This window comes from Tiliqua scincoides, chromosome 2 (genome assembly GCF_035046505.1).
Source record: "Tiliqua scincoides isolate rTilSci1 chromosome 2, rTilSci1.hap2, whole genome shotgun sequence".
In the NCBI taxonomy this organism is placed as follows: domain Eukaryota; kingdom Metazoa; phylum Chordata; class Lepidosauria; order Squamata; family Scincidae; genus Tiliqua; species Tiliqua scincoides.
Genome location: NC_089822.1, coordinates 84,568,156 through 84,712,334, shown reverse-complemented (window position 1 = coordinate 84,712,334; position 144,179 = coordinate 84,568,156). Strand labels below are relative to the sequence as shown.

Sequence of the window (144,179 nt, the reverse complement as noted above, 5' to 3'; positions counted from 1 at the left end):
GCTCCCTGTTAGTCTCCCTCCCCTTACACCCTGCAATTATAGGTGACCATCAACTTTCCAAGGCCATTTCTGAGCTCCAATGTATAATTTATGCTCACATGTAGAGTCGTAGTGCTAATTATGAGGGCAGCAGAAATGTTTCTTTCCCAGGGTGAGCTGTGTTTAAAGTCAGAGTGAAATGATGTGCTTAAGTAATTCCTTTCCCACATATTCAAAGCAGCAGTGAAAATTGGATTAAGTTTTGTTTGGCAACTCCATTTCAAGTATTGGAAAAGTGTTTCTTTTGTATTGCTTGGCATATTTATGAAGCTTTGCATCAGTCGGAATACCTGCCCCTTCCTCTTGCCACTCGTTAAAAAAAAGTGGGAAATGTGGAGCGGGCTGGGCAGAGGAAGGCTGCCATACCTGAAAGCCTGAAGATCCCACTGTCCAGTCAAAGGCGCAGTCTGGCAAGCTACCTGCAGTCCAGTACGCATGCCCCCCACCCACCCACCCTTTCTGTTCTTACAGCAACAGACATGCTAAGTGGAAAATTGCTAACCTGTTTGGCTTGTCCCTACATGCAGGGTATGCCAGTTTGTCAAACCATGACACTGATGGCTATTATTCTAGATCCCTGTCCATTACAGGCTGGAGAATTTGAGAAACATGTGAGCACATGTCAATATATGATACAATATCCATAGTATTTATTGCTTTTGCTACAGACTGTTATAAGAAATTGTGTTAATAAGACAGAATGTGTTGGAATGAATATATGTGCAACAGTCTGAAAGATTAAGAACCCTCATAGAGAAAAAGAAAATAAAATAAAAAATTAAAAATTAAAATTTAAAAATTAAAAATAAGAGAGGGGAGTGCATGGGGGAAAATTGTACCTGGGCCTAGGGTCAAAAGAGTACCTCGCTTGTTCTTGTATTTCACAAATAAAATTTTAAAAAATTGCCCTGTTGTTGTTGTTATCTATTTTTGCAGTCATGTTGTTTTCGACTGGATTTTGTATATATGTATTTTGTATATATCGAGTCCTTCCCAAGGACCTAGGATAGGTAGCTATTTTTTGTTTTTATGTTGTTGCATGATGAATATCTTCATAGTATATTTACTGTTCTTAGTAAGGCAGCCTTTTGTGATTGACTGATGGTGCATTCACTCATCCTGATGGTGTTCAAGTGCTTTTCCAGGTGTTTCATGATAGCACCCAAGGCCCCTATGACAATTGGTAGTATTCTTGCTTTCTTGTGTCACAGTCTTTCAGTTTCTATTTGCAGGTCTTTATACTTGGTGATTTTCTCAAGTTATTTATCTTGTATTCTACTGTCGCCAGTTATTGCAATGCCTACAATCCAGTCATTCTTATCTTTCTTGTCAATGATGGTTATGTCTGGTGTGTTGTGTGGCGGATGCTTGTCGGTTTATATTCTAAAATTCTAGAGTACTTTGACTTCTTCATTCTCTACTGATTTTTCAGTTTTGTGGTTCCACAAGTTGTTACTTGCAGGCAGTTTATACTTTTTACATGTGTTCCCATGAATTATTGTCACAACTTTGTCGTGCCTTTCTTTGTAGTCAGTTTGCATGATCTTCTTGCTGCAGCTGACAAGGTGGTCCACAGTTTCATCAGCATCATCAGGCAACATTTGCTGTCCGTAGATGTTTTTTCAGTTTGGGGTCTATAGATATTCGTTCTTAGGTTGCTGTTATTGTTTGTAGAGTCCATGGACTGGGCTTTGTACAAGTTGGGTTCCAGCACCAATCACTATGATATAGTAAACTCTCAATTTAACAGACCTTGATTACACAGACTTCAGAAGATTTTACAGACTTCAGAAATGGACATTTTCTGCTCCTTTGAAAATTAGTTATATGCAGTGCTTTTTTTGTAAGAAAAAAGGTGCAAGAACTCACAACTTGTTAATCTTTTATTTATTTATTTATTTATTTATTTATTTTTAAACCATTTTTATTGGAGAAATAAAATATTTTTTATGTGCTTCCCCCCTAAAGATGAACTTACTTCTGAGCAGACATGCATAGGATTCGGCTGTCAATCTCCACATCCCCTTCCCCCTAGCTACTTTTTCTACACATGGGGAAAAATACTGTACAGGTGCACTTGTAGCGTGTAGTATGTAGTGTGGCACTACTTCGAGGAGAGGAAGCAGTGAATGGATTCCGAAAAATGGTTTACATGAGTTCCATGTAGTAAAATTACTCTAAGCAACTGTGGGAGTAAGAACAAAAAAGGAATTCTTACACGAGAGGCGTCCTTAGGTGCACATAGAAACAGCTACTTTGCAAACAAGCGATTAAATATGGTTTAATTCAGGTATCAGAATACTCTGTGTCTTTGGGAAGACGCTTGGCATGCAATTGTATGTTCTCTGCTGCCCTGAGCAGCTGCTGTGCGTTGCTGGAGAGGAGCTGCAAACGCTGGCTGGCGGAGGGCATGCTTGGGGGGGAAGGATGAGGAGGATCTCTGGCAAGGCTGGACAGCATGTTGTACACACTTAGAATCCCTTTTCACCTGCCCTTAGCATGTGAAAACGGGTGCAAATATATATCTCTGCCAGGATTAAGAGCCCAATCCTAGGTATGTCTACTCTGAAGTAAGTCTTGTTCTAGTCAATAGAGCTTACTCCCAGGAAAGTGCCTTGGATTGCAGCCTAAGAGCCCAATCCTATGCATGTCTACTCAGAAGTCCACTTTAGTGAATGGGGCTTACTGTGGATAGGATGGCAGCCTCAGGGCCCAATCCTGTGCCTGTCTCCTCAGAAGTCAGTCCCATTAGAGTCAATGGGGATTCCTCCCAGGAAGGTGTGGAGAGGACTGCAGCCTCAGAGCCAAAGCCTATGGCTGTCTACTCAGAAGTCAGTCCCACTAGAGGCAGTGGGGCTTCCTCCCAGGAAAGTGTAGAGAGGACTGCAGCCTCAGAGCCCTTCTTCTGCCAGTGTCTACTCAGGTTTCAAGGCTATGACACTTTCCCGGGAGTAAGCCCCATTGAACACAATGGAACTTACTTCTGAGTAGACATGCATAGGCTTGGGCTCTCAGGCAGCAAGGCTATGCACCCTTTCCCAGGAGCAAACCCTTTGAGCACAATGAGACTTACTTCTGAGTAGACACGCCTAGGCTCATGCTGCAGATTGGCACGGGGGCTGCACCAGCCAGCTTCTTTTCCCTCCTCCTTCGCCAAGCCAGTACCTGGGTGTTCCGTGGGTGCCGCAGCCCGTCTCCCTGGCTGGCTGGCTGGCTGGCTGTCCTCGTCCCCCGCGCCCTCCACCGGCTTGGCAGCTGCGCAGGGATGCAGAGCTCGGGGGGAGGGGAGGCGGGCTGGGCTCAGGCGAGAGTTTGGGGATGCGGGCAGGAGGGGGTTGTTGTGCGGTCAGGCAGGGGCCACGCGCACGCCCACCCTGCACCCCCCAGCACCCACCCAGTGAATGCCTCTGTTTTGCTCTCCCCCAATGCCTCCGAAGGGGAGGGGCCCCTGCAAAAAGGTGCCAGAACTCCATCCCTCCGCGTTCCATTAGAAAAAAAGCCCTGGTTATATGCATTTTTCAGATGCGCATCTCCATTGACTTCAGTGCATTTGGATTTAATGGACTTTCAGCATCAACAGAACCTCTTCCTTTTATTCCATTAAATTGAGGGTTCACTATACTACCCAGTTTGTTTGCCAACCTTACTAGAAAAAGTCATTATTAACTTGTATTAATTAATTATTTATATTCCACCTTTCTCCCTGCAGGGACCCAAGGTGGCTTACAACAACATCCCCCTATATTTAGGAATCTATAACATCCTAATATTTCCTTCATAATTGCTTGTCTACAATTTTACTTGGTTTTTCACAATCCAAATAAGGTTAAGCTTTGTAGAAAGTCATTTGACCGTTTCCTAAACTGTTAGGCAAGTCCCACCCCACCCAGGCCAGTTTATAAACCAGTCCTATGCAGGAAGCGCAATGGAAGACATTGACCACAAAGCACTGCTAAAGTAGCCACTTGTATCCTGTGCACTGGCAGTGGACCAATCAAGCTGGGAGAGGGAAGTAAATAAAATTTTTACCTAGCTGCTAGCTGCCTGGTCCTCTATGGGACTCCTCAGATCAACATCAGCTCTTTTGCTGGGATAGATCTGAAGGGAAATAGGGAGTGTGTCTGGGATGGGCCGGGGGGGGGATAGGATTTGGCAACCACTGATCCCATCAAGATTCCCGCTAGTCCACCCTTGATCTATCTCTGCTGCCAGTTGATGTCTAGTCTGCAAGAGTACTGCTGCTGGCATGAGATTCAGAGAGTTTTGCGCCACTAGTACTCAAACTTCTCAGGAATGATGAGTGACTGGTGTTTTCTGCGACAAGAAGATCAGTGACCGTCTTAGATTGAAGATCTATTGGACGGTCATCTGGCCAGTTGCACTCTACACAGCAGGATGTTGGTTGGTGATGAAAGAAACTGAACGTCACCTTAGTATCATGGAGACAAAGATGCTGCACTGGATTCGTGGTATTACTCACTTTGACCACGTTCGAAACAGTGACATTCGGCAGTGATACAGCATCGCTCCAATCGCAGACAAGATGAGAGAAGTTCGGCTTCAATGGTAAGGCCACGTCCTGTGCGCCGATGACATCAGTGAGTTCTGCAAGCCCAAGTCAACTGCTGATCTCACTGCTGGGGACATTTTGCCAGGTTAGGGAACACCCCTGAGATGCCATGTTCCTAGTGTTCCCTGGTTGCTTCTTGATAGTCCTCTTTCTTCAATGACCCTTTGGGTAAGCAATGGTGGAGTGTCCAGAACCACACACTGTGCAGTTGTGGCAAAATGGCCAGCCCATCAGGGAAAATCTACCTGAATGACTGAAATTCCCAGTGCACATGGGGAAATTGAACTTACTATATGATCAGGACCAGACCCATAGGCAATCAGATGCGACCCTTGAAGAGGTGGAGATGGCATCATTATTGGTAGTGATAGCTCACTCTGCTCCTTTCACTAGTCAAATGAGTGGTCTAAAGCAGCCCTTAATTGAAGGTTCTTATAGTGGGGACATCCATGCATTACCAGCACAATCCATACAGGTGTGGTAGATGTCCAGATGCTCAGTTAGATGGGAGGGGGGCTCTAGCATAGCAGGACCCAGGAGAGCGTGGGTTAGACGGGTTAAATTGTACCCAGGTGCAGGGTCAAAGAGGGGTCCCAGCAGCCAAAGGAGGGGCCCGGTAATTTCCTGGGATTTTACATTTTCCCATCTCACCCAGACTCACTGCCCACTTGGGATCCCTGCAGTTCTCACTGTGTGGCCCTCACTGCAGCCGCTGCCACATCATCTCTGACCCAGCTTCCCGAATGTCATTTTTGGGGTGCTACTGTGGGCAGCACCTCAGAGACTATTGCTGCAAGTCATACATGCTGGGCTGAGGGATGCATGCATGACATTCCTTAACAGAGTGTCAAATCTGGGAGGAAACTGGCCTGCTACAGTAGCTCTTTGGCTTGTGGATCTGCTTACCGTGAATGAGTGTTTGGGAGCTCCGGGACAAAGCTGCAGGACTACAGCTGCTGCAGAAGTCGGTTTTGAGACCTGGAAATATCCTGGGATCTCAGCTGACCTTGTGGAGTACAAAAAGATGGAGGTCAGGCTGACTGAGAGGCCAGATCTACTGGGCAAGTAGGCCTGGGCTCCAGAGATATTTCTGGCTGTTGCCACCCTCCCCCTGTCCTGTTTGACCTCATCCCCCTTTGGGTAGGGACTGAAAAGAAACTTTGTAACCCCTGTTAAATGTCCTCTTTCAGGCCCTGCCAACTTGGCTCCTGTTGTTTGTAGGCCCATCCTTCAGTCTTGGAAGACTATGGTATCACACTCTGAATAGTGGTTCTGGAACAGTGTCCTCTCCAGTGCACGAAGCCTGGGTAAAGTAGATGATAGACTGTTACCCATGTAGCAAATCCCTCCTCTCTACGTCACTGAAATGGTCCAATGGAAAGGCAGAGGCCAATATAGTTGTTTCCAGTGGCGTCGCAGGAGTTGCCAGAACATGACTGTGTTGAGCCATGAACTGCCTCAGGGACTCCGGCTCCGGATTTTGCCTCGAGGTTGACTCCTGAAGCTTTTTCCATAACTGGATGTAGCCACAAGGCAGTGGAGGTTTAGGATTAGAGTTTTCCTTCTCTCAGATGAGCTGCCTTCCCAGGCTGACGAGTCCCACCTACCCGGTGGCTGTTTAGTCGCTTCTTACGACAAGTACAGCCAAACCGAGGGCCTATTCTTATCCCCCAGCCCCCAGGGGTAAGGCACAATTGTAGGCACAATTGAACCTGTAAAAGCACCAAAGAGCTAGGGTTGGGGCTAGCTGGATTCATATCCCCTTCACTGGTCAGAAAGAGACTTCTGAATTTGCATTGCTTCAAAAATGTTGCGCAAACTTCACATAATCTTGAGTTAACATTATGTTGAGGATTACAGAGATTAGAGACCTGTTGCACTTGTTGAAGCAGCATTCCAGGGTATCAGATATGGGTTTTCCCCAGCCATACTGGAGATTCCAGGGATTGAACCTCCTTCTTCACAGCTTTGCAATCTCCTTCCAAGACCTCTGCTTTGAGAACTCTTCTCTTACAGGGCTGTTTTCAGGAAAATAGCTAATAATATGTGTGGACAACTTTGCCTATTCAGAAAGCACTATTTAAAGTTTATCATTATCATTATTTATTATTAACCCATGGGTGTTCTCTGGTTGATTATCCAGAGCTAGCATGGACTTAGAAAACAGAAGTTTTCCCACCTCAATTTTGCATTTTTATTGCACATTTACAATATTGCACATTTATGTGTTCAAAGCACATAATGCACATTATTTTGGTAACCCGCCCTCTCCCCGCCTCCCTGTCACATCTCCTCCCCGCCATCCACCCGCCTCCCCCCTCCCCAGAACACCTCCTTCCCCCCCCCCCGCTTTCCTCTCCGCAGCTTGACAGTCTGTGCGACCGCTGAGCAGTGGAGGCCAGGCACCTGCCTGCCGCTAGCCCAGCGTTGGCCAGTGCATTGATGTGGTAAGCCAGTGCGTCGAGCCCAGGATTGGGCACCAAGGCAACCAAGGAGGCAGTGGCGGCAGTAGGGGTTGCATGCATACAAAATCAAAGGGGCAGCAATAGTGGCCTGGCCCTATTGCCAATCCACTTCAGATCACAGTTTTGCATCCTGCTTTGCAGTCACTACTTAACCCATTTCTGCCCAGCCCACAAGTGTGCACATTTGATCTCTGTTGCATATACACAACGTTAGGCAGAAGTAGCTTAACTATTGTTTAAATATTCAGACAAAACCCTTAAGCATGGCTGAGCATTGTATTCACTGGGCCAAAGAATGTGCCAAAGGGGAAAGAAGATCAGTATCTAGCAGCAATTAACAGCCCCATCCTAGCCACACTTTCCTGGGAGTAAGCCCCATTGACCCTAATGGGATTTACTTCTGAGTAGACAGGCATAGTAGACAGTAATTAGGAACCCAGGAATTGCCCTGTTTTGTTCTTCAGCATTCATACAAGAAACACACAAATACGTAACGTCCAAAACAACGTGAGAATCACACTGTATAAAGCCGCCTCTCTGTAATCCAGGCAAGAGATTAGCTATTTCAGTGGTTCTCATACTCTCTGGGAAAGTTTGAGAGCCACTAAGTACTTGCGTGGGTGGGGGGAAGGCAGCGGCACGATCCTGGGGATTGCGCCGCTGCCTCCTTCCTGCCTCCAGGCTGCCCCCACCCCTTAAGGGGGCAGAGGCCAGGGCTCACAGGCTGGGGCGTCATGATGCCTCAGATTGAAAAGCCCTGAGCTATTTGATTAGTCGGAGGTGGCTCCTTAACAAATCCAAAATGGAGCACTTGATATTAAAGAGTGCAGAGCCGAGCTTAAAGAATGTGATTGGCTGTACAACTTTTCATGTGCTAATCAATGGCATGTTGAACTTCATTCACGGCGTGAATTGCACGCACGGCTGCAAGCATTTAAAGCGAGTTTAAATTATTCTTGAAGAACAGTTTAATTTGGTGTGTTCTGAGTTATTTCTTTCCATTATATTGTTACAACCTCAATCTGCATAGTTTAAATGAATAATGCTTAGCTCTTTGTAGACATCTGTCTGTTGCAAAGCTATCAAGATAAACTGTACTATTTTGAAGGCAATTCACTTTTTTGGCATATAATATCAAACCTACATCTTTGAGGAAATTGCTTTGTGAATTTTGCTACATGAATCACAGAGAATGAGGCACGGGGATGCATTTTGCCCTGGCAAGAACAGTAAAGTTGTTTATTTGGACCAATGGGAAAGCACAGGAGGTGACATGTATGGTTTTAGTTCCATGGGATTTTCTCAATTATCACATTCCATTCATGAAGCTGTGGTGGATACTCTACACCTATGTGAGGCCCGGATACACAACCACAGGGAGGCCAAAAGATTCCTGACCCTCCCAGGCAAACTCTAGGTCAGAATGGAAAGACTTCAGGCTTGCAGAATCTCCATTCTTTTTCTTGCTGGATCCCCCAAGGTCCTCCAGCTGGAGCCAGGTGTAGATCTGCCAGATTAGAAAAGGTCAAACCAGGTGCACACTGGAGCCAATTATGTGGGTTTTTCTTCTGTCTTTAATTTGCTCACCACTTTTTGGTATTTTTGTTAAAACAGTCACAGGGCCCAGTCCTATCCAATTTCCAGCACTGATGCAGCTGCAATGCAGTTGTAAGGGATCAAACGTTCCTTCACTTTGAGGAGGCCTCTGTGACTGCCCCACCACCACAGGATGCAGCACATGCGCTGTTGGTATGGTTACATCAGCTCTGAAAAGTTGAAAAGAATTGGGCCCTAAGTTTTATAAACAAACATTTTACAGGAAATTGCCAGGCAGTCTTGCATTTATACACACTCTTTTCTCCTGCACTGTGGTCCCAATAAGAATACACCCTGATGCTTATACTCTTACCAGGGAACAATGTTGCCATTGGCAGCAGTTGCACCTTCACTCCTAGGGCAACTAGCAGGCTATGGGGATTTTCATCACGTTTCCTGTGTACCCAAGTTCCTGGTTCTATCATCGGGGGGAAAATAAATAACAATCCTTGCCAAGAAAATTAGTGCAATGTTGCATTTGATTAGAAGCAACCACTTTGCAAAACTCTGCAGCGGCACAAATGGTGCTGTTATTCTTCAAAAGCACTGCCGAGCACCTGCTGATGAAGCCTGTGGCATATATGTGACCTACATGAGGAAAAGCACAACCTAGGCACACAAAAAACCTTCTTCCGTGTCAAACATTTTGTAAACACAGCTGTTCAGTTATTCTAAATTTATACTAGAAAAATGTGCTGTGGGTTTTTTTCCCCCTCCCCTCAGAGTACTTTACAGGTATACTATCAAAATCAAAACAACTGTTGATCATTCATTTTAGTTACCAGTGATACATATTTTTTTCAACCAAGCAAAAGTGTGTGGAGTCCCCAAAGTGGGGACACAACATTTTGTATTGCCTGCATGGCTCAGGTCAAAATGGGCCTTGAGAAGAAAAATGAGTATATAAATTCTGGAAGTACCTTAACTTGTGTGTGGAAAATTTATTTATTTAATAGATTTATATCCCATCTTTCCCCAGTAGGCGATGGTTTTATATTAACTATCAGTTAGTTCTAGTGTCCTTGCAGCAAATTCAGGGCACAATCCTAACCCCTTGTGTCAGTACTTTCCAGCACTGGCATAGCAGTGCCAATGGGATGTACCACAGGCCCGGCGTCATACCTGGTCTCCTGCCTTTCAGAATCACCTGTTCCTGCCCCCGCTGCAACACCCCTTAGAGGTGTGTTATATACTGGGCGATATCCATTTGCCCAGGCTTTAACTGAATACACTTACCGTATTAGTTGTGTCGTGTGCTGGTCATTGGTCGCTTTATAGTTCGCTTTCATTAAACGTTTTTGGGCAGACACAACAATGTGTCAAGAATTTGGTGATTTTGGCAGGCTTTTCCAGTTTTGTTCTAACTTGCCTATGCCTTGCCTTCGAATTGGTTCAAACCACTGTGACTTTTGCTTGCCTCTGAAATTTTATTTTGCCTAGCCTTTGCATTGATTCTACACTGTATACAGAATGTATTAAATTGTGCGTGGTGGTATTCGAACTTGTTTGGTGGTATTTGATTTCATCTGATTTGCTTGATAGGTGTTTGAGTTTTTTTGATGACTGTTTGGTGGTATTTGATTATTGATACCAGTATGATGAATTCTTATTTTTACTTTTAGAACTGCATGTGTGGCTTTGGCATCTCCAGTCCTTGTATTGCACATCATCCAGAGGTCTTCAGTTCCTGTTGATCTTTAATACTTTGGGACAGTGACAGTTTTGGACCAGATTCAGCCAGTGTTTATACTAACTTAGCAGATTTGGCCTTCTTACATCCAGCCACCCCAGTATAACGAAGATGAGTGTTCCAAAGAAGAGCAAAACCTACCGCTTTCATGATGAATGGGAAATGGACTACTTCATCATGGTGAAAGACAAGTGTTGTTGTCTAATTTGTAATGCCCCGGTATCCTTGCCCAAAAAGGGTAATCTGGAACATCATTATAAGGCTCTGCATAGCAATAATTTTGATGCTGATTTTCCACCCAAAAGTGAAATTCGTAAACTGAAGCTCAAAGAACTTAAATCAAAATTGGCTACTCAGCAACAGTTGATGGCAAAGCCAAGGTCACATTCGGTCAATGCAACCATAGCATCCTTCAAGGTCAGCAACCTGATCACAAAGAAATGCAAACCTTTCACTGAAGGGGAATTTGTAAAAGATTGTTTTCTTGAAGCAGCTGACAATCTTTTTGAAGGATTTAAAAATAAGAAAGAGATCATAGCTGCTATTCAAGATGTACAATTGTCAAGAAACACTGTCCTGCGGTGAATAGAAAAGATGTGTGGAGACACAACTGAACAATTGTAGGAGGATGTTTCAAATTGTGTTGCTTTCTCACTCCAACTGGATGAATCTACAGGCATAAGAGACATAGCTCAGTTACTAGTCTTTATCCAGATGATTTTTGAAGACTTCAGTGTTAAAGAAGAACGACTTGGAATGATTTCTTTAAAAGGGAGAACTACCGGTCAGGAAATATTCAGTTCTTTCCATTCTTTTGTGACAAAGTGTAATCTTCCATTGCATAGACTTGTTGCCATCACTACTGATGGAGCAAGAGCAATGACAGGTGAGGTTAATGGTTTCATAGACATCTGTAGACAGTATGACAACTTCCCAGATTTCCTTTCTTACCACTGCATCATTCACCAGCAAGTTTTGGCAAGCAAGAGACTCAATACAAAGACTATCATGGACATCACTTTCAAAATTGTAAATTCAGTTCATGGAAGATCACTTCAAAGACGGCTTTCCAATCTTACTCTTGATGAAGGGGCAGCGGAAATCATTTTGCACACAGATGTAAGGTGGCTAAGTAGGGACAAATTTCTGCAAAGATTTCGTGATTTGCTGAATGAAATAAGAAGTTTTTTGAAGGAGAGGGGAGATGACCAAGCAGAGTTGGAAGATGAGGAGTGGTTATGTGATCTGGCATTTCTCGCTAACTTTACAGGCGAACTAAGTGATATGAACCTTGAACTACAAAGTAAAAACAAATGCATTGGTGAGATGATGAGTACAGTTTCATCCTACAAGAGCAAATTTGAGTTAATGATGACTGACCTTGCAAACAACACTTTTGATCATTTTCCTAATACGCAGGACCATCTGGGACAATATCCAAATTTCGTTTTTCAGAACAAGAAGTATGTGACAGAAATCTGTTCTGTTATCCAGGAATTCGAAAATAGATTCTGTGACTTCCAAAAAATTGGAACAGTTGTGGAGTACTTGTCATACCCATTCAAAGTAGATGTAGACATTAAAGAAACTGCAGCTGCTATCAGTAAAAATTACTCATTGAACAAGCCATCTCTTGAAAACAAAATAATAACCCTTAAAAATGATATTTTTCAAGACCCATGCTGACCAAGAATCGTTTTGGAAGCTAGTGCCTAGAGACAAATTTCCCAACTTGAGAAGATGCAGCGAAGCTGTACACTCCTGTTCTGGTTCAACTTATTTGTGTGAATCTGTGTTTTCCCATCTGAAAATGACAAAGAGTACACAACATTCCAACATGACAGATAAACATCTCCAGGATTCCCTGAGACTGGCCCTCACGCAATATTCACCCAACTTCAAAAAGCTGGTGGATGAAATGCAGATTCAGATATCTCACTAATGAGCAAGAGCGAAATATTAAAGATTGTGCAAGATCAGCCTGGATCAATACTTGACTTATTATATATTGGCAACCTTCAGTCTCGAAAGACTATGGTATCGCGCTCTGAAAGGTGGTTCTGGCACAGCGTCTAGAGTGGCTGAAAAGGCCAATCTGGGAGTGACAATCCCTTCCACACTGGGAGCAAGTGCAGTCTGTCCCTGGTCTGTCTCCCTGGCTATGGGCCTTCCTTCTTTGCCTCTTTGCCTCAGACTGCTGGCAAAGTGTCTCTTCAAACTGGGAAAGGCCATGCTGCACAGCCTGCCTCCAAGCAGACCGCTCAGAGGCCAGGGTTTCCCACTTGTTGAGGTCCATCCCTAAGGCCTTCAGATCCCTCTTGCAGATGTCCTTGTATCGCAGCTGTGGTCTACCTGTAGGGCGCTTTCCTTGCACGAGTTCTCCATAGAGGAGATCCTTTGGGATCCGGCCATCATCCATTCTCACGACATGACCGAGCCAACGCAGGCGTCTCTGTTTCAGCAGTGAATACATGCTAGGGATTCCAGCACATTCCAGGACTGTGTTGTTAGGAACTTTGTCCTGCCAGGTGATGCCGAGAATGCGCCAGAGGCAGCGCATGTGGAAAGCGTTCAGTTTCCTCTCCTGTTGTGAGCGGAGAGTCCATGACTCACTGCAGTACAGAAGTGTACTCAGGACGCAAGCTCTGTAGACCTGGATCTTGGTATGTTCTGTCAGCTTCTTGTTGGACCAGACTCTCTTTGAGAGTCTGGAAAACGTGGTAGCTGCTTTACCGATGCGTTTGTTTAGCTCAGTACCGAGAGAAAGAGTGTCGGAGATCGTTGAGCCAAGGTACACAAAGTCATGGACAACCTCCAGTTCATGCGCAGAGATTGTAATGCAGGGAGGTGAGTCCACATCCTGAACCATGACCTGTGACTTTTTTAGGCTGATCGTCAGTTCAAAATCTTGGCAGGCCTTGCTAAAACGATCCATGAGCTGCTGGAGATCTTTGGCAGAGTGGGTAGTGACAGCTGCATCGTCGGCAAAGAGGAAGTCACGAAGACATTTCAGCTGGACTTTGGACTTTGCTCTCAGTCTGGAGAGGTTGAAGAGCTTTCCATCTGATCTGGTCTGGAGATAGATGCCTTCTGTTGCAGTTCCAAAGGCCTGCTTCAGCAGGACAGTGAAGAAAATCCCAAACAAGGTTGGTGCAAGAACACAGCCCTGCTTCACGCCGCTTCGGATGTCAAGGGGGTCTGATGTGGAGCCATCGAAGACAACAGTGCCCTTCATGTCCTTGTGGAAGGATCTGATGATGTTGAGGAGCCTGGGTGGACATCCGATCTTGGGGAGAATCTTGAAGAGGCTGTCCCTGCTGACCAGGTCGAAAGCCTTCGTGAGATCTATGAAGGCTATAAAGAGTGGCTGTCGTTCCCTGCATTTCTCCTGCAGTTGTCTAAGGGAGAATACTATATCAGTGGTGGACCTGCTGGCTCGGAATCCGCACTGTGATTCTGGATAAACGCTCTTTGCAAGTACCTGGAGTCTCTTTAGTGCAACTCGGGCAAACAACTTTCCTACAACGCTAAGGAGAGAGATGCCATGGTAGTTGTTGCAGTCACCCCTGTCACCTTTGTTACAGCGTGATGATGTTTGCATCCCTCATGTCTTGAGGTACTTCACCTTCTCTCCAACAGAGACAGAGGATTTCATGCAGCTCAGTAGTGATGATCTCTTTGCAGCACTTTAGGACTTCAGCAGGGATGCTGTCTTTTCCAGGTCCCTTGCCAAAGGCAAGGGAGTCCAGGGCCACGTGAAGTTCTTCTAGGGTTGGTTCACTGTCAAGCTCCTCCAGCAAAGGCAGGCACTCAGTGTTGTTCAGCTCTTCTTCGGTGACTACATTTTCTCTGGAGTAGTGCTGCACCCAGCGTTCCATCTGCTGCGCCTGGAGGACCTTGCCTGTGGCAGACTTCAGAGGGGCAATTTTCTTCTGTGGGCAATTTTCAGAGGGGCAATTTTCTTCTGTGTTGGACCTAGGGCCTGCTTGATACCATCATACATCCCCTTGATGTTGCCTGTGTCAGCTGCTACCTGTATCTGGGAGCAGAGCTGAAGCCAGTAGTTGTTAGCACATCTCCTGGCAGTCTGCTGGACTTTGCTGCGAGCAGCTCGGAGGACTTGACTTAAATTTAACACAAATTACTCAATAAAAGTCAAAGAAAGTTATTAAGACAGTTAAATAAAGTTATTACTCAATAAAACTTTAAGAAAAATATGTACTTTCCATTTCCCCTTGCAGTTCTTACTGGATCTTCATCTCTCTGTTTTGTTTTTGCTTAATTTGCTTAACAGCTGATTACATCCAAGTCAATGACAGAAGATTCATTAAAAATGGGGGGGGGGGAATCCTCCAACTTTATTGGGTTAAAATTTAATTTGAAGCTAATTTGAAACTTAATTTTCATGGTGGTAGATCACCAGCACTTTTGGCTGGAAAAAGTAGATCACGACCTGTTGGACATACCTGCAGTAGGACATCTAGATGGTGAATTTCCATGGACTGGTTCAGACAATATGTCTAAACCAGTCCTGCCCATGCATGATTAGGGATGTCAGCGAGCATGTCCCCTTACTTAGGCTCTTGCCCTATTTTCATATACTGTGCCATAATTGCATGGGGGCAGTTTGTATGATCCACCCTCTCACACACCCTCTCACACACTCTTTCAGTTAGAAAGGCATGCTAAGAGGGATAGTGGGACACATAATGAGTATGTCCCTAGTCACATGGGGGTGGGCCAGCTTGGTTGCATTATCCAAGCCAGCCCCATAAGAAGCTGATTGGTAGAACTAGAACTCAGATCTGTAAGGCAATGGTCTCTATTCTAGTTGCCTTACAAGCCATGCAAGCATGCTTCCTGTGGCTCTAAGCTGATTCTGAACTAGTCTTTTGATTAGGTAGAATCCCCCACCAAGCAGTTGGCATCCTTCAGTCTCGGAAGACCATGGTATCGCACTCTGAATGGTGGTTCTGGAACAGAGTGTCCTCTCCAGTGCGCAAAGCCTGGGTAAAGTAGATATGGAGGATAGACTGTTTCCCATGCAGCAAATCCCCCCTCTCCACGTCGCTGAAATGGTCCAATGGAAAGGCAGAGGCCAATACGGTTGGTTCCAGCAGCGTAGCAGGAGTTGCCAGAACGTGACAGTGTTCAGCTATGAACTGCCTCAGGGACTCCGGCTCCCGATTTTGCCTCGAGGTTGACTCCTGAAGCCTTTTCCATAACTGGATGTAGCCACAAGGCAGTGGAGGTTTGGGATCAGAGTTTTCCTTCTCTCAGATGAGCTGCCTTCCCAGGCTGATGAGTCCCATCTACCCGGTGGCTGTTTAGTCGTCTCTTACGACAAGTACAGCCAAAGTGAGGGCCTATTCTTATCGCCAGCATCCAGGGGAAGCCCCCAATCCCCCACCATCACCATTATAAATATTTTGCCTCGGATAAGTCTTATGTAAGGGATAGACAGAGGGCAGATCAAGTATAAAGCCTAGTGGTTAGCAATTGGCACCCTGTTTCCCACTTCATCCTTTTAAGTAGGAGTGAACTGAGAAGAGGTAGTTCACTAGAAAGGATAGGAATCCCTTTGTTGGCCTTCTCACTGCTTAGTCCTGTACGATTCTGTTTTTCCTGCCAGTCAGCTCTTGTCTTTTCTCCTTGTATTGGTCTTTGGATACTGATCATTGCACAGTGTGCTTGATCATGGTCACGCCAGGCATGTACAACTTGTCTCCAGCCAAGACAACCATGTTCTTTGGTCTTCTCTTTGTAGTTTTCTTTTGTACTCTTAAGGCAAAGGGGAAAAAAAGAAGGTTTTAGCTTGGTGGGTCCTGAGTGGTATTTAGCTTGGCTGAAGTCCAATATAACTGATGATGTGAGGCTGATTCTACTTTACGTTCTAAGTATGGATACCTGAATATACAAATGCTCTCTTTGTCAAGTCTTAAGGGAAGATGTGTAATGGTTGGCACAGTGGTGTACCACCCCTGTAACAAAACATGGCGCTTGCACTTAGCGCCGACTGGAGGGGGGCACCAGAGCATGAGGTCCAATTGCTTCCCCATTCAAGAAACAATTGGAGCTCATGCGCCATCTCAGCAGGTGGTCCGGCGAAATCGCCTGGCCGACTGCCAAGAATGTTCTTGTGCTCCAACTACTTCCCAAGTGGGGAAGCAATTGGAGCCCATGTGCCCTAATGACTTCATGACGCTGTGTTGTGTCCTGATGTCACAGTGTTGCCCTGGGTGCCAAAAGCCCTGGGTAAGCACTTGTCCTTTTCAAATGTGTGCAAGTGATGACTGGGAAAGAAGTAGGTCTCTGCTTCTGAATAGTTTAAAGGAGTCTGCATGTGTAGTTTGTATTCAGGTATCTGTCTGTAAGTATAAAAAAATCTAAAGTAGGAGTTGGCCCATATGGCTTGCCTTCTGCTTGACTCTTGCTCAGTTCTTAAACTGGCACCTGATGTAGTCTTTCCTGACAGCCAGACTCTTGACGATGAGGATGAGATAAGTAGTTCTGAGATATGCATTTAATACCTCAGTGGGCTACAGTGTTCAGAGATGGCTTCCAGAATTTAAGAGAAGAGGAAAGTTTAAGCAGTGAGCTATGGGATTTATCACCACTTAAATCACTTGGTAATTCATCAGGCATTCAAGATAATGAACAGGAGCAGGCTGAGTGATTGCCTGTTAACTACAAGGCACTTACAATCTGTCCCGGGAATGGTCGCATGACAGAGATGAAGGTCTTCCTTTAGCATGGTTAGGCTGATTAATAATATTGTGAGGCTGTCTGGCTGTAGAGTATCTCGGATTGAGTGGTAATAGCACTCTTTTCCTATTTATGCCATTTACATTTTGATCAGTCACTTACCAGATGCTGTTTGATGGAGCGACATTGGCCGTAAGAGGAACAATTGTAACTGGTGGCCAAAATGGCTCCACGCCTATGCAAAGTTACTGTTACCCTGCACATGCCTGATCTCATCTGATCTTGGAAGCTAAGCAGGGTCAGGCCTGGTTAGTACTTGGATGGGAGACCGCTTGGGAATACCGGGTGCTGTAGGCTTATACCATAGTCTTTCAAGACTGAAGGTTGCCAACCATTATACTGACTAGATGCAAGATGAAAGTGCCGAAATGTCTGATAATGTAGCCCTCTTTCAGGGATTTGATTCTGTTGATGAATTTGGACTCAACAACAGGCTTAACCATGACTTAGGGCAGTGTTCTCAACCAGTGGTACTCGTACCACCGGTGGTATTTGAGGTGGTGTCCGGTGGTACTCAGGGCATCCCCAGACCCCTGTCGCCTGGCAGCAAGACTAGCAATGCAATGCAATGCGACAAGCAGCAATAGGAGGCTTGGCTCAGTGGGCAGAGCTTCAGCATGCCCTTTTTGCTGCTTGAAAAAGCTCTCCTCCCTGCCCTGACAGCCTCTTGCCAGTGTTTGTAGCATTGTGCCTGGCCTCCCAATCCAGAAGTAACTGGTGATGACATCATTGCCTGTTAATTCTGGTATATTTCCAATAGGTGGACCATATGAAGTGGTTTGGCAGGGGACAAATGTTGAGAAATGCTGATTTAGAGCAGGGGTGTCCAAAGTTTTTGGCAGGAGGGCCACATCATCTCTCTGACACTGCCAGGAAAAAAATAATAATAAATTTACATTTTAAATTTGAATAAATTTACATAAGTTTACATAAATAAATATATTAAAGATGAACTTATATGAATGAATGAAGGTCTTGCAATAGCTCAAGACCTATAAAAGACCTGGCACAAAGCAAGGCCAGCCTTTCCTTCGCTGCCTCTGCTGCATCACGGACATGAAACAGAGAGCAGTGGAGGGAGCCCTCATCCCACAGCTCCCGCAAGAGGTCAAACAGTCGCCCTCACGCTGAAAGCAGTTGCGTAAGGCCAGTGTGGGCTCCAACAAATCTCCAGAGGGCCAGAGGCTCATTGGAGACTGGGCGCTTCCTGAGGGCCGCATTGGGAGTCCTCAAGGGCCGCAAGTGGCCCCAGGGCCAGGGTTTGGGCACCCCTTGATTTAGAGTATTCTGTACAACTTACAACTCTGCAAACTGAACTCTGCCCACCAGGCATGTGTTGCCATCCACGCTTAGCTGAAACACTACACACACCCTCCTGGGAGTAAGACCCATTGAACACAATGGGATTTACTTTGGACATGCCTAGGCTTGCATTTCTTGTTGTCTTGCTGCCTTCTAGGGGCTGCAAACCTGGGTGGAAGGATTGTGAAGCATCTGGGAGCTTACCACATATGACTGAAAGGCTGCATTTGACTTTGTGGGTCTTGTTTCAGGCCTGGAGTAGGGTGGCCAAAGGAGGCTGGGGGTCATGTCACAGTTGTGTGGAAGAGGTCATTTTAGCAGGCTCAGCTTTGCTTTTGCCAAAAGGTCTGGTCAGGTCTAGAGGGAGGTCTAGAGGGTAGAGCCTCCATTTGCCTGAAGATTAACATCCACAAGGTTGCCAGTTCGAGGCCACCGGCACCGTGCGACCTTGAAGCAGCTGGCAAGCTGCAGCTGAGCTGTTCCATCTGCTCGGAGCGTGGGAGGATGGAGGCCAGAATGTTAAACCAGATCGGAGTGTAACACCTTGAATGTGGTGGTTCTTGAAAGAGAGAACCTTCTTTCAATTTGTAAAAATCCCTGCGTGGATTTAATAAGCCTGCCTGTGTAAACCGCCTTGAATAAAGTCTTGAATAAAGACCAAGAAAGGCGGTATATAAATACTGTATATTATTATTATTATTATTATTATTATTAAAACTGCTTCCTACACAGCTACTAGCAGCACAGGAATTCAGTCCTCATTAACTTCGGACATACATGACCAGCTGCTATCTCCCTTCCATTCATTCTTGGAAAAGTTTAGCACCAGACTATAGTATATAAAATGTATGTCTTCCTAAAAGTGTCTTTTGCAGAGCACTTAGGAGCAATGTTTAAGGCCTGGTTAACATGCTTTGATGTTTAATTTTTTAAAAATTACTATTTAGAGTATTTATATACTGGTTTTCAAAAATAACAAAAGTTCACATACAACAATGAATGAGAAGATGGTTCCCTATCCCAGAGCCATTCACAGGGTAAAAAGAAACACGAAGGAGACATTAAGACCAGTGGGTGAGATGCTATGCTGCAATAAACAGGGACTGTTGCTTTCCCTTGCTAAATATAAGGAAGATGTAACTTTAAAAAGGTGTCTCTTTGCCCAGTTAGGCATGTAATGAGTTTTTCCCCCATTATCTTTACCAGCTGGTATTCCTTTGAATTCTTGTGTCGTCATCCTAGGGATGTTGATTGTGTCGTCCTTGATTGTGTCCTGTTGATTGTGTCGTCATCCTAGGGACTACAATTGGGATAGAAAGAACTTGAAACAAAATTAATGACACCATTCCCTCCCCACTGCCAATTCTTTTTCTCTTAAAGCTCCTTGAGGGCCCATTTGATGTTATGTTTCCCATGTGGGAAGTTGCATCTGTCACAGGATAGCAGATGGGAGATGGCCGTTTCCCATATGTAAGCCATCAATCATTAGCTCTTACCACATTCACTTACCACTTATCAACAGGAGGCAAACTGGAATGTGATAGGCTTGTAACACATCTGCTGTCAGCTTAACCTAACTGTGTGAATATTGCCTAATAGATTTAGCTACACCCCCTCAATTTCTTTCTGTGTAAGCACAGGTTATTGAATTCTTTGAGTTGTTGGTATTTAAAGTTTACAGCCACCTGAATCTACTGGAGAGCAGGCTTCCTAATATTTCAGCTGTGTTCTCTTCAGTAGATTCTTATTTCTTTCTAATGATCTCCTTCAGCCATTATTTAGTGATGAAAACTACTCTGTAAGTTACTCTGTAACTACTCTTACATCTCTGTAAGCAGTCAAGGGGCAGAAGTCAGATGGGTGACCAAGCACTAAAACTACTGCAGACAAAAGCTCTCCATGTAGTTTGGTCAGTAAGAGAAAATTGCAACAGGTGCAATTCTGCGTAGGAGGCATGGTCTCTAATCTGAAATGTGTAATATTGGGCAATTAGCCCAATAAAAATGGAGTATCATCTCTGTCAGAAACTATGGCTCATTTCATGGCATGCTTCTTGCATGCAGTAGTGTTCCAAGATCATTAGGCACCTGGAACCTATAAAATTTATAGGTCATATAAAGAGAGGGTGGTTGTCTTCATGCCCTACTTTTGTTACCTGGAGGCATCTGGTCAGGGTGACCAGATACAATGGAAGACAGAATGCCTACACCTTTAACCACTATATAGAAGAGGGGGTTTTGGCAGATGCAGCTCTACATGGGAGGGTTTAAAAAGCTGCATCTGCCAAAATCCCCTCTTCTATACAGTGGTTAAAGGTGTAGGCACTCTCTCCTCCATTGTATCTGGTCACCCTGCATCTGGTTGGCCATGGTGGAAAACAGGATGATAGGTAGACCTTTGGTCTGATTCTTAGATCTGCTCTTATATCCTTCACTAGATATTTTCCAGCATCCATTGTATTTCATTAACAAGTTACCAAGTAAAATCCTTGTATGTAGACACCTAGCAGCTTATTATGCAGGTAGTCTTAGCTCCTTCGAATGATTAGCGAATGATTTCAGCAACACTAGTGGGCCAGGAAGCCTACTAATAAATGAGAGTGTTGCAAACTGCATTTATTTTAAAATGGGTGATATACTAAGGGTTATGTCACATCTCAAGGGCAACAGTTTGGTACAGGGAAATATCAATTAAAATTTATTGGCTGCTCAGATGATTGTTTTGAAAATGTAGACTTCTTGTGGGTGACAGTAATATCCTGTGTGAACATAATGTTCTTGAAGTGACACCACTGTGATATTTATTCTTCAGTGAAATTCCACAGTGGAGTAATAGTTATAGAGGAATACCGCATAGAGACAAAATGTGCATTTTCAATACATTATGCAAGCTACAGACCTTTAAAATATTGTAATTATTTCTGAAAATGGAGAGGAAGAATAGTCAGCTTAAGGCATAGGACAATGTCCTGGGAAATCTAGGTTCTGCCATGGAAATGCTATCTGGACTTCAAGCTACAAATACGCTGTATAAAACAGTGTGAAAACTGGTGAATTATTAGAATCATTGAGGTTTATGGCATTGGTGAAAATGCTAAGGATGCAGTCTGCAAGAAATGTTCCCTGGTTTAAGTAAACTGGATCAAATTAAGGGATATGCTACCATTCATGATCATGCATGAAATTTCAAACACTTTGGGCTCAATCCGAACCAACTTTCCAGCAGTGGCATAGCTGTGCCAGTGGGGCATGTGCTGCATCCTGCAGTTGGGGGGCAGTCACGGAGGCCTCTTCAAGGTAAGGCAATGTTTGTTCCCTTATCTTGGAGTTGCATTGCCCTTACCTTGGTGATGGAAAGTTGGTTAGGATTCTGCCCTTTGTTGATTTTATTTAGAAGTAACAGGGTATTGTCCTGGCACTGATATAGGACTGTGTGGATTCCATCTAACACTATTTCTAGCTAAAGTAGCACAATTTGTTCAGCAAACTTATTCATCAATACTCTATTCCTGTATCATGTCATGAGGGATCTCTATCAGTGCTCAGATCTGATAAAACCTAAGGATACAATATTACTAAACCGGCAGCCCAATCCTGAGCTGTCCAGAGTGCCCAGGCTCGGTGGCACTGAGAAGGGCTGCTGCCGAATCCTGCACCTCCCGCGCTACCATGGGAGGCGCCTCAGGAGAAGGGGATGCTTGTTCCCTTCCCCTGAGTAAGGTAAGCAACCCTGCAATGGGGCTACTCACTTTACCACCAGCAGTAAGGTTAAGGCGCTTGTGTAGGGTGCGTAGCCCTACACGAGCGCCCTGAATCCTGCGGAGTGGAGCTCTGCGGATCCTCCTCTCTCCCTCCCCCTTGCATGCCTTCTGCCCACCCCCTGGGACCCCTCCCTCAGCCCTCTCTCTGCCCCCCACCAGTCTCCCCCCTCCCTGCCCCCGTCCACACCCCACCTCCCATTCCACTGCTCTGCGGTCGGGGAGACTGCTGAGCCACAGAAGCTAGGCGACTGCCCCTCGCTAGCCCAGCAGTGGCCAGTGCTGGGCTGGCACCGGCAGGAGCCCAGTGGTGAGCCCCACAAACATACCTTACAGCATGTTTGCGACTGTGGTTGGCGGCAGGGCTCCATGCCACTGACCACAGGATTGGGCTCTCAGGCCCCAGTCTTATCCTTCCTACCCCCTACCCCCCCCCCCCCGCACTGATGCAGTTGTGCCACCAGAGCAGGTGCCGCATCCTGTGGGAGGGTGGTCCCGGAGATCTCCTCCCAGTATAGGAATATTTGTTCCCTTACCCAGGGAAAAGCCTCTGTCACCTTATCAGATCTTGGTCCTTTGCCAGTGATATCACTGGCGCAAGTCCAAGTGGACCTAGGAAGGCAGACTGAGGCCTGGAAGGGAGACAGGATATAAGTTGCGCTGGTGCCACTGTTATCATCCCCTTCCAGCCCTGGCTCCGCTCCCCGTTCAGTTCCCATTTCCTCCCTGTTCCACCTACCTTCCACCTGCCTCCTGCTCCCCATGCTGTCTTACCAGTGCCAGGGGATGTAATCTATACCCTGGTGGGCCACTGCTCACTGCTTGCAGCTGTTGCTCCCAATGGTTGCTCCCAATGGTGTGTCACATTTGTGACCCCTGAAAGCTTCTTATGCTGCTGGAACACTACTTCCAGCGATATAAGGGCAGCCATGGACTAGGCTCTCACTGAACAATCCTAGGCATGTCTACTCAGAAACAAGTTTCATTGAGTTAAATGGAACTTACTCCCAGGTAAGTGCGATCAGATTGCATCTTTTGCTTTTCCCTTGCTTATTATGTGATGACTTGCAGCCGAGGCATTTTATTACCTACAGGACCAAACCCAGCCAGGTTCAATGGTGTGGATTGCCTATCTGGTTCAATGAACTTTTGCCAGTTTTAAATGGCAGTAGTAATGCAACCAGAATGAACACCTGCCTGTGGTATACACCATAGCTCTGGAACCTCCGGAAATTTTCACAACATAATGTTCAGGAGCGTACCTAATTCCCTTGCTATTCTCTTACTTCTTGCACGATTCATTGAACTATGTGTGTAATACTGTAATTTAATCTAGTCTAGCACGCAGTAGAGTTTTAATTGTGGTTTTATAAAGCCCCATGGTTCCATGTTCAAAATTAACTTCAGTGCTTTACACTAGCTATGAGACTAATTGTAAATTTGCCTTGTGTCTGTTTTGAGCTGAAAGGAGCAATAATTGTAAAGGAAAATGGGCTAATGTTGTCATACTCAGCACATGGGGTGATAGGATTGCAAGAAAACAACCTTCAGTCTCTGAGAAAGAAACATGGCCATTGTAATGGTATCCTATAAATTTTTTCCCCCTACACTTAACAATTCTTTTATTACACTTTTTAGAGTTACAAACCCTTGCAGTTCCACGTGTTGTCAGATCCTGTGGCTGAAACGTAATGGAACATAATAGCCCTCTTAGCCAATTTTACATTAAGATAGACCGCTCTTTGGGAAGGAATTTTAAGTGCATCTACTTAAATTTCAATGAGAGATAAAATTTAAGTGCCTTCTTGATTAAAGATGCTGGCAGGGATTGTGTGCAGTTAATTACATGTTCACAGGATGAACTAGATGGCCTCTGTGTACATCTTTCAGCCCCCAGTTCTGCATTTGAATAGAATTTTGCATATATCACTATTCCAGGAGAAAAAGTGCCGTGGCTGGATATGAGAATGAATCCTAATGAAACAGTAATGTCAGATTAGAAATCAAAAACAGGAAAACCTACTCTGCCTTTCCTGCTCACCAGCTGATTTGCTTAGTCGTTAGGTTCTCCCTGCTTGCAACGCAGAGAAACCTAGTTGTGCTCCAGTTCACTGAAATCCATGTACACCTTCAGTATGCTCCGTGCCAGGGGTGGCCAACCTATGGCAACTACTGGCACACAGACACTACCTAAATGGCACACACACAGTCACCTGTAATGGCCATGCTGGCTGACATAGGGCTCCAAGGCAGTGAGCACACAGTGCTTCTCCTGGTGCAAACCCCAGAAAGGGAGCGATAAGGCCTGGGGCAGGTCAAAGGTTCTGCAGAGGTTCTGCAGATGACTTGGGCCAGCAAAACCACTAGTTCGGAGCAGGTCCAGAGAGGGTCAAAATAAGGCGCAGTGGCACATTCAAGGTTATATATACTGAAAGTGGCCATATTCTTTGCCATATTTTACATTCTACTTTTTTTTTTCTTTGTCTTGATAGGAAGTTCAGTGAGACTCAAGCATGATGAAACTTTGGGAATATGGACCAATATTGTGTCACATCTATAATGGTATAATATTTCATCTGTTTCTATAATGCATCCTTCCCTCTGTTGCCATCTTCTATCTATCCCATTCAAAGCTCTAATGATACACAACGTGTTTCCTAAACAGAGTTGCAAGCCTATAGTTAAAGCTGAAAAGGAAGATGTCCCCCGGCTGGTGAGCAATTTACATAATCCGTAGCATGCAGGCCTTCCAAAGAGCTGCACCTGCACATGTTACACCTGTTTGGACTGTAAGCAGATCTAGCACGTCTTTAACCAAAGCTTCATTAAGTTATTATGTTGTATACAAAATATTTTCTTCCTGGGGAATGCTGGGCAAGAGCCAGGGAAAGAAGTTGGGCAGAGAGGTATACGTGCATGCATGCATGCTCACGTGTACATAATTATATAGGCAGGGAAGAAAACCTTATTATCTGGTAATGCCACCATCTCACCTGAAGTTGTTAATTGCTCTGTTTGTGCCAGAATAGAAATCTGCTCATCAATGAGGGATTCTTTTTCAAGAGACCCGTGAAGACACAGTACTCTGTGATCTGTCAACTGTGACAGGCTTCAGAAACATTTGCCAGTTGTGTATCAGCAAGGCTTACAATAGCTTATAATTTGTTTGCTTTTCCCCCTCCACTAAAACAGTATGTCAGCCACATTTGTATGCTTGCACAAAGCTGTCAACATAAAGGACAAAAGACTGATGTATTCCTTCTGTCTTTCCACTTCTACTTTCCTTTGATCTCACCCCCAATCCTGAATTTGCCCAACATGTATCTTTTTAGTTCATGGTTCGCAAGAAGTGGAGGGAACCTGCTCAGTAGCAGAACACCTGCTTTGCCTGCAAAAGGTCACTGGTTCAATCTCCAGCCTCTCCAGGTAGGTCAGAAAACAATTCCTGTCCAAAACTCACAAGAGAGACTGCCAGTTAGCATTGACAGTATGAAGCTAGATGAACCTATGGACTGACTCAGCATAAAGCAGCTTTCAATGTTCCATAGAACTCGATTGTCTCCCAAATGAAGTAGATTCTGTGCTGCAGACAGGCCTGTGCACTCCACATTAAAAATAAATAAATCCAAATTCTATAACAAGGCTACGTAGGCTAGAAGAGAGTCACATTCTATTGTAATGTAATGATTTTATGTTTCTGTATTTCCCCACACTGTTGTAGCTGCCTTGGGTCCCTTCAGAGAGGAAGGCGGGGAGAAATACAATAAATAAATAAATAAATCCATGCATTTCCAGCACAATTCGTACATGTGTGGTGGATGTCCAGATGCTCAATTAGGTAAGGAGCCCTGGCATGGCGGGTCCCAGGAGAGAGGGGTACAAGGGGTAAATTGTACCAGGGCCCAGGGTCAAAGAGGGGGTCCAGGAGCCAAAGGAGGGAACCTAGAAATTTCCTGGGATCTTACATTTTAGTTAGGTAGTTAGTTGCAGCCCAGTCCTGAGTTGCCCGGTCCGCAGGGCTGCAGCAGCACTGAAAATGTCTGCCGCTGCCTCCTGAGCGCTATCCAGGCAGTGTTGGTGGCTCCTTGGGAGAAGGGGACTTTCATCCCCTTCCCCCAATTAAGGCAAATAGCCCCACAATGGGGCTACTCGATTCTATGGTGACCCAAGGGTCAGTGTAGAATCAAGAGCCTCTGTGTCGGGCTGGTGGCCTGAAACGGAGGCTCAGGATCCGGTGAGCTGCCTTCTCCCCGCCCTCCCTCTGCCTCCCCACACAGGATGCTGGGGTACTACCACAGGCGTGCAGTGGTGACTGCTGCTGCAAGCCATACGTGCTGGGCTAAGGAATGCATACATGATAGTCCTTAACACAGTGTCAAATCTGGAAGGAAACTGGCCTACAACAGTAGCTGGTTGGCTTGTGAATCTGCTTACCCTGAAGGAGTGTATAGGAGCTCAGGGACACATTTACGGGAGTACAGCTGCTGCAGGAGTATGTTTTGATACCCAGAAATTTCCTGGGATCTCAGCTGGCCTTGTGGAATTCAAAAGATGGAGGCCAGCTGGATGGAGAAATGCGAAAGATGGATGCAAAGCCCTCTGCAAGACTGGAGGGGCAGTGTACTGTCCTAACAACTAAGACCTTTTACCTGCTCGCTGTGATCCTTGGAGGAGGTATGGCCCTTAATATTAATTTCCTTCCTGCCCTTTATCCCTGCATCTCTCTTCCTTCCACCCAAAGAGGATGGCTCTAAAGGTTTCTGTTCCAAAGTAGTAGGACCATTCAGCAAATGTGTATACATCTATGAAATCGTGAGTAAAGTATTTCTTATGAAACTTTAACCAGCTTCAGCTCCTGTGTATATTTAATTGATAGCAACTAGCCAGGTGGTACATTGTACCATAGGAAGGCCATTTCACTGATTGCTCTGCTGCCCTCTTTTTCCAACACATACTTACATGGGAGTAAGTCCCACTGAACTTCTTGAGTCTTACTTCTGAGTAGTTGTGTATGGGATTGCATATTAGTGGCTCAGGGCCCAATCCTATCCAGTTTTCCAGTGCTGATAGAGCTGTGCCAACAGAGTGTGTGCTGTATCTGGTGGTGGAGCAGTCACCAAGGGTTCCTCAAGGTAAGGGGATGTTTGTTCTCTTACTTGAGGCTGCATTGTGCTTTATCAGCACTGGGAAGTTAGGTAGGATTAGGCCCCAAGTCTCTGCATCAAGGATTAAATTTTTTGGTATGAAGTGACTGTAGCAGCAACAGGTTTCTGATTTTGGTGGGATCTCTCAATCTTTCAAAAGCAGAGTTCCACAAATGCTTCCTTTACAAAATAATTATGGAGTCTCACTTCGCCCAAGGGTGTTTACGTAGTTCTTGCAGACTTTTTAAGCCACCTTAAACTGCAGGAAGTGAATCCTTTTCTATTAGATAACATCTTCCTTGGGTGTTCTGCAAGGGACCGAGAGACGGTATTCAAATCTGTCTCAGACTACTCAATTTTTAATCCAGCTAAGCGCTGTCTTCCTTCCCTGCAGAGAGTAGAGATGTGTGCTTTATAACAAAATGTTATAAAACACAATGTCCAAGACTTGGACACTGATCTAAATGCAGGTGAAGTGTTTGGTGCAAAGTCAACCACAAGGCATGATAGTCTCCTGGCCGTTTCAGAGATTCCTTCTGCCTTTCAGCTTGACACTGCAAAGCAAATATGCCTGCAGAGTGAGCTGGGGAGGATATTAGGCATCATTACACTGGTGTCTTTTTCCAGCTACGCTCAGTATAGGGATAGTTCCAGGAGAGCCACAGAGTGTCAGCCAAAAATGTTGACATCATGCAAAAGGCAAAAGTGCCCATGTTCAGACATAAGTTCCTTAGAGAACTTGGTGTTCAGTTGTTGCCAAGAAAACATCATCTAGCTGGGAGAAAAGGCAACCAGGTTAATGTGCTGGGTGTTCCAGAATCCTATCAAGGAACTAACAGCTCTTATCTGTTTCGGCAGCGTGTCTGCAAAGGCCTATGTCAATTGCCAGAGGCAAGATTTGTTGATTCATTTTCCAACAGGAAGCCAGCAAGGTCATTGTCAAGGGGGGCATGCATTTTTTTTCAAGCAATTTACATGGTAGAAATTAATTTGCCTTGGCAGGCTTGCTTATCATATGGACTGTCAGCCAGTCATAGTAGTTTCTCCACATCCAAATATTCATACAGGGAGCGTTAAGCTACTGCTAGCAAAACAAGCAAACAAAGACATCTCTTTTTCTGGCAAAGTCATGTGGTTTAGTTGTTCCTTCTCAGAAAGTGAGTGATCTGAGTCTATGGAAAGTGGGGTGAAGGGTCAAAGGTGAATCCAAGATCTGCAGACAGATGCTCATGTTTGCTGTGATGCAAGGTGTTAAGGGTCCATTGATTGTTTTTTGTGTGTCTCCTGCTATGGCCTATATCAGGGGTGCCCAAACCCCGGCCCTGGGGCCACATGTGGCCCTCGAGGCCTCTCAATGCAGCCCTCAGGGAACCCTTCATCTCCAAGGAGCCTCTGGCCCTCCAGAGATTTGTTGGAGCCCACACTGGCCCGATGCAACTGCTCTCAGCGTGAGGGCGACTGTTCGACCTCTCTCATGAGCTGCGGGATGAGGGCTCTCTCCACTGCTTGTTGTTTCACGTCTGTGATGCAGTAGCAGCAGCAAAGGAAAGGCCAGTCTTGCTTTGTGCAAGGCCTTTTATAGGCCCTGAGCTATTGCAAGACCTTCATTCATTCATATAAGTTCATCTTTAATATATAAATTTATGTAAACTTATATAAATTTATTCAAATTTTAAATGTAAATTAATTCTTTTCTTCCCCGGCCCCCGACACAGTGTCAGAGAGATGATGTGGCCCTCCTGCCAAAAATTTTGGACACCCCTGGCCTATATCATGGTTTTCTACCTGGTGCCAAAGTGGAACTCGGATAAGGAGCTTCTTTCTCACTTCTAATTAGCTGGATTCTCACAGCTGCAGGCTGGCCAAATAGAGTCAGACCTAAGCCCATGATTTTAGTCTGTCACAAGAGGGAGCACTGCATGGGCCAAATCGTTGTTTAGATATGTGACCCAGGACATCCACTGCAGCAGTCCATCCAGCAGCCTGTATCCTTTGCTGCATCTCTAGCACCTGCCAGTGTGGCTGTCAGTATGCTGCCTCCCTGTCCCCTTGCCACTGCCCACCATATGCCACCATGGCAAAAGAGATCAGGGGGTTCATGAATACTGAGGAGTGTGTCCCCTTTGCAGCCCAAAAAGTCATGCACCGAGAAAGCTGCAGGGGATCTACCTTGGGGTGGCTTATTTACTGATGCTTTACTTCCTCACTCTTGTGGATACACTTTGTGGATAAGATGGGTCATGTCTAACCAATAGTTCATATAATGTTGCTGTTTGCCCCAAAAGGTGTCACGGAATCTCCTGACACCTTCAAGGTCAGCTAATTGATGTGGAGCAATTTTTCTGGTGAAAAGTGATGTGAGAGCAAAGCATTAAAGCCCTTCTCATCTGTATACAGTATTGATCTGGGTTTGTGGGATTGTGTAGCTGGTGTATAAATGGAAAGCCACACACCCAGTGGTGATGTATTTAATATCTTTGGCTAGTTTGGCTTTGAGTTTTCCCCTAAAGAGCCTCCCTTGGTTGAACATCACAATGATGGCTAGAAGCAGCAAAAAAAAACCAAGTGCTAAGAACATAGACTGATGATGAATGCAAGAAAGGGATGGTACCACTACTCAGATCTCTGTTTGGTCTCTTCCAGTAACCTCATACAAATGGGAACAGGATAAAACCATAAGAGCAATCACTGATCACAATGTGCTATAAAAGTGATACATATTCAAATAATAACCCAATCTAGACTTTTCTGGATGACTGTACAGTTTCATCTGCTACTGTTCTTACTGAAGGCGTTTTTGCTGTATCATTCATGTTCAGTGCACCATGAAGTAAGTCACTGTAATAACTGTAAATTTATCCATGGGGATCCAAGGGTGAGAAGCATTGATTTGTTTGAGGACATTCAGTGAATGCAGTACGGCAGTTTGAACTCAGGCTTCACAGGTTCAAACGTAACTCCAGGCACTCAAGAAGAGAAGAAGGGAACCATCTTCTCATTCTCTGTGTCACCAAGCACACAAATGGCTTTATATAAAATAATGGTGATAATAATAACCAAAGTGTCAGTATGCTCTTAAGACCCCATGGGCTCCATAAGCACACCATCTTCCCTCTGGTTTGCTTCTCCCTCCTTGTCTGTCCCCCTTCCTCATTCCCCTCCTGTTCCAGCCCTTCACTGCTATTCAGCTTGGCGCTGCATCACTCTGGGCATGTGCCAATACTCTGGGCTCCCTGAGACTCTATGCAAGTGTTGGCGGGGCTACCTGAGTTATATTTAGGAGTATAAAGGACCCTGGTAACAGTCTAAGAACAGTGGCCTAACCTAACAGGATAGTTAAGAATCTAGTTCCAAGAAAATAGCTGACGCCATCATTTGCTTGCTTTTACTACATCTCATGAGGATAAAACTAATGGAGAAACCCTCAGGAAACCAACCCATCAAGATGGAAATATTCTTCAACTTGGACCCTATCTGGTCTGTTTGTTCAGAATCTGTTTTGCACATTCAGCAGGGCAAGGCTGGATTTGCTGCTGGACAGAGAGCTCCAGTCAATAATTGCTTTTAGATGAGAGTTTCTGTGTAAAACTGGGGTTGTCACCATCTTATTTTCATTTTAAATAAATACATAATTTAGGCATACATCTAAAAATGTGTTATGCAAAGTGCTCCACAGAAGGCTAAAAAAAAAAAATCATTAAATTTGCATGATGGACTTGGAATGACCAGCGTTTGAGGTAATGTCTTGAAATATAAGCATGGTAACTCTCTATAAAATTACAAGCAATTGCACAGAACCATAATCAAACTACTGTCATCTGGTGCTGTAATTTGAATTCCAAGATATAGTGGCTGTTCTACAGTATGGTCCATTCCTGTCAGAAATCAGTCTCCTTCAAGTAGTATTCAAGCCTATACCCACTGGTTTAATTTGATGAAGCTTTCTTACTAATGTGAATAACAAAGAGATCTCCTTTAAGCTTGAGCAATGCTTTGGGAAATGAGCCATCCAATGCATAGCTTTGTTAGTCCTTGATGAAAGCGGTTTTGGTGACTTCATTATTGGAATCTTGATAACATTTGTGGATAGGCACATGCATTTGGCTGGAGTTTGTTCTACACTCTGTGTACGAGCTGGAGCTTGCTAAACTTACACCACTGTATTGGGTTTTAAAGAGATGCAATTAAGAAGCCAATTAGGTTCAGTGAATGATCATGTGCGATCAACATCCAAATTAAGAAACTATGCTTTTCACATGGGTGTGTGCAGGTTGTAATTAGGTGAGGATCCGTGTGGCTTGCTCTGTCCCCTGGTGAGCCTTTTGAAGTGTAGCCATTTCAAGGAAACTGGTGTGTGCCATTTAAGAGTATGAACTATTACCAGGAAGTTGCTGCCTGGAACTAGTGCTAGGAAGTTAACAAACTCAGCTCACTGTGTTGTTAATAGCATCAAAGTAAAGTGTAGCCCAACATAGGCAAAATTCTGTGGCTCCCTACAATCACACAATAGGTACGTATCTGTGACATTGCTTGCAAAATCTAATTGTGGATGGTAATTGTGGGTGGATCTTTGGAAATGAAGTAGATGTACTGAAAGATGGGCTCCCTTTCAGACATATAGTAATACACCATAATGGCCCAACTGGAGAAATATAGTAAGACAAAGATGTTTATTACAAGAACATAAGCAGAACCATGTAGGAACAGATCAACTATTCTAGTCCAGCCCCTTTTTTCCACAGTGGCCAACCAGATGCCTATGGGCCCAATCCTATTCAATTTTCCAGTGCCGGTGCAGCCATGCCAATGGGGCATGCACTGTATCCTATGGTGGGGAGGCAGTCACAGAGGCCTCCTCAAGGTATGGGAACATTTGTTCCTTTACCTCAGAGCAGGATTGCAGCTGCACTGATGCTGGAAAGTTGGATAGAATTGGGCCCTCACAAACATAAGAACATAAGAACATCCCCACTGGATCAGGCCATGGCCCATCTAGTCCAGCTTCCTGTATCTCACAGTGGCCCACCAAATGCCCCAGGGAGCACACCAGATAACAAGAGACCTCATCGTGGTGCCCTCCCTTGCATCTGGCATTCTGACATAGCCCATTTCTAAAAACAATAGAAAGCTCACAAACAATAGATGATCAGAGTAGGCTCCTCCTCTTGTTGCTCCCCTGCAGCTAATAATTAAATACTGTGGTGTTCAGAATCTCCTCACACTGCTTGGTGGAGTCTCATGAAATGTGGCTGGCACCTCATATCTGGCCATGGTCTCATTGACTGAGAGCACAGCTGGGAGAGGGGAAATTTAAGGCTGAGCCAGGAAGGAAAGGGAAAGAGAAAGGAGGCAAGGAAAGCATAGTCAAAGGAGACAACAGGAGCGAGAAAAGGGCCAGGAGACAGGGAGAAAGGAGGGCAGGGAGTGGAGGCAGAAGTTCAGGCAGGGAGAAGGTACAGTGAGGGAAGAAGCAAGAATGAGAAAGAGGAAGGGAAGGCAGGCAGGCCTGGAAGGAGGCCATGGAAGAGGCGTGGTTGGAAGAGGATGAGATGGAGCAGTCTCGAGGGGGCAAAATAAGAAAGAGGAGAGAAGAAAGAAGAACTAGGATGGGGAAGAGCGAGGGCTGTAGTTGTGCATCTCAGAAGTCAATGACTTATCCCCTGGATCCAGCCCCACCTGGGTTCTGGCCAATTGGGGAGTATTAGATGAGCAATGCACTAGCTTCCCAAGTCAAGTCACCCTTACACACCTCAAGGACCTGCCTTCAAGCAGATAATCTTGCAGCTCCAGTGCATATTGGAATGTCAATGAGGAGTGAAAAGGCAGGAAAGATTTTGGAGGGAGCTGATGAAGAAACTGTAAATGAACCCGTTAATAAACAGTAAAGCACCAGAAGGCTAATGTCTGCCTATTTTATACCCCACCATGACTTTTCCCAACCCAAATGACATTGACCTGCCCCCTTGGAAGGCACAACGAATGGTGCAGATGTTACAGAGGCATTCGGCCTCTGGCTCACAAGTAGCATGTAGCTAACATGAAGAGGAGCAACCAATACACATTAGATGTTGCTAATGCGTAGATAACTCCATTAAATTATCTGACACATTTGTAAGTCTTCTGGGGGAGGTGGACCTAAGGGAAGATTTAATCTGGTTTTTGCTACAATGACCCTTTTTCTATTTGTAATTATGTTTACTTAAAAAAAAAATATGTTTTATAAAAAGTGCCAAGGCTTGCTGGCTTACTTTTTATCAGAGTGCTAAGGAGAAAAAAATCAAAACATAGTTGTCTGAATGAGATGATAAAAACATCTCAAAACTTAGGCGGATAGCAGGTAGCACGCATCAGGGTTTTATACACTGGTGTTCTGGGGGGAGGGGGGAGCAAAATGCTAAGTTGCTTCAGGTACGGGGACATCTGGGTAAAGCAGCCCACCCCCCCTTGGCTTTCAAGCCAGTGGTAGCTGCAAAAACAAAGTGGAGGAATGCCAGTGGTTTGTAGTTGAGCTTCACTTCTTTTTAAGAAAAAACAAAGCAGTGGGTTTTCATTCAGGTCTATGACAGACTGATGAAAGTTTGTTTATTCAAAACAGACATCTACTGAAGTCATTTCCATGAGTAAGCCACTCTCATGGACTCTGCTGGCATGCCTTGCTAGAGAACGTTTGAAATATTAACTTTGAACCATAAATTCCCTGCCATACACTATTCATATTCAGATGTTATATATGAGTGGGTGCTTTCTCAAATATGGGGAGATTTATGTTTTTAAGTTAATATTTCAAGAATACTCTGGCAGAGCATGTCAGCAGACCCTGTGAAAGTAGTTCATCCATTTGCCATGCTCACTTCCATACGATGAAATGCTTGTCTTTTAATGTAAAACTAGTGTACCATTTTTTTCCCCTATCAAATGTGGAAGCAGTAACTTAGGAAGACATCCAAAAATAACATGCAAACATTTTTCTCCTTGCTTCTTCCATATCTTCCTTCTCTTTTGCCACACATCCAGGTTTTTGCCATATACTATATGCTGTGGGAAACATTGATTGACTGTAGCCTTTCAACATGCCTATACCTTGTATACAAACAGGAAATAAATAAAGCCCCACAAATTTAACAATGTTTCATGATCGACTTGCAGATTACGCATCCTTTGGCATGCTCAAATACTTTCCATGAAAGGATTTTGTAACACGTGAAATAAGTCCCAGGGTCAACAAGGCATGCCCGAGGACAGGGGTGTCAAGTATAAGGCCTATAGGCCAAATATGACCCACGGAAGCTCTTTATCTGGCCTACATGATACTTGGGCTCACCTAGCATCACCGTTCAGCTGTTGAGCTGCAGAATGACACCTCAGCAGAAGGAAGGGAGGTACTGGGAGAGCCCAATTATCATGCTGACTGCCTTTTCAGCAGTGTCACTTCTACTGAGATATCACTGCTGAAAGGGCAGCCTGTGTCTAATTGAGTTCTCCCAATGCTATTCTTTCACCAGTGCTGCTTCTGCTAAGGCCCTGGGAGGGAGAGACAGAAAGTGTCCTTGGAAGACGAGTAATGATACAAGGAGAAGGAGCAAGCCCAGAGAGGTAAGAGTGGAAAAGGAGATGCTGTCGAGGTGCTCGGAGAGCCCAATCATATAAACCACCCTTTCAGCAGTGCCACTTCTGCCAAGGTGTTACTTTGCAGAGCACCTCTCAGTTGCTGAGCTGCGAAGTGATGCCTCAGCGGAAACAGCCCTGCTGAAAGGGTGGCCAGTGTGATAAATGGACTCTCCTGTATCCTGGAAATATGATCAAGATTTGCATATTTTCTCATCTGGCACTTGCAGTTAATGAGTTACTAGGTGAGAACCAAGTGCTTATTTCTGGTTTAGCGATGTCACTTCCATTCCTCAGCCGGCACCATGAATATTATTCTATGCTCTGTATGAAAAGAGTTTGATGCTCCACCCCTCCCCCCACCCTAGGAGAGTCATAACTGGAATCTCTCACTGCTTTCTTTGTTTTTCCCTTGACTTCAAAGCAGCTGCATGGAGCTATTGATTTGATTGAGGAATCTATCAGTGCTAGGGGAGAGGGGTTAACCTTTTCCTCCTGCACTATTTCTTTTATCTATGTTTTTCTCCCCAAGCTGCTATTTGTGTTGTGGAGAAATATGTACATGTACCTCAACTCAGACAAAGCATGGTGGAACTGTCAGTGTGACATGAAAGGGAAAGATCTTCAGTCATGCAAATAGTCAGGAATGGAGTTCTTTGCTTCCTTTCCACAAACCCAGCTGCTTAATCCACTCGATACCATAGTCTTTCGAGACTGAAGGTTGCCAACAGAACAGAACTGAAAATGATGAATGGCACATGGCCGGAGGCAGGAGTTCTTAAGGTTGCAAAACCTTTCAGCAGTAGTGAAATGGATGAACCAGCAAAAGCCGAGGAAAGGAAGGCCTGCTTGTCCGCAGATCTAAGTTAGTTGATAAGGCCAGACTGGGAGCAGTTGTATCTGAATCCAGATTCAAGTTGGGTATCTTCAAACTTGGGGTTTGGGCCATCCATTCTTAGAAGTAACAAATGATATTTGAGTTGGCGATTGGGGTCAGAAGCATAATGCACTGCCCAGCCATGGGGCAGTGGCATCACAACACCATGAGACATCATGATGCCACTTCCAGGTTCTGCATGGGGAAGGGAGTACTTGCTGCAGTGGCTTCATGCCCCCTTCCTTCTCCTGTGGAAGCTCCCCTTCAGGGGATACACCCCCTTTAGTGTAGTACCCAGGGCAGGTACCCCTCAGGCTCTGCCCTAGTTACACCTCTGATTTCATGGCATGCAGTATAAGCCATGTGTATTTGACAATGCTCTGTCAGTTACACAAGCGTGGAAGGCCAGTCTTCCAGTATTTATACAAGGAGTGACTAACCCAAGGTGTCATACTGTCTGCAGTAACAGGGGTGATGTTATGTACCCCGTTCCTTTCTGAACCGGAAGTGGGCTCTGAAGCCTGCGCAGATACAGTTCTGCGCAGATACCTTCACTACAATGCATCCAATCTCAACAGATGCCCTTGAAAATAGTATCCCTCTAGGCCAGGGGTGCCCAAACCCCGGCCCGGGGGCCACTTGTGGCCCTCGGGGACTCCCAGTCTGGCCTGCGGGCAGCCCCCAGTCTCCAATGAGACTCTGGCCCTCCAGAGACTTGCTGGAGCCCATGCTTGCCCAATGAGAGTGCTCTCGGCATGAGGGTGATTGATTAACCTCTCTTGTGAGGTGTGGGATGAGGTCTCCCTCCACTGCTTGCCATTTCACATTTGTGATGCAGCAGCGGCAGCAAAAGAAAGGCCAGCCTTACTTTGTGCCAGGTCTTTTATAGGCCTTGAGCTACTGCAAGACCTTCATTCATTCATATAAGTTCCATCTCTAATATATTCATTTATGTAAATTTACTCAAATTTGAAATGTAAATTAATTCTTTTTTTTTCCTGGCCCCCTGCACAGTGTCAGAGAGATGATGTGGCCCTCCTGCTAAAAAGTTTGGACACCCCTGCTCTAGGCCCTACCTGGCCTGTTTCCAGAAGGCATACCTAGGGGCAACAAGCATGAAGAATAAAGCAACCAATCACATAAGATTCCCCTGCTTCCAAAGACAGACTTTGCTGCAAGATTATGTGGACATACAAACATTCATTATCAGTTTTGATGAATCTCAGTAGTACTCACAGAAGGTCTTTTGCTTTCTTTCAGTGACATAAAGTGGATTCAGCTGAAGGCTTTTGACTGGATAATATTAACTACTGCTGAAGTGTCTGCTTTCTTGTGGGATTTACTAGTGCATTTGTCTTAATTATTAATGTAAACTCCTACTGAAGAACAATACATCTTTTATTAAGCATGAGAAATTTGGGGATTTCTTTGGCAGATCTCCATTCATTGCAAGTTCTCAAAATAATTTTAAATTAAAAACTACATTTTTTTCACCATTGATGGCAAATGTTGCTGTCAGATTCCTGCCCGCCCATATTTGAGAGAGAGAATATCAGATGGAAGTCTGTCAAGTAAACATAGATGCAAACTGGCTGTAGATCAACACAAGTCAAATAACTCCAAGGGCTGCTTTTTTTTTTAACTTCAAGAGGACCACACTGAGGTGAACTGTGGAAAAATAATGTTTTGACACATTTATGCTTGTTCTTTTCTAACCCTCTCTTTTTTTCTTTAGCAAGATAATATTTCTTTCACTCCCCACTCCAATCTCAGCAGCTCCATTTTGTCTTTTTACCTCATGAGTCTCTCTGCTCATCACCTGAGTTTATGAAAACAGCCTTGCTAGATCATTTAGGGCACAATCCTAACCAACTTTCCAGCACTGGCATAGCTATGCCAGTGGGGCATGTGCTGCACCCTGCAGTTGGGGGTCGCTCACAGAGGCTTCCTCAAAGTAAGGGAATGTTTGTTCCCTTACCTCAGAGCTGCATTGCCCTTATGTCAGTGCTGGAAAGTGGGTTAGGATTGCAGCCTTAGTGTGAATCCAAGCATCCTGTTTCAGAGACAAGATAGATGTTTCCAGGAAGCCCATAACAGAACCTGAAGGTCCCTCTCCATTGTTTGTCTCCAACATCATGACCTCAGGGGTACACTGTCCCTAAACATGGAGGCACCATACCATTTAGTTATCAGGGCTGATAATAGCCGCTTATAAATACCCAATGAATTTGTCTACAAATGTCTAAAAGCCATTTGAGGACCAAACTAGATGTGATGTGAGATCTGTTGTTAGATTTTCCACAGTTCCCCACTTCCCAAAGTGATAAAAACAGCATTTGGGGAGGGGGTGGAAAAAACAGATTCATGTCATGGTGCTAAAGAGGGGTTCAATCCTTTTTCCCCTGTGCTTTGTCCGAATTTCCGTCCAAAGCCATTTGCTTCATAAAGGAGAACGTACAAGTAACTTTGATCTCCTCATCTCGCATTTAGTTTAGCCCTAACACAGGACCATCACCACATCTCATGACAATGAGCTGCAGTCCTATACAAGCTTACTTGGGAATAAGTCCATTGAACTTCATTGAGCTTACTTCTTATTAGACATACATAGGATTGCACTGGGATTTCATAAATTAGTTCTGCACTGTATAAAGGTGTATGTGTTCTTTCTTTTATCTATTTTGAATCTGTTGTCAGTCAATTTAATCAAGTGGCTCCCAAATGCTAGTATGATAACAGATGAAATATTTATCTCTACTGCCTCTTTCCATACTTATTCACAATGCTATCAATTTCTAGCTTAATCTCTCTTTAGTTTTCTCATCTATACACTAAAAGACCCCAAATGCATTAACCTTTTGTTTGTAGGAGAGTTCCTCCATTGCCTTGCTAATTTTATTTGCCGTTTTCTGCACCTTTCCCAGCTCTTCAATATCTTTTTTGAGATGGAATGACCAAAGTATCTCAACCGCATAGTATTCAGACATAGATTTCTATAAAGCCATTATAGTATGGGACATATTATAGTAAATTATTTTGCTTATTACACCTAACATAGAATTTGCCTTTTTCAATACTGCTGGATTCTGTGCTGACATTTGAATTTCATTTCAGTTTTATTTCCAGATTTGCCACAGGCCACGAGAGCTGACATTTTCAATAAGATACCCAGAGTGACCCCAAGATCTCATTTCTGGATAATCGCAGTCGATCCACCCTCCACCATTGAACTGCTGAAATATGGGAGCATTGCCCCAGTGTGCACTAGTTCATATTTCCTGACATTAAACCTTGTTTGCCATTTGATTGCCCGCTCACTGAATTTAAGAGAGATCCTTTTGGTGTGCTTTGCAGTCTTCTTGGATGTTCACCATCCTGAGTAGTTAGGTTTTGCAAACCTGGCTATCAAACTGCTCCATACAATCTATGACAGTGGCAGACCTCCCCAGCCCTGCGCCCCAGGGCAAAGGCCCACAATGATTCCCCCCACAGGCTGTTGCCGCCCCCCCCTAAATCTGCCCCCCCTCACCTGAGGCTCATGGAGCCTCATGCGACCCATGGCTGTGTCAGGGAAGTCTCTCTGAGGTTCCCCGAAGCTGTAAACTGTGCTTCTGGGAAACCGGAAGCACAGTTTCTGATTCCATCAGGAGCCTCAGAAATGCTTCCATGAGGTCCTACAGGCACACACCTGGGGCATTTGCCCCATAGAACATAATGAGAAGTCGGCAACTGATTTATGAATAAGCTAAATTGCTAAAACTAAATTGTCTCTGTTCCCCATAGTGCTCATTTTGTTCACTCCAAACAATAGGTCTTTTTTTTACACCCCATACGTTATTGTTTATTTTTTTGTCACCCCTAGTGTTAAGTGGGATCGTCAGGGTCTAGTTGGCTCATGCAATGTGGCTAGTTGGTTGCAATGGGCAGAAAAGAGCCCCCATGTTGTTTAACGTTTACATGAAGCTGCTGGGGGAGGTAATCAGTGGATGTGAAGTTAGGTGTCACCCAGTTCGATCTCTTTCCCACCAGTTTCCAAGGGGGCTGTCAGAGTTCTTGGACACTGCCTGGAAGCATTTGGGGCTTGGATGGAGGTTAACAAACTAAAATTAAATCCAGACAAGACAGAGGTCGAATTCAGAAGGCTGCTACACAGGTACTAGATCTGCAAATTGCTCTTAATGGGGTAGAACTCCCTCTAGAAAAAGATAAATCTTTTAAATATAAGTCTTTTAAATGAAGAAATAAAATAAACTCTGCCATGCACCCCATAAAAGAAAGGAGGAATACAAGCAATAATGAAGACATTCTCCCATCCCCACTGATGCATCTTCAGGTGGGCTACAGATGTTTTGACAAAGAATGGGCTGCAAACAGTTGATATTGTTGTATGTTCCCCATCTAACTGAATGGTGAGAAGTTCCAGAAGTTCTAGTGACAACCAGATCTTGACTTCCTTTGGAGGAGAGATCACTGGAGGCATATGGTATCTGCACTGTGTATATGTACAAATATAAAAGTCAAGCATCAGTGGAGGTAAAGAGCATGCCAAGCAACAAGTGTGCTACATCCTATTAGTTCCCCTGAGAGACACCCCAAGGTGCCATCGGTCACTCTTACCTCACTCTCTCTGTTACTCAGTTCTAACCAACTTTCCAACACTGTTGGAGCTGCAATGCAATCCTGAGGTAAAGGAACAACCATTCCCTTAACTTGAAGTCTCCTCCATGACTGACCCACCACCATAGGATGCAGTGCAAGCCCTGTTGGCATGGCTGCATCAGCACTGGAAAGTTGGATAGGATTGGGTCCCATGTCTACCTCTGTCTCCCGCAGAAGCTCCAAAATGCAGTTTGTTTAATTTCTGCACAAGCCATTCTGTTCAACTGAATGTCATCTCTTCCAGACTCTGGTGGCTTTGACACAATCTGTAGCTATCTCTGTATATGTTCTAATCTTTAGCTCTCATTAGGGAACATCTACTGACCATTATGAAACATTAACACAGGCATTTTGGATTATTGCCAGCCACCTCCTAACAAAGAAATGACTGGTCAGCAGCCATGGCATTTTTTAAGGTCATACTAGACATTTGTCCAATTACTTGCTGAAGAGTCATGCTTCCAACTTAAAAAAAAAAAAAAGCCCCTTTCACCAAAAATAGCCACAAAGAGTTCTATCCTGATTTAGACGACAGGCAAGGCAAACTCATTCCCTTCTCATCCTTTTCCTGCCAAAAATTTTGCCTCCCCAAAACAGTTATTTGCCATCAGTGCAGCCATTTGGGGCAATTGAACTAAACTGTATGTAGCAAACTGCTGTGGGGGTGGATAGCAGGAACATGTGTGAGGGAAAGGAGGTCCTCAGACCCTATCAGACTTGCCTCATCACAGGTGAAAGAAGAAGTTGAAGTTCACCTCTTCAACACACAATTGGACAGACATTTAGTATGACCCTTAGAACTTCCTCAAGGAAGGGGGAATACAACTGGAACCTCAATTAGTTTACAGGCCTTCTGTTATGTAGGCCTGCTGTAGATTATCCCTTGTTATAGACAATGGAATAAAGTAGAGCATTAGCCTAAAGTGCAGCAATCACTTTCTAGAAAAGTTCAATAGCTACAAGGACACCATTGTTTAAGCAGTCCCATAGGAGTCAGTTGCACCTTTAATAATCCATTCAGTAGCAGGGAAGGACTGACCCTTATGCATTAGAACAGTATGAAGACTGTACAGATAAATCTGCCAAGTAAAATACGTGTACTTAGCTTTCCAGAACAATGATATCAGTGAGCCGGTGATTTGCCAGTCTTTCCTGTTTTGTGTTGCATGACACGAGATATTCTCCAAGTTATGTGTTCAGCTTGCTTATTATACAGTGGCTTATCTTGACGCTATGTAGAAGGTGAATTGTGTAAACCCATTTGCCCTAAGGCACCATTTTCATGCTTGATCAACACCTATAACTTCAGTTCAACTCTATGGGAAAAGCAAAGACTGCTCAGCCATCTTGAAAATTAGTAGTAAATTTATCCAAAAAGATCTTTCATGAGTGATGAGAATTCATGATCAGAAACCGGGTCTCCCAAATCACTAGTGATTCATGGAGAGGGAGGGGAGATATTTAAAGGATTTTTAGACTATTGAAAATGATGACATATAGATAGTGGCCTTGAGTTGGCATGATAGCCACTCCTGCTGTTGGAGGTGAGAGCCTGGAGCTGTTCAACCACCTGGAGCCTGGACAGCCTGGAGCTGTTCAATTATTGCCATGTATGCTTTGAAAACTGGAGATTACTGATATGTCACCCATCTCTAGACATTTTAGATTATGTCAGTGCTTGTCAAGGCATTCACAGAGTAAGAACTAGGAATCAGGAGAATTTTCTGTTAAGGATCTGCTACATTGCCTTGGGCAAGTCACAGCTGTCCACCTTCGACTGTAATAGTTACTAAGAGGTTGTTTTGCATTTGCAACATTTGGGGTTGCAGTTTGGGAGACCTGCTGTAGCTCAGTGAAAGAGCATCTGCTTTGCCTGCAGAAGGTCTCAGGTTCAATCCTTGGCATCTCCAGGTCAGGCAAAGTTCCTGTCTGCTGCCAGTCACTGTCAACAATAATGACCTAGATGACCTGAGCGTATGAATCAGAATAAGGCAGCTTCCTATGTTCCTCAAATATTGCAAGGGAGAAGAATTTTGAAGCACTACAAGATTATGATTTATTTACTGCTTCATCTCTGTGTAATGCACCTAAAATTGCTAGTCCTGAACCAAAAATAGAAATAGGACAGGCCTTACCTGCAGGTCTACAATCTGAATGTAAAGACATAAAGCATTAGGGAGGAAAAGAGAGTAAAAGGGAAGGACACTCAATCAGGAAAAGACAAGGTAAATAAAAGAAGGCTCAGTGGAAAGGTCTCCCTCTGTCCCATGAAGACTGTCTGGCTACCACTGGAGTCTAGAAATGGCGTCATAGTCTCCCTCCCTCCAAACCAAAAACAGTCTATAAATGAGGAATGGTGATCCAATTGTTAGGAAGAGCCACAAGAAACAATTGTATCAAAATATAACTTCGATGAAGGCATGGAAGAGACTTAGAGGCAATTTCTTTCAGCTAGAGAGAAATATTGTTGCAAGGCCCTCCTCCCACCACTGGGCAGAAAAGGTGTAGGGAGAGGGGCAGGCTTCCCAGATGCCTGGTTTCTTCCTGTATGGATGGGCAGTGTCAAGGGCAAAGTGTCTCTTCCAGGCCTCAGGTTTCATGTGGGGAGGGAGTTGCATCACCCTTGGTCCTCCTCCACCAGCCTTGCAGCTCCTTCCCCAGGCACGGAGTAAGCTCTTGAGGATCTACCAGTGTCTGCAGCCCACCACAAGCTTTCTGAGAGCTTCCTCATCATCAACCTGTCCTTCATTTTTTGAAGCTATGATGCTTCATAACCACTTCTGGTCCTGCCCCTTCTGGTCCTGCCTCCCATCCAGTCCTTCCCTCTGAATCGCACAGCCCTTCTCATTGTCCACTCCCTGAAGTCAAGTAGGCACCACCCCTTTGTGGACTGTCAGACAGAGTGTCCCTCCCAACGCTGCTGATATGCTGAAGGTGCATCCCTTGGCCACGTCTTTGACTCCTGAGCCAAAACTGTCTTGCGGCCTTCCAGCTGTGTAGCCACACCTTCGAGGCTAGGTGCAGCTGTGCAAGAGGGCTCATGTGAGCTTGAACTGGTGCAAAGATTGCTGGTCAGGCTGTGGGAAAAGTGGCACACAGCTGGCAAGCAATAACTGCTATGCTTTGGCCTAAGGCCCAGAGCCAAGGAGGACACCCCTGTCAGGCCCCAGTGAGTCTGGAACCAGACAAGGGTATTCATTCTCACATTCATTAAAATGCTTATATTCCACCTTTCCATCAGAGACCTTCCAAACAGCTTACCACACACAATTTTAAAATGCTAACAATACAGACAGCCACATTTTAAAATACATAAATAAATTTCCAAAACGCATCTTTGCACCTGTTCAGGTATAATTATGGAAATTTAACTTTAAAAAAAGTTAAATGAAATTCTAACTGGAAAAATGTCTCCTTCCTGAATTAATAGCCAACAGCGCAATCCTATGTATGTGTACTCAGGAGTAAATCCCACTGAGTTTAATGGAACTTACTCCCAGGTAAGCATGTATAGGACTGTGCAACCTAGAATTCTGAAGAAATGAAAACTTCCCAGTTTCTGTTTTCAGGTTAAAAAGCAATTATTTCTGTGGGGTAGCAACATTTCTTGAAAAAATACTTGGTTCAAAGACTCACCTTTCCCAGTCTAGTGGTCGCCTTTCCCAGTCTAATGGTATAGTGTGGCCATACTATTTTTCCCTTGGCTGCTGGTTCTTTCTCCTTCCTGAATTATTTATTTGGAAAACACATTCCCTCAAAACAGTCCAAGGCAGTTTATTATCCAGAATTTAAAAATGTTTAACACAATGGGATCTGAACAACTGAAACTGTCAGCCAACATAAAGCAGCTAAGGGAGTCCACTTACAAAATATACATACATTTTCTTTCAAGTGTCAAAAGATATGTGGGTATAGAATTAGGCACGTGCCTTTTTAAAAAATCTGGGCTGCAGAAGTACAAACTTAACAGCAAAAGTAAAACATAATGATATTGGGTTCATACCTAATGGAACAGCTGATGATACAACCCTCGTTCTGTAATATTTGTACCATGTAACCAAGGCAAAATGTCCCCATTCTTCTCTAGGCAATGTTGAGGCCTAAACCACTGACAGTAATGCATACTTGTTTGCTGTGCTCACCTGGTAGCTCTCACCACCCCTGGGTCCTTGTACTTCTGTTAGCTGCACAAGCTATTTTGCAGTTAGCTCTGTGGTCAGCATATTGTACAGACTTTGGTCCTGACCCATAAACTTCAAAAGGGCCCAGGGGTTTACACCTTCTTCGCAACTCATTTATATTAGTTGACTCATTGCAGTTCAGCTAAAAGCTCAGGACTCTTTTCCTCATCTGTTCTTTTCATCGCAGGAGCCCACACCATATATCAAAACTTCCAGAAATGCTGAGTGGCTGAAACCTTGGCTATCATCTCCCCGGAACAATAAGCCAGACTTCTTGGCTGTTCTCTCACTGCTTGTATCAATGATTGCTCATCTTGAGATTATCATATATTCAGTTGCTCTAATATTTGAGTGGTAACTTGTTCAAACACTTACAGCCCAATCCTGAGCTGCCTGGGGCGCCCAGCTCCGGCAGCACCGAAAATGGCTGCAGCCGGATCCTGTGCACCTCGAACTACCACGGGCGGCACCTCAGGAAAAGGGGACTTTCATCCCCTTCTCCTGGGTAAGGGATGCAGCCCCACAATGGGGCTACTCGGTTTACCACCAGCCAGGAGGTTGGCGGTAAGGTAAATGCATTCGTGTAGGGCACCGAGCCCTATACAAATGCACAGGATCCAGTGGATCAGAGCTCCACTGGACCCGCCTCCCTTCCTCCCCCCAGCATGCTTCCCGTCTGCCCTTTCCCTGCGTCCCGCCTCCCCGTCACACCTCCTCCCCACCCTCTGCCTGCCTCCCCCCTCCCCGGAATGCCTCCTCCCCACCTCCTCCCCACCCCACTTACCATGCTGCAGCTCAGTGGTCTGTGAGACCACTAAGCAGCAGAGGACGGGCATCTACCTGGTGCTAGCCCAGCACCGGCCAGTGCTGGGCTAGCACAGGCCCTGGCCCGATGCTAAGCCTTGCAGACGTGCCTTATTGCACATTTGCAACGGTGCACTCCAGTGGAAAGCAGGAGCACCAAGCTCAGGATTGGGCTCTTAATTGACTTCAGAGCAAGGAGAAGATGTACTAGATAATGAGGGACATTGTTTCATTGTGGCATACAAACACTATGAAAACTCACCATTTGTACTTTTTGATGCAAGTACGGCATATCCGCTTTGCAAAAAAATGTCCCAGGTACACTGCAGGTTCAAAAATATCAGTGTTTTTTGAGGGAAAACTCTGAATTAACTTGGATGCATGCACTGATTTACAATGATCAGCCCCAGCATTACCTAACAAGCAGTACAAATAGCTGCCTGGGGTGCTAGAATTCAAGAGGCGCTATACTTTTCTGGATAACTTTCGTTAACCTTACACCCCATGTCAAGCATGCCTCCTTTCTTTCCCCAGGCATTTTCATTTTCATTATTTTCCTGCACAGGGCAGCACTGGATATGGGTAGAGTTCCTCCATGCTGTCTGGATCCCTGATCAGCTAGGGAGAAATCCTCCCCATGTTCAACATTGCCCTGTGCAGAAAAAAACACAGGGAAGCCTAGAGGTATGGCCAGCTGGCATTTTAGTTTTGGAAGTATATCTAGTCAGTGGGCTCCCATTTCCTCTCCCCATGTTTAGTGAGCCTGGGAAAGTAAATCTTGAAGAGAAGAAAATATTCACTTCCAAAATTTGAATGGATGGGGGTGGGACTTGCCCTAGACCTTGCTACTCCTGACATGCACTCCCATTCAAAAACACTTTCAGAAAACCCACTTGCAGACATGAGACATGAGTTGTTGAGGGTTTTATGGGATCATTAGCAAGGACTTTGGAGCATGACTGTCTCTTTCTCCCTGGCACAGGCAGGTAGAAAAGATAGAATTCCCCTGAGCCAACTTTGGATAGCTCTGGTTGCAAAGACAAGCTCACAGTTTGGAGATGCTAGTTTTGACATGCTGCAACATCTGTGCAAAAACCAAACAAATATTCAGAAGCCTATACCAGCATGGACCATGGGAACAAGGCTTTTGAGACAAATTTTTTTCCCAGCCTCACTGAGCCCACAAAGCATGTTTTGAGGTTGAAGGAATAATCTTTAACTCAAGGATTCTGACTATCAGCAGGCTGAGAATGTCAGTGTTCAAAAAGGAATTGAAGTGGCTCTTGAGAAACTGGTAAATGGGACACAGGGGTTGATGTGGTCTCTGGATTTTGCTTTAGGAGATTACTAGCTAATCCCCTTCCTTAAACCTCCCACTAAACCTTCTTCTCTCCATGGTAAATATATGCTTCTTCTCACTCACTGAATATGCCACCAAGGGCTACTTCACATATGATGTTCTTCCTATGCTGACATTAGTTTTGTATAAGGAAGCGTGTATAACATGGCAAATACTGCAGTCTGTTTGGCCCTAATCCAGCATAGATTCATACAAATCATGAAAAATACAAACTTTGCCATTTAATAAAATGAGGAATATTTAGAGATGTTGATCAAAACCTCTTAGCTTGTCAGGAGCCACCACAAGTTAAAGAAGATAGTTATCTTCCCAAGACAGAACCAAAATACAATGTCCTAGTGGAGCACAAGCTGAGCATGTGCCCACAGTGTGATGCAGCTGCAAAAAAAGCTAATGTTGTATTAACAGAGACACATCCAGTCTACAGGAAATAAAATTTCACTCTCCTCCAGCCATTTTCAACCACTGTGACATGGCACACTGGTGTGCCACAGGTGGTCTGTAGGTGTGCCACAGGAGTTTGGGGGAGGATAATTTGTTAGTAGGACCACTGGGGGATGCAAGCCCCTGCTGACAGTATGGCGTGCCTTGTCAATTGTCAAAAAACCAATGGTGTGTCTGGACAATTTTAGTGCCTTGTCAGTGTGCCATGATATGAAAAACATTGAAAATCTACTCTGTCCACTTCTGAACGCTATATATTAAGAATGTCATGCCAAACTGATACAGTTTCAGAGGAGAGCAACAAATATGGTGAGGGATCTGGAAACACCTACGTATGAAGTGGGCTGAATGACGGGTGGGAGGAATGGCAGTGGGTAGGCTGTGGAATGAGTGGATCTCGCAGTGATGGTGTGTACCAAATCCCAACCCCCTTTTCTACAGCCTCCCCGCCTACTTTCTCCCTTGACTTGTGCTTGCAAAATCGCTAGCACAGATCCAAGGAGACCCACTGCAGAGCAGGAGGCTTACAGAGGTGTAAGGGGATTTAAATCCCCTTTTGCCTCCAAAGCCTCCCCATCGGTCCCCCACACCTGTTTTTGGAGTGACTGCACTGAGCGTGGGGGAAGGGAGGATATAATTGGACTGTCCAGTTAAGTTTACTGGCTGGATGGGCTGGTCCAAGACCTTCTGACATCTGAAGCAGCATGCCAAATGCTTCCCCCTTGCCAAAAGATATGCCAGTCTTTGCTCCTCCCACTCTCCAAAGCTTTAGCTCAGCACTCTCCTCCCGACCACATTTCCTTTTCCTGTCTGACACCTTCTTCCTTTTCCAATCCATGTAGTGGAAGGACAAGAAAGAGCAGTGAAGGCAAATAAGCAGACAGAGATGGGTGTCCCCACCAATCTACTGCAAGGGCTGGCCACTTCACTAGGCGTTATGAGTGTGCTGACCCCTCTAGTGAGGCATTTTATGTGTCTGATTCCTTCTTCCTTTTCCAGCTCAGGTAGTGGAAGGAGAAGAAGGAGCAATGAAGGCACAACTTTTCTGCTACCATTCCCCACACACATAGAGGGCTTGGAGGAAGAGCAGTGGGTCAGTCCCATTTTGTGTAGCAGAAGCTACAAACAGGAATACAGATTTGTGCCATGTTTCCAAAATCTCACACAAAGTGAAAGAAAAGAGACTGCCCTCCCCTGATCGCTCCCTTTGCCCAGTATTTGTAGCCACCACTGAGCCATCTCCTTTCTTAAGTCTTCTTGTAGAGGTGAGGACTCCGGGGAGGGGAGGGGGGGAGGTCTTTACTCTCAAGCAGTAAGTAACACAGAGGGAGATGGATCTTTCTCTGTGAGCAACAGGAGTTCTCCCTTCCCCTCACTGGAATGGAGAGAGAACAGTAGCACCTCAAGCTAGGTTCTGCAGATGGCAGAAGCAGCAATGGGGACTGTTCTCTCTCCATTCCAGTGAGGGGAAGGGAGAACTCCTGTTGCTCACAGAGAAAGATCCATCTCCCTCTGTGTTCTCCACTGTTTGTGGAAAACTCAGAAAATGGGAGAAGACTTTGTCTTGAAAGTGCCAGTCAACAGAGGTTGCAAGAAATAGGCAACTGAATTTATGAAGTCATGAATATGTCCAGTATGTCACCCTGAGCTGAATACAGCTTTATAGTGGTTTTAACGATAATTTAGTGATGTATAATTTATTGGTGTTGTAAGCTTCCCTCACTGTCCACTTGGTCATAGGGCAAGATATAAATTCAATTAGTAATTATTCCTGTATCTTGAGGAGTTCAGGGAGAGACTGGAAAGACCAAACACTGTAGCTATTTCTCAAAGTGAAATAGTCCATTAGAAAGTAGACTATGACGCAAAGGAGAGAGCCAGGCTTTGCCACAGCCGCTGCCATGATCAGAGACAAACTGCCTGGCCTCCTCTTATGTGTGCTTATCCCTTCTTCAGACCATGGGCCTGATCTGGCCATCATAAGATTCAACCCACACACCAGAATTTCTAGTCTCCGTAGCAGTCTCCTACCAATTAGAGGATGTGTGGCCCTTTCTTATATTTAGAAAGAAAAATGACTTTGCTTTTTAGGGTAGTGTGGTCTGTCTCCTGGGTGTCTGTACTTGTTCCAAAAAAAAAAAAGTTACAAAACTTCAGGATTTTGTTTCAGAGGTGTAGATAAAACAAATATGGCTTTGTCCAATTCATCTGACAAGCAGAACTGGGATTGTAAAAATGCCCATATGGCTAGAGAACTTTCAGGAGCTGAATTAAATAGCAACGCCATGGTATAAAGGAGGGAAAGAAACATGCTGTGTTAAGAAATATTTTCTAATGTTAGGAAATGTGTTTGTGACCTTTGAAATAGGTGCTTCATTTCCCCTTCACGATGATTGGTAGGGGGAGAGCAAGATTTAGCAATGACCAATTACTCCCTCTTGAATATAGCCAATTTATAAGGTGTGCATATAAACACATAAGATAGAATTGAGATATGAAGAAATGGCAGTTATGCAGTTCTGACAATTTTAGTTATTTATGAAAAGATTTAGGGTGCAATCCTATCCTGCACCGGAGCAGGCAAGCCAAGAGGCTTGCGCTGTATCCATCGCAGGATAGGTGTCATAAGCGGCTCACCCAGAAGTAAGGGGAAACATTTCCCCTTACCTCTGGGTAAGGACCACTGGCCCCTATGGGTCTCTTCGGACTTGCACCACCAATTGAGGTGACTTGAAGCTGCTCCGTTCTCCCTGGGAACGGACGTTGTGATCTGGCATTTCTGCTGGATCCCAGCCCTGCCTCCTGCTCCCCACCCGCCGGCCCCTGGGGCTGCCCCCTGCCCACCGCCCAGGAACGCCCCTCCCCGCCCCCTACCTACCTCAGAGGCTTGCGTCGGCCCAGCTGGGCCGACACAAGCTTCGCTGGGAAAGCCAGCACAGAGGCCTGAGTCAGCCTGCATCAGCTATTTAGCTAGTAAAAGTCCAAATAGAACCCCACCACACACACACTGTGGAAGCTTACCCCTGGGTAAAGAAACTATTGTTCCCTTACCCCGAGGAGACCTCTATAGCTCCCCACCCCACCATAGCAAACATCAGTAGCCATCATGGCACCACTGTATCAGTGGGGGGGGGGAATAGGATTGGGCTCTAAGGAATCCAATACTATCCAATGTTGCTGTGCCAATACAGCTGTGCAATGGGGCACACACTGCATTCTGTGGTGGGTGGACAGTTAAGGAAACATCCTCAAGGTAAGGGAACATTTGTTCCCTTACATAAGGGCTTCATTGCAGCAGCAGCAGCACTGGAAAGTTGGATAGGATTGGGCCTGCGGACTCTCAGAGCAGCTAACAGCATTTTAAAACAATAGTAAAGAAACAAATATTAAGAGAAATAAAATGCTACAACAGACCCAATCAACAGTCTGCATAAAATCAGACAATTAAAAGCTAGAAAAAATATAAATGTTTTGCCTAAACACAATGTGGGTGGATACCTGATAGATTGCCTGGGGTACAGAGCTTTAAAGAAGAAGCACCACCACAGCTGAGAAGATTCTGAGCCCAATCCTGAGCTCTGCGCACCAGCTTACCACTGGCATGCACATTTGCTGTAAGGCACATTTGGGGGCTTAGCGCTGGCCCAGCATGGGAGCTAACCCAGCGCAAGCTCGTGATGGGCTAACATCAGTGGAAAGCTGATGCTCTGCCACTCAGCTGTTACCCACACCACAGGGTGGCAGAGCTGTAGGTGGGGTGTGAGGGGAGCCAGGGAGGAGATGTTCCGGTGCTGGAGGAGGTGGGGGAGGGTGGACAGAGAGCAGGGAGGAGGCGTGCCAGGGAAAGGGCAGGAGAAGAACGGGACCGGTAGAGCTCAGCTCCACCAGATCCTGAGCTCTGTGTTGGGACGTATGGCAGCTCCAGAGCTGCCACAGAATTGAGTTGCCCCATTGCGGGGCTACTTTTGTTACCTGGGGGAAGGGGACAAATGTCCCCTTCCTCTGAGAAAATGCCAGTGACAGCCTGATTGGACTCAGGGTGCCGCGGCAGACATTTTCGACTCTGTGGCACCCCACGCTCCAGGGAGCGCAGGATTGGGCTGTCTGCTCTGGGTTTCACCCACTACGCTATTGGGAAAATACTTTTCTCTGTCCACTATGTCCACATCATAATAATGTTATGTATCTTCTACATTCTGCAAATGCACCTTGCCAACCTCTTCCCAAGACTGCGCTACTTGAATTATGACTGAAGAAAATTCAGGTTTCTAGTCCTTACAATTAAAGTTTTCTATCCATGATTCTATAGTTATTATTATTTACCAGTCATCCTCACTTTTTGTAGAGTATCATGTACATATATTTTTGAGCATGGTTCACTGGCCCACCAGATGATTATAAGATAATAATGCACACAAGCAGTCATCATGCTGGAATATCAGACCAGTTCCATTCAGGTCATTATGAACTCCACAAAATAGTCATTGAACACTATTCAGCAAATTATCCTTTTGAACTGGTAATGAAGTAGTTTATTCATTTGAAAGCAAGAACCTTCCTTTGAAGTTCACAAATAGATCCTACTGAACTTATTATGTACTAGGAGAAGATGAAGAGAAAAGACACTGGAAGCCAGGCTTCAGGTTTGTGTTTTGGTTTTATTCCAAGGAGCCTATGTCAAAAGACATGTCTTACTGTATCACTTCTGCATAGTTTTAGGGGGGGGGGGAGATAATGTATGGAGGTTTATAAAATTACAAACAAAGGTGAGAGAGCAAAAATTTCTACCACCACCCTTTGTTGTTGGCAACCTTCAGTCTCGAAAGACTATGGTATTGCGCTCTGAAAGGTAGTACCACCCTTTATAATGCTATAAATAGGGATTTCCCAATGCAATAAGCTATATTCATACATTACAGTCAACATGAGCAAAAGCTGTGCATAGTATCCTTTTTAAAATGCTTAAATTAATTGTGTGTGTGTGTGTGTGTGTGTGTGTGTGTGTGTGTGTGTGTGTGTGTGTGTGTGTGGATGATAATTGAATTTTCTGGTATTACAGCACAACAAACACAATGACTAAATAAAGTGTAAAACAGTATTTAAAAGTTCAGATAGGAAATCCAGCAACATTCCAAATGATCATAACTGATATATAAGACGTTTTCCAAGAGAGACATTCCAGAAAAAATGATATTGATCCTGGGATCTAGGAACAAATAGTAGCTTATTAATATGAGAAATGGGAAGATATCAGGTAGCATAAAATGAATCCAGTTTACCATATCCTCTTGCTAATTGTGTTTCAAGGGTGAGTTACTCTGTCAGAATAATGTATTAGACCTGTTCATTAGACCTGTAAGGGGAGATTTGGTACACATCTATATACATGTATAAAGTTATCCACATGCAATGGCTTAGCTAAGGGGGTACAGGGGGTAGCAGTTGCACCAAGCAACAAGCTTTAGGGGGGCAATAAGCTGAGCTTGACACTAGTGACCAAAATTGTGGGAAAAAAATTGGTATGTACGAATAATACCATCATGTTATATATCATTAGAAAGCTAATTTAATTAGGAATGCAATGCAAGAAACTCCATTGGAATATCTGTATTCTATCAAAAGTTATGGCCACTTAACCAGAAAATGAAAACACAACTGCCTTATGGAACAAAAAGCGGTTTTGCGTAACTCAAAACTGAGTTATGAGACTGATTGTTCTGAGAGCCAATGAGATGTTATTATGGTACAACATCAAACCAATAAGGTGTTAATATGAGTCAGCTCTCATTCCCATGTATCATAATACAGTTACCCCTGCTAACTGAGTAGAGAGACACTTTTTCAAGTGGGGCTCCTCTTATATTTAGCAGGGGGAGAATTGGTTAAACACACCACAGCACAGTGTCTTTAACCAATAAGGGGCACACTTTGTATTTATTTGCTTAATTAATTAAATTTGATTTTGTTGTGGAGGGTGCTCTACAAAATCTTCTTTGAGCCCAGGTAGCAGATAGATGCCTTAGCTATGCCACTGGCTGGTGGGAAGCAGCAGAACAAGCAGGTGGCGAGCTTCTGTGGGGAGGAGGCATGTTTTCCCTCGATTTTCACTTTAAAAAACCCAGGTGTGACATCACTTCTGGTTGTGACATCACTTCTGGGGCATCATTTTGAGCTTGGCACTAGGCTACACGATAATTAGCTACGCCACTGTCCACATGATTCAGCATACATACAGCAGTATTCTACCTTTTTGGGTGTCTGTGTCAACAATGGCTATTACAGTGTTTCACATGGAAATGTGTATGCATGTGTACAGTGTAACATGTAAATAACTCTGCTGATTGGCAGAATAGAAGTAGGTTGAAAGGAATCCAGTGATTCACACAATGCATTATTACTGTAGCTGAGAGTGCAGTTCTATACAGTGTATCAGTGCTCCCAAACTTTTTAGCATTGGGACCCACTTTTTAAAATAATATCACAGCAATATTTCTAGAATGAAATACTAATATTAACATCAATATTAACATTAACATATAAATTATTATTATTATTATTATTATTATTATTAATAATAATAATAATAATAATAATAATAATAATAATAATAATAATAATAATAATAATAATAATAAATGTGCGTGTGTGTGTAGACATTTGCTAGACTCTCCCTAGAAATGGAGTCTCTAGAAACTCCTTAAAGACTGTTCCCTCAAACATTTACAGCCAAGGTACCCAGAAGGTTGAACTGAAGAGCAAGATGTCCAGTTAGGGATTTCAAGGGTAGTCAAAAGATAGAAACTGGGTTCACACATGATCTAGGGCACTCCAATTACTAGAGAAAATCAGAAAATTTCAAAAACTTTTCACGACACACCAAAAATACACCCACAGTCTGGGAAACTCTGCAATATATACTTTCCTGGGAGTAAGCTCCATCAAGCACAATGGGACTTAGGTTTGAGTCAACATGCATAGGGTTGCATTGTTATATTGCTTTAAAAGATGTCCTAGACAAATTTATAGATAAGTCTATCAGCAGTTATTAACCATCAATACTACATGGAACTCCCGTGTTCAGAGGCACTGTACCTCCAATTTTTGCTAAAAATGGTAGAGAATACACATTTCCATCATATCTTGGTTGTGAGTTTCTAAAGGCATTGGTCTGCCAATTGTTAGATACAGAATTCTTAACTAGATATATATTTTTTGGCTGATCCAGCAAAGGAATTTTTATGCAAATTGCAAAATACACTGAACCCAAACCTTGATTTAATGGTCTAATGGAGGGAAAGAGTATCCTTTACTGCAAAAGTCCATTAATTGTTATAATGACTGCAGCAGTGCACTGGTTTCTCAGCAGCCCACAGCCATCAGATAGCATTTGTTATTTTCAAAGTCCATTATACAGTGGTCAGTGTGCAATCCTAAGTAAGCAAAGCCCAGTGCAGTGGTTGCTACACCAGTGCAAGCCATTGTAAAAGCACTGAAAAGCGCCGGATGCAGTACCGGTTGCATGGCTTGCACTGGTAAGTTACCCTGGCTGGTCTGCCACTGCTGGATCCAAACCCCTGGCCACCAGTGGACATAGGTTTCATGCTGAGCTGCGCAGGGACTGGGAGAGGGTGGCAGGAGGGCGTTTTGGAGGCAGGAAGGAAGCATTTCAGGGCAGAGGAGGATCAGGCCCAGGAGTGGGTGACAGTGGTGAAAGCCTCCTCTGCCATATCCTAATCCACTTTCCCAGACCATGCAGCCTTATACTGGGCTACTTGTTTTCCACCAGCTAAATATCTGGCGGAGAGCCAAGTAGTCCCATAGGGCAGGCTAAGGCATTACTCAGGGTAAGGGGGAAAAATATCTCCTTATCCTGAGGAAACCTCCAGCCAACTAGCCTCCAGCCCAACTAGTGCTAAATACAGCACAGGCCATGTGGCCTGACTGTGCCACTGCAAGTAGGACTGGGCTGCCCATTACATTGAAGTTTCACTGTACACTGTACAGTAATTCCACATGTGTCTGTTTTGCCACATGCACCTGTGGCAAAATAAACTACTTTGGGCGCAATCCTAACCCCTTATGTCTGTACTTTCCAGCACTGACATAAGGGCAATGCAGCTCTGAGGTAAGGGAACAAACATTCCCTGACTTTGAGGAGGCCTCCGTGAGTGACACCCAACTGCAGGATGCAGCACACATCCCATTGGCACCGCTATGCCAGTGCTGGAAAGCACTAACATAAGGGGTTAGGATTGCGCCCTTTGTGTGTTAACCTTGTTTTCCTACACACGTGATATCCAAGCAGGAATATGATCTTGTGGTTCTCAAACTCGGAGCCACACCCTCATTGTCAGAAAATAGGTCTTGATAACAAAATGCGGTGACAAAAATAATGCTCTTTCATTTGCTTTGCTAGTTAATCCCCTGGTGCCATAACCTCATTGCCTAGGGATTTAAAAGTCTTTTAGGAAGGACAAAGAAAAATGGTCTGTGTGTTCTCTCATGGGTACTAAGCGGGGGGAGAGAGATAATAAACCAAATTAATAGCATGGGTGATTTCATGGACTCCTCAGTGTACATTAAGCCAAATGCTTTCCTGCACTCTAAGCTATCTGGCTGCATTGTTGTCAATGATTACTATGTGCAATGCTAGAGCTATTTTAATATCCAGGTAGGCAGAAATTATTCTCTCTCTGACCCACTCTTCCACTGCCCCCCCATCCTCATTTTTGTTCTCCTCGTGTATCTCTTGGTTCCCAAGGTCAGGCACACAGAACTGGTTGCTGACTGACACAATGCCTTTTTCTGTTTTCCAGCCGATCTCTCACACAGGCATCCATAATTCTCTTTATTGTTCATTTGAAATGCAACTTTCTTATCTCTGTGGCGCCAAAAGGGCTATTCCAGCTCTCCAGACCTGTGAGGTAGCAGCTCCATCTTCTGGAACCTGGATGCTGTTGCCATGCTTAACCCTACAACCATTGACATTGCTGTTGCTTTCCTGTTATGAGCTTTCTGTGGAGAAAGATTAGCTTATTCCATTGCCACAAGCATCCTCACTGGCATGGTGTGATTAATGGTTTTTGAAGCCCCACGCGTGCTACAAAAAGGGTTTCTTCCAGTTCACACAACAGATTAAAAAGTAAAGACCTTTTTCCCTCTTAGCATCACAGATGCTACAGTACAGTAGCCTGGACTGCTTCAGCCTGAAAGTGAGCAATACCATATTTTCTTTTTCTTTTAATCCTGCAAGGAGAAAAGTAGCACAGGGAGAAGTGTACTGAGGTAGAACCTCCTTTCTGATGTGTGTGGGGGCAGGGGGTGTTTACCACTTTTACATAGGAAAACATTCCAAAATGGCACCGTACACCATACCACCTCAGCATTGTTACCCTATTCTACAGCACATCTTATCTGGAGGGAAAAGTCGGATATAAATCATTTAAATAAGTAAATAAATAAATGTGTCCATCAGGCTTAAAGTTCCAACAGCCCAATCCTGAGCTGCCCAGCACACAGGATTGCCATTGGGCCAAAATGGCTGCCATGGCATCCTGAGCGCATCAGGCAGCTGGCGGCAGGTCCTTGGGAGAAGGGGACTTTTGCCCCCTTCCCCTGGGCAAGGGAAACAGCCCTGCAATGGGGCTTCTCGACTCTGCGTCAGCTATTTCGGCTGTTCCCCAGGTAAGGGAAATGGCCCCCATAATGGGGCTTCTCAACTCTGCATCAGCTGAGCTCCACCGATCCCGCCCCACTCCCTCCCCCCACCACACCTTCTCCCTGCCCTCCCCTCACCCTGGTATACCTCCCCCACACCCCCACTTACCTCTCCATCACATGGTGCTCCGGTCAAGCACTGGGCGGTGGACCGCCAACCTCCTCATGCTGAGTCAGCTCCAGCTCTGGCCTGGTGGTAATTCCAGTACTGGACTGGTAGGGAGCTGGCACATACTATTCAGGATTGGGCCCAAAGACATCTTTTTAACAGTGGTTTTTGGAGTGTCAGGAATGCTGAGTGAGAGTAGCTGGCACCCACAATCTACATGGGAACTTGTGGAGATCCTATTCCAATCCTTGCTAGCCTGAATAGTAGATCAGGAAGCTTCAGGAACACCATGAGTAGTGCGGTTCAGATGAGTGCTCACCAAACAGGCAATGGTTACATCTTTTCTTCTGTCTTCATGTAGTACATATGACAAGAACTGACAGACACATGTCTTGCCTTGATTTGGCCTGAGCAATAATGAACCTGAGCTCATTCCTCGTCTCTGTGCCACAGTTTTGACTTAGCCTCACTCAGCCTGTGTCCCTGCTTGGCACTCCAGCTTGGTCAATCTTTTTTCCAGTGTCTTTTCCCAGCCTTTTCTTGCTTTACACTTGAGCCTCAGCTATTCAGCAGAACTCCTGAATCCTCGGCAATTCAGCAGAAATCAGCTCTCTCACGCTCACACAGTCGCACATCACAACTGCTGTGCATCAAATGGTGCATCAAATGGAATGAAATGTTTGCCAATTTGTAGTAGGAGAGGAACTCAGTTCTCTGCAGAAAATGTTTGTGAATAGCAGGTTTCCTTTTTTAGACAATGCACAACAGAACCTGCCTTGTTTGTTTGTTTATAGGTTTCTGGTTCTGGTTTTTCTGCTGGGACATGTTCATACATGCATGTACTTTAGGTGTGTGAATGGACCATAACAGAGAGAGAGCTTTTGTATATTCTCTATCTCAAAAAATGGGGAAGGGCTATTAGTAGAGAAGATCAGTGGTAAACTACATGCCTTACATTTAGATATCCCAGGTTCAATCCCTGCCAAGTACAATTGGGAACGACCTCTGTCTAAAACACTGAAAAGCCACCGTTAGTGTAGACCAGGGGTGGCCAAACCCTGGCCCTGGGACCACTTGCAGCCCTCGGGGGCTCCCAATCCGGCCCATGGGGAGCCCTCAGTCTCCAATGAGCCTCCGGCCCTCCGGAGACTTGCTGGAGCCCGTGCTGACCCGACACAGCTGCTCTCTGTGTGAGGGCAACTATTCAATCTCTCATGTGAGCTGTGTGACAATGGTTTCCTCCACTGCTTGCTGTTTCATATCTGTGATGCTGCAGCAGCAGCAGCAGTGAAGGAAAGGCCAGCCTTGCTTTGTGCAAGGCCTTTTATAGGCCTTGAGCTACTGCAAGACATTCATTCATTCATATAAGTTCTATTTCTAATAAATTTGTTTATGTAAATTTATTCAAATTTTAAATGTAAATTAATTCTTTTTTTTCCTGGCCCCCGACCCAGTGTCAGAGAGATGATGTGGCCCTCCTGCCAAAATGTTTAGACACCCCTGGTGTAGACAATATTATCCTAGATGAACATATGATCTGACACAGCATTAGGCAGGTTCAATGAAGCTCAGAAGAATTAGTTCACACAAGAATTAGTTGTAAGGCATTGTGGAAAGAAATCTAGTGGTGTACGGGCATGTGTGTAGTTTGCCAATGTTACAATAAATTCACTTCTTTGCCTAGCCAGAGAAAATAATTTCTAAAATGCATGACTTGGGTGCCACAAGGTGGCACTGCAGGAGACAAGAAAGATGGAAAGTTTGTCTTGTCAACAATGTCTTAGTAGATAAGGAAGCGTGACACTTGAGTCATTTGCACACATGTATGCTGAACAATTCGTGACTCTCAGCCAAATGTGTAAAATGCCTCCCCTGAAAAGTATTGTACAGAAGTTGACATTGAATGATAGAAGAATTAGATCTCTGCAACTATGAGTGGTCTGCCCAGACCTCATGTGAGCGTACACTTAAAGATTTCATTATGCAATGGTCCCCTGTCCCTGAATGACCCAGTGTCATATTGTTACCCTTTATGACTGTATATTGTCCTTGAATCACTGCATATAGTTTCTGGGCACGTCAGCAAGAATGGCATGTAATAATCAAAAAACAGGAAAAGGCCTTTGGGAAAGTTTAGAATATATTCCAAATTTTGTCTTTTCACTTGCAGCTACAGATGGTGACAATTTCAGCAGGGCAAAAGAACAAGTTTGACCTTGAACTATCAATCCCTTATCTTTTTAATTTTTTTATTTTCTTTTTTCATTATCTGCCTCTCCTTTCCGCTTTCTAATGGCGTTGTCTTCCTGTTCCTCTACCTACATAATGTTCACAAGTAAAACTAATTGCGAGATAAACCGACATCATTTGCCCACTGTTATTTTATCTCTCTCCTACATCATTCTCCTTTTGTTTTCTCACCGGAAACTTTTCAGAGTGAGATTTTTTTTTCTCCAACATTATGTCAGTTCTAAGAAAAATAGTAAGTCCAGTACATATCTCCATTTTGTTCTTGCCCTCTGCTACCTGCCCTTAGCTTGATTTTAACAACAACAAAAATGCCTGCATTCTTTAACACGCTTTGGGCCTAACCCTATGCTGGACCAGTGCTAGTGGCCTGAGCACTGCCCTGGCAACTGCAGCCATTTGAATATTGGAAGGCACATCACCGGCAGCAGTAAGTGCGCTGCACCAGCCAGTGCCAGTTGGTGCTGAACCTCAGTGCAGGAAGGTACTGGACTGGAACAGCCAGCAGTAAGAGCTTCTGCCATCTTTGTCCATCTAGCTCAGTATTGTCTACAGAAGCTGTCAGAGGTTTGGGGCAGAGGTCTTTCCCAGCTCTGTCAAGAAGTGCCGGGATTGAGTTTGGTATCCTTTCCACTTGAAAGCATGCACTGTACCACAGAGCTAAGTTCCAATCCCTGGAAGCACCTCTCTGTCATCACCAGTCCTCCGTCCAGCATGTTAGTTTGGTTGTTATTGTTAATGCAAGCTACCATGTACAAATTCATCTTGGTTATTTCCAGTAACATCTGATAGCTCTTTAAGCTGGAGAGCAAATCTTCAGTCTAGGTATCTTTGAGTACGGCTAATACCTACGAGAGTGAAATCATAACATCTTACATAGCCTCTTCACTGACTCCAGTGTGCAAATATTTGTTTTAATAATGCAAATATGTATCATACAGATTTCAGACAACCACAAGATAAATACTGATGAATAGAGGTATTTGTTTATAAGAGAGGATTACAGCCTAAGGGCCGAATCTCATCCAGTTTTCCAGTGCCGGTGCAGCCGTGCCAATGGGGCATGCGCTGCATCCTGTGGTGGGGAGGCAGTCACAGAGGCCTCCTCAAGATAAGGGAATGTTTGTTCCCTTACCTCAGAGTCCCATTGCAGCTGCATCGGTGCTGGAATGTTGGATAGGACTGGGCTCTAAGTCAGCAGTTCTCAAACTCTCAGGAAGTTTGAGAGCTGCAGTAACCTGTTGCAGGGGAGGGGGGGAATGCAACAAAGTGAACCCAAGGATCGTTTTGCTTTTGAGGGGCATAGAGGCTTTCCTGCACTCACCAGAGGCTACAGCAGGCTCCCTGGGGGTGTGGGGAGCCCTGTGCCAGCCTCCGTAGGGCCTCCCGAAGTACACAGACACTCAAAATAGTGATTGTGACCTACTTCCAGTTTTCGGTTGCAAAACTGGAAGTGGGTTGCGATCAGTATTTTTAATGTCTCCGCATGTTGGGGAGCCCTGCGAAGGCTGGCGCAGGGCTCCCTGGACCCCCAGAAACCTGCTGCAGGCTCTGGTGAGTGCAGGACAGCCCCTGTGCCTCTCGAAAGCGACACAATCTTGGGGGTTGCTTCTCTGCCTTCCCCCCTCCCCACCCTTTAAGGGGGCAGAGCTATTCTGGCTGCGGTGTTGTGACACCCCAATTTGAGAACCACTGGCCTAAGTCTTTCTAATCACAATGGACTTTCTTCTGAGTAAAGTTAATAACACCATTTTCAAACACCTCTACTGATAAAGTATAATTCTGTCTATTTGGCTAAAGGCTAAAAAATACTTAGTTTAAAAAGTTCCCCAAAAGTCAACCTGGAATTTTAAATGTTGAATTCCTAGGCTTTCTTTAGATTTGGAGACTTTATATACTTTAATTTCATCAATTATTACGTTGTTTCAGGATCACATTAATTGCACATTATTGCTAGTGTTCTCAGTCCTGTTTCCAGAGCTGTTTCTTCAAGCAAGGAATTATTGGGAATAATCTTTTAAATTATGGCTCCAGATGAGGGATAAACCTCAGCCTTTCAGTCCACAACCAAGCCGGGGTAGGCCTGTAATTACTTTATTCTAATATGTGAAATCATTGGGAGTTCTTAAGCAAATCCTGTGGCTAATTACTTGCCCCATAGGAGCAGTGCATGACTCCAAATATTTGTTCGCATTCATTAAATATCCCACATAAAAACCATGTATCTGAGCCTTACACAGTGCCATGCAGCTTGACAATTTATTGCTGGCAGGAATGAGTCCCTCCTAATCAAGCTTCTCTTACTGTGCAGTTAAATGTGGTTTCAGATATGGCGGGCTTCACAAACTGGTGCTGAGCAGCAGCCGTGATGCTAAATGGTTGGAGGAAAGGATTTGTCACCATTTCTCATTGTTTCCCAGCTAGATCCCCCGAAACTAGGAGTGGGCAGTCTTCAGGCTTGCAGGATTCTAACACACAACTCTAAAACTGGTCTGCAGAATCACACAACTGACTAGTCCAGGGGTGTCAAACATAAGGCCCAGGGGCTGGATGAGACCCGCAGAAGCTTTTTATCTGGCCATCAGGCTCTCAGCGGCTGAGCAGTGCTGAGGTGACACTGCTGAAAGGTCAGTGTCTTTTGGGGCTTTTCCATATCTTGAAATATGATCAAGTTTTGTGTATTTTTTTCTTCAGGCATTTGCAGCTAATGAGTTCCTAAGTGAGAAAAAGTGCTTATTTCTGGTTATGACCTGTTTAATGACATCATTTCTGGTCCTCAGCAGGCATCATGAATGCTATTCAACCCACTGTATGAAGTGAGTTTGACACCCCTGATCTAGTCAAAAGCAATACTTCTGTTGTGTGAGTGAGGAACGCTGGGGCTAAGAGAGAAGTGATTAGCACAAGGTCAGCCATAGCAAAGAATATTTTCTTATGTCCTATAGTTAAACAATTGGAAACTGGAAACCCTTGTGGATCTACTGCAGTGCGATTTGCAGAGATATCTCTCAGAAGATCTTGGTCTATCTTCTGCCCATGTCTGCTCTAGCAAGGACTTCAGAAGGAAGTCTGCCACTCTCAGAACTCTTCCTCACATCTCTGCTAGTCTCTAAACTAGAGAAAAAAGCAGTCTCCTGTTTTTTACTGGTTATTGCTACTGTGTTTTTTGTGTTGGCAACCTTCAGTCTCGGAAGACTATGGTATCGCATTCTGGATGGTGGTTCTCGCACAGCATCTAGTGTGGCTGAAAAGGCCGATTCGGGAGTGACAATCCCTTCCACACCGAGAGCAAGTGTAGTGTGTCCCTGGTCTGTCTCCCTGGCTATAGGCCTTCCTTCTTTGCCTCTTTGCCTCAGACTGTTGGCCAAGTGTCTCTTCAAACTGGGAAAGGCCATGCTGCACAGCCTGCCTCCAAGCGGGCCGCTCAGAGGCCAGCATTTCCCACCTGTTGAGGTCCACTCCTAAGGCCTTCAGATCCCTCTTGCAGATGTCCTTGTATCGCAGCTGTGGTCTACCTGTAAGGCGCTTTCCTTGCATGAGTTCTCCATAGAGGAGATCCTTTGGGATCCAGCCATCATCCATTCTCACAACATGACCAAGCCAACGCAGGCGTCTCTGTTTCAGCAGTGCATACATGCTAGGGATTCCAGCTTGTTCCAGGACTGTGTTGCTGGAACTGTAATTATTGCTACTGGATCAGTAATTTGAGTGTCTCTGCATGTTGGGAAGACTTTATTAAATAGTAAAACTAAAGTTAAACTAAAGAACCATTTCCTTTCTTTAAAGATTTTTTAATTGTGAGATTAACCCCCTGTTCCAGTTTACATTGAACCCTTCCAATGTTCCTTTATGTGACACAAGGGATAGTGGAATACAGAAGAACAGTGTATCTGAGGCCAAGAAGAACCAATAAGATAGAAGGTCAATGTTATGGGACAAAAATAGCAGAAAGGAAAGCGATGCAAATTGCGTGAAAAAGTCGGCTTTAACCTGAGTGGAGTAAATAAAGGAATCTTATTTCAGCACCACAGACAGATACCACCAAATGACTTTAAGGGAGTCTTGTTCATGTGCATTACCACCCTTCATAAGTTACATTTCCACCACTTTAAAGATTAGTGCACACCCTCCAGTACAGGAGAAGACAGTCTACCCCTTGCTGATCCTGAACGCTGACTTGTACAGTCTTGCATCTCGGCTTCGATGCAATCCCAACGTTAAATTGTTGGTGGGAGTCTGACGCTGCATAATCCCCCTTTCTGCCCCATGATGCCCGTTCTCTGAACTCCACTGAAATTGATCAGGGCAGAGGGAAAGTTCTGACAGTTTTGCAGATGCTGATATCCTTCACCTTCCTACAGTGTTCCTTAAAACATTCCTGCAAGTTGAATCACTTTGTTTTCATTTGAATCCTAAGAGGCTGCTAAATAACAGTGTCATTCAATGCTTCTGAGAGAACCAACACTAACCAACTCTGCCTTATGAGGCATAATCATCTGGCAAGAAGCTATTAGACATTTGTTCCCTCCCTATATTTCTGATGTTCTCAGCCACCAACAAGCAAACCTTGAGTTTGATTGGTTAATTGCTTTTGAAAAATGTGTTGGTCACCTAGCCAAATGTTTGGCTGGTAGTAAGATAAAAACAACTGAAAGAAAACCTTAAAGTTGGTGTGGTGTTAAAGTGCTGGACTACAACTATGGAGACCTGGGTTCAAATTTCCACTCAGCCATGAAGTTCATAGGTGATCTTGGACCAGGTACCATATGTCAGCCTAGCCGACCTCATGGGGTTGTTGTGAAGATAAAAGGAGGTAGTGTATGTGGGGGAAGGAATCACATGTGCTGCCCTGAGTTTGGCAGAGAAAGAACAGAATTAGAATGGGAGAAATAAATAAGTAAATAAATGTCATCGTTCTACTAAAAGAAAGGTAATACTAAGCCTGCCAACTTAATAAAACCAAAAAAGGTAGTTTATCTGCTTTGTATGGACAAGTCACTCAAAATATGTGCTCTTCATGTTTACCCTGAAGGCCAGAGAAGAGGTCAGAAAAGCAGTCTGCAGTTAGAAAACTGCAACAAAACCCCATGTGCAAAAACTGTAATGTACCTAAGGCTGCAATCCTAACCAACTTTCCAGCACTGACATAAGGGCAATGCAACTCCGAGGTAAGGGAACAAACATTGCCCCACCTTGAGGAGGCCTCCATGACTGCCCCCTAACTGCAGGATGCAGCACATGCCCCACTGGCACAGCTATGCCAGTGCTGGAAAGTTGGTTAGGATTGCGCCCTAATTGACTTCCACATCTGAATATTTACAGGACAAGACTGAAACTGCTTGCATTACATGACACATAGTCATCTCATGCACACATATTACACACTTGTGCACGTGTGTGTATAATTAGCATGGTGTTCTTGGCTTTTCAATTTGTTAGCTGTGTTGCACCATCTGCTACCCTGCACTAAATTCCTGTAACTAAGAACACAAAAAACCCTAGAGAATAAGTACAAGGTAAAGTAGATTCTCTTAAAATAATTGAACATAATTGTGCATTTAACAGTTTAATGTAATATTATTCAACAGATGTGCAAATAATAGTAGAGTTATTCACCACAAACCATATGTTGGAGGCACGGCAGCATTACAGAAGACCACTGGAATATTAGACAAGACTGACTCCGAGAAATGGATCGGTGGTTATTAAATACACTACCATAAAGTGTGACCTTAATTGAGGTCTCAGGAATAATTTCTTGCAGTTATAAAACAGAGTATATATTATTCTTTTGTGCCCTCTCTTGGTCAGTAAAAGTAATGCACCATTTGTACGTAGGCTGCAATGCAGCAAACCTTTTCAGATGTAATTGTGCTTAAGATCTCTGGCAGTGGTTTTCAAATTATATTCTATGGACTTCTGAGATTGTTCACAAAGGTCCTCTGTGGCTAATGGTGGACAAGTCTGAAGGCTGCAGGACAGGATTCAATCTGTTTGAGCTCATGTTTTTGGATCACTTGTGTGGACAGTAAGGATCCAAAGTCCTGGGCCCCCCATGTGTCTGTTCTAGAGCACACTTAAGCAGTTCAGTTCTTTCAGCAAAGTGAAAAGACTTTGAAAGATAATTGAAAACCACTGATCCTCACTGGCATCCTGTTCAAGGCAAATACAATATGTTTAATCTGAAATGCAATAATGTTTGTGATTCCGTATAACACTGTGACTTGGGACACTGCATTAGCATAAGCAGATTTGAGCTATTCCACCACCACATCAGCATGAGCACAAATTTCAGTCTTGATAACAGCCAGCACTGCAACATAGGCCACATTGTGCAAGCCTGAAACAACTACCTACAACACAGATGGCAGTGTCTTTCTAAACAAGCTTATTTAGAAGTAAAACCCATTGAACTGCATGAGATTTACTTCTGAGTAGACACACGTAGGACTGCACTGTTACCTGCCTTATGGCGCAATCCTAACCCCTTATGTCAGTGCTTTCCAGCACTGGCAAAGAGGTGCCAATGGGACGTGTGCTGCATCCTGCAGTTGGGTGTCACGCATGGAGGCCTCCTCAATGTAAGGGAATGTTTGTTCCCTTACCTCAGAGCTGCACTGCCCTTATGTCAGTGCTGGAAAGCATTGACATAAGGGGTTAGGATTGTTTCCTCATTGTAAGTCCTTAGAGTCTGTGTTGTGGGGTCAGTGGCATCACTAGGATTCACATCATCCGGTGCGGGAGGTCAGCAGGTCACCCCCATGATGGACCTCCACCCATGCAGTGGGCAGGGCAACACCCTGGGTGGTGGACATCATTATGTACCCTCGCCCTGCCCCTGCTGGTTTTTTGACTGCACCTTTTGATAGAAAACAGATAGTTCAACACGGTTTGTTTCATTGCATTTGATTGATGTGCAACATGATGGTATTATTCCTACAAACTGTGATTTTAATCACTAGTGGTGTGACACACACACACCCCTTCCAGGGTGTCAACCTTTTAGAATGACAATCTAAAAAGGGACCCACTTTTTAAAATGACAATCTGTCCAGGACCCACCGGAAGTGATATAATAGCTAGAAATGACATCATCAAGCAAATTAAAATAAATAATTAGAAATAATTAAAGTAAAGTAAAACAAACAATTAAATAAGGGGAAGCCAGCCCTGTTCCACCAAGTGAATTTTCTCTGAAAATTACTAAAATTTCCATCCCTATCCAATGCCCAGTTGAATTTAATTTCTTCTGTTTAAACCAGATCACTGTCAGGATCCACCTGGTTTTGCAAGTCTAAGAAAGAAAAAAATTCACCTTACAAGTTAAAGCCTCTGTTATTGGGGGGGGGGGAGGGGACTGCCTTCTGGAACATTTGTTGAGGTACAGTTCCATCAGATTGGGACCATTATGGTGGCCTCGTATTCCCCTTTGCCTGACCTGACCATGAACCAAGGCATGGTTGCTTAATCACGAATAAATGCAACCATGTAGTTTCGTTTCACTTTCAATAGGGCTCAATACTTTAATCAGCTTGGAGGGAGGACTTCCTTCTCGGGTGTTTTCTTGGGTCTGCGCTCATCGGATTGGGACCATTTTAGTGTTGTTCGATTCCTCTCATCCTGCCCTTTCCAGTGGACTAATGCAAGTTCTCATACTCTTGAGTAAACGTGCAATACAGCTCAGTTTCACTTTCCATAGGGCTCCATGCATTTTTGTTTTCTGGATTTTGGTCATAACATTTGATAGAATGGAGATATTTCACTCCGGGTTTTTTGTTGCATTCTGCTGTAACTTCTGCATCGAAAGGCATATGACATGAACGTATTTCCTAAAAACCATGATTTTGGTCACCAGTGTGCATCACCCTCCAATGCTTGTCCCCAGTGCAGCCCGCAGTCTCCCCACCCCTCTAGCGATGCCAGTATGTGGGGTGGATCTGTTGCATTTAGGTTATATTGGACAAATGCACAGATTTATACCTTACAACTGTATCTTCATAAATTTAATGATAGAAATTATATTTAGTGTTTCATATACATTCTCAATAATCTGTATATAACAACCATTTCTGATATTTATGTAAGCCAAAGTGATCAGCCTGTTTGCATGAGAAAAAACACAAATGACAGTGAAAATGATAACACTAAGAAGCCAGAGGAGGAACTTTAAACTAAATTACTTTGCAAAAGACCCAGATTTCTACAACAAAAAGCATTTCAAAGGGAGAATCCAGGGTGAAGGTGCTGACTCATTAGCAAAGTTGACACTGGGGTGGCAAAAAAGGTTATTCAAGTCAGGCACTACCCAAAAGCCCTTGCTAATCAAGGGGCATTCTGGCCAGGTCAACCCCTGAATCCCCCCCTAAGAATTGCCCCCTAACTAAGAGCAATTATGGTGCACGTTTGCCAAGAGACATTTGCCATTGCTGACCCCAGCACTCCCATCTACAAATGAGAGTATCCCTACTCTCCTTATGCCATCCTTGTGCCATCATGTGGCTTCTGGGGGACATCCCCATTGGCTAATAGGGAAGATGGGAGAAGGAGGAACCATTGCCACTGCAGGACTCAGTGGCAGTGGCTCATTGTCTTTCCATCCTGCATTCCCATCAGTGAATTGGTCACAGTGCAGCTTCTTGTCCTGCTACCTTCCAAGGGTGGGAGAAACTATTATCACTGGAGATGTAGCAGCACCGTTACAGCTTCTAATGCATCCTGCATGGGAATTTAGCAGGCAGGAGGTCTTCTTGGGGTAAGAGGACATTTTTACCCTTGCCTTGGGGAAAGCCACAGCCACCGCTATGGGTCAACTTAAACCTGTGCTAGCAATATCGCTGCTGCATGCCCACATTGATCCATGCAGGTGAATCAGGCCCAGAAAGAGGATGCAGTACACTGGTACTACCAATCCTATCCCCTCCTAGGCACGATCCACACATCCCTATCTCTGTCACCACCATCTCCCTGCCCCATTACATCCCCTCTGCACCGTCCCCTGCCTGAATCCATCTCCCGTGCTGCATAACCCAGACATTACCTTCTCCAGTGGACATCCTCTGCTATGCTGGCATGCATGGGAAGTCTCTGGTCTTCTCACCTGTGCTACTGACCCTGTCACGGCATGCTTTACAACATGTGACAGCTTGCACTGGTGGAATGTACACTCTGGCAGCCTAAACCACAAATAGGATTGAGCCATTTGGCTTCCCCCCCCCCGCCCCGATCATTGATGTGATCTTGTGGAATGTTTTAGTCTATTATTTTTTTGCTACCTGGCTTGCTTTTGCAAATGGGATTTTAGCAGTGTGAGCGTACTATGTAAATAGATTTAGAAGTGCTACCTATTTATTAATTTCCATCCACCAGAGTGGTTGGAATGGAAAACACTGAATAGGTAATTGGAGGAAATAATTGTTCATTATAGATGGCTGTGTAAAATCATTTTGGCTGGCTGTTCAGTGTTTCTTAAAGGTCTGGGAAAGTGGGGCTATGCGCAAAAGAATGTTGGCTGCTAATAGCAGGAACACAATGTCCTCAGCAGTAAATTGTTCCTCTCCAGGCCACTGTGATATTAGAACAAATGTGCACAGGCTATACTTAAGTGACTTTAAGACGATAACAGAAAGGTAGAAGGCGAAGACCCCGGTGGTTAAGAAAATTTATGCCACGTACTCATTTGTGGGACATGAAGAGTGAAGTCTTCCTTGTTATGGGTTCTTCACTGCCATGTGCACATTGGTTTTAGCCCAATAATTGCATAACTAAAATAAGGGGTAGGCTTGTTTTTGTCCTCAGAGTTGGTTTCTTACTTGGGTCCCTGTGAGACAGAATTAAGGCTGCAATCCTATGCACACTTCCCTGAGACTAATGGCCTGATCTTATCCAAGCCTTATACTGGCAGATCTCACAATCCGCCATCATAAGACCTGGGCCGCTAGCATGGCAAGCGCTGCCCTGTTCTGTGAACTGCTGCCACCAGCACAAAGCTCTGGAGGATGCACAAAGGAGATAGCAGCCGGCAGAGCCTCTGTAGTTGCTGGTTGGTTGATGATGAGGGAGGATCAGGATGGGGAACAGGAGAGGGGGTGGATCTCAATGGCAGCCACATATGCCTGATCCTATCCCCCCTTCCTGTCCCAGACCTATCCCAGAGGCTCTTCAGACTAGCAAAAGTGTAAAAAGTGTTTAGGGCAAAAGCCCTAAACGGCTTGGGACCAGCGTACTTGAGAGACCGCCTTCTTCCGTATAATCCAGTCTGTTCTCATAGGTCATCAGAAGGGGCCCTGTTGGTTGCGCTGTCATTGAGAGTGGTGAAGGGAATGGCGGCCAGAAACAGGGCCTTTTCGGTGGTGGCACCTACACTATGGAATTCCCTCCCCTTTGAATTGAGAGCAGCTTCCTCATTATTAGCGTTCCAGCTGGGCCTGAAGACTTTTTTATTCAGGAAAGCCTTCGAGGCATCATAAGGGCTGTTTTTATAAATTTGTCTTTTACTGCGTGCAATGTATTTTATCCATGTATTTTATTTTGTTTTAATTGTTTTTAACTGTTTTGTATTTTTAATGTTTATCTGTTGTTTTGTATTTTTAACCTGATTGTTAGCCGCCTTGGGTGCCCTTTGGGGAGAAAGGCAGAATATAAATCGAATAAATAATAAATAAAAGAGTTGGTGTGCATCTCAGGAGACCCATTGGGGACCAGGTGGCCTACAGGGAGGTAAGTAAATAAAAGTCTTTATTTACCTCTCCTGAGCTGTCTGGTCCCCTGCCCCAGAGTAGGGACCACAGGCTGTGACAACATTGCTAGACAAGTATAGGATTCTGCTCTAAGTTCTGTAATGTGTTGCTGTGTGGCAGTATTCCTTGCGCTTATTGCCTGGGAGCTGGGAGGCTGTGACAGAAGAAACAGCCAGACAATCTACATGTGGATCAGCTTCAGGACCAAATTGCACATGATGTGGGAGTTCTCTAAATTGAATTCCCTCTGTGTTATTCTCCCCCCCCCCAAAGCAGCTGTGGGATGTGTGTTTTAGGTAGGGATTATGGTGAAAGAGAAAAGAGTTTAATCCTGTGGACCTACACCACTTATTCACCTTAAATTCCCCCCATCAGCACAAGCTGCTATTAGTCATAGAGGAGAAAATTAAAAGGGCAGCCTAGTCCTAAGTCTCCACACAATGATACAGAGACACCAACACAGCTTTCCACTGTATCCCATACAAATATTTCACTGTATCAACATGTTTTGGCATGTTGAGGCCTTGGGGTTAGGGAACATGGGCAGCCACCATGAATCAACTCATTCCTGCACCATTTCTACAGCTGGCACAAGTCCGTGTTGACCAGTGAAGGGGACCAGGAAGGGGGTTAGGACTCAGCTGTCACTAAACATGCCCCTTCCTGGGTCTGATCAGCCCACTTCTCCAACCCATCTACTCCTTGTTCTGCCCACCGCACCCCATTCCACTCCCTCCCCACCTCCCTTCCCCTACTCTGCCTTTCCTGCTCTGCTGATAAGCAGAATGTCCAGTGTCCATCTTCATGTGGTTACACCAGAGGCATAACCAGGGCAGAGCCTGAGGGGCACATACCCTAGGTACTAAGCCAAAGAAGGGTGCATGGCTGTGGGGAAGGTGTTTTGAGGTGGCTACCTTTACAGGCATGCAGATTCTCTGGCTAAAGTTATCAGGGATAACTTAGCAATAAGCCTTCAACACATGGCATATTGCAATTTTCACATAGGAAAACTGTGACACAGAAGACAACTTAAACCTGCTTCACTGGGTAAGAAAACCATACTGGAGTTGTGCAATTAGTTGGTTCTGGACCACTGTGTCCAAGGCAGTGACAGAACTGGACCAAGGAAGACTTCATTCTGCTTGTCTCGTGGATGTTGCACAATTTGCCTTCCCCCCCCCCATTTCCTTGCACCACAGCCCCTATCTAAATCACACCACACCTACATGGCTGCTGGGGGGGGGGAGGCACTGATACCAGGAAAAGTGGTAGTAAATATCCAAAAACAAAGATGCCACGACTCAAACCATGCCCAAATCCTAAATGTGTGGGAATAGCATCACTATTTGCAGGAAAGTTTCCCCTACATGTGCTCAGAGATGCTTTATAATTATTTGATGTTTTACTAGACACGGACCTTGTATTGTGCACAAGATTCTTGTTCTACCTGGAGAGTGATTCTTAGTGGTGGTAACATTTCCAAGAGCAATATGGACACAGGGGACCAAATGTGCACCCATCATATTATTCAAAGATTGGTCTGTGATGAATAGACTGTTACAAAGGACTGGGATTTGTAGCTGTTATACTTCTTCACACAATGTGCATTACATTAGGAATGTGCCACTACAAGATGTAATGATAACTGCTAGCTTAGTTGGTTTTTGTGTTGCTGTTGTTGTTGAAAACTATCATTCAAACTCATGATCTATTACTGGCTATTTTGGATAATGGAAACCCTGGGGATATTGAGGCACGACCTGTATTCTTCACCTGTACATGGAAGTTTCATTTACATATCAAATAGCCAGTAATAGATCATGAGTTTGAGTTATAGTTCCAAAATGGAACCCCTAGTGCATGAAGAAAAAAAAAATCAGTGGATACCAAATCAGAGGAAAAATAGCTTTAAAGACCCACTTCCTAGTTTCTTGCTCCTCCACGATTGCCCCAGAATGCATTTGTATAGATGCTATACCACATTCAGCGACTAGATGGGATGAATAATGGACTCTAATAGGATGAAATTATAATTATTTAACAGCACAAAGATAGGGATTTTGGTGCTTTTTTCCCCCTTGTTACAAGGCATTTAAAGGTGGGCCGCTGTATCAGTGGTGTGTCAAATCAGTGGATACCAAGGTCCCACCTGTATCTGTGAACGCAAGATGCTGGGAATGGACAACGGGAGAGTTGTTGCGTTCATGACCAGTTTCTGAGTTTATCAGAGGTATCCAGCTGACCACTTTGAAGCAGACTACTGAACTAGATGGACTTTTCTGCCTGGTCCAGCAGGCTAGAGCTTTATTATTTTTATATACTGCTTTCCAGCAAGAAATAAGTTGACAAAGCAGTTTACATAGCAATAAGTAAATAAAGGGCCCTCCTGTCCCAAAAAGGTTCACAACCTAATCTTATGCAATGTAACATTTTTTTAATCATTGGAAAAGAATAAAAAAATGATATAGTGATAAAATCTTAACACAATATACATGCACAATAACACAATGTAACAAGTCTTTTTCCTTTCTCTCCCTACCCATACACCCTTGCCGATAATAAAATGTGTTTTCATTATTAGTTGCATATGCAATTTGTATTTGTGTGTGTATGTACAATAGACTTGCTCCTACAGCTAGTGGCAGGCAAATTAACTGACGAAATAGTCTTACCAATTTGTCAAATATACAGGCAATAGTTCAGTGACATTATCCTCCTGTTGTCTAGGCAACCAGCAGAGTGCCTTGGGACCAGGCAGGATGAAAGTCACAGTACAGATGACAATAATATTAATTCCAATCTGTAATAATATTTATAACTGAATTGCACAAACCCTAAACAAATGAATTGCATCAAATCAGAAACGATGAGCCCCCCCCCCAAGTAATGCAATAATAGCACTTCTAGTCGGCCTCATTACTGTTCAGCTACAGGCCAGTCTAAAGCAAGAGAGACAATCTGTTGATGTGCCGGATAGGCTTGCAAACAGAGGGGCTATTGCACACCATAAACCATACCTTGGGTATAATAATGTTGACAGATAATGGAAACCAATCATCATTTCGCGTTCGGTCAGAATACACTTGTGTGCCATCCATATGGCGGCCGTGGCATGATCTGTCTATGTCTTTAGGAAAAGCACCATTGACAATGTGTCCTCTTTAAAAGGTAGTGAGTTTCATTTATGGAATAGAATCCTTTACTGGCATGTAAAACAAACAAATCTGCAACTACATACATTTGGTCAGCCAGGAAGCAAAACGACTTTTCGATTGCGCAGCTCAGTGAGCTGATGGGTTATTTCCACAGAAGAATCAGTTAGGAAGTGGTGTATTCTTTCCACATCAGTAAATCCTCCCCTTGTTCTCAATATAGGATCCAGATCTGTCTGTATCTTCAGGAAAAGCTCCATTGACAATGTGTCCTCTTTAAAAGGTAGTGAGTTTCATTTATGAAAACCTCCTGAGAGATTGTATGGGGGAGGGGGGTGATGCTTGGTGACACAGCAATTACACAAGGGTCTTCAGAAAAGTCGAGGCTGTCTGTTTTTATTAGATCATAAACTAGGTGAGGCAGATGAGTTGGTCTCCAAAAACTAAAAGAGCCAGCTCTCCTGATGCCAAATGCCTGGAGGTGATTCAAGACAGCCTTAAAACGTTACATAGTTTTAACAGCAAAGAACAGTGTGAGGGCTCGAAATATGTATTTATTCTGCTGACCTCCCAGAACAGGAGGACGGAATAAGGCTTGATCCTTCAACATCTACCTCTTCACACCATGAATATTGAAGATGCTTTGAATGCCTTTACTAGGTTACTAGGACACCGGAGACACCGTGCCCCACATGGCAACTCCTCTCACCACTGATGGTGCAGCTGGCACTACCACTGCCACCAGTATCAAGGGTTTAGTGGTTTGCCTGACCAGATAGGCTCTGCGGTGGTTGTGAGACCTTGACCAATGTTCAGCATGATTGATCCCTTAGCATAGTATGTGTAGGATACAGCATTGCCTATCAGTACTTGAGCTGGCATTTTATCTTCGGGTTTTAGCACATGCTTTCCCATGCTGTAAGGCGAACTCAGTTATCTGCACCTGCCCTGCACTGGATCCATGGTAAGAACCTTCTTAAGGAACTTCAGAGAAATTTGCAATAAAATGAGGCAAAAGGTCTTAACAGCCTTTGCTCAGAAGGGCTCATGAGGGAGGTGGAATTTCTCAAATTGCACCCCTATTTACTTTTCTAGGTACCACTGCCATGTATTTTCTGGATGTGCCGGCAATACTAGGGTATTGGCTGCTGGTAGGCACTTTTTTTTATCTACAAGGCTACAGAGTGAGGACAAGAAGAGTAAGGGCCTACAGAGTGAGGGCCTTCACTCTGAACAGGCTTCATGATGTCACCACATGGCATTGTCATGAAGCAGCAGTGCAACTGCCATGTTTCCTGCTCTCACTCTGGAGCTTTGTAGGGGGAATGCAATTGCTACCTCTGCCCCACACTTGAGCCCTTTCTTGATCTCATTTTCAAAACTGCCAAACTGCCCCATCTAACTAACTGAAAATGCTACTCTATGAGAACAGGGTGGCAAGAAGGGCAAGGAAAAAAATATTTCAATATTAAAACCCTTCCAAAGTCTCTATCAGCCCTGTTGAGGGTGTACTGAAGCCTATCATTATTAGGGCTGAACAAAAACCTTAGTTTCACCTAGAGAACTATTGTGGAGTTTATTGTGGAGCCCAGAACAGCTCCCACAGCAACTTCTCATGAATTTATGTAGAGAGGCCTAGACCAGAAACAGCACTGGTGACCCCTTTACTGTGATGGATGTCTCTTTATCTTTTTTTTAACCTCTATGTTTCTTCAAATCTCTGACTAACAATCTTGTCTCTCCTTAGTTTATAAACAGACAACAACTTTTTTATTTAGAGTTCAAAGATGTTCCTTTTTTTACTGTGAAAAGTAGAAAGCCTATCGCAGATAAACACTCACTTCTTTATACTTGTTGGGACTGCGAAGCCATTATTGCATCCCTGTTATCTCTGCAGAAGTCTGCCTTTCCATCTTGTCTAACAGACTGTGCATTTGACTTCCTCTCTGGAAGAAAGTGACAAGGTAGAAAGAGATGTGTGCTTTGAAAAATATGCATTTCCACTACAGAGCGGCAAAATAGGATGGGTGATGATTTATGTCAGGCCAGTTTTTCCAGGGCAAGAAGGTGTGCAAAGCATTCAAGATTTAGAATGCTCTTCTTTAAGCAAGTCTGAGAAGACTGGGGGGGGGCCATTGGGGCTAAACAAATGCCTCTTCAAGGGAATGAGGAAATAGTGAGAAAAGCACTCTGAAAACAAATTGGAATTAACAGGCAGTATGTCCAAAGCTATGGAAGTGAAGTCAGCCATTGTCACAATTTTTGTTTACTCCTTTGATTTTGACGTTGAATTGAATTGTACTTTTCAATTTGCAGCCTGTATCAGTTTTCACTTGGGCGGGCGGGCGGGGGGGGGGAGGAGTTTTTAACAGCTACAGGTGATCCTGACCAGTCAACAGCATTTCCAGCTAGGGCTGGGAAAGATCCTAGTCTGAAACCCTGCTAGTCAGTGGACATAATACCGAGATAGATGGACCAATGACCTGATATAAGGCCCAATCCTATCCAATTTGCCAGTGCCAGTGCAGCCGTGCTGATGGGTAGTACGCTGCATCCTGTGGTGGGGAGGCAGTCACAGAGGCCTCCTCAAGGTATGGGAACATTTGTTCCCTTACCTAGGGGCTGCACAGTGGCTGCACCAGTCCTGGAAAGTTGGATAGGATTGGGCACTCAGTAGGCAGCTTCCTGAGTTCCTACAACAACTTTGTGGAAGTGAAGAGCTTGAAACAAATGGGTGGCCCAATTCTACCTAAATTCCTCCTTGCTGATGCTGCTATGGGGTAATGTTGGCTGCTGGGCTACTTTGAATGTGAATGGTTAAAGAGTACAGCTATGAGAAAACACTAGTGTCTTAGGTCATTGTTATCCCCCCCCCCCAAAAAAAAAAAATTTGGAATTTGGCAGTCCAAATTCTGCATCAAGTCAAACTAAATTTTGCACAGGGTGATCAGATGTCCTCTTTTTCCAGGACATGTCCTCTTTTTTAGCCTTGTGCCCTCCTTTCCCCTGTGAGCGGGCCCCTGCAGGCAGCACATAGCCTTCATGTATTTAATTAATTATATGTAATGTAGTTTTAAATTTAATAATAAGTAATACAGTGTTTAAATTAACCACACAAAATCAATATGCGAGCGTTTTTAGCTTTTATTATGCCATGTCCTACATGGATGTTCTACATTTTGGGATACCTTGTCCTCTTTTGTGCTTATGACATCTGGTCACCCTGATTTTGCACCCTGTGCAAAAATTATGGAAATAAGCCACATGTGCACTCTGGCTCATATTTTTTATCATTTTTGCATTACTAATTGTGGGGAAGGGAAGCAGCTGTGCAGGATACTAAAGCCTCACTCCTAGCCACTAGAAATCTCTTCATTTTAGCTTTCTGAGATTTCAGCAGCCATTTCCCACTCACTTCCAAGCACATTGCTGTACTGCAGCAGGAAGGACTAGAAATATGATGTTTAAAAAATTGAATGCAGAGATTGCCAAAAGAATGAGTCCTGTAACCTCCATTTTCACAGAACCATGGCATACTTGCTGCCCTGCCTATCTCTCCTGTCACACCACCTTTTCAAAGCTCATTTACCATGAGATAGAGCTTCACATTCATGATTCTGATAATGAGACCCCTGGAACCCCCTTCAGATGTTATATGAATGCAAGGAGGGAAGAGTAGGATTGTGCACACAGTCATGTGTGCATGAGAAGATCTGAAAAAGCTGCCCATGCATACAAGGATGTATTTGGAGGGCTTTGTCACACAGAAGTCTCAAGGCAGCCAGTTCCTTTCATCTAAAAATATGTATTTACCCTCTGTATTTTTATCCCACCCTTTCTCCAAGTAGCTCAGGACAATGTACGTGGTTCCTCCCCTCCTTTTGTCCTCACAACGACCCTATGAGGTAGGTTAGGGTGAGAGAGAGTGACTGGCCTAAGGTCATCCAGGAAGCTTTGGATCTGGATCTTCCAGGTCTGGAATTTGAATCTGGATCTTCCAGGTCTAAATCCAACTCCCAAACCACTACATCATGCATTGTACCTGCATTTCTTTCAATCTTTTCCTGACTAATTTCTTTCAAAGAACATGTGGAGATCTGGTGCATGCAATCCTGCTCCCCTCTCTATGTGTTCATACAACATTTAAAAAAAGATTCTGTACATAGAAGGGTCCAAAACTCTATGCATTCATTTAATATCTGAATAGAGCTTGAATCTTCCCTTGAGTGTTTTATTTATTTCCTTTGGCTACATAAACTGCTTTGTAAATTATGAACTACTTCTTGAAAAGCAGTTTTCAAGCACTCTTAATAACAATATTAATATTCCTAATAGACTCATTACATTGACTAGATCAGTGGTTCCTAAACTATTTAGCACCAGGAGCCGCTTTTTAAAACAACATTCTGCCAGGACCCATCTAGGTTTACCAGACTTTTAAAAAAGGAGATCTAGAAAGAAATATTTATTTATTTATTTATATGTATTAATAACAAGAAAAAAGACCCTCAAACTTTCTTTCTATATTTACATATGCTTGCAAGCTCAGCTCCTTATAGCATAGCTATCTTGCAAACTGCAGGAGCTGAGCTATTTGCAAGGTGATTAGCAGCTACAGTATCTGATCTTTGTATAGCCTCAAGGTTTGAGGCAATTATCTGATCTTTCCATCACCCTTTGGTAACCCACCGAAAATCAGGTTGTGACCCAGCAGTGGGTCCCGACACACAGTTTGGGAACCCTGGACTAGATAGGTATGATCTTTCGAATGTAGCATCAGAGGCTCACACAATGAATGATCTCTTTAAAGTATGTGATGAGACAACTACAAAAGGAAACTGTGGGAAACAAACTGAAAGTTTTCAATGTTGATAAAAAGGCTTCCAGATAAAAATTAATCGGAGAACAAATGGATTTCAGGAAACACACTGTTGTGAAAAGATCAGGTCTGTTTCAAATTCAATTATCAGGAACCTCCTGCGCTTTACATCCCCACAGTCCCACTTAATCATTAATTACAGTGTCTTTTTATTTTCTCCCATGTTGATTACATGTCTGATATCACAGATTGCTTAGCAAGTTGACTTAACACCTTTGCTAATTGCTCTGTGGTGCTAAGTTTTAATTTTCTTTTTTTTCTTTCTAAGGAGAAGTTTTGAGCTGTGCTTAAGCAAGCCCTTTGTATGAATGGTTCTGTTATCTGCCACATCTGTTCCTGCAATGCACAACAGCAAACAGAAAAGTGATGCAGCTGTAATTTCTTTGTGAGTTATTTATGGAGTGCTGAAGGCCTGCATGACATTGAGCAGTGCAGCACCCTCCCCCAGGAATAGCACATTTCTTCAAAATGCACAAAAAACCAGAAATAGCCCTCAGGGTCCATAAGGGGGAAAAAAGACACACTAAAGCAATAACTTGGTTAGGACCGAGTAAAATATCACAACTTACCACAATCTGGTAATACTCTATTTGTACTAGCCAAATAAATGCAAAATCTTAAGCAAGCTTTTGAGTTCAGAGTCAGATCCAGACCTCCTGGGGCTTGTAGCGACACACCAAATGCTACTCCCCTTACCTGGTGATGTCCCAGTTTCTGCTCCTTCCACTTCCTTGATTTTAAAAGGAAGAGGGGAACGGAGATTAGGGAGAAGTGTGAGAAAGGGGCTAGAGCAGGGGTGCCCAAACCCGGGTCTGGGGGCCACTTGCTGCCCTTGGGGGCTCTCAATCAGGCCCTCAGGGAGCCCCGAGTCTCCAATGAGTCTCTGGCCCTCCAGAGACTTTTTGGAGCCTGTGCTGGCCCGATGCAACTGCTATCAGCAATAGGACAACTGTTTGACTTTTCACCTGAGCTGTGGGACAAGGGCTCCCTCCACTACTTGCTGTTTCACGTCTGCGATGCAGAGTGCAGAGAAGGAAAGACTGGCCTTGCTTTGTGCAAGGCCTTTTATAGGTCTTGAGCTACTGCAAGACCTTCATTCATTCATATAAGTTCCATCTCTAATATATTCATTTATGTAAATTTATTCAAATTTTAAATTGTAAATTAATTCTTTCTTTCCTGGCCCCCAACACAGTGTCAGAGACATGATGTGGCCCTGCTGCCAAAATGTTTGGACACCCCTGGGTGTCCTCTTACTCAGGAACTCATTAGCTGCAAATGACAGAAGAGAAAATATGCAAATCTTGATCATATTTTCAAGATATGGAACAGCCCAAGTTATGGGACACCTCTGCACAGCTCAGCAGCTGAGAGCAGCTGATGGTGCTGCTGGATAAAGAGCTTCTGTGGGCCCTTATGTTTGACACCCCTGTGTTAGAGTATCAGAGGCATTCTTCTTCTCTGCACTTCCTTTTCCAATTGACAAAGTGGGAAGACGAAGAGCAGTGGAAACCAGTAGGTGCCACCCCTATCAGTTTGCCAACTGGATCATTACTTTGTACTGTACTGTACTTGTAGTCTTTTAATGGAAATAAAAATAGGTATCATTCAGAATAGCAATAGAGAGGTTAAAGGATGCAAAAGCTCCATGGAGAGGAAGATTTGAAACTTGATAGTTGCTAACAGATTGAAGTGGGGACCTGTGATCAAAGGAGACCTGTACCCAGATGGCATCCACCCAAGAGTTATTAAGGAACTAAAGAATGAAGTAGCCGATCTCTTGACTAAAATATGCAGCTTGTACCTTAAAACAGCCATGAGTGCCAGAGGATTGGAGGATAGAGGGGACTGGACAAATTTCTTGAGGAAAAGTTCATCACGGGTTACAAGTCATGGTAGGCATGTGCAAGCTCCTGGTTTTAGAGGTAGGCTGCCTCTGATTGCCAGATGCAGGGGAGGACACAAGGACACAGGTTGTCTTGTTGTCTTGCATGCTTCTTGAAGCACTTGTTGGGCCACTGTGAGATACAGGAAGCTGGACTAGATGGGTCTTTGGCCTGATCCAGCAGAGCTCTTCTTATGTTCTTATGTAAAGGTGTGCAACAACACTCAAGGAATGTGAAAAGTTGCAGTTGAGAGTACTTTTAAATGAGAAATTGATGACTCAGTCAAATCTTCACTTCCAGAGGGTGGGTTTGCTGTAATTAAGTGTCCTGAGTAGGACGGAGCTTCATTTCTGAAGAGACCAATGCAAAAGTAATGAGCACAAAAAAGAAACCTTTGGACTAAGACTAGAAGGGAAATGAATTGGACCAGAATTACTGCCTCACAAGAAGCAGCATTATTAATGAAGCTACAATGGACTGCATGCGTTGAAAGAGATTTTAGCCTCCGAGTTGATAAAACTTGACTTTTCCTGAAAAATGGATTTCTAAAGAATCGTTTTTAATTTTAAAAAGATCAATTACAGTGTCTATTTTTCAAAATAACCCTATTTAAAAGGACATTTGAATTAAATATTAAATACGTTGAAGACTACACATATTCCTTGATTTTAAGAGATTATTTATTAGACACATTGAGATTAATGCTGCTTTTCTATGTGAAAGAGAGAGAATTAGGGGGAAATATCTGACATGAATAGGGCAGTGCAATCCTAACTTGCGCTGGAACAGGCAGCCAGTGGGCCTGTGCTGTATCCAGCACATGTTTGGGGCTGGCTGCAGCTCGGCCCGAGAAAAAGGGACATATTTCCCTTACCCCCCAGTAGAACAGCAGCAGCAGTAAATTGGTGGTACAAATCCAAGCAGCCCAGAGCTGACCCAGACTGTCTGGGACTGTCTGTTGCCAACTTGCGTCCTTGTGCCAGCCTCTCCAACTCAAAAGGAGGCACAGTTGTGCTTTATGGCATGTTTGTGACCCTCCCAGGCCAGTGGATGGGAGCATTTGGATTGCGCCCTAAGCATCATAAAAAACCCAGTGTCAAGTTACACTACCTCACTACAGCGTTTGGGGTTTGTCAGTCTAGAAAGAAAGCGCAACTTCTGTGCAACCCAGAAGTGGGTCTTTCAGTGCTAAAAACAGCTCTACAAACTTGGAAACAGTACAGTTTGGTTGCAAACAGGGGGAATATGATCCAGAAAGGAACCCCCCGTGGATACTGGGATCCAACCTGTATATTAAACTGCTATGCATAAAATAGTATATAAGTTTGTCTTCACAATAGCATTGTGATATAGGTATTTAAGTAGATATTCTTCCCATTTTACTGAGTATTCCCATTTTTATCAGGTATAAACTAAGACTAAGAAGTCATCAGATTTAGATCACTTGGGACCGAGTTCCAGATCTGCTATTCCAGTATCTTGTTGAATAGAAGAGCTATTATTTCTTTTCTTTTTTGCTATATCCTTCCTGTCCACCAATCCTACCTAAATGGTAGATTTGGCTTTCAAAGTTCATGTTACTGCAGGCTTTTCTTACCATCTTTGAGAACAAAGTGACAATAAGCACAGTGTTGATCACCATAACCAAAGCCTTGACCACCATAATTCCTCAGTGAGGTATAGCTGAATATATGCTTCACGGTCTTTAGAAAGGGCTATCAAATCTGTTTAGGAGGGCATGCAATCAGACAGGGCCAGCCTAAGGCCCTGATGCCGCATGTCAAAAGCTGCCTCTTCTTTAGCCAATTATATGCCAGCCTCTGCTCCTCTCACTTTCTGGTGTTCTAGCGCAACACTCTCCTCCCTTCCACATTTCCTCTTCCTCTCTCTCCTCCTCTTCCTTTTGAAATCCAGGGAGTGGGAGGAGGAGGAGCAGACATGAAGGCAGATAGAGATGGGCACCCCCCTCTCCACCAAGTTGCTGCCAGAGGCAGCTGCTTCAGTTGTCCTCATGGGTGGGCCAACCCTGTATCAGGTACGAGTAAAGAGATGCAGCGTGTCTTACTGGTGCAATCTCCTGCATGCAATGGTCTGGGATTTTATTTTTTAGCTTTGAACTTCTTTTTAGATATGACAACAGCATAGGTGGCTGTCTGAAATGTCACAGCTTGGCTCGTCCTAATAAAGGCATTTCCCTGCTTTGGACTGTGGATTTTTTTAAATATGCAGATATGGTTTTTGTGCTTGCTTAAATTTGTAGAGAGGCAGAATGCAAATGTGTCAAATTTTTTTATAAATTGTAAAACTGAAGTGGCCTCGAGAAATGGCCTGAAGATATGAATGCACTTTGGGGGAGAGGTTTTTCCACTTAAAATAGTATTTTGCTAAGAGTAAGTTAGATTTCAAGTAACACATTCCTATGTGTTTCCAAAGAATAATCAGAAAAACTCTTCAAGTTTCTAAAACGGAAATAACTCCAGGTATTGCAAATGAAGCTACCTTCCTTTTTATGTTCATTATACAGTATTTGCTTCATGCAGACATTCAAACTAGGTTGCAACTAATAAATACAATTTTACTGAGCTATTTACACCAGGCCATAACTCACTTAGGAAATAAATAACAAGTAGTCTGCATGCGCTGCTCAATAGAGAATCTTTGCTGCAAGTACAAGAAAAATGAAATACAGCATTGGAAACCAGAAAAACCAATTAGTGGAGACGATTATAATGTTACATCCTCATAGGGGTCTAATTCATAATTACGGCTGGAAGGGATCCAAAGGTCCAAGGAGCAGCTGCGCGCGCAGGAGAAGCGGTGGCTTGGAGCCTGGCGCGACAGCAGGAGACAAAGGGGCAGCCGTGCAGGGGCTTGAGCGCTCCTGCTGTTGCTGGTGCCTGCTCCGCGCGCTGATTGGGCAGCCAGCCAGGCAGCTAGAGAAGCTGGAGAAACGTGGCGGGAGTGAGGGCGAGCAGCCAGAGCGAGCCTGAGGTTGGAAGCAGGTAGGAGCCAGAAGCAGCTGGCTGGAAAGGATTGGGGAGACCCTTTTCCTTGTCTGCAGTGCCCCAAAGTGACCCTGCCTGCGTTGCCTCCCCTGGCAAGGCTTTGGCAGGAAGGGCGCTGGGCCACAATCCTATCCACACTTACCTAGGAGTAAGCCCCATTGACTATAATGGGGCTTACTTCTGAGTAGACGCACAGAGGCTTGCTCGCACTCTTGAATAAATGAGCAGGCAAGTGATGCTTTTCTCCCCCCCCCCTCCTCCCCTCCTGCACACACATCCCCCATCATAACTGCTTCAAAACCTTTCCAGAAACTACAGACACCTCCCTCTCCAAGCTTCTGGGGAATTTCTTTCATTCTCATGTAATGATCTAAGGCTGCCATCCTAACCACACTTTCCTGAGAGTAAGCCCCATTGAACAAAATAGGACTTACTTCTGAGTAGACCTGGTTAGGCTTGTACCCTTAGTTATATTAATTAAATCAATTGTAACATAATGTAATTAAAAAGTAGTAGTGTGCCTTGACAACTTTAGTGCCTTGTCAGTGTGCTGTGAGCTGACAAAGGCTGATGTAAAGGGTCTGTTGGGCATCAGGACTACATTTCCCTAGAGGCCATGCTGTGACTGGGACTCTGACCCTGAAGGGGAAGGCCTTGCCAGAGGCTGGGAGCAGGAGGGAGTGGGAGGCCTGAGCCCAGGGAGAGAGGGAGGCCTGGAGCAGGTGTGTGGAGGGGGCCAGCCAGGGAGGGAGTGGCAGCTCTGGGTGTGGAGGGAGGGAGACGGGGCTGGGCTGGAGGCTGCACTGGGAAGGCCCAGGAAGGAAGGGCTGCTGGACTCTCCTTCTTCTATGGAGGAAGCCTGGTGGGACTGGCAGCCTCAAGACCTGGTCGAGGGCCTCATGCAGCCCCCTTGGGGGATCCTGTTCCTCTGCCCCCCCCCCCCCGTGATTGCCAGCCTCTCCCCCGGCCTTGCCTTCCCTATGAAACCATCAGTTTTCCTGAGGCAGCGATCAGGGTGGTTGCTGGAGCCCCCCAGTGCCAGCACAGAAAGGAAAAGCTCCTCTCCCAACCCTCCTCCAGTCAAGACAGCCTCTAATCGGAAGACAGTCGGCTTCCAGCCATCCGGACTAAGGGCCATGAAGTTCTTCCCTGAATCTGCCTAATCCCCTCTGCAGCCATCACCCCAAACAGTGGAAAGGGATTCAAGCATGTCCATGAAGCAGGTATACCAGGTTAAAAACCTCATGTGCTTTCTCTCCCTGACAGAAAGTAGAGAAACAGAATCAAGCAAAGCAAACCAAACCCTGTGGAGGAACAAACATGGCTGCCGCTCATTCAGACAAGGTAAGGGAGATTTTCAAGGGACAGGTTGAGTTTCTCCTCCTGTCACATTCCCAGCTGCAGGGTTTTTGCCTCATTCTGGACTAACTGTACCACATATGCTTGCTTCCTTCCTATTAACCCCGCTGACTTTCTCTGTTCCCTGTACCCCAAAATCTTCCCCTCCTTCTCCAAGGTTCCTAAGTAAAGTCAATCTCATCTAATGACATCTCTTCTTTCCATCCATTTCACTCCTCTCTGTTCCGTTCTTCTTTTTCAGAGGTTCCTCCCCTCTCCTTTTCTCCTCTTTCTAGCTGCTTTCTTTTGGGCTCCATTATGTATACATGTTGATGGTTGAAGTCTCCTTGTACACTTCCAGAGTGAGTATGTCAGAATTTTGAATCCAAGTTGAAACTCTGTTTTAGTTCTTAAACACTTCCTGTAAACTTTGGCGCACCTTAATTCTTTGTGAAGTACGTAGACTTGCCATTGTCTTCAACACAAAACCCTGCACACCATTGCTTTCCCCCTTGTGTGCGCATGTTACAGGAAATGTGGGAATCTTCATTGGAGTTGGAAACCCAAAAAGTGGACATGCAAAGTGAAGAGGGAATGTGTGTGAGAATGTGTTTTCAATTTTAGAAATATTTTGTCCTTTCAGGGAAACAGAATACATCTTGCTTTGGATTACAGTCATGGCCTAGACTGACTTGCTAATAGGACATTTCTCCTTTTTCTTTCAGAGCCCAGTTTCTTTTACAGAAATAGCTCTATATTTCAGCCACGAAGAGTGGGCTCTGCTAAGACCATACCAAAGGCACCTATATGAGTCTGTCATGATGGAGAATTATGAAAACATGGTCTTTGTAGGTAAGGAGGATACTTTAGCCCAGGGGTCGCCAAACCCCGACCCAGGGGCCAGAAGCGGCCCGCAGTGAGCTTCTATCTGGCCTGCGGCCAGCCTTTATCCCCTGAGAGCCTTTGGCCCAGTTGACACAAGCAGAGTTGTGCTTGTGGGGTGGGGGAATGCAGGTCCATTTAAATGAGTTCTTTATTTCTTGGGCTGTGTTGGAGCTTGGAGAAATCCTGAACATTTGAGCCTATTCATTCATTTATTCTTTCATCTAAGTTCCATCTCTAATGTATTTATTTAAATTCCATATTTAATTTTTTTTCCCAACCCTCGACACTGTGCTGGATATTTCATGCGGCCCTTTGGCTGAAAAGTTTAGAGACCCCTGCTCTAGCCCTTAATTGTCAGATGCCCCAGATAGGAACCTCTGCTCCTATGGATATTGCTGAGGGGAGTTGATGGCCATGTGCTGCTGCTATGCCTGATGGCCCCACATCCTCCCTTCTGGCCAGTCCAGTTCTAGGTCTCTTGAGGAGGAGGGTTACCCCAACTTGGGACATGGTGCCATAAATTAGCTGGAGTTTCCTTGGCTGCCCTTTGGAGAAGGAGGGCATGCTTTGGAGGGCATGTCCCCTTGTGTTTGGGCTCTCCTTCTGTGTGCAGACCCCACCTGAGATCATAAGCATTCCTGCATAAATAGTGAAGTGGCATTGAGAGCTCAGATGGGAGAGCAGCAGGAGGACAGATGTCTCTGGGTAATTTGGAACTTCATGTAAAACATACAGGGAAGAAAAATGTCTTTCCTTGAAGGACAGTTAGTGTACAGAGCATAGAAGGAGGAAAATATCTCAGACGTACCGTAGATACTCGCCTATAGTACGTGAAATTTTTGCCAAGTAATCAAGCTCCAATTCTCACTTTGCCTTATCTCCGGGCCAATCAGAGAGCAAAGTCTTTCAACTCTGAAAAGTTTCGCTTCTCAAGCAGCAGGCGGGCGCCACGTTTCTCAAGCAGCAGGCAGGCACAGCTCCTTAGAAGCAATTTGTTAACCTTTTATTATCCTTCTTTCTGCTACAGCCTGGTTCTGCTTTGCAAATGCTTGCAAAGCTGATCTGTTTTTTGAAACACCAGGATGGGAATCCTCCTTTCCATTTGAAGCAAGCTACAATTCAGTGCACCCTTACTTAAGAATAACACCCATGGAAAGCAGTGGGTCTACTTCTGAGTAAAAAGGGTTGCAAATATATACTGTTGCATCTCTCTGCTGTGAATTGAATTGCACACTCCTAGTTATGTGTTATGGGTTGTATGTTGTATTCAGAGCTTCTGGCTTAACACACCAGACACCTTAAAGGTGGATTTGATTCATGGTTCTCCTGCAGTGGTTCCCAGCCTTTTTCACTTGCATATCCCTTGGCAGCCCATTTCCATAAATTGTACCCTTCATATTAGCAAAATGTTTGTAATAATACAAGCCCTCATCTCCTCTATATGAAAGCCCAGACTTCATGTATTTATCACAGTGTTTTCTCTTTTTATCTGTTTGAAGAACAGAAGACTCTGCCTTTGCACTGCTTTGCACCAGAAGTGTGCTGAGAAATTCTGGGTGATTGATCACTTTCCATATTATGTTTCAGCTTTTTTACTGTGCTGGTTTTCAATCACTGGTTCATACATGAATTGATGACCAAAAACTAGCTATTGGTGGAGCTTTCACAGCCAACCAGCTACCTCCCTTCCTGCCTTGCTGGTCCTTGCAAGGCATTTCTGTCTTGCAAGGCATTCTGGAGCATGACCTGCCTTTTTCTACCATTATTCCATTCTTTTTCAAGTGCCCCTAAAGGTCCTGTTGAGTGTCCCTGGGAGTACATGAATACCAGGTTGGGAACCACTGTTTTACTGGTATGTTGTTTACAGTGCTCTTACTCTGATAGTGCTTACAAAAAGGTGATGAAGACCAGAATTTAGAAAGAATAAAAATGTATCTTATGATATTTTACTATGTTTTTAATAAATTAGAGACTACAGTTCTTAAGTAACAATTAGTGGTGGGTTATTTTTCAGTAAAATCAGACAAAACTATAGTCAGACACCCCCCTAAGTTTAACCCCGTCTTATCCGAGGGTCATAGAAAATTCCATGATTGTTGGCTCAAAACCTGCCCTCGACTTATTTATGGGATCGACTTATGGGTGAGTGTCTGCAGTATATCATGTGCTGCTGTGATGAGTCTCCTTATCCTGGGAATTGTAGTTTGTGGAAGGCTCTGAGAAGTAAATGCCAGAGATGACTGATTTTTCAGGTCCAGTGTAGTTGATGAAGCCCAGGCCAGTAGCATGACTTCCAAACTGGTCTGATGGCAGGAGGCCTCACATCCCAGAGGCTTAGAAGAAGGCCATACTTTTAATTATGAGAGCAATCACTCACCCACTCCACACCCACTCTGTCACTCAGGCCAGATATTTTGAAGAAACACATTTCATACATGGCTGCACCTTGCTTACATAGCACATTTGACCCAGTGAATAAAAGCCACTTCCTAGGAGCTTCCTTTGAATCAAGAGACCAAATAATATTTGAAAACCATTGGTGCCTCACCAATTGCATGGCCGAATTCACCAATTGCAAACATGAATCCTAACGGTGGGACTTTAAAAGACTCAAGTCCCTAGTCTTTTCCATGAAAAAGTCAGCTGCCGAGAAAGATGGAGCTGCTGCTATGGTGTGTGTATGTGTCAGAGTTCTCATTTAATACTCCCCTGATGTCCCCATCCCATCTGAAAACAAGGCAGGAGGGGTGAAAGGGACTGCGTGAGAGTGGGGACAGGAGTGGCAAGAGGGAGGGGGTCATGCGCAGCAGCTGCGAGGCTTACCAGTACTACCCGATTCTTTGCAACTCTACTCAGAAGTAGTCCCGTTTGTGCCAGTCATTCAATGAGGCTTCCTCCTCCCAAGTAGCAACGGAGCCATGAGGTTGGAAAGTGTGATTGCTACGAACCGCCTCCCCCCCCAGCTTCCCTACCTCCTTTTAACCCGTCCCTGGGCTTCCCCTGCCAATTCTAAGGCAAGAGCCCCCTTGGGCTCCTCCTTCTGCCCTCCTTCATCCAAAGAAAAAAATCAGACCGCCCATCCTTCGTCCAGTGATCAGTTCCTTCAGGGAGGGACAAGAGAGCCCACTCCCACCTCCTGCTCAGAGAAAAATCTAAACATTAACCCTTCCCTGCCTCCTGGATGGAACTTCCCTGCTGCTCACCCGGCAGTTATGCAGGATCCCAACCCCCGTTCGTGGGGAGTTTGGAGTGACCACACTGAACTGTGGTCTTCTCTGAACTGTGCCACATCTGGAAGTGGTGCAAGTCCGAGGAGACTCATAGGTGCCATGGTGCCTTATCCAGAGGTAAGGGGAAAAGTTTTCCCTTACCTTTGGCTGAGCCACTTTCGGCCCCTATCCTGCACTGGATGCAACGCAAGCCTCTTGGCTTGCCTGTTCCAGCGCAGGGTAGGATTGCGCCCTTAGTAGAACGCAGTCTCCAATCACCCCTAAATCTGAAATTTCATTATGAACTAGAGTAGCAGTTCCCAAACTGTGGATCTGTGACCCACTAGTAGCGGTGGGGGGAAGCACTGCTGCCCAATGACCATTATAGCTACAGAGGCTTGAGTGGCTGGTAAAGTGAACTATTTTTTTTTTCCTGTGGCTCCTGATGCTAAAAGGTTTGGAAACCACTGAACTAGAGGTTTGCTTTCATTTAATATTTCTTATTTCTCCTCTCTATTTGTGGCCTTTATTTATCTGAGATTTCTTCGCCTCTAAAGAAGCAAAACAGAATATTGATTAAGCCACTTGCAGTTAAAGGTTGCAGTGGCTTTTCTGGACCCTAGTTCTGGTCAGACAGCAAATGCTTTTGGGATTTCCCCGACTAGTTGCAATTTCTTCCTTTGGTCTCTTATTGCATTTCCTTTCTTATTTCAACAGCATCAGTTTGGAAACAGATAGGAAGAAAGTGGGTGCAGACACAGTCTTCACACCAAGGAGCCCGCATAGGGGAGAAACCCTGTAAGTGCCAGGAGTGTGGAAGGAGCTTCAGTGTCAACAGCAGTCTTATATTCCATCACAGATCCCACACAGGGGAGAAACCCTATAAGTGCCAGGAGTGTGGAAAGAGCTTCCGTCGGAGAGATGACCTTAAGGTCCATGAGAGAACTCACACAGGGGAGAAACTCTATAAGTGCCAGGAGTGTGGAAAGAGCTTCAGTGTCAACAGCAGTCTTATACTCCATCACAGATCCCACACAGGGGAGAAACCCTATAAGTGCCAGAAGGGTGGAAAGAGCTTCAGTTACACTGGTAAACTTAAGGTCCATGAGAGAACTCACACAGGGGAGAAACCCTATAAGTGCCAGGAGTGTGGAAAGAGCTTCCGTCGGAGAGATGAACTTAAGGTCCATGAGAGAACTCACACAGGGGAGAAACCCTATAAGTGCCAGGAGTGTGGAAAGAGCTTCCGTCGGAGAGATGAACTTAAGGTCCATGAGAGAACTCACACAGGGGAGAAACTCTATAAGTGCCAGGAGTATGGAAAGAGCTTCCGTCGGAGAGATGAACTTAAGGTCCATGAGAGAGCTCACACAGGGGAGAAACCCTATAAGTGCCAGGAGTGTGGAAAGAGCTTCCGTCAGAGTGGTGGACTTAAGGTCCATGAGAGAACTCACACAGGGGAGAAACCCTATAAGTGCCAGGAGTGTGGAAAGAGCTTCCGTCGGAGAGATGAACTTAAGGTCCATGAGAGAACTCACACAGGGGAGAAACCCTATAAGTGCCAGGAGTGTGGAAAGAGCTTCCGTCAGAGTGGTGGACTTAAGGTCCATGAGAGAACTCACACAGGGGAGAAACCCTATAAGTGCCAGGAGTGTGGAAAGAGCTTCCGTCGGAGAGATGAACTTAAGGTCCATGAGAGAACTCACACAGGGGAGAAACCCTATAAGTGCCAGGAGTGTGGAAAAAGCTTCAGTGTCAACAGCAGTCTTATATTCCATCACAGATCCCACACAGGGGAGAAACCCTATAAGTGCCAGGAGTGTGGAAAGAGCTTCCGTCAGAGTGGTGGACTTAAGGTCCATGAGAGAACTCACACAGGGGAGAAACCCTATAAGTGCCAGGAGTGTGGAAAGAGCTTCCGTCGGAGAGATGAACTTAAGGTCCATGAGAGAACTCACACAGGGGAGAAACCCTATAAGTGCCAGGAGTGTGGAAAGAGCTTCAGTGTCAACAGCAGTCTTATACTCCATCACAGATCCCACACAGGGGAGAAACCCTATAAGTGCCAGGAGTGTGGAAAGAGCTTCAGTTACATTGGTAAACTTAAGGTCCATGAGAGAACTCACACAGGGGAGAAACCCTATAAGTGCCAGGAGTGTGGAAAGAGCTTCCGTCGGAGAGATGGACTTAAGGTCCATGAGAGAACTCACACAGGGGAGAAACCCTATAAGTGCCAGGAGTGTGGAAAGACCTTCCGTCAGAGTGGTGGACTTAAGGTCCATGAGAAAACTCACACAGAGGAGAAACCCTATAAGTTCCAGGAGTGTGGAAAGAGCTTCAGTGTCAACAGCAGTCTTATACTCCTTGTTTGTCTCAAATAATTGATTGAAAAATTCCTGCTATTTCTGCAGTGTTCATTTTAAATGTAGATGAAGTTCCTTGCTTGTTCTTGTGTTTCAAAAAATAAAATTGGTCAAAACTGACCTGTCATCATTTCCTAGAGTCCATGTTCAGGGCCTTGCTCTTATTTTTCCTGATTGGAAGGTCTCCTGTAGGTCAGAGGGATTCCACTTGCGCCCTAAGAGAACTCTTAGCTCCTAACAATTTTTGATGGGAAAGTGGGGTGGCTTCCTTGTCCGGGTTTCCAATTGAAGGAGAGAGACTGAGGCTCTCAGCTTATTCCTTTGAGGCAGCAGTTTTCAACCAGTGTGCTGTGGCACACTGGTGTGGCGTGAATGGAGTGCAGATGTGCCAGTGGATTTTGAGAGGGGGTCATTTATCATAAGGGCCATTGGGGGATGTTAGGCCTCCCTCAGCAGGATGGTGCGCCTTGTCAAATATCAAAAAGCTGATGGTGTACCTGGACAATTTTAGCACCTGGTCAGTGTGCCCTGAGATGCAAAAGGTTGAAAATTGCTGAGGTTATATGTCCACATTGGATTCCAGCACCAAACACTAGGATACAGTGAGCCTGGGTGCAAAATGGTGGTGCCACCTGGTCTCTCAGACCATTCTTATCAGAGACATTGAATACTTAACAGTTTGGAGAAAACGAACACACAAAGAACATCCTTTATTATTATTAACAGTATTTATATACCACTTTTCAACTATAAGTTCACAAAGCAGTTTAGAGTATGTATCCTTTATGTATCCCCAAATAAACCCAATCTCAAAAATCCAACTGGTTAGGATCCTCCAGCTTGCCATGCCCTAATCAATACCTGAGCACTCCCCCAGTGTCCAGGTAAATAATGGGGGGGGGGCATCTGCTGTAAATACTCTTCTATGATCACACAGATAAGTTGAGGGCAGGTTTTTGAGCCAAATTCATGCAATTTTCTATCACTATTGTGTAAGTCGGGGGTTAAACTTAGGGGAGGTGTCTGACTATAGTTTTGTCTGATTTTACTTGAGGCAAGAACCTGAAAAATAACCTACCAGTAATTGTTACTTGTTAGAAATGCATCTGTCTTTTGCAAAGACTCAGGTCAGACACCAAAGTGAAGCAGCATGAATTTATTACGCTCTTGCAAGAATGGGTGCCCCACCTAGAGGGGGAGACACACAGTGAGATTGTTACATGGGTTTTTATTCTTTCCCTCTGTTGTTTCCCTCTGTTGTTTGTTCCCTATTGGTTGGCTACTCCAAGGTTTACATTTTTTTCTGGCTTGCCTACAACTTATAAGCTCCTTAATATGTTCCCCCACCCTGCACATACATCCCATGTTCATGGAAAAGAGCTAATTAGCTATGGGAGGTGTGTCAGTAAATATGCATTAGCTTTTTACACAGTCTCAGTTAAATTTGAACTTTGGTCTTGTACTACTTGTTTATGCAGATGCAGTTTTTCCTCTCGCTGAAACTGGATAGTCTATTTTAGACTTAACCATAAGTCTAGTTTCGGCTAGCATTTCCTGCTGACCACCCTTGGTTCCCCTATTTCAGAAACACCTGGCTATATAATTATGTATTTGGTATAGCAGTGCTATTGCAAAAACACTAATAGGCCTATCCCTACTCCAAGCTTATCTATTTGATTATATGGACACTTATTGCAAAAACAGCATTCTCTCTTTCTTACATTACCTAAGAACTATGCAGTCTCTAATTTGTTAAAATATAGTAAAAGATCATAAGATACATTTTTCTTTATCTTTTTAAATTCTGGTCTTCACAACCTTTTTGTAAACACTATCAGAGTAAGTGCACTGTAAACTTTAAGTGCGCTGTGTGGGGTGCCGCAAGGCTCCATTCTTCCCCCCATGCTGTTTAACATCTACATGAAGCCTCTGGGAGAGGACATCCAGAGGTTCGGGGTAGGGTGCCATCAATATGCTGATGACACCCAGCTCTTTCTCTCCTTTCCACTTGATTCCAAGGAGGCAGTCAAAGTTCTCACTCACTGTCTGGAGTTGGGTGCTGGACGTGGGCGAACAAGCTGAAATTGAATCCTGGTAAGACAGAGGTCCAGAAGTCCAAGACTCGGGTATTGAACTACCGTCCTGCTCTAAATGGGGTTGCACTCCCTCTGAAGGAACAGGTCCGCAGCTTAGGGGTGATTCTGGATCTGCAACTGCTCCTGGATTCCAAGGTGGCAGCTGTGGCCAGGGGAGCCTTTGCTCAGCTTCGGCTGCTTTGCCAGTGCGGCCATACCTGAGTCATTCAGACCTGGTCACGGTGACCCACGCCCTAGTGCCCTCCAAATTAGACTACTGCAACACGCTCTACATGGGGCTGCCTCTGAAGATGGTCCGGAAACTACAACTAATGCAGAACGCGGCGGCCCATGTGGTTGCTGGGGCTTGTCGGTTCGACTCAGTTGGGCCACTGCTTTGGCGGCTACACTGGCTGCCAGTTCGTTTCCAGGCTGAATTCAAAGTGCTAGTTTTAACTTTTAAAGCCCTATACGGCTTGGGTCCAGGGTATTTGAGGGACCGCCTCCTTCCATACAATCCGACCCGTCCTCTCAGGTCATCAGAGGGGGTCCTTCTGACTGTGCCACCATCAGTGAAGGTGAGGGAGATGGCGGCAAAAAAGAGGGCCTTTTTGGTGGTGGCTCCCTGTCTGTGGAACTCCCTCCCCCTGGAACTGAGAACAGCTTCCTCTTTAGAGTCCTTTCGACAGGGGCTTAAGACCTTTTTATTTAAAGAATCCTTTTAATGCTGTCACAAGGGGGCATGGCTTTTTATTTTTATTTATTTTAATTTTGGGTTTCAAGTTTTATTGTGTTTTATTGTTTTTAAATGTTTTATTTTTATACATATTTTATGTTTTCATATGATTTCTTTTGTAAGCCACCTTGAGTGCCCTTTACTGGGACAGAAAGGTGGGATATAAATAAATAAATAAATAAATAAATAAATAAATAAAACATACCAGTAGAACAGTGATTCTCAACCTGGGGTACATGTACCTCCAGGGGCACTCAACAGGACCTTTAGGGGTGCTTGAAAAAGAACTGAATAATGGCAGAAAAAGTAGTGCTCCAGAATGCCTTGCAAGTCCAGCAAGGCAGGAAGGGAGGTAGCTAGCTGGCTGTGAAAGGCCCGCCAATAGCTAATTTTTGGTCATCAATTCCTGTATGAATCATGTAGGAACAGCCGAACTGTTCTGACAATACAACATGCTTGTTTTAGGCACAGCTGCATGGGCAGGGGGGAAGGATAGGATTGGGTTGTCAATTATGGAATTGGGTTCTCTGGGCTGAGTTCTCTGGGTTAGGAGTTGGAAGAACAGTGTGATAGTAGTTCTGCTACTATCCAAAAGACCAATTCCAGAAGATGGTGTTGGGATATACTGCTTGGCCTTGTGACTCCTGTGCTTTTGGGGTCCCACGAGATTCTGTTTTATCACAGTGTTTCTCAAAATGTGGGTCAGGACCCACTAGGTGGGTCGCAAGCCAATTTCAGGTGGATCCCCATTCATTTCAGTATTTTATTTTTAATAGACTTGATGCTACCATGGTATGTGACTGCATTTGAGGAACTGTTACAGACCTGTACTTTTAACAAGCTACTATGTATATTCTTTTAACAATGATAGTCAATGGGACTTACTCCTGGGTAAGTGTGGGTTGGATTGCAGCCTAAGATTGTTAAAAATTTTCCTGCTTGATGATGTCACTTCCGGTCATGACATCATTTCCGGTGGGTCCTGACAGATTTTCATTCTAAAGAGTGGGTCCCAGTGCTAAATGTGTGAAAATCACTGCCCTATGACTTAACTCCCACAAGGAAATGTTAGAAGAAATTGTTCAGGGGACACACAACTCTCTCTTCTTTACATCTGAGTCAAGTGAGGAGGTGAAAGTACTGAGTGCCTGGAATTGGGAAAGGACTAAATACGGGCTCCCAAACTGCTTGGGGGTGCTTTTCGATCCATCACCTGAGACCCATGACCTCTTGGTTAGTAGCAAACTGTAGTAGAAGCCTGGTGTGCCAACTAAAACCTCTTCTGGACAGAGAGATCACCGAGTTACAGTTGTCCATGCCCTGGTAATCTCCAGGTTAGGCTGTTCTACTGTACTGTCGGTGAGCCTGCCTTTGAAGACTGTCCAGAAACTAGTTTTTGTTCAAAATACTGCAGTGACTATAGCTAAATGTTTGTAACGCATCTCACTGGTGCTTAAAGAGTTTCACTGATGCCGCACCTGTTCTGGGCACAACTCAAAGTGTAGTTGCTTACCTTAAAGCCCTACATCAGGGGTGTCCAAAGTTTTTGGCAGGAGAGCCACATAGACACTGTGTCAGGGGCCGAGGGAAAAAGTATTAATTTACATTTAAAATTTGAATAAATTTACATAAGTTTACATAAATGAATATATTAAAGATGAACTTATGAATGACTAAAGGTCTTGCAATAGCTCAAGGCCTATAGAAGGCCTTGCACAAAACAAGGCTGGCCTTTCCTTTGCTGCTGCTACTGCATCACAGTCATAAAACAACAAACAGTGGAGGGAGCCCTCATCCCACAGCTCACACAAGAGGTCAAACAGTCTCCCTCAAGCTGAGAGCAGTTGCGTTGGGCCAGTGTGGGCTCCAACAAATCTCCAGAGGGCCAGAGGCTCATTGGAGACTGGGGGCTCCCTGAGGGCTGCATTGAGAGGCCTCGAGGACTGCAAGTGGCCCCAGGGCTGGGGTTTGGGCACCCCTGCCTTACATGATGTAGGACCAATGATGTCATAATTGGTGACCCTCCTCAAGTGTTCCCATTATCTGGCATTAGGCAAGAGGTGATTTTGGAGAGAGCCTTTTTGGTTGTAGCACCCCAGTTGTGGAATCCTGTCTCCAGGGCAGCCCATCTGGCATAAATGTTTTTGGTAGTAGGCAAAGATCTTTTTTTTCTTCGCATATTTTTCTGTTTTGACTGTTGGTGTTTTTCATAGTGAAAGCCTCTGCATGTCTACACAAAAGTAAGCCCCATTGAGCTCCATGGGGCTTTATATCAGGTAAGCGTGTAAAGGATTGCAGCCTGTAACTGTGTTTTGTGCAAATTTGCTTTTATTTAGCATTCTTCATCTGCTCCAGGGTGGTATAAGAATGAATTTGTCTTTGAATTTGTCTAATTCATGAGACAGAAGTACTAGGAGTCTGACACCCAATTTTGTGGAATCTCTGACAAAACAGAGTTGTACAGAAGCTTCTGGAATAACAGGACTGTTGAACAAAGTTGAGATCAAGATATTTTCCATCTCTCTACAAGTGCTAATCAGTTTTTAACCCTCTAGCACGTATTATTGATCTTCTCACACAGTTCAAGCTCTCATCAGGATTAAAGTACATAAAAGAAGCATTCTCACAAAAACACAATATTCCTGTCTCAGACAGGTGAGACATATCCAGAGGTGACTTTTTCTTCTGGCACAGCACTCACAGCAGCTTTACATTTACTAATCCTCACACATGCTTATTACTGGCTGTTGGATGACTTTTTTTTTTTACCCAGAGTCAAACTTCTAACATCAGCAGATGTTGCTAAAGTGTCTCTTAGATGCCACTTATTGGCCTCTTGATTCCTACTGCTTTATTGTTTAGCCCACTTTGAAACAAGAGCCTTTCAGTTCTTCTTAGGTTGGTTGATGAAAATGAATATATTCCAAGAATCTTGAGCCCCACTGACACATTGATCAGCTCTCACAAGCCTCTTTCAATGTAGTATTGAAAGTCAAGAGCAGCTAGTATAACCTGTGCTAATTTGGACAGAGCGTATGTATAACACAGAATTAAACTGGTTTAAACTAATCCTCTCTTCCCTGGGAAGTATAGTTATGGAAGGGGAGAAGCATTTGGTATGTCATCAGGAGGTCTTGGGCCGGCCTTAAGTGCCAGCAAAATCATGACAGTCGTCTGATATAAAACCAGGATATGTTTGTATGGTAGATATGCTTTACTTTTTTCAATACTGGGTGACTTTCAGGAGATAGCATGGGACACAATCCAAGCAGAGTTAGGCACTTCTAAGATGCATTGGTTTCACAAGAGAAAGGAAAACGTGCTTTACCCTCCACCCTTTTCAAAGTGGTTATCTTCAAGTAGATGATGCTGGTGGTTTGGCTCCTGATATTCATACGTATTAATGTTCATATCCTGACATTTATCTTGGATGGTACTGTCCCCATATGCATGATCATAGAGAAGTGCTTCTGAGTTTTACTGGTTCCAAGAGGCTTTGGGAAGCCCTGATTCAAAGCTCACTTGAGTTGAACAACAAACTAGATAACATTCAACAAGCTTCTCCTAGTCTCAGCTCCCCATCTACTTTTGTTGTTATTGTTGTTGGTTTTCACATAGACAAGTGTTATCATTGATTGGTTTGTTTTATCCAGACATCAAGTCCTTTTCAAGGACCTGGGATGCCTGACTTGTATCGTAGTTTGTTATAAATATCACAAAATATAAGCTGATCCCAGTAAAGCTGCTTTTTGCAGTTGATTTATGGTAACTTCTGTGGCCCCCAAGCTGTTAAGGTGCTCTTCAAGGCGATTTGGAATTGAACTGAGGGTGCCAATCACCACTGGGATCACTTTTGGTCTTCTTTTGCCACAACATTTCATAAGAACATAAGAACAGCCCCACTGGATCAGGCCATAGGCCCATCTAGTCCAGCTTCCTGTATCTCACAGCGGCCCACCAAATGCCCCAGGGGAGCACACCAGATAACAAGAGACCTCATCCTGGTGCCCTCTCTTGCATCTGGCATTCTGACATAACCCATTTCTAAAATCAGGAGGTTGCGCATACACATCATGGCTTGTACCCCATAATGGATTTTTCCTCCAGAAACTTGTCCAATCCTCTTTTAAAGGCGTCTAGGCTAGACGCCAGCACCACATCCTGTGGCAAGGAGTTCCACAGACTGACCACACGCTGAGTAAAGAAATATTTTCTTTTGTCTGTCCTAACCCGCCCAACACTCAATTTTAGTGGATGTCCCCTGGTTCTGGTATTATGTGAGAGTGTAAAGAGCATCTCCCTATCCACTCTGTCCATCCCCTGCATAATTTTGTATGTCTCAATTATGTCCCCCCTCAGGCGTCTCTTTTCTAGGCTGAAGAGGCCCAAACGCCGTAGCCTTTCCTCATAAGGAAGGTGCCCCAGCCCCGTAATCATCTTAGTCGCTCTCTTTTGCACCTTTTCCATTTCCACTATGTCTTTTTTGAGATGCGGCGACCAGAACTGGACACAATACTCCAGGTGTGGCCTTACCATCGATTTGTACAATGGCATTATAATACTAGCCGTTTTGTTCTCAATACCCTTCCTAATGATCCCAAGCATAGAATTGGCCTTCTTCACTGCCGCCGCACATTGGGTCGACACTTTCATCGACCTGTCCACCAGCACCCCAAGATCTCTCTCCTGATCTGTCACAGACAGCTCAGAACCCATCAGCCTATATCTAAAGTTTTGAATTTTTGCCCCAATGTGCATGACTTTACACTTACTGACATTGAAGCGCATCTGCCATTTTGCTGCCCATTCTGCCAGTCTGGAGAGATCCTTCTGGAGCTCCTCACAATCACTTCTGGTCTTCACCACTCGGAAAAGTTTGGTGTCGTCTGCAAACTTAGCCACTTCACTGCTCAACCCTGTCTCCAGGTCATTTATGAAGAGGTTGAAAAGCACCGGTCCCAGGACAGATCCTTGGGGCACACCGCTTTTCACCTCTCTCCATTGTGAAAATTGCCCATTGACACCCACTCTCTGCTTCCTGGCCTCCAACCAGTTCTCAATCCATGAGAGGACCTGTCCTCTAATTCCCTGACTGTGGAGTTTTTTCAGTAGCCTTTGGTGAGGGACCGTATCAAACGCCTTCTGAAAGTCCAGATATATAATGTCCACGGGTTCTCCCGCATCCACATGCCTGTTGACCTTTTCAAAGAATTCTATAAGGTTCGTGAGGCAAGACTTACCCTTACAGAAGCCATGCTGACTCTCCCTCAGCAAGGCCTGTTCGTATTTCAATTTATTTGTATTTGCGAAGAGCTTCAGGATGGCTACAGATGCTTAAAAATGGCCATGGATGCTTAAAAATGGCCACATATAGCTTCAGAATGGCAAAAGTAGCTTCAAAATGGCTACCATGGATTAAGATTAGCCATGAATAGCCACAGGATGGCTGCAGATGCCATGGACAGCTTCAGAATGGCTGGGGATGGTTAAGAACAGGTAGTGGGGAGGGGCCAGCCAGCAGCTGAGCAGACGTGCTTTTCTTGAGCTCTTGAAAGGCACTCTGTTTTTTCCCCAAAAACTGCAGATCCAAGGTGACCCAGGGATATTAGGAGCTACAAATTCCTCCATGTGATGGCATGATCCCTAAGGAGATAAAGCCTGGCCAGGGGGGCTTTCCCAGGAGATTCCACCATCTTGGCAGCAATGGTGAAGCATTCATGCTGAATCATGCTGAAGGCCCCAGCAGGGAAAGACGTTGAAAGACTTAATGCCTGGTGTGGACTGAGTACGTAATTTGATTCCCTGATTTGCTTTTTTTCTGCCATGAGAAGAGGAGGGGAGGAGGTTCCCCCCAGCTGTTTATCGATGTGAGGAGAAATCGTAGAGGAGATTTACCAAGCTAGTTATGGTTATCTGAAAATATAATTACAACTTTACAACTTTGCATTTCGGTGGATTACAAATTAACTGTCCTTGGATAAAGTTTGTGTATTGGAGCGTTTATTGCCTTGGTTTGCTGCTATTGTTTGTGAGTGCTTGAAAGAGCAGCTGAATGTTTTGACATTCCTGAGGACTGAGGAATGTGGCTGCCAAGGCTACAAGTACAAACACAGTAGATAAGAGAAACAAAAATAAAACAAGAACAGTGTACCAGTGAAATCTAGTGGATTTAAAAAGACATTGCAAGAACTGGATTTGAGTTTATAAGTGGAGCAAAGATGATAATACGCTGAGGACATCTAGTGTTTTTAAAGAACATTGTGAGCAAAGGGTTTTACTTGACTATAATTTTCTTTTGTTATTGTTGATGAGTGATTAGAGGATTGATTGTTGATGTGATGTATAGTTAACTGAAAGTGAAAGTGATTTGTTTGATAATAAATATTTGAGCTTTACAGGAAGGAAAAACGAAGATGGTAGGTAAAACAGCGAAAGTCCAAAGCTTGCCAGTGTTGGAAACGGGACTTGGAAAATTAATACAAGAGGAATCGAAAGGAAAAGACTGGAAACAGATTATGCAATATAACATGGAAAAACTGTTGGTAATGGTACAGCAACAAACAAACCAATCTGTACAGACCCAAGCCAGCATAGATGCTTTAACTAAACAATTAGATGAACTTAGTGGACAACTGATGGATGTGAAAATTAGAAAATAAACAAAAGATTGAGAGATTGGGAAAAAAGATAAGAAAGATCAAGATAAAATATAAAAAAAAAATCAGCACAATGCAGAGACAACGTTAATGGAAATGCAGATGGATAGTGCAGTTCGAGTGGTGAGGATACAAAATATACCAGAAGAGAAAGCAGAAGATACGTCGTGATGGATTGTCAGAATAATATCAGAATGGATTGATACACCGATCGAGGAAATAGTGAGAAGAGTGAGTACTTTTTATCTGAGAAAACATGAATTACCAATATAAATTTATGTGAAATTCATCAGAACCTTTTACAGAGATAAATTACTGATGGCCTCACAGGAAAAGGAATGGTTAGTGGATGATAATACAGTTAAAATTTTGAGACATGTTCCATGGAGAGTGAGGAAGAAGAGAAAGAGAAAATAATGAATGTGGCTGAAATGAACAGACCTTCAGAAATTTTGGATCACCAATGAAAACCAACACAAATTGAGCAATGGAAACCTTTTTATGCTTGCTTGAAAATGAAATTTTAGAAATATATGATAGGGCATTTATATGATTGTACTACATACATAATTTGATATGATATGATAGATGAATGATGAATGAAAAATGATATTAAGAGGTAAATTTAGAAAAGGAAATTGATTAAGATATGTAATGATTTATTAGTTTTAGTGATATATGATAATGTTATATGATTTCCTGCACCTTTTTTTGTGTAGTGAAGGGTATTATGTTTTTTGTGTTATGTGTGTTTGTTTATATTTGTCTTTGAAAAGTATTTTAAAAAATTAAAAAAAGAACAGGTAGTGGATAGTGCGACAATAACAACTGTGTTCCTGTGGATAAACAAATTCATGTGAACTGAGTGTGTGGTTACCAAAGACTTCATAAGAACATAAGAAGAGCCCCTATGGATCAGACCATAGGCCCATCTAGTCCAGCTTCCTGTATCTCACAGCGGCCCATCAAATGCCCCAAGGGAGCACACCAGATAACAAGAGACCTGCATCCTGGTGCCCTCCCTTGCACCTGGCATTCTGACATAGCCTATTTCTAAAATCAGGAGGTTGCACATACCCATTATGGCATGCAACCCATAATGGATTTTTCCTCCAGAAACTTGTCCAATCCCCTTTTAAAGGTGTACAGGCCAGATGCCATCACCACATCCTGTGGCAAGGAGTTCTACAGACCAACTACACGTTGAGTAAAGAAATATTTTCTTTTGTCTGTCCTAACTCTCCCAACACTCAATTTTAGTTGAAGACACCTGGTTCTGGTGTTGTGTGAGAGTGTAAAGAGCATCTCTCTATGCACTTTATCCTTCCCATGCATAATTTTGTATGTCTCAATCATTTCCCCCCTCAGGCGTCTCTTTTCTAGACTGAAGAGGCCCAAACACCGTAGCCTTTCCTCATAAGGAAGGTGCCCCAGCCCAGTAATCATCTTAGTCGCTCTCTTTTGCACCTTTTCCATTTTCACTATATCCTTTTTGAGATGTGGCGACCAGAACTGGACACAATACTCCAGGTGTGGCCTTACCATCGATTTGTACAATGGCATTATAATATTAGCCGTTTTGTTCTCAATACCTTTTCTAATGATCCCAAGCATAGAATTGGCCTTCTTTACTGCCGCTGTACATTGGGTCTACACTTTCATCAACCTGTCCACCACCACCCCAAGATCTCTCTCCTGATCTGTCACAGACAGCTCAGAACCCATCAGCCTAGATGTTAAGTTGTGATCTGTTGCCCCAATGTGCATGACTTTACACTTACTTACATTGAAACGCATCTGCCATTTTGCTGCCCATTCTGCCAGTTTGGAGAGATCCTTCTGGAGCTCCTCACAATCACTTCTGGTCTTCACCACTCGGAAAAGCTTGGTGTCATCTGCAAACTTAGCCATCTTGCTGCTCAACCCTATTTCCAGGTCATTTATGTTGAAAAGCACCAGTCCCAGGACAGATCCTTGGGGCACACCGCTTTTCACCTCTCTCCATTGTGAAAATTGTCCATTGACACCCACTCTCTGTTTCCTGATCTTCAACCAGTTCCCAATCTATGAGAGGACCTGCCCTCTAATTCCCTGACTGTGGAGTTTTCTCAGTAGCCTTTGGTGAGGGACCGTGTCGAACGCCTTCTGAAAGTCCAGATATATAATATCCACAGGTTCTCCCGCATCCACATGCCAGTTGACCTTTTCAAAGAATTTTAAAAGGTTTGTGAGGCAAGACTTACCCTTACAGAAGCCATGCTGACCCTCCCTCAGCAAGGCTTTTTCCTCTATGTGATTTGAGATTCTATCTTTGATGAGGCATTCCACCGTCTTACCTGGTATAGATGTTAGGCTGACTGGCCTATAGTTTCCCGGGTCCCCTCTCCTTCCCTTTTTAAAGATTGGTGTGACATTTGCTATCCTCCAGTCCTCTGGCACCGTCTTGAGGAACAAGTTGCATATTTTAGTCAAGAGTTCAGCAACTTCATTCTTCAATTCCTTAATAACTCTTGGGTGGATGCCAACAGGGCCCAGTGACTTATTGATCTTTAATTTATCCATTATTACTTCAATTTGTCAAGTACTTCAACGAAAAGTACTTCACAAATCATAGCAATAAATAAATGGTGCCCCGTCCTTAAAGGGCTCACAATCTTTAAAAAAAATTAAGAGATATACACAATACCCACTAGAAAAGACACCTGGGATGCTGGGGTGGAGGCACTTGCTCTTCCCCCACTAAATAGAAGATGGCACCACCTAAAAATATGCATTGCCCAGTTAACAGAGGATGTGATGATTCTGGCCTACCCTTCGGAACCATTAAGACTGCTTATGTGGTACCAGCCCTTCTACCACTTCAGAATTCATTATCCACCTCTTTTCCACCTCATGCTGCTGGCATGGGTAGATCAGATCCCAAATGGGGTTAAGTTGGAGGTACATCCAAAAGTTATCTGTCCACACTGCATTCCTTTAAATGAGAATCACTTTCAGATGATGCATTTGCAAAAGGTGGACAGGAGGTCACATCTGACTTTTTCAGAGCTTACTTTAGGAAGGTGCATTCCTTTGGAAGGCAGGAATAGCACTACCAAATGACCTCCAACATACAGAGTAAAATTGTCTTTACCCTGAATTTGGTAAACCTGATCTACTATTAGAGACATGGCTTGCAAGATCTGTCCTGTTTGCTGGCAGACAACAGAGGCTTTGATCAATACAAGAGATGTGGGCTTATTTGCTATATACATGGAAGCCCACAGTTTGTTTGTCTTTGCAGCAGACTAACCCAAGTAAACATAATTCCATGGGGACCAAATGGTTAGAAATGCATTTCTTTCTTCTTGGTCATTGGAAGAAGTCAGGTTTCCATGACAGCAGCTGTGAGCACTCTAGAATGAAGGGATTTCCCTGCAGTCCTTTGAAACTTTGGTTTCTTTAAAAGCCTATTTGCATTTCAGATAATGGAAGAGTCTGCATTGCTTTGGAAACTCTCTGCTGCAGAATGCAAGTGGAAGAAGAATGAATTTTTTGAGCAAAAGGGCAAGAATGAGGGAATCTGATCCCAGAAAGAGGATGTCAGGGTCATCAAGCCAAAGGCTAAAAGCTTCAATTCATTCTCTTTCTTCTATGTCTGGCAGGTTTAGTTACAATTTTGAATCATGCTTCATGTTGCCCTTTTCCAATCTTTTATTTATTTGCTTGATTTAGCCATGAGCCATTATTTTGGGCAGGAGTCCACAAACCAATGTGGACAAAAATTCTTTTTCAACCCCTGGCATTTTCCTGAATGCAAGAACCATGCCTGGCAATGGTGGATAAATACAATCTACTCACCAACTTCATGAATGAGATATAGCACAATCCTGTCCATGTCTACACAGAACTAAGTCCCATTGTATTCAAAGGGGCTTACTCCCAAGAAAGTGTGTTCAGGATTGCAGCCATAGTCACATAGGTTGAGCATGTTGCTTCCCCCATAGATGATCATCATCTATTAACCGTACATTGCCTAGCAGTTAATAATAGTCCTCTTCCAGACTTGAAGGCAGTGAAGCGGCATTGTCAGCATATACCCAATAAAAACACAAGACAAAAGTTTTACAGTCAGATGAGGCCACAGTTTATTAAATAATGGATAGAGCCAATTCAGGGTGCAATCCAAACTTTGAGTTCGGCCGGTCCAAGTCCCTTGGGTCGGCCTGGGAGGGTTGCAAACGTGCCGTAAAGCACTTTTGTGCCACCGTGGGAGGAAGCCAGGCCAGCGCTCCCAGAAGCCACTGTCTTCAGGAGGTGGTGCAAGTTCGAGGAGACCCGTTGGGACCAGCAGCCCTTACCCAGCCCTTACCCAGAAGAGCCCCACTAGATCAGGCCAAAGGCCCATCTAGTCCAGCTTCCTGTATCTCACAGTGGCCCACTAAATGCCCCAGGCAGCACACAAGACCACAGGCACAACCTGCGTCCTGGTGCCTTCTGGGGCAAAGGTCCATGAAGCCACCCCCCTGCAAAAGATGCTGTTTCTCCCCCCCTCGTGAAGCTACCTCCCCACCCTTGTAGCACAATGGAGCCTCAAGCAACCTTAGAGCCAACTAAGGAAGCTTTGTGAGGCTTCCCCGCAGTCTTAAAGTGCACTTCCAGAAAACCAGAAGTGCAGTTTCCTACCACATCAGGAGTCTCAGTGCCCAGGGCATTTGCTGACTCAGCGCCAGGGCTGGGTCTGCTGCTGATCCTAGCATGTTGTTTGTAATGGAAATGAGCAAGATCACTTGAAGAGATAGGGTGTGGTGTCAACAGTGGCCCCTTGCTCTGCCAGGCAAGCATAGGGTTAACCCCAGGGCTCTTAACTAGCAGTGGGTATGCTGCACAGCTGCAGCTACTAGAGGCAACCAGGTCATTAAGGAATAAAAGCAGCACCCGAAGAAGGGAGAGTTTGGTGGGTGTAGTAGAAGGAAATACTTTGGAGAGATTAAGAGAGTAGAAGGAAGGAGTTTGGAGGAGAGAGAACTAAACTGATGGATTAATGGACTGAGGAACTAATGGACTGGCTGACAGACTAACTGACTAATGGACAGATGGGTGAATGGACTTCTGAGGATTGCTGCAACAGAGACTACTGGAGATCATTGCAGTGGTGGCTGGAGAAGCTGTTGGCAGGAGGGGGAAGAAGGAGTACCTCTGCAGGTTGAACAGGTGAGCTACCCTGGTGGTGGGTCCAGCAGTGCTGCAGTGCAGAACTAGGGGCATTGTTAGGGAATACAGGGGGGCTAATTAGCTTAAAGTGGGCATAGGTTCTCTAAGCTTAGCTTGGATTGGGAATTTGGCAAAACATGTCTGAGAGCACAGACATACTGAAGCTAAGTAGCTCTGGGTATGGTCCAGTGCCTTGATGAGTGACCATCTGGTCACCCCAAACAGGCAAAGGTAGCTGCTGAGCAAAGGAGGGCCTGCTGCCTTTAAATAATGATAGTTGTAAGGTAGCGGCAATTTCTGCTTTTCTTCCTATAGTCCCCGGGATCTTTTCTAGTTCTGAAACTTTATATCTTCAGCTAACTATTTCATTCAGCCACTCTGTACTCATGTTACACAGATGCCACCAAGTTATAGTGCCAACTCATAATATATTTCATGTGATGTTTCCCTTTTAAGTTAAGCTACTTATTTTGAAAGCAGCATTGAATGATGGTCTCTCTCTCTTGTTTTACCCTGAAGACTACATTAATATATAACTTTTGCATCTGGCACTTTGATTTTTGCAGCTGTCTGCAGATGTACACCTTGAGCCTGACAGCAGCCCTCCATGATGACTTATAGGCTAGCCAAATCACTGTCGGGTAGCAACTTCAGAAGTTAAGACACTTTTTAAAGTTTTCAAAGGTGTGGGGTGGATTTAGGTCACTTTGCTGTGACAGTAACTTTGTTATATATAAAACATCCTGCAGTGAATTAATTTTGGAAACAGAAGGTATCTTTGACTGCTGAAAGAACAAAATCAGTTAAAGCCCAAACTGCACTTGGGCCTGTTTTTAATGGCACTTATAAGTCCAAAACCATTCAGCAATTAATGAGACCCCTGAGACTTAGAAGGGCCAAAGGACCTAAGTGACAGGCTTTCATAGACTTACATGGCTGGCTCCAGACTATATGGGGCAGGAGTTCCTGGTGTACACAATTCCAATGGTTGCCAGAGTAGCCCCATGTGATGCACTTTAGGGCTTGAACTGAGGGCCCTGTGCATCAGACACTGATTCTCTGCTCTCACTGCAAGAGAAGGCAAAGAGACCAGACCAGACAACATACTGGGAGAGAGATTCTCCCTCACAGCAGTGGCAAATCTCATGTCACAGATGTGACTCACGATGTGTGTTCTCACAGAATAACTGCATGTCTGGGGCAGGCCTAAGACTTAATTATTCAACAATGTAATCATATGTACTGAGTATCTATCTTCCCATAGCAAACATTAAGGAGAATATACAGTAGGATTTTCTGGTTTTGCCATTTACAAATTATCCTGTCTGCCCATTCATTAGACTGGCATCTGCTTAGACAGAAGCCCTGTTAGCAAGGCTGGCAGATCCATGGGGCCAACTGAAGTGGTTGTCTCAGGCAACAGATTGGTGGTGATGCGATGCCCATCTCTGCCAACCCATTTGCCTCCATTGCTCCTCCTTCTGGGTTGGAAGAGGGAGACAAAGTGGAAACATGGAGGGGAGGGGAATGCTGAGCTAGATCAGTGGTGTCACAAGGGTTCATGTCACCCACGTCAGCCCATGCACTGGGTGGGGCAACACCCCAGGTAGTGGGCATGGTGATGTACCATCACCCTGCTCCCACTGGTTTTTTGGCTGTGCCTTTTGACAGAACAAAGACATTTCAACATGGTTTGTTTCATTGCATTCTGCATGAAATTACACATTGATTGATATATAACATGATGGTATTATTCTTACAAACTGTGATTTTGGTCACTAGTGGTGTCTCACTCACACACCCGGTTGTCAACTTACTAACACCTTATTGCAGCAGTTCTCAAACTTCTAGCACCGGGACTCTCTTTTTAGAATGACAGTACACACCAGAAGTGATGTCTTGGCTGGAAGTGACATCATAAAGCAAATTAAAATATATAATTATAAATAATTACATTAAAGCAAAACAAATAAATAAGGGGACGCCAGCCCTATTCCACCAAGTGAATTTTCTCTGTAGCCTACCTGCAATACCCCCCAAAAAATCAGTAAGATTTTCAGCTGTATCCAGCACCCAGTTCAATTTAAGTTCTTATGTCTAAATTGAATCGCTGTCTGGATCCACCAGGCTTTGAAGTCTCAAAAAGAAAAAAGTTCACCTTACCAGCTGAAGCCCCTATTTTTATTCTTTGGGGTGAGGGGGGCTGCCTTCTGGAGCATTTGTTGATTGGGACGATTCTGCTGGCCTTGCATTCCCCTTTGCCTGATCTGACCAAGAGCCAAGGCACATTTGTTTACTCGAAAATAAACGTGACCATGTGGCATAGTTTACCTTTCCATAGAGCTCAATACATTCGCCAGCTTGGAGGGAGGGACCTCCTTCTCTGGTGTTTTGGGGGGGCTGCATTCATGGGATAAGGACCATCCTGGTGTCGTTGGATTCCTCTCAGCCTGCCCTTTCCAATCGACTAAGGCATGCTCACCTACTCATGAGTAAACAAATGCTTTGGTTCAGTTTCACTTTCCATAGGGCTCCATGCATTTTTTGTGATCTGGTTTTTTGGCAATAACTTTTGATAGAAATGAGATATTTCATTCTGGTCTTTTTCATTGCATTCTGCTGGAAATTCTGCATCCAACGGTATATAACATGATTGTATTATTTCTAACCACTGCAATTTTAGCATGTCACCCAATGCAGCCTGCACTCCCCTAGCAACGCCACTGAGCTAGATCATTGGAGAGTGGGAGGAGCAGAGGCTGGCACATGATTGGGTAATAGGAGGCAGCATTTGGCACACTGACTCAGGTATTAGGAGGTCTTGGGCTGACCTTGCCTGTTAGGCCAAAAGTAATATAGCTCACAGTCTGTATTGGTGTCTAGTCTAAAACTGCATCCACCAGAGAGCATATAATAAAGACAGAATGAAAAAGCAGAAGCAATAGCTGCCACTTCCCCGTTGAGAAACAGAAACTGCACAACTGTGTTAACTGATTCATCAAACATGTTCCTAAAATAAATCAAATCCATCTTCATCTGCAGGTGACTAATTACAAAGATCCAACTTGTCCTTTTTTCAATAAATATTGCTTTTCAACAAATGATCCATCTTTCCTTTTCCTGTGTTGACTGATTTGTATTATGATTGCTGTGACAACACCTAATTTCCATATAGATTAAAAATTACCTTGAAGCCCATTTACACCCTGATGAGCCGAAGACAATACAACAAATGTTGATATACAGGTTCTATTAAGCCCATGTTTCATGAAATAGGTGAACACCTCAAATGTCAGGATCCTTCCATGGGTCACTTGGGCAAATTGGACTCTAAAACACTATAACTAGGAGACTTCCTTGACTAGAAAACTCCTGTTAGAGTGCTTTTGTTTTGATAGTGTATTAACTTCTGTTGAATACACCTTTTTAAGAGAAATTCATGGAAAACTGATCTACCACTCACTATGAGCCATAAGAGCTAAGAATTGAACCTCAGTATTCAGAGGTTGTAGGGCAGGTGCCCCATCCATGAGGCTAGGGGCCCAATTCTATCAATCTTTCCAGCACTGAGGCAGCCGAAGTGCAGCCCCAAAGTAAGGGAACAAATGTTCCCTTACCTTGAGAAGGCCTCTGTGAGTGCCCCTACACACAAATGCTGCATGTCCCAAAGGCACGGCTACATCACTGCTGCAGAGTTGGATAGGATTGGGTTAGGTTGCATCGGTGGCAAATTACAGGCGTGCACGAGGGTGGCGAATTCAGGGTGCCCTTCACACTGAGCCTGCTGCAATCAACACCACTGTCTCCCTCCAGCCTGTTATGGATTCGAGCTGCAATGATCTGCTTTGTGCACATTAAGAGAATGGAAAATGGATCATCCACCTTCTTACTATGGTCTTTTTGCAGATTTTTCAAACACAGTAGTGTGGGATCTCCTTCATACAAAAGGATCTCCTTCATACGCATTGTCCCTTTAAAGAAAACCAGAAGTCCTACATTTCCACAATTGAAGAAGTCTTCAATTGTGGAAGTCTTCAAAGAAGTCTTCAAAGTCAACCATGAACAGGTCATGAAAGGGGAGGGGAGAATTCTTCTGGGCTGAATGAAAAAAAAAACCAGAGTTTTTAAAGAAAAAATCCCAGAGTGAGATATCTCTGAGGGCCACAAATGGCCTGTGGGCCAGGGTTTGCCCACTCCTGGTCTATTCCATTAGTTTAAGATTATTCTTCAGGAGCATGTATATCTAGCACTGAAAAAACCGACCAGTAATCGGCTGTTGTGCAATATGGCAAGTTACATCTTCCCTCCCGTGCTCCCCCCCAGTACAAAGGTTCTTCTGTCTATCATCTTTCAAGATTTGTTTCACAACCACCACTAAAATTCCATTTGAGGTTAATAGGGCCTGGAGATGGAAGTGGCTGGAAAGAGCTCAATGAGCTTTAGACATGGTTCAGAGGAGTGCTTTCTAAAACCAACAGTTGCTCAAGTGCCACAACAGGAAAATGCAAATAACTGATCCTCATTGAACCTGATGAATGACTTTTTTTCTAGGACTGGAGAATCTGGAAAGGAAATCTATTTCCACATCCAATTCAAATTAGATTTAGATTCTTTTAATTATGGGTCTAATAAATCCAACCAAATGGCACATTATAGAAGAGAAAAGCTAATATATTTTGGAAGGCTGGTTTGTAACAGAATCAGGTGTGCCACATTTTTTATGATTATTATTGGCAATTACAATGAAGTGTCTGTCCAAAATCCAGATTCCTTGCCTGGATGGAAAGAAGCCATAATGATTCCTTGCTAACCATAATCCTAGAAATTATCCTAGAAATATAGGATTAAAAATCCTCAAATGCACCAAGTCTCAGATTTTTGGCATAGTAGTGCTGGTAGAAATCAATAGGTCACATGTTGCCAAGTGTCTAGGTTAAATTGCAAAAAAAAAAAAAAAGAAAAAAAAAAGTATGTTTTGAACATGCATGATGTTGTGTTTTTAATAGTTCTGTGTGATTTTTGTTACAGGACTCCCTTATAGTACAAGTTCAGATCTTACCAATTGAGGCATTTCCAATTGGTTAACATTACAATCCCAATTATTTATTCATTCATTTCTATCCTATCTTTCACTGGATAGTTCGAAGTCAGCTAACAAGAATATAAAACAATTTTAAATAAGTACGTATTCAATGCTGACCAACAAAACTGACCAACATTCTAGATGGATTATGGCAGAAGATGGTCTTTAAGGTACTGCAAGCTGTAAAGCTATCAAGCAGCACCTTGATTTGCACCTGAAATCATATGGGAAGACAGCATAATTCCTGTAGGATGGGAGGTTTATGCTTCTCCCATGTGGCACCTATTAGCAATCTGGCTGTAGCATTCTACAGGGTGCAGTTTCCAAATATTTTGGGTCAACTCCATGTATAGATTAGAATTATATGCTAAGATTATTGCAATAATCCAGTCAAGATATGACCAAAACACGGTTGACTCTGGCAACGTCTACTTTCTCAAGGAAGGGCTGCAGTTTGTGTACTGGCTGCTGCTGGGCAAAGGTCCTCCAGGCCATGGCTGCCAGCTGCCTCTTTAGGAGCAGGGGTGGGAAACAATAATCCTTCCACATTGCACACCTGCTCTTTCAGAGATCACATGTTCAAAGTTTCCTTTCTGCTTTCAGATGAAACAGTCCCACCCAGGTTCTAACCATGTGATGTTTTCATCAGTCAAGAAAGATTTGTTTTTGTTCTGCCACAAAAAGATCTTTCATCCATACTAAATGCTCTATGGCAGTGGTTCCCAAACCTTTTGGCACTGGCAGGACCCAGTTTTTAAAATGACACTCTGTCAGAACCCAGCTAACTTTACAAGATTTTTTTAAAAGGTGATTTAGCAAGAAATAAGTTATGTATTTATTTACAAGTAATATTTTGAGGGTTTTTTTTAAACTCACAATCCATTTCTCATAATGAAGCAGCCCTAATGAATAACCTCAAGGCTTGGGGGGCTTAGTTACAGTACACGATCCAGCCTTCACCTGCCCCACTACCTGTCATTGATGGACTTGGAAAAACACCAGAAAAAGATGCCCTAACCCAAATCCTATATTTACACAAGCGGGGAGCTGAACTGGCGTTACTGTACCTGAAAGGACTGCTGCTTGGAGAACTGGGAGTAGGCACCCTGCAGACCTACAGGCAAGCCACCTACTAGTCTCCTTCCTGTTAGTGCTGGTGTACAGTGGTAGTTTCAGTAGTCTGCTAGATCTAGCTGTGGTTAAGCTGGGGGAACTAATTAGTGTAAAGTAGGCATAAATTCTTTAGGCAAAGCTCAGAACAGGAATTTGGCAGAATAAGGGCCCTTCACCTAACTGAGCATCTGAACATCCACCACATATATACAGATTATGTGCTGGAAATGCATGAATGTCCCACACTGAGAACCTTGAAGAACAGGGAATGGTGTGCATCCTGAGGTTAGCTGATTGTTTAAAAAGAACCCATAACTGATCCCAGAAATCGTTGCAGCTTGGAATGCTGGATGCTGCCCCTTTGGACAAGAATTGCAGATTTAGCCCCAAAGACTTTGTGGCTTGAAGTTGTGGCTTGAGGCTGTATCTGCAGTCTGTAGCAGCCCCCTACCTTTGTCATGGGGTGTAGACAGTAAAAAGTCAAGCATTGTCATTCAGTCATCCTTGACTTTAAGTCAGGGGTATTGGGGTGAATGCCTTAAAGTGAGACCAGAGGAACTGCATGGAGGATCTACCATAGATACTTGTCTGTAGCATGAGAAATTTCTGCCAATAAATCAAGTTTAGATCATCACCTCGCCTTATCTAGAGAAACAATGCAGAGATAATTAGAGGGCTGTTATCTCCACTGTAATCTCCTGGCAAACTCCAGCCAAAGTTAACCTTTTATTCTCCTCCTGAAGGCTTCCACTGAAATCAAGCAAGCCTTGTTCCATTTTGCAAATGCTTGCATTTTGTAGAGGTCTTATTTTTTTAAAACACCAGAATGTAATCCTCGTTTCCATTTGAAACAAAGTTCCAGGCTACAACTCAGTGCACCATTACTCAAGAACAACACCCATGGAAAGCAATGGGTCGCTTCTGAGTTAATAGGGTTGCAACTATGTGTAGCTGCACCTGCTCATAGTCAGTCCTTGTTGCTAGTCTCTTTGCTGTGAATTGAATTGCACACTCCCAGTTATGTGTCTATAAGCTGTATGTTAAGCCTCTTGGCTTAACACACCAGGCACCAAAGGTGGATTTGATTCATGGATCGCCTGCAGTGATTCCCAACCTTTTTTCACTTGCATACCCCTTGGCAGCCCATTTCCATAAACTGTACCCCTCATATTAGCTAAAGTTTTGTAATTAATATGAATAATATAAGCCTTCATCTTCTCTATATGAAAACACAGACTTCATGTATTCATCACAGTACTTTCTCTGTTTGAAGAAATGAAGATTATGCCTTTTCACTGTTTTTCACCAGAAGTGTTCCGAGAAATTATGGGTGATTGATCACTTTCCCTATTATGTTTCACCTTTTTCAGTCGACTAGTAATCACTTCCAGCAGTGGCCAGCCCATGTGCTCCAGCATGGTGCGACTTCCCGGAAGCCTGTTATGCTGCTGGAACATGTGTTGTGACAGCACAACACAACTGCATTCAACTGGATTGGGCCATAAGCTTTTATTGGGAAAGAACAAACATCAGAAGGTACTTCATCATTAGGTGCTTCACTCAAGAAAAATGCAGAAAAAAATTTATCCTAATTGGTGTGGTTGTGTGTGTTTCTAGATTGGACAGAGAGCATATATGTGCTTGAATTTGTTGCAGTAATAAGAAACGAATAGGGACTGATTTGAGGAGAAGGAGGGCCAAGAATACTTACTCTTTAGTCCCTTCCCCATGGCAACTGAGGAGATTGACAGAGGGAAGCTGCAAGAAAAATAAGGGGTTCAGCACACAGGTAGCTACCATCTTGAAGATAGTTTGCCAAGCCACAGTGAACAGTTCACTGTGGTGCTTTGGAGACATGAGAAGGAAACAAACACAAAGGAGGTCTCTGCCTCACTCCAGGAGTCATGAAGTCCCTTTCACTGGCCCCCAGTTTTTATTGGGCAGAGAGAATGCTGACGTATTGATCAGGGCATGAAAAGCTAGGGGATCCTAACCAGATGCGTTTCTGGGGTGGGGATTTATTATTTAGGGATACATAAAGGATGTTCTTTGTGTGTTCATTTTCCCCAACCCCTAAAGTAATAAATGTCGCTGATAAGGATGGTCTTGCAGACCAGGTGGCACCATAATCTTGCACCACTGTATCAAAGTAATCAGTGCTGGAAAGCAACTTGGGATGACGATTGAGATACAAATGCCCAAAGGCTTCAGAATACAACCTCAGAGGAATAAGCAGAGAACCTCAGTCTTTCTTATTCTGTTGGAAACCTGGACAAGAAGCCAGACCCCCTCCCCATCAAAGATCTTTGTGATGACCCAAGGGTTTTCTTAGGCCTCTGAGTAAAATCCATTTGGCCTACAGGAGACCAATTGGGAAAAGTAAGAACAAGGTCCAGTCCATGAACTCTAGGAAAAACTTAGAGCAATTTTGACAATTTTTTTGAAAAAAAGAATAAGCAAGGTACTTCATCCACATTTCATATGAACATTGCAGAAATAAGAAATTTTTCAATCATCAATTATTTGAGGAAAACAAGGGACTCAATTTTTGTTGCCTGACTGAATACAAAAACACTTTCAACACTTTAAGTTGCATAACTTTTCTCACTTGACAAGGTTCTCTTGTGCCTCATAAGATGACCACTCTGACTAAAGGTCTTTCCACACTCCTGGCACTCAACAGGGTTTCTCCTCTGTGTGGGTTTTGCGAAATTATAGAAGCATGCTGCAGTAACTGAAGCTCTTTCCACATTACTGGCACCTACTGAATTTTGCCCCTGTGTGGGTTCTAAGATGGAGCTTAAGTGTACTACTATGAGTGAAGGCCTTTCCACACTCCTGGCACTTATAGGGCTTCTCCCCTGTGTGGGTTCTCTCATGGACCTTAATTTCACCACTCCGACTGAAGGTCTTTCCACACTCTTGGCACTTATAGGGCTTGTGCCCTGTCTGGGTTCTTTGCTGTGAAGACTGAGCAAGCTTTCTCTTTCTTTTGATCTGGTTCCAGACAGATGTTACCCCTGACATAGACACATAAAGATCAGAACAGTAATGCAATAAAATGCTTGCCTAGTTGATAATCCAAAGCAAAGTCAACCCTGACTTCTTTCAATTTCAATTTCACTTCCAGAGTTGAGTTTTACATCACTTAAACTGAATATAGTGATCTGACATGAGGGGTTATTTTTGTAAAGAGGATTCTGAGCTCAAAGTTTCATATTCCTTCTCATTCTTGTTGTAGAATCATGGTCATTTTTTGCAGTTATTTTTTTACTGACAGTGCAAATGTCACTTTTTATTTGATTCGAAAGCAGTAAGTCAGTTTCTGAGGGCCCAGTCCAATCCAAATACCCAGTGCTGATGCAACCACAATGCAGCCCTGAGGTAAGGGAACAAAAATTCCCTTACCTTCAGGAGGTTTCCATGACAGCCCCAGCCAAAGCTGAACTGCAAACACACTCACCTGGGAGTAAGTTCCATTAAACTCAATAAGCCTTTCTTCTGAGTAGACACAAATGGGCTACAACTGAAAATGTTTTTTTTAATTTTTTTTATTTAAAGTTGATTTAAAAACATTGTTTAAAAATACCAGTAAGTTTCATCCACCCAAATGAATAGCCAAGTAGCAGACCTATGCAGGACTACAAGCCAAATCAGGTGGTTGATGGATCTGAAAAAATGCTTAGCAAGATATGTTTTTGTTTTTTTAAATATGTGTTTATAACAGCATGATGAGCAGAAATCAGGATGTGATTTTCTACAGCATGGAGATGATTCATTGCCAATATCTGTGGATCAAGTAAGTGCACAGCTACAGTGGCTGAATGAAAAGTTGGCAAGCCTGTCCATGAGATTTCCCATGAACAAACACTATCTGCTTCCTCACCAACACGATTCCAAACACACCCACACACTGCTTCCACAACTTCCTTAATTTTATTTTCTGAGATGAGAAACTGCAGGCTTAAGGGAATTTTCTTTAACGGTTGCATTGTATGGGCTATGGGCATAGCCTCAAGCTTCTTCTCTCTTGTTTTGTGCATTTTTAAGTAAACTTTTTCACAGTTACCCAGCTTAGGGCCCAATCCTATCCAACTTTTCAGCACCAGTGCAGCCACAATGCAGCCCCGAGATAAGGGGACAAATGGTAAGGGGGCAGCCTCTGTGACTGCCTCCCCACCACAGGATGCAGTGCATACCCCAGTGGCATGGCTGCACAGGCACTGGAAAATTGGATAGGATTGGGCTGTTAGTTAACTGCTGCTCTATTTTCTGCTTTAAGATCTGCTTACATAGCAATCTGCCAGTATTTCAGGACAGCCTATGTTAACTGTACCTGGCTGCATTTCAATAAATTGCCTTGTAAGATCATGTTATGACCTTTGTCTTGTTTGATCTGAATAAAACTAAAATTATGGAAAGTTGCAACTGGGGGGGGGGGGGAGTAAAAACAGCAAGTCTGCGGTAGAATGTTTACACTCAGAAAATGTATGTTCAGTATTTTTATTCACTGAAATTTTATCCCATATCACACAAGGCGCTATGTGCTCTTAAAATTCTATGCACTGTTAAAATAATGCATAAGAACATAAAAAGAGCCCTGCTGGATCAGGCCAAAGGCCCATCTAGTCTAGCTTCCTATATCTTGCAGTGGCCCACCAAATGCCCCAGGGAGCACACAGGACAATAGACACAATCTGCGTCCTGGTGCCCTCCCCTGCATCTGGCAATCAGAGGCAGCCTACCTCTAAAACCAAGAGCAGGCCCACATTTTGCTGTCTTAAAAATTAGACTTATTCCTGGGTATGTTAGGGGGACTGATTCCAAAAATGGCATCTGTTTTGGCCCTATCACATCTAGTTTTGGAGATACGGCATAGCTTCTTTAGTGAATGGTTCAGGCAGCTTCCCCTTAATGGAGCCTATGACATGGCTAATCTCTGAAACTAGATGGGATAGAGCAAAACTGATGAATTGGCACGCCAAATTCATATAAAACCACCATAAATTTTGGGGAAAAAGTTTTTCTGATCCTCAATTTTGCAGGCCTGTGTAATTTCTGTTCCTCTTTACAGGAAATTTGAGCAATCACTGTAGCTTAGAGCCCAATCCTGTGCATATCTACTCAGAAGTATGCCCCATTATAGCCAATGGGGCTTACTCCCAGGGAAGTGTGGTTAGAACTGTAGCCTTTTGTATGTATTTGCCTTGAATTTTATTTTGGTTTATCACAACCAAACTGTCAAACTTGTGCAAGTTTCAGCTTAGTTTGCAAACTGGCTTATCTTAGTTGCCCTTCTGCCTCCTGTTTGTTATAACATCTCAACATTGTAAAGTACTGTACTTTCGGGGAGCATAACTAAGGCTGCAATCCTATGCAGATTTTCTTGGGAGTAAGCTCTATTGAATGCAATAGACAGGCATAGGATTATGCTGTAAGTTTCCTACAAGATCTGAGAAAAGAGACAAGATACATCCTATCAAATATTAAGAAACAGCTGATTAAAAAAAGGCTAGCAATGAAAATGATGCGCATGCATCTTCCTTGCACACTTGCATGTTCTCAAAACACACTGGTCTTTCCATCAGCCCTAAAGAGTTCTGGTCTCCATGGTGTTCTAACAACAGTTCCGGTTTCTCTTTGCATGTTTTTAACACTCCGTGTGTAGGGCCTGAATAGTGCAAATGGATATGAATCAAGCTGACTAGATACAAAGGGGGACAGAGTACCTATTCGTTTAACCACTGTACAGAAGAGGGAATTTGGGCAGGTGCAACTAAATAGGGAAGGGTTTAAAAAGCTCCCCCAATTCCCTCTGCTATACAGTGGTTAAAGATGTGGGCACTCTGTCCCCCTTTGTATCTGGTTCCCCTGATAGGATTGGAAGGGCATATCTTAAAAGGCAGAGTTGGAGAGTCTTCCACTTGTTGCAGTGCTTTGCCATCACCCTTTGCACACCTGAACAATAGAAATATATCCATCAGGTCAACTATATCCCATCTCCCTTTTGATTTTTTGCGTGTCATGAAGCTTTTTAAAGATAGGATGACCAGATACAAAGGGGGAGACAGAGTTCTAATCCCTGGTCCAAGGTAGAGGAATAGGGAATTTTGTCAGGTGCAGCTCAGTATGGAAGGGTTTGGAAAGCTGCCTCTGCCCAAATTCCCTTTTCTAAATGGCTAAAACTATAGCCACCTGTTCTGCATTGCATCTGATCAGTCTAAGTGGGACAGAGTACTTATACTTTTAACCACTGTCCAAAAGAGTGGTTAATTTGGCAGGTGCAGCTCTACCTTTTGTATGTCATGAAGCTTTTAAAGGTTGGGTGACCAGATAGAATGAAGGACAGAGTGCCTCCAGCTTGGATCATGGTATAGAAGAGGGAATGTGGGCAGGGGCAGCTCAACAGGGCAGGGTTTAAAAAGCTGCCCATGCCACTATTCCTTTTCTATACCATGATCCAAGGTGGGGGCACTCTGTCCCACCCAGGGTGATCAGATACCCAGGGTGCCTCCACCTTGGACCATGGCATAGAAGAGGAATTGAGGCAGGAGCAGCTTTTTAAACCCTGCCCTGTTGAGTAGCCCCGACAAAGTTCCCTCTTCTATACTCTGGTCCAAGGCAGAGGCACCCTGTCCCCCTTTGTATCTGATCACCCTATTTAAAAGCCCTCCTGGGGAAAAAGTGACAGGTCCTGGGAAGAAGAGCAAGACCAGACTATCATTTTGCAGGGGCATGAAAGCAACGAAGAAGGGTCTACATCTTGTTTCCCCTCCCTCTCTGTTCTCCCATACAGTGCTTTGATTTTTTTTAAGAGCTGCAAAAAGAACCGGAAGTGTTTATGATACCATTTACACATGTATCTCTTTGGTCTACCCTGACGTCAGCTTTAGTCCTCTCCCCAGAAAAGAACGCAGGAGCACCTCAGCGAGGCACAGCCCCCCGAGAGGGTAACGCGCATGCGCAGTAGCCAAAGCCGTGTGTGTGTCTGTCTTTGCGTTCTATGAAGTGCTAACGCCGAGCCAGGACCTGGGAGGGGTGTTCTTGCTTCACCTGCGTTCTATCCGGGTGGAGGGTGCTGCGCGCGCAGGTGGGAGGGGCTTTCCGGACAGGTGGTGGTGGGAGAACAGGTAAGAACCTTGAGAAGCCTCGCGAGCGGTGGGCGTGGCAAGGGGGCATTCGCTAGCTGGGCTCGCGTGCGAGGCCGTTAAATGTCTGCGGGTGAGTGGTTCTGTTTGCCCCTCCCCTGACAGTTCTGGGAGTGCTCCCCAGCTGTGGGGGTGATGCCTGAAAGGAGGCGGGGTTAACTTCAGGTCCTTCCAAGGCACTGTGGGTCAGTTCAGTGGTGCTGTATGAGATGAGTAGATGATCATCATCATTGTCACAATAGAACAGTGTTTCTCAAACTGTGGGTCAGGACCCACTAGGTGGGTCGTGGGCCCATTTCAGGTGGGTCCCCATTCATTTCAGTGTGTATTTTCTTAATATGTTAGGCTTCATGCTACCATGGTTTGTGACTGCCTTTGGGGAAGCATTGCACATCTGTGCTTTTAACAGGCTATGACGTATATGCTTTCAACAGTGTTAGTCAATGGGGCTTACTCCTGGGTAAGCATGGATAGGATTGCTGCCTAGGGTGGTTGAAAATTTTCCTGCTTGATGACTTCGCTTCCAGCTGTGATGTCACTTGCAGGGTGATGACATCACTTCCGGTGGGTCCTGACAGATTGTTTTTCTAAAAAAAGTGGGTCCTGGTGTGAAAAGTTTTGAAAACCACTGGAGTAGAAGATAAAGGACCGGAGCAAATCACCAAGGGTAAAGACCTGCAAATAGAAATTGAAAGACTGTGGCACAAGAAAGCGAGAGTCATGCCATTTGTCATAGGGGCCTTCCTTGGGTGCTATCCAAAAACACCTGGAAAAGCACTTGAACACCATTGGGATGAGCACAAGTAAAGGGTGACCAGGAATCCTCTTTTTCCAGGACATGTCCTCTTTTTTGGCCTCTTCTCCTGGAAAAACTTAATGTCCTCCTTTTCCCTGTGAGCAGGCAGCACATAGCTTTCTTGTAGTTAATAAATTATATGTAGTATAGTTTTCAATTTCATAAGCAACATAGTGTTTAAATTAACCACATGAAATCAATATATGTGTTTGTAGCTTTTATTTTGCCATGTGCTACATGTTTCTTGGATGTCCTATGTTTTGGGGTGCCTTATCCTCTTTTGTGATTATGACATTTAGGGCGCAATCCTTATCAACATTCCAGCACTGACGTAGCTGTGCCTATGTGGTGTGCATTGCATCCTGCAGTGGGGAGGCAGTTAAGGAGGCTTCCTCAAGGTAAAAACATGTTTGTTACCTTACCTTGGATCTGCATTGCTGCTAGGCCAGTGCTGGAAAATTGGTTAGGGTTGCGCCCTTAGTCATCATGCACAAGTGCTAATCAGTTAATCACAAAAGGCAGCCTCACTAGGAACGGTGTACAGAGTACAATGATATTTGCAATGCAGTAACATAAAAACAAAAAATAGCTGCCTATCCTAGGTCCTGGAACTTTGAACTTGAAAGGTGGATATATACAAAATGCAGTCAAAAACAAAAAATCCAGTCAGACTGTGTGAAGACAGATAATGGTGATGATGACAACGTTGCAGGTAATGAACTGGCCTGTGGAGGAAGAGAAAAAATCTAAAAGCAACAATAATGTAGTACTGTACCTAGTTATTAGATCAAATCACAGCATTACAAAACAGTGAGCAGGCAGGGTGCTCATTTAAAATAAAAAATATTGTTCAAGGGCCATGATAGAAAAACCCTAACTTTTTAGCTTATAGTAGTCTTCAGATGGAGTACACAGGCATAAGATTTATGGTTGTTTTTGTTGCTGGTGTGTGTGGTCTATTACTTGCCCCCTCTGTTGGTCCATGGGTGAAGTGTCTCCCAAGCGAGTGCTTCCCCCATGGACTTATCAGAGAGGGCGGAGAATGGACTGCCCGCAGCTGACACTTCAATGCTGGTTGTCTTTGTGGGCAGTCTGTTCTCTGGTAGTCCATAGGGAAGCTTCTCATGAGCAAGCACTCCTCCATGGACTACTAGAGAAGGTGGAGAACCTCTCTGATGGTCTGTGGGGGAGTGCTCTCTGGTGGTGTGTGGTGGAGAGCTCACTTGGTGAAATGCTGAAAGTGATTGAAGGTAAATTTTTTTCCTTGTGACCTTTCGGACCACTTCCCAGGGTCTTGCAGATCACAGGTTGAGAATCAGTGGGTTAGACCAAACTAGATGGAAAACATGCTTCAGGTTGCATCAGCGACTGCAGAGGCAGAGAGCAAATGGTGGCATTTTTTTCAAAGAGATGTGCGCCAGTCATGTAGATGTGATTCTAATTGACCACACAGACCCCTCATAAAGTGGAGAGCTCTTAAAACCATACTTTGTCTCACTTACTCTTGCACTTCATAAAAGTGAGTCTGGAGATTTTGTAATAAAACCTACTGCTTTTGTCTGAAAGAACTTGTCTGCTTTAACTTCGATATGTCAGTTTCTCAGGCATTTTTTATACATATTATAATTGATCCTATAATCTACAAATGCAAATATAGGCTAAAATGCCATTAGTGATTATTCCAACATACTAAGCATGACGTAAATCAGTGTTAAAACTGCAGGTTTTTTGGTTCTGCTTCATTAAGAATAACTTGCATTATGTGTCATTAATTCTTGTTCTCTTTGTTCAGCTGGTTTTCACAGTTTACTGTCTGAGTTTCTATGTAAAGATGGAAGTAAGTTCAGTTGAAGTTGGTGAAAGCTTCAAATTGACTTGGGGATTTAGGTTCTGTGGTGTAGGTCAAAATCAATGTTGCCTTGTCTGCAGTATGTCGAAGGCATGGAACATCCAGTTCATTGTGAAACTTCCTCACAATCTTGTTCCTTCCTCTTTGGTTTGTGACGCAGAAAACCTTTTAGAGGTATTCTGCTTTTATGCAAGGCAGGAACAGAGCGTGATCAAAATTACACTAAAACCACATATGTGCATTAACAATTTTTATACTGTGTAATATCCAGATTATTTGAGAGGGCCATCTTTTTTTTTTAGTTTGCACCAATGTTGAATCCAGGTTGAGTATCCTTAACCAGACTCTTGGGACGGGAAGTTGTCTGGATTTGCCTAAATTTTAGAATAATTCTTTTCTTTTAGAATAAGAAATGCCCCCTTTGCTCTTTTACTGTTACCCATTTGGGTGTCTTCTGTCTGACTTTTTTCAACAATGTCTATACAGGTACACACCACAAAGCGGCGACTAGAACTTACAGCCTTTACCTGCACTGTATGTGGGAATAAGCACAAGACCTTCTAATGTTCACACTACAGCATGGTTAAAAAAAAGTCTTGGGCAAAAGTATCTAGATTTCAGAATAGTCCAGATTACAGATGTCCTGATAAGGGGGTAATGTCCCTGTATAAGAATATGAAAAATGTTTGTATAGGTATGAGGAGGGAATGATACTGATCCAGGGGGGTGGGGGGAAGGGAAACTTTCAGCTGTAATGCAGGGGCTCCCCTTTATCATGGTGAGCATTCTGGTGTGAGGCTGGAAGCAGCAAGGAACCTCTGTGCGACCTGGAAGTGGGTCTTTAGTCCTGAAAACAGCTCTAGAGGCATGGAAGCAGTGTGATTTGGCCACAAAACAGTAGGAACCTGATTTGGTGCTTTCTTTTCTTTTTAAAGGCCTTTAAAATTCTGACCCTATTACCCACTGGCATCCATGGTGAGTCAAATCTGTGGATTCTGGGGTATGTATACAGTAAGAGCTACTCAATTCATTTTTCTACCACTGACCTAGTTCAGAACTGCAGAAGCAATTGTTCTTGGTCCTTAAACCAGCTGCATTCTAATTCATTTTGGATAGGACTAGTGATGTGTCTTCCAGTAATAATAGCTTTGGTGTGAAATTTAAGGTAGCTATTAATTCAAAAGTGTGAGCCATGCAGAAGTAGGTATACTTTCAATCAGAGTTCAGCACTAAAGTGAATGTAGTCCAAAAAGTTCAATCCTAATTGTATTGAAAGCAAGTCTCTCTATTGTTAGAGGAACATATTACAGTGACATGGAAGTACACATGCAAGCTTATTAAACTCTGACACTTGAACATGCAGTTTTAACTTAAGGCTAATGGGAATCAACACATTGCTCTTGCTTTTGCTAAACTTTGTACCCCAACGTTTATAATAGTTGTTGTTCCTATTAGAAAGAGAGATTATATAAACCTTGTCTGCTGTACCCATTCTTCTGTTCAAATTTCTAGGTTTTAAAAAAGAGACTTCGATGATGTGAGCTCATGATGTCTGCTCTGTGTCCTCCCCCTTCTCCTGCTGTTGCCAAGACTGAAATTGCTTTGAGTGGAGAGTCACCGTTACTGGCTGCGACTTTTGCATACTGGGATAATATTCTTGGCCCCAGGGTCAGACATATCTGGGCACCAAAAACCGAGCAGCAGCTTCTCAGTGATGGAGAAATAACATTCCTCGCAAACCATACTCTGAATGGGGAAATACTACGAAATGCAGAGAGTGGGGCAATAGATGTCAAGTTCTTTGTTTTGGCTGAGAAAGGAGTCATCATTGTGTCATTAATTTTCGATGGAAACTGGAATGGGGACAGAAGTACGTATGGTCTGTCAATTATCCTTCCACAGAGTGAACTTGGTTTCTACCTTCCCCTTCACAGAGTGTGTGTTGACAGACTGACACACATTATAAGAAAAGGAAGGATATGGATGCATAAGGTAGGCTGCTTCTCTGTTGAAAGCACTTTTAACCCTTTCACAAACTCTTATTTCTCCCTATGGGTTGTTAAATATCTGCTTTTCCCCTTGTTTTTCCTGGGCTTTTGAGTCCTGGTATCTGTGCTAGGAATAAGCTCCTTATAGTACTGTGAATTAATTCAGACAGTATTCCTAACACTTGTTTAAAAGAAGACTTTTACCACTGCATGGTATAGTATTACTCACATTGTCTTGGAATGTGGCCCCTGGAAGCAATTTCTCCGGCCCCTGTTATAATTGGACTCTCCCAGCATGATAATTGAGCTCTTATATAATGAAAATATGAACAAGATTTGTACATTTGGTTTTGTCACTTGCAGCTAATGAGTTTTTAAGTGAGAACAAAGTGCTTTTTTCTGGCCATTATCTGCTGAGCATCACTCCTGGCCCTCAGCAAGCACCATGAATGATAACTTCAACCCTTTTCAAGTTTGACATACCTGCCTTGAACTGTCTCGCAGCAGAGCCCTCCTTAGCCACAGCTTGCCCTTCCCTTATTTTCAGTTTTAAAGAGCAACAATGTTCGGGGGGGGGGGGCACCATGCCTACCTATAAGTAAGCCCTGTTTTATTCATTGAGGCTTGCTCCCAGGAATGTGTGTATAGGATTTCTGGCGGGAAAGGAAGGTACTGACACCTTATCACTGGAGAGAGAGATTTCATTCCACAGTCAGATTAATCTCTTTTTACTTAAAAAAAAATCTTTATCAGCTTTTCTGAGTGAGCGAGCGAGCGAGCGACTACCCCATGTGTCTACTTTGGAGCACAGTTCTAGGTCCACTTGCTTGGAAGCATGCCCTGGATTGGAATGAATGTGTAGCCAGGTGAAAGGGCAAGGCCACCAGAATGGTCCCGATCCGATGATTGTGGAGCTCAACAAATGCTCTAGAATGCAGTTCCACTATAGTAAAAAGGATAAAAACAGAGGCTTGAGTGGTATGGTGAAACTTTTTTAGTCTCTGAAAGCTAGGTGGGTCAATAGTATGTCATTTTAAGAAGCGTGTCCCAGTGCTAAAATGTTTGGGAACCACTGATCTAGGATTTGGTTTCTTTATTGTGGCAAGTATCAAATTGACTTCTGTAGTTTTAAGACAGCAATCAACTGAGTTTTGTAGTGTTTTTTATTTTTATAATCTTGTATAACAATATGTTCTGCTTTTTCTCATTCCTCTCGCACTCAATTCATGCAATCTTTACCAAACAAAACATAACAGGTGACAGTAAGCAGGCTAGAATACCACAAGAATAACTGAATTCTTGTACTTAGTGCTGTGTTGTTTGCTTGAAAAATGTCTTTTACCATAATGTGCTCAAAGTGGTGATAGCTCTGTTTCTCTCTGGGCAAAATCTCTCGTACATTGTGCGCAAGACTTCTAAGTGCAAAAATGAAAAGTGTTTCTGTTCCTACTCAAAGATCACAGCAGGCTAAATACGTAGAAAGCAAAAACAGCAGAACATTGACAGCATAAAAGTTTAAATTGAGCAAAATTATTGATCCTATTGCTTACAAGTAAAATGAACTACTGCAGAGATTGTAGTAGCCTCATCACAGGTGGAGATGGTAAAACAAGGAGGAAAAGTAGGAAATACATCTTTGACTCCATCCTCTCTTCTTCCAAATTTGTTGTCATTTCAAACTCCATTTCACATGAATGCTAGCATCAGTGATGTCTGGACCCTAGTTTGTAGACTTATAAATAAGCAATAACTGAATGGAATTGGCAGTATGCGTCAGTGTAGATGCCATCAAGCGAAAAAGTTTCTGTTTTGGCCTCTAGAAGTACTGCAGTGTCTGAGAGAGATTTGGAAATGCCTGTAAGTCTTGCATCGTTACGAGAGATGATCATTGCCATTCTGACACACATGTAATAAATATAAAGTTGTATCTTAAATTGTGCAAGCAGAATGTCACTTGGGCAAGTAATCTCCCCTGAACTCCCACTCCAGTCACTCTGGAATGGCATATGAGGACTATAGCGAGTTGGGCGGGAAGTCATTAGAAATAGGGCTCAGGCATTTTCCATGAGCATGCCGGAATGTCCCGGAATGTCCTCTATGGATAGTGTGCACTTGAGACTTTAAAGTGCATAGTTGTGTTTTGAAAGGAAGACATGGACAAGCAACTACTTAAGAATCATTCAAAATTGATATGTGCATTTGTAACATGATGAGAAGTCACAGTCCTGCACATTTATCTAATTGTGGGTGTTTCACATGGACAGTGCCTTATAGTAATTCTCCTGTGTGATGCAAAAACAGCAAGTCCAGCAAACTTCATGATTGAGCAGTGGTTTGAATATAGATCATCTCCCACATTCAAACCCAGTGACATGCACTTCATCATGCAGGATCTCATGTTTAAGATAGAGTTCAAATTTATTTTGATAGGAGTACTTTTGACTTAACTGGGCTAGGGCTTTTGTGCCTTTTTGTAATCCAAAATGTAAATGCAAGCTATATACTGTACTGTATTCATTAAAAATGTGTAGATTAGAGCTACGCAACTTTTCTGAAATGTACTAATTTTTTCTTCCACAGGAGAGGCAAGAACACTTTCAGAAAGCTGTCGTGGAAGGCACAGAGAGAATGGAAGATCAGGTAAGGATTATTAGGTTTAGCATTAGGTGTGATTAGATTATTAGGTTTAGCATTAGGATTATTAGGTGTGGTCTGGTGGTTGAGCAAAAGGCTGCTGGAAGAAAGCTGATAAAGCTGTCATGAGACAACAGAGCCAGGAGGAGTTGCTTTTTACAGCTTGGCTGACCTGAAACTGCTCCTGCTGGAAGCTCAGAACGCATACCCAGATGCCAGATGTGATGACCACACGGTGAAGGATTCCATATGGAAGAAAAAGGTTCTACAAGCTGTCCATAAAACAATTATTGTAATAAACTCATTTGTACTCTACTATAGAGCTTTGTAGGCCACCTTGGTTATTTGCTTTGCCATGGGAATGGCAGGATATAAATCTCTCAAATAAATAAATTGCTGAATGCATGTAGCAAACACTGGAAGTTAAGGATGTGTAAGGCCCATTTATTTCAGTGAGAAAATGACAAATAGGCCTGGTTCTGTCTTGCTGAATCGTGCAGATCTGTAGAAGTTGCTACATCTGGATATTCTGGAAAGCCTGTACAAAGGACACAGTTTCCATGAAGATGACATGGTGGACACATTGAGAAAATCTGATAGTCCCCACCCACACATTTCTTACTACATGCACACCATTTTGGAATAAAGCAGGAAGCTGGAAAGTATTATGTTTTCATTGCACATAAATCATTCAGAACAGGGGTTTCCAAACTTTTTGGCAGGAGGGCCACATCATCTCTCTGACACTCTTGGGGGCTGGGAAAAGAATTAATTTGCATTAATTTGAACAAATTTACATAAATGAATATATTACAGATAGTACTTATATGAATGAATGAAGGTCTTGCAATAGCTAAAGGCCTGTAAAAGGTCTTATATAAAGCAAGGCAGGCCTTTCTTTTGCTGCTGCATCCCAATGTGAAACAGCAAGTAGTGGAGGGAGCCCTCGGCCTGCATCTTACGCGAGAGGTTGAACAGTTGCCCTCGCACTGAGAGCAGTTGCGTCGGGCCAGTATGGGCTCCAGCAAGTTGCTAAAGGGCCAGAGGCTAGTTGGAGACTGGGGGCTACCCGCAGGCCAGATTGGGGGTCCCCAAGGCTGCAAGTGGCCCACAGGCCGAGTTCAGGCACCTTTGATTTAGAAGAATTATGAGGTTTAAAGCTGGTAGTTTTTTGAGATTGACCATACTACCAATCTGTCAGAATGGAAGGCTTTTACTACTAGGTAAATTGACAAGGTAAATTGACTAGATAAATTGACAATACTAGGCCTGACAAGGAAATTGACTGAAAGTACAAAACATCTTGAGCAAGATATGACTAGGAGAGATTTGATTGTAGATGACATAAAGAAATTCCTTAATAAGCAATTTACAATTTTTTCCTAAATTTGTTTATAAATAAATGCAGGAAGGGCCAAATCCTATCCAACTTTTCAACCCTGGTGTAGCCATGCCAGTGGGGTGTGCACTGCATCCTGTGATGGTAGTTATGGAGGCCTCCACAAGGTAAGGGAACAAATGTTCCCACGCCTAGGGACACTGGTGTTGAAAAGTTGGATAGGAGTGGGCCCTAAGTCTATAGTCTGTTTAAATCTTAGTTCTACTTTGCTCCAAGGAATTCAGACTTGTTGAATGGTTTGGCATAAAAGCTTATAAATTCTTTACTGAAATTATGTTCTTGGTTAATATGCTTATCTTTTAGTAGGCTACATTGGAATGAATCTGAAGAATTCTTTGACTAGGTTCCCTTTCTCTTTTCTTCAAAAATTGTTCAGCCTTTGCATATTCTTTTCTTTAAGTAGGAACTCTCTCTGGTGCATGCTCTGCTTTTTATTTCATATAGCATTATTTATTGCACAGGGCCAGAGCATCATTCCAATGCTGACAGGAGAAGTTATTCCTGTAATGGAACTCCTTTCATCTATGAAGTCGCACAGTGTCCCAGAAGAAATAGATGTAAGTCCTTATGTTAGCTACATCATGAAAAGAAGCAGAGCTTCCATTCTTTAACTGCCTTTAGTATAATAAATTATTACAAGATCATAAATGGGTATTCTTTTAGCTCTCTGGCAGCAAGAATTCCCTTAGTGGGTTTCTGCTAATACATAAACATCACACACTAGTAATTTTTATACTGTTACTAGATGAAATTGCTGTCATCTGTATGCAGCTTTTAAAGTGTAAAAAATTATTACAAATTAGTAAAATTTAAAAATTCCTAAAGAGCCCAAAGTATCCCAACTAGTGCTTCTGTCATCATGATCTTTCTGGGGAAATGGGAAGAGCGTTTCACTTACAAGGGCGTCTTGGAAAAGGAACCTTTTGTGAGAACGAAGTGTTCCTTCCTTACCCAGAGGGAGCTGCTTTCAATGGAAGTACTAGTCAGGAAGCTATCCAGTATCTCTTAGGTTGTTGGAATAGCGCTTATTGGATTGTTGAGAGATCAGCTAATCAAATATGGTAATACAGGTCCAGCCTTTTTATACACGAATTTGACTCAACACCAATGGCCCCTGCAAATGAGAAGGAATGTGCTGATCCCTGGAGAAGGGGGAAATGCAGCCCTTTAAAATCAGTTTAAAAAACTGAACCGTTCTTTAACCTTAGCTTCCTTAATGAGAGAGGGAGAAGGCAGCTGGCTGACAATCCATTAGTCCTTCTCTCGCCAGTGGCCCCTCCCTTCCCCTCAGCACTTGAAGGAAAGGTGATCACTTTGCATTGGTGAAGGGAGGGGCTGAGTGAAGCTCCTTTCTAAGCTCTTGGAGGACAACATTGATGGATTGTCTTCTTAATGACTCTTATCTTACATCACAAAGGTCAGCAAGGCTGTCACCAGAGCAAAGAAACTTTGTTTTTTAAATTGATTTGCTATGGTGCATTTTTTGCCATTCAAGTGAGTGCTTGGAAGGGAACCCATGCAAATAAGGAGGCTCAACCTCTACAGATGTGAGCATGGATGTTTGGATTAATAGCACAATCCTATCCACCACCACCACCATCCCCGTGCTGATGCAGAGGGGCCAGTGCATGCTCCACTGCATCCTATTGGGGAAGTTGGAGGGCTGGAAATCTCCTCAAGGTAAGGGGTTTTGTCCCCCTTTACCCAGGGTAAGCCCCAGCCTGTGCAACAGGTCTATTTGGACCTGCACACGTTAGAGCAAGCCCTAGTGGATCCATGTTAGCAGATCAGGCCCAGGAAGGGGGATAGGATATGGTATGCATGGCTGCCACAAATCCCCCCTTCCAAATCCAATCTGCACACCCTCCACTGCCCCCCATCTTACCTGATCTGGCATGTACCTCTCCTGCTGGTGTGCATGGGCCTTTAGACCAGTGCCAGCAACTGCTAGGCTGTCATGAAGTGCTTTACGGCACTTTCACAACTGCTAGCACTGGTGCAGCACAGTGCACTAGCCCATGTGCTGCAGAGAATTGGGCCGTAAATAAGGGAAACTGTTTCTTTCTCTTGACTTAGTTTACTTCTAGGTCAGGCACAACTGGAGAACAGGTGGCAGGATAGAGTATTCCTGACCCTGTGCTATTTCTCTCTGCCTGACTTAACCAGGCTTAAATGTTATGCCTGGCTTTGTGTTAAAAGCTGATTCTAAAGGTAGGATTAACTATGGTTAAGGGAAATCCTGGAGGTCATGAAAGAGAAGAGAGAGAAAGTATGTGATTCTGGTGCATGTTTACACTTGTTTCAAGCATGGTTAAGGCTTGGTATTTCTTTAATATGCTCTTAGAGGACAAGGATATAAAAACAGACCAACTTAGATATTGACTTGTTTTGTATGGTTCTTGGCTGTGTTTGCACTCAAATCTGATTAGAATGTATTTTTATCTATCATTTATCTATCACCTACATGTGATATTGCTCACTAAAATTTATTCTCTTCCCCTTGTTTCATTGCACTTCAGATAAGTGACACAGTGCTTAATGATGACGACATTGGAGACAGCTGTCATGAAGGTTTCCTCCTTAAGTATGATTTTGTTAATGCTTTGTGCAACTTTTTAAAAGTAATTTAAATAAGAGGTTTAGGGATAGGGAAGGGAGGTGGCTTGTTGGATAAAGAACGTCTTTATAAATGGGGTTTTATGGCACATATGGAAGATGCTTTTTAAAAAATTTCAAGTAAAAATAGATTGCTCTGGATACAAATATGATCTATAAATTTGTTTGAACAAGAGTGTATAGAGCATTGTAGTATCTTACTAGTTGGCTTGGTTAGACATATATTAATATGTTTTGTGGAAGCTTGGAAGTGCTGTCGGTTTAAAGAAGTGTATAGAAAAGCAGTAGAAGAATTAAGTCATTGGGTGGATTTCCCGTTTCCTCACCTCTAGAAATCTGTAGGTAAATTTTATTTTTCCTTTTTGACACTGGAAGTTGGGATGTAGCTAGCATAGACTCTGTCTAAACTAGCTTCCAAAATCTGTGACACTTTGAGCATTCTACACTAAAATCATTCTTCTTACAGAATATTTTGCTGTGCATCAACAGTTATATATTGCAGGCAGAAGATGCATGTATATGAATGTTTGTGTAACTATGAAACACTCAGACAGAGCATGCAAATCTCATTGAGGATAGTGGGACCATCATGAGTAAAATTGCATAGTTGTATGTTTATGGAAAAGACTTGTCAGACTTGGGATATTTAAGTGTATCTTCCCAAATAATTCTTGGTACACAGACAAGATAGATCCAATCACTGGTAGCTTTTTCACAGACATCCTGTCTGGTGTTGTGGATATCTCCTTCAAATGTGTGTCAGAGAGCTTGGAATTTATACAGATGTAGTAAATGTAATATGTGAAGTGGTACCTGAAGAGAAATATCATTCAAGCTGTACTCTACAAAACAGCTTGCCTTAAAAGCAACCTTATCACAAACTCTGTTGCATGAAACCATTGCAGATGAAAAATGCAGGCAATTCAGTAAGTAGAGAATACTGTAGTTCTTTTTGAATCATGTATGGGTTTCTTCCCAATGAGCAAGTTGTCTACATAATACTGTTAAACTTGTACATGCTTGCATATGGGAGGGATCAGTGAAATGTGTTGGGAAGAACAACTTACTAATTTGTGCCATGCGTCATAAAACTAAATTTGTCAGGTTGGGGTAGAATTGTCCTCAGTGTCATACATGATACTGTGAAAAAGATCTCATCAATGGTATTAATCTAGCCATGGCAGCAAAAATTCTTTGGTTGAGATGTTTTGAGTGTTCAGAGTTTATGGGTCACTAAACCATGGAGACAACTTTGCAAATTTGTTCACGAGCAGCCCCATTAATCATGGTGCTTACTCCATCTGGGTTGTGTGAGTGTCTCCCACTCAGTGGCTTGCAAATATACATTCAACTTCTTACAATATGTATTTGTTGGTTGGAAGTGAAATACTTTGACCCTGTCTGGTGGTAAGGTCCTACACTATGGAAGAAAAATCCATCACAACTTCTATCAAGAAAAGTCATTGATTGTTTTTCATTATGAAAACTGCATTCTGTTTGTGAATTGCCAACTGGGCAATGATCTTAAGTTTTCTTGAACAGTTTAGGTGTGATCCCATTTCCATTCATGAAATCCAATTAACCAGAGTTTATTAACAGGATTTGGTCCGAGTGACATCTGTCAAGTCTCCAGAGACCTTGTAGTTATCGTTATTTGCTTTGCTTGCTCCCAGATAATATTTCTTTCAACAATGGGGAACTTCCATTCTTCTGGGCTTAAGCTCCTTCAGTATGGAACGCAATCACTTGAAAACCATTGCAGTGGTTCAGGCTACTTAGTATGAACAAATATAAAACTGCTTGTGTAAATCCTAAGGTTCTGTTCAATTAAAAGTTTCAATGGTTTCTCTTGCTACTGTGTATCCAGACTATGTTATAAAATGCACATCTAACAAAGTCCACTTCATAATCATTACCATGTGATGAGCATGGCTCTGTTCTCCTTTACTAACTTTGGAACCATATTGTAATGATTGTGGAATAAAACAAGATGCTCACATATTTGTGCAAGACAAAATACTTTGTTTCAGGTAGTGTAAATTTTGTCAGTTTACTGTTTTGTGTAATTGACATAAATTACAGGTGGAGACTTCTTGTCTGAAATCACACTTGAGCTTTGATTCTTAATTTAGAGATGGCTAAATTTAGAGTAATTTTGAGATAGTTGATATGGCCACAAAGATATGAGTCCTGACACTTTACATTAGTGCAGACTACTTACTAAATCTGGAATATTGATTTTTCCAGTATAAACGGAGACTTTTGAAATCTCTATTTTGAAGTTCCAGTGTGTAGGATTGCTCTAAAGTGTTCTATTTATCTCTGCTTGCAGAGCCATCAGTTCACACTTACAGACCTGTGGATGTTCAGTAGTTGTAGGAAGCAGTGCAGAAAAAGTAAATAAGGTAAACTTTTTGTATTGTGTGTGTGTGTGTTGAACTGAATTTTGCCCTATCCTGTCTATGTGCCCTGCCTATGGTTGTGTTATGTTTTTGTATTGCAGATAGTACAGACACTTTGCCTCTTTCTTACTGCAGCAGAGCGAAAGTGTTCAAGGCTCTGTAGAAGTGAAACCTCCTTCAAGTATGAATCTGGCCTTTTTGTGCAGGGACTGCTTAAGGTAAGGTCTTGGGTTTTTTATTTGCTCAGCTGGATTCTGCTCAGAAGTCAGTAACTTAAGTCCTTGATCGCTAATCAAATGGTTTTTGTGCTAGCATCATTATTTTGTTTGTCCTGTTTCTGACTAGATGTCACACTTAAGATTGCAAGATATTCTAGATGCTTTCTTCAGTGTTGCATTTTTCCCCATCAAATTGAAATGCAGATTTCAACCCAGGTATCTGGTATTTTGACTTTTCTGTATTTCCCAGAATGAGCAAAACATGGGGTGCTTAAATACGGCTTCCTTTGATGCAGAATTTGAATGAACACTTCCCTGGTGTAAGAGAAGTAAATTGGTAGTCGAGAAATTAATATTGGTTTCTGCTGCTCCCTCCTTTATTTCTTCTTCTCTTGCTGTCAAGGAGAATGATAAACGAGTTCTTTTCCCTTCCATTGACGGCCCAGTCCTATCCAACTTTCCAGCAGTGATGCAGGCATGCCAACAGGGCATGTGTTGCATCCTGTGGGGAGGGGGCAGACACAGAGGACTCCTCAAGGTAAGAGAACACTTGTTCTCTTGTTCTCCTCAAGGTAAGGACTCCTCAAGGTAAGAGAACACTTGTTCTCTTACCTTGAGGTTGCATTGCTGCTGCATCGGCACTGGAAAATTAGATTTTGGTACTAAGTCAGCAATATCCAGACTAGAGACTGCTGTGTCCAGAAAATCCCTTCCCCAGCGTGGACGGAGCTTACCATTCCTCCAGGGAGCGTCCTCTTCATGCCATAGATTGCCTCCAACATTGCACCGGCCAGCCAGGTCTACCTAGAAATCTGAGTGCAAATCCTGCTGGGATGACTGAGTAGGTATCCAGTGTGATGTTCGTGGGCAATTTGCAGCAGGAAGAAGAGGCTCCCCGGTGGAACAGTAAGAACCCGGAGGATGAATTCTGGTGGGTGCCAGATCCGGCCCGTGAGCCGTAGTTTGGCACCCATTGCATTAAATATAACTTAGGGCCCAATCCTGACCAATTTTCCAGCACTGGCATAACTGTGGCAGTGGGGTATGTGCTGCATCCTGCAGTTGAGGGGAAGTCATGGAGGCTTCCTCAAGGTAAGGTAATATTTGTTCCCTTACCTCAGAGTTGCATTTCCCTTATGTCAGTGCTGGAAAATTGGTTAGGATTGCGGCCTTAATGACATTTTTATTTTGAAAAGCAAACAAATTGTAGGTAACCATGCTGGTCTAGTGGAAAGGAAAAAATTCCCAAACAGACTAATACTTTTATTAGGACTAATTGATATATCACAAAGTTTGCTCACTACTTTGTGATGTTTCAGGTGTCTTATGGTGCAATCGTGTCCTGGGAGGGCCCAGAGCATTGAGCAGCATTAGTGCAGTCTCCACTGCATGTTGTGGGCTGACCAGGCAATGATAAAGAAGTAAAAAAAAATTTACTGATTCTGCCCCTCCCTTTCAGGCTACTTGGATTTGTGCCAGCTCTTTGGCTGGTGTAAATCTGGTTGGGTCCAAGGGGGTGTGTCAAGTTGGGGGTATACAATATCAATGCTGTTCCTGCTACTAATATCCACCCCAGCCTGTCCTTAACACACCTCTGGCTGGTTTTAATAGCTGCCCGGATGCTCCCCTGGCATGCCTCTTCCACCTATTTACCAGCTTCTCTGGGGCTCCGTAGATAATTGGCACACACCCAGAGCCACCAAGCCTTTGCATTGGTGACCCCGGCCTGTGTGTTGTTGCTGAGCCAGGCCTTGCGCTGATAAGAATATCAGTTTCGTCAGCACAAGACCCAGACAGGATTGGGATGTTGATGAAGGCATTACATTACTTTGGTTTAAAGAGAATAAAATTGTATTGTATTGGCGTTTGATACAATTATTGCCACTGTGTATTATTTTTATTAAAGTATTTAATAAAAGTATTTAAAGTGCTTTTCTCCTTTTGAGGACTCAAGGTGGCTTACAACATGATAAAAATGTCAATACAAAGGATAATAAAAACAGCAGCAACAAGTAAAACAAATCCAAGGGCATAAGTATCAAAATATGAGTGAATGTAGCAGATCCTAAAAATGGAGAGAATGCCTGTGAAGAGGTCTTTGATCAAAACGTTTGTTCATCTGACCTTCCTCCACTAGTTAGGTTTAGGGTAAATTAAACTCTGAGCTTATATAATCCAAATTCAGGAGGTAGCTTTATATATCCTTGCCGAATAACTCCAGAATGGAGAGAAGATTTGCCTGTGGTGAACAAAATGACACACCACAATTCTGCTCTGTAAGCTGCACAAAAGGGGTACCTGTGGCTTTGTTACAGAGAAGAGTAGAATGTGGTTCTACTGAACAGCTCCCCACACTGAACTAGTTGGGAAGGGATGGGAAAGCAGCATAGCATTTAGTTTAGAAGAGCACAAAATTAGGCAATTGGAAGAAGCTTTCATCTTGCTCTGCAGGTGTTCCTGCCTTTATAATAAAGCGTATGTTGCAGTTTAAAAACTGTGGCTTGACATTAAAATTCAAAACGTTTTTTTAAACTTTACGTTTGTTATCTCATTGAAACTTCTGAATTGTCTGAAAGAATGCTTAATAGCTTGGCCATGCTCCTTTGAATCAAGAGCCCATACTCCGGAATTCCCTGTGCATTCATGAATTGCCCACTGATGATTGTAGGAGCATGAGATCAGTGAGAATATGTAGCTTTTTGGTAGCTTGATAATGGGAACATCTTGCTGGTCCAAGTCCTCTGGATCAAGACCTTGAATGCTCTACATATTGACAATTCTGTTACTATGACAGCTGTACGTTTTTAGTTAAGTGGTCACACCTATTGACATTTTACCTGCCTGCTAGGACAGTAATGCCACATAGATTTGGTTAGATTAATAACTTGATTTTATCTCATGATTTAAATTTCTGTCGGTTTTTATTAGTAGCCAAGACTATTTTTTTTTCCTGTAACAGGATGTGACTGGAAGCTTTGTATTGCCTTTCCGTCAAGTGATGTATGCTCCATATCCTACCACTCACATAGATGTAGATGTCAATACAGTGAAACAGATGCCTCCATGCCATGAACATATCTATAATCAGCGTCGATACATGAGGTCTGAGCTAACAGCATTTTGGAGAGCAACTTCAGATGAAGAGGTGGCTCAGGATACCATTATCCATACTGATGAAAGCTTCACTCCTGACTTGTATGTATTCCTGTAGGGTTTGGATTAGAATATGTATGTCATTTCCCTTGAGCCAAACCTTCTCTAGTAAAGATACGAGTAGACTGTCAGACATACACCCTCAGTATTTCAGTGTTTGCATGTATCTTGGATTAAACACAGTATGTCCGTTATGCTGTTATGTTATGCTGTTAACACAGTACTGTTATGCCCATTATGCCAACTGTCAAATTAGCTTCAACCTAAACCTCCCCGTGTATTTATGCCACATGTCTTCTAGGACTCAATTTCTCCAGGAAGCCAGCTCTCATTTTTCAGATACATGATTAAGATCATACCCTTGATGTGCATTCTCCTTTTCTTACTAAAGATTTTCTGTACCACTGAGCTCTCTGTCTTATTTTCCTCTGAGATGCAGGGTGCTTCACACAGATGGAAGGACGCAGTATTCCTTCCCTATGTTCTGTAATGTTGGCAGCCTTTCTTTGGATAGCTAATTACATAGTAATCATACAGACATAAGTAGGGTGATAAAAGTAGTCAACTAGTACTAGACTTGAAAATTCTCAGGCTCTTGTAAACCAACAGCAAGAAGTGATGAGCTACACTTCTTGACACCATTCAACACTCATACTAATTTGCAATTGCTTATGAGTCAGAAGTTTTCCTAGGTTCTTGGTCATTTGAAACATCGGCCTGTGGCTGAGAATACGAACTGACTCCACTGAAGTGCATGTAGCTGAGGGGATGTGAGATCTGATAGCACTCTAGTGTTTAATGCTTTATACATCAAGTCTGTGATGCTTTATACATGCAAATAGATGCTGGTGCCACTTGTAGTCAGTGGAGACCTCGTCCACACAACTGGTACAACTTACATACAGTGATATACAATGTTCTAGATAAGAACATAGAAAATGGGGAAAGTCTGGGTAACAATCTAGTTCAGTGATTCCCAAAGTGGGGTGTTGTGACACCCCAACTGGGGAGACAAGGTCACTAGCCCCTTAAGGAGTGTAAAGACATTGCAACTGTGGTGACAGCACTCCTGCTATTGCAGCACAAAAATGGTTTTTTTCACTTGTGGGCAGTTGCTGTGACTCTCCAGAGGGTGTGGGGAGCCTGCAGCCCCTTCTGTGGGCCTCCCTGTGCCTTAGAACCGCTCTAAAATGCACTCATCACTAAAATGCACTTGAGATGAAAACTAGAAGTGGGTCGCGAGCGCATTTTGGAGCAGTTCTGATGCATGGCGAGGCCCGCAGAGGGGGCTTGGACCTCCCTGAACCCTCTGGAGGGCCATAGGGACCCCTGGAAAGTAGAAAAACCCTTTTTGTGCTGCAGGAGCAAGATTGCAGAAGCACCATCGCTGCCCCTCCCCTGCAAAGGCTTACAAGGTCCAAAGAATCCCTGAGAGTTTGGGAACCTCTGATATAGTCTTACAGAGCTGTTTGGAATGTTGTATCTAATTCATTTTTAATATCAGTATTTTAGCAGCTAAGTTCATGCAATCTGCTTTTTCTTTGTTTCCTACACTTGTATATGTGAGAGAAATGACAGTCCTTTGTCTTAAGGACTGTTCCTCATATGAGCCTAGTCACAAGCGAAGACAACTATTGTTTGTTGTATTGTTGCAGTAGGGTAGATAGTAGCAGCAACAACTAGGAGTTGAGTTGTTTTCCTTGTTAAGAATATTCGTGTTCTGCTTTTCAACGTGACAACAAAGTGGTTTACAGAATTACATAAATAAATTACTTCAGTCGTGGCTTCAAAGCCATGGGACCTTCTCCCTAAAGAAGAAGTTAAGAGCCACCTCCGTACTGAACTTTGAAGAGTATGAAACCTCTCTCTTTCATCAAAACGGTGGCTAAATGGGGTCTTCTTTCTGTGACTGTTTAATCCATTGTTGCTTATTTTATAATATGGTTGTGCATATTGTTGTAAAGCAGTATAAATATATGTTCAATAAACTGTTGTACACTGCCAACAAAACAGCATAGAATGTTCTAAATAAAAGATTCACAATTACAGTAGTGTAGCAGTTAAACTTCCTGTTCTACTGAAATTTTTCACATTTCTTCATGCTTTCTTATATTTTTTACAGGAATGTTTTTCAAGATATCTTGCACAAAGACACTTTAGTGAAAGCCTTCCTGGATCAGGTAATGGTTCATTTAAATTAGTAAAATGGAAACTCCTGAAAAATTTAGAATTCTGAATCCCATTTACATTAACAGGAGTTGTCTCCTTGATTTCAGTGGTGCTTAGTCACTTTCTTCACAACTCAGTGTGTTTTTTTGTTAATGCAAATACTTCCTTCTATGTTGAATTAAAGATGTTTATTATTTTTGGAGAAGATACTCAAATGCTAATGAGATTAGCTGCCTACTGGCTGTTACTTTCTCACAATACTTCACCTTGAAGTTAACAGCAATTGCAACCCTTCGCTGGTACATGGCCTGTATTGTATCCAGTGCAGGGTTGGATTGGGCTGGAGACTACTTTGGGTAAGGGAATATTTTTTTTCCTTACCGCATGTAACACCCCAGCTGTTTCTATGGGGCTTCTTTTGCACAAATCTGAGAAGCCTGTATAAGATTTGGGGTCTGGCTCAGTGGTAGAGCTCTACCGCCTTGTATGGCTGAAGATCTGAGGCTGCCAGTTCGAAAACCAAAAGTATCCGAGAACTGACAACACGTTGATATACTGACGAGCTGACCCTCGGTGGCAGAGTGGAGTGGCTGTCAAACTGAGTGTGGAAGTTGAAGCAGCTAAACCAGAAAGAAATCCAGCTGGAATGAGGAGATCTGTTAGAGCTGTCAGAGATGATTAGAGCTGTTCTATTGTAAAAATCCCTGCTAGGGGTTTAGAAAATCCTGTCTATGTAAACCGCCTTGGATTAAAGTCTGAGGAGAAATCTAGTAACCAAAAAAAAGCGGTATATAAATACCTGTATTATTATTAGAACTCCAAGATCTAGAACGGGGGTTAGGATATAGTGTGTTCTGTTGCCACCAATCCCTCCTGGGCCCAATTTACCCAGGTCTGCCCTCCACCTGCCAAGAAATGCCCCTTCCCACATACATACGGCCTCCCGCCACTCTCTCCCGCCCCACCTCTCTCACCTGTGCCTGCGCAACAACACTTAGGAGTGGGCTGCCCACCAAGTAATGATTTATTTATACTGAAAAAATAGAGGAATCTTCAAGTATACCTAAGTAACTTAGAAATTTTTTTAAATCAGTTTTTAAGAACTCCTTGAGCAGACTGACAACAGCAGTCAAACTAGTAACTTCTGCAATTAGGCAGTTGAGGAACAGAGTCCCAAGGCTCAGAATGTTTTGGGTTTTCATATCATAGAACCTAATACAGTATAGAGCACATGTATACCTAATACAGTATAGGTGTGCATGTATCCTGTTTCTCTTTATAAAAGCCAGGTTCCAACATTTTTTTGTGTGACTAGGAAACAAAACTCTGGAGAGGACAAGGCCTGATTGTCAGTGGTTGGAGACATCAAGAGCCTGAGTGCTTTACAGTTGGCCCACATCTTACACACACTTTACTTGCATGAATTCAACTATACATGCTTGGTGAACAATAAGAAAAAAGGCAAGAAACCATTTAAATTGTGCAGGAGATTCTGCCCACCATTCTACTTAAATACATGCCCTGGAGTGAGCCTGAGACCAGGGAACAAATCTGGTATAAATTTGCCTCTTGTAAATGTTAAAGAGAGAGTACACATTTTTTGATTTAAGGAATTGTCAAGGTAACTTTGAGTATATGCAATTTTAGCTTTACTTGCTGACTCAAACGTAACCCTTGTGTAAGTTGCAGGCCAGCTGTACTTTCTCCCACAAAGTGAATAGTTGCCATTCACTCCTGTGGACAAAAGACTTGGGGTGCCACTGAAAGGAGAGCAAGCCTACAACTCTGCCACTGAGTAGACTGCCATTACTGGCAGAGGTGTACACTGTGTGTGTGTAGGTAGGGTGTACACAGATGCACTGCTGACCTCTGCATGCCCATTGCTATGACATGTAACAGGAATCTTCTTGTTATGTAAATGCATTTTATATGGTGGCCCATACGGGGAAGAGTTGGGTACCTGAGGAAAGTGAGAATTGTGTTATGTAATGTGTGTATGAATTTTTCTTTTGCAATTAACAGGTCTTTAATTTGAAACCTGGATTGTCTCTGAGGAGTGTGTTCCTTGCACAGTTTCTATTAGTCCTTCACAGAAAAGCATTGACGCTCATTAAATACATAGAAGATGACACGTAAGAATAATACTAATGGGATAAATGAACTGAATTATTTTAGTGTAATTTTTAAATTATTCTGTTTAACTACACCTTTTTTTTCCTTCCATAGGCAAAAAGGCAAAAAGCCTTTTAAGTCTTTTCGTAGCTTGAAGATAGACCTGGATTTAACAGCAGAGGGCGATCTTAACATAATAATGGCTTTAGCAGAGAAGATCAAACCTGGTTTACATTCATTTCTCTTTGGCCGACCTTTCTATACTAGCATGCAGGAACGTGATGTCTTAGCGGCATTTTAAAGACGTTTCTTTTTGATGAGAACTGGTACAGCTCCACAATGCTGTTCGAAGCCATCCATTAAGGGAATATAACATTTTTCTTCACAAGCAAGTGGTGCTGTCTGGTCCAACTGAATGTGAACTTACACTACAGTTTGTTGGAAAGCAGGGAGGCAGAACTAGTAGAAGTCAGTCCTTTCAACTTGAGCACACATCAGAGGCACTATTTTGTTTACTGTAAGAGTAAATATTGTGGTGGTGGTTTTAAATGCAAATTAATGTGGTTTTCAAAACCACAAAGTAAGGTTGTGGCTTATGTTTAATCAAAAGGATGCTTTAAAAAAGGCTCTTAGAAAAGCACACTGGCTTTATCCCTTTTTAATTTTGTGTGCAGTTGGGCACAGTGATACATTGGTCCCTTCCCTATTGGAAGATCAAAGCATCAAATATGATTTTAAGACAATCAGCTTCTACTAATACAAAGTGTCATCTGTACTTTCTTTCTCCTCTTCTACCCTTCAGAAATCACAAGAAACCTATAGTGTTTAAACACTGACAAGGGGAAAAAATTTTGCTAGCAACCAATAAGATTAACCACAACTGTGCAGCATACCATGTTTAGTACTGTTTCAAGAGTTGCATTTGTGTTGTGTTCAAATGCCAAGCAAAGCTATTCTGCTACTGATTATGTGAGACCATCATGCATGCTGCAGTGTTCAGCGACTAACATAATTGCAAATCTTCACAGCCCAAAATAGGAAAGTTAGGTTTTATGGCCAAGAGAGCAGTTGCCAACCTCTCATAAGCTTCAGAGTAAAAGCCAAATAAATCCCCTAGAGTTCCTGGGCTCTTCATTCTTTTATAAAATTGGTTAGAGCCAAACTTTGTGGGCAGTTCAGTCAATAAAGTGTGGGAGTGGCAAAATTCTGGTTCTTTGAGATGTCTGTCATCATCCTCTAACTCCAGCATATAATTACCCCTTCTGCATTTTAATTACTGGAAAAAAGAGAATGTATATATTTGCCTGCTTTCCATGGCCTTTCATATCAACATAAAACGGAATATGATGGTTCTAGTGAGCAGATTTCACAAAGTAAAAACACCCAAGTTCTGCCATGAAGTCATGCTGTATTTGAGAAATATGAGGTGTGCTGCTGTTTTTGTTTTTATTTGCCAAATGCAGAAATGTGCTGTTCTCTAGGTGCAATATTTTTGTGTATCTCTATGAATAGGGAAATTCATTATGGTGTCAAAATGCTAAGTATTATTGCAGGAGAGGGGAAAAAACTGTCGGCAGATTTAACCCTTATAGACATAGGGGCAGAGAACAGGTCAATATAGGAGAGATTCTTCCATCCTAGCTCTGTGTGAATTAGTTGTGCAACACATGAGCAAGTCATAACTTGAGATTTAGCTGCATCCCAGGGTGAAGGCTGAGCGTAGCTCCAGTGGCCTGTTCCATATGTATCTTGCATAGCAAGAATTAAGAAGCCATGGGTAGCTTTGGTATTTAGAACAGCTGCCCTTTGTAGCCTTCTACATTGATTGTGCAATACATTTGAGTTAGGGTAGTGGTTCTCAAACTCTCCGGGAGAGTTTGAGAGCCACTAAGTGCTTGTGGGGGTGGGGGGGAGGCAGGGGGGAGGCAGCGGCGTGATCCCCAGGATCGCGCAACTCAGGAGGGCTGCAGGGGCCTTGGCTGCACTTACCCAAGCCTCCTGCAGCCTTGCGGGGAGCCTAGCGCGACCTTCTGCAGGGCTCCCCACAGCAGTGAAAGTGAAAGCGGAGCGATCGCACACCACTTCCGCTTTAGCGAAGGCAGGGCGTGATTGCTCCGCTTCTACTTTCACTGCTGTGGGGAGTCCTGCAGAAGGTCGTGCCAGGCTCCCCACACCCCCAGGAGGCTTCAGGAGGCTTAGGTAAGGGCAGCCAAGCCCCTGTAGGCCCCCTGAGCGGCGCAATCCTGAGGATTGCACCACTGCCTCCTCCATGCATCCAGGCTGCCCCTGCCCTTAAGGGGGCAGAGGCCAGGGCCCCGGTTTGAAAAGCCCTGCGTTGGGGTATTGATATTTTTCTGGGTTATCTATTTAACAGTTTAAGGGGGAACACTGTTGGATTATTCACATCTGATCTCTCCTATGTTATGGGATATTAATTTTAAAACTGCCTATAAACTGCACAACAGTTGTTTTTTGTATTTCAGCTCATTTGATACCCAAATCACTGCTTTCTTTGTTTACACATGTAATTGTACACTAAGGTTGAATTTGTCTGATGTGGGAAGGGTGGAGTCTGAAAGAAGCATAGAATATCCTTATCTGAATACAGGGTCTTCCTATATCATCCATGCTTCTTGGTTTCCAAATGGCAAGATGCTTGAAAAATCAGTGAGATAATTATTACTGATGCAATCTACCAATGAGACAAATTCCGTTTATTAGCCTTTTTACAAAAATGCACAATAGAACAGCAAACTATTTTTAATTCTGCTTGTTAAATTTGGTTTGCATGGCTTTAGAGTTCTCCTCAGTAAGGAGAGACAGTGTCACCACACTGAGACCATGTTACTGGGAAATATGCCTAACTGTAGCTTGATGCATTTTGGCAAATACCACAGGTACTACTGGAAAGAATTCCATTTGCCTGAACCACATCAGTGTCCACCTTTCACAATGGAATGTTTGCATACTAAAAACATGCTCCATGGTTTAATGCACTTTTGTCAAGCATGCACAGTATAATAAAGGATTTACCTTATAATGTATTTCACATCTTATTCCTCGAGTTAAAATTTGGCTACCGAAAGTAATATTACAAGGAATTTTATGTATTTGTTTTCTTAGTCTCTACCCAAAAGTATACCGGGGACTTCCTTGCTCTAAACCAAGGGTGCCCAAACCCCGGCCCTGGGGCCACATGTGGCCCTTGAGGCCTCTCAATGTGGCCCTCAGGAAGCCCCCAGTCTCCAATGAGCCTCTGGAGATGTATTGGAGCCCGCACTGGCCCAACACAACTGCTCTCAGCTTGAGGGTGACTGTTTGACCTCTCACGTGAGCTGTGGGATGAGGGCTCCCTCCACTGCTTGCTGTTTCACCTCTGTGATGCAGTAGCAGCAGCAAAGGAAAGGCCAGTCTTGCTTTGTGCAAGGCCTTTTATAGGCCTTGAGCTATTGCAAGACCATTCATTCATTCATATAAGTTCATCTTTAATATATTCATTTATGTAAATTTTTCAAATTTTAAATGTAAATCAATTCTTTTTTCCCCAGCCCCCGACACAGTGTCAGAGAGATAATGTGGCCCTCCTGCCAAAAAGTTTGGACACCCCTGCTCTAAACCCTTAGAAAGTGGCAATTTCCAGGCCCAGTGAATGACATAATATTAACTCTGCTGCAGGGAAGGTCACTGCATTGTAGGCATCTACTGGTTGCCATAACATGTGATGCAAGGTTGGCATTATCAGTCCCTCCTGTGCCATTTTGAATTTACTCCCCCACCACCTCCCTATCTTCATTTTTCACCCACTTCAGTTCACCTTGCTATTGAAGAGCAAGGGTAGTCCTACCTTCTTCTATACCAGTGATTTTCAACCTTTTTCATCTCACAGCACACTTGACCACACTAAAATGGTCAAGGCACACAATCAGTTTTTTAACAACTGACATAGCACACCATGCTGTCAGTAGGGGCTCACATCCCCCATTGGCCCTACTAATAAATTCCTCTCCCAAATTCTCATGGCACACCTGGGGACCATTCGTGGCACACCAGTGTGC

General features: G+C 43.7%; 2 protein-coding genes and 1 pseudogene across 6 annotated transcripts; all 3 read left to right on the top strand.

Moving 5' to 3' along the window:
• Window positions 1-17,298: 17,298 nt before the first annotated feature.
• On the top strand, window positions 17,299-17,422 carry LOC136642640 (5S ribosomal RNA; annotated as a pseudogene).
• A 64,516-nt stretch (window positions 17,423-81,938) lies between these two features.
• On the top strand, window positions 81,939-90,802 carry LOC136638564 (zinc finger protein 791-like). The gene is made up of 4 exons (XM_066612604.1): window positions 81,939-82,019; window positions 84,256-84,333; window positions 85,053-85,179; window positions 89,139-90,802. The coding sequence occupies exons 1-4, from the start codon at window positions 81,939-81,941 to the stop codon at window positions 90,800-90,802; spliced, it is 1,950 nt and encodes a 649-aa protein (XP_066468701.1).
• Window positions 90,803-118,621: 27,819 nt separating this feature from the next.
• Window positions 118,622-143,168, top strand: C9orf72 (C9orf72-SMCR8 complex subunit). 5 transcript variants are annotated; one of them, XM_066618566.1, is made up of 12 exons: window positions 118,622-118,770; window positions 122,369-122,408; window positions 122,946-123,425; window positions 126,002-126,061; window positions 127,916-128,011; window positions 129,974-130,038; window positions 132,403-132,475; window positions 132,574-132,690; window positions 135,650-135,885; window positions 137,966-138,023; window positions 140,035-140,144; window positions 140,239-143,168. In XM_066618566.1, the coding sequence occupies exons 3-12, from the start codon at window positions 122,979-122,981 to the stop codon at window positions 140,423-140,425; spliced, it is 1,449 nt and encodes a 482-aa protein (XP_066474663.1). In that variant the 5' UTR covers window positions 118,622-118,770; window positions 122,369-122,408; window positions 122,946-122,978; the 3' UTR covers window positions 140,426-143,168. The 5 variants fall into 5 exon arrangements, with proteins under 5 accessions (XP_066474663.1, XP_066474665.1, XP_066474667.1 ...); XM_066618568.1 differs by having other exon boundaries at window positions 122,369-122,433; XM_066618567.1 differs by lacking the exon at window positions 118,622-118,770 and having other exon boundaries at window positions 122,245-122,408.
• The last annotated feature ends 1,011 nt before the right edge of the window (window positions 143,169-144,179 follow it).

What these genes read in the sequence shown, in the direction of transcription:
- LOC136638564 (XM_066612604.1), top strand. Translation starts at nt 81,939, where the DNA reads ATGGGCACCCCCCTCTCCACCAAGTTGCTGCCAGAGGCAGCTGCTTCA. An exon ending in CTGCCGCTCATTCAGACAAG is followed by an intron (nt 84,334 to 85,052) that starts GTAAGGGAGATT and finishes TTTTTCTTTCAG; the next exon opens with AGCCCAGTTTCTTTTACAGA. An exon ending in TGAAAACATGGTCTTTGTAG is followed by an intron (nt 85,180 to 89,138) that starts GTAAGGAGGATA and finishes TTATTTCAACAG; the next exon opens with CATCAGTTTGGAAACAGATA.
- C9orf72 (XM_066618566.1), top strand. Translation starts at nt 122,979, where the DNA reads ATGATGTCTGCTCTGTGTCCTCCCCCTTCTCCTGCTGTTGCCAAGACT. An exon ending in GAAGGATATGGATGCATAAG is followed by an intron (nt 123,426 to 126,001) that starts GTAGGCTGCTTC and finishes TTTCTTCCACAG; the next exon opens with GAGAGGCAAGAACACTTTCA. An exon ending in GTGCAGAAAAAGTAAATAAG is followed by an intron (nt 132,476 to 132,573) that starts GTAAACTTTTTG and finishes TTTGTATTGCAG; the next exon opens with ATAGTACAGACACTTTGCCT.